The sequence below is a fragment of the Cimex lectularius genome, unplaced genomic scaffold (genome assembly GCF_000648675.2).
Source record: "Cimex lectularius strain Harlan isolate CLEC.00 unplaced genomic scaffold, Clec_2.1 scaffold34, whole genome shotgun sequence".
Classification (NCBI taxonomy): domain Eukaryota; kingdom Metazoa; phylum Arthropoda; class Insecta; order Hemiptera; family Cimicidae; genus Cimex; species Cimex lectularius.
The window spans coordinates 2,270,993-2,393,518 of NW_019392635.1; the positions used below are offsets into that span (position 1 = coordinate 2,270,993).

Here is a 122,526-nt window from a genome sequence, read left to right on the forward strand (position 1 = left end):
AAAACGTTCAATCAAATTGCCTAAAAGCCGAATTGCCAATTTGGCCGAGGTCGTTATTCCCGATGTAAGTCGTTAAATAATTTCAAGCGAGCTAATACTCATAAACGGGCTTATCTGCCATCTGATTTGAACTTTTACGTTCCAAATTCAGCCCCCCTCTTAAACGGAGGAAGTACTTATACATCAAAATAGTCCCACTGTAAAAGACAATGGCCTGAATATAAACTGAGGATGGTTCGAAGGCCCGTTGCAATATAATTATACAACTCTGGGTCATCGATCAGCCTGACAATCCGGCCTCTTCTCATGAATAACATTGATGGGTTTATATAGGTGTAACAGCTTTGTCTGTCGGCCACTCCTTACTTTTGTCCGATCTTAAAATCAGCCGAATCATCCACCATTGATCCCCCACGGTCGCAATCTCCTCAACTCTGCCCCACAAGAAAAATGAGAGCACGATTAACATAAAACCTATACACGACGAACACTTCCCGTTCAAACATTGAGGAAAATGGGAAAGCTACTAAATCTGTGCTCACGTTTCTACGGAAAAACGATAATTATATGTTTATGATTTGATATTTATTATTTGACATTTGACAAGGGATTTTTTCGGTGACAATTAAACAGAGTACGTAGCGGACATGAGGTGGCAACCGGATCCCGTTACCGGGTCAGAAGAGGACCACAACATTTAATATTCTCATCTACATGCATCACATCTGGGAGTGGTGGCCCGGTCTATTGTCAGACCGGTTACAAATACTCATTTTCATTTTTTGGCCATCTGCCTTTTTATGCTTAACTTTAATACTTCGCACATGGTGAAAATGCCGCTGCTTGTAAGTTTCTAACTAATTGGTTTTCAGCGATTCAGCCATCAGTCAACAGCCATCTTAAAAGACGTTAATATACGGGTTTTTTAAATGCAGAGTTTATTAAATTCCAACAATCCAAAAACTAATTAATGTATAAGTACTTATTAATGTATAATAAAAATAAACTCGAACAGCTTAAGTGAAAAAGGTTAACGAAAGATTACTGCGAATGGCTAGCAGTGAGGATGATAGTGGTATTGTCTTTTTAACATCATACTTAGCAAGTTGAGAGTTTTTCCTTGAAGCTTTGCGGGGTGAAGAACCCTATAGGTTATTCGTTCTCAGACATTTTTATATATCTATCCTCTCTGTTTTGATCTATCAGTTGTGATTCGGCTTTTTGTCACATTCGGCTGTTGATCAGAGAAGTAAGCGGGTTGAGACAATTGTGCTGCCCGTGCCCATTTCCTTTTGAGGGTTCGAAGCGCCTGGAGAAACGACAACCAATAAATAAAAAAACAAATGAAAATGGCGGAAAAGATTAAACCGCGTGGATGGGTAGACCCAAAATATTGAAAGTACGTTATTGGAGGTTACAATTTTATAACACATGTTGCACATGGGAGGCAATTTACGTCTACATTTTTAATATAAAAAACTCGTTTATTTTCTACCCTTAAAGGAAAAACATTCAATCATGATTTATAAATTAACCCGTACTTAACCCTAACTCTAACCCTACCAGACCTAACCTAACCTAACCCTAACCTAAAATACATTATACGGCTATTTAATATGCACCAAAATCATTAATTTTACCGCTGTCAAAGGCTACATACAACTTAAATGACGATACTTGTTTATTGTTTACGTGTTATCATACTTTTAACTCTTTTACTTAAAACTTGTTTTTTTTTTTATACCTTTTATGAGTTTAACAAAACACCTCTGGTGAAGACGAACCGACGTTTTGGCACTGAAATATATTGTATTATCACGGACGTCGTAGCAGTAAATTGCAGGAGCTTCCTGCCGAATCATAGCAATTTCCAATTATAGTATGTTAATTTTTATAGGAGGTCCTGACGAGAAATGTGAGACTTGCCCCCAAAAAAAAAAAAAATCAACCAGAACAGTACTTTTTTAAATTGTCCTGATGAATTCCGAGTTGAACGCCTAAAACATTCACTCACAATGCTAGAATTGCTTGGTTTTATCTTTAAATCATTTTATTAAATCCTTGTGTCGACTCTCTAAATGATGAATATTAAAAAATGTTTTATTTCTTGGGTAAAAGTAGAGAGTTGATTAGTGTTTTAGATGTTTTATCATTTATGTCGCAAACCCATTCTGAAGGATCCGGGTCTGGGCTGTCATGTGATGCTATGAGAAAAAAAACACAGCCAGAACAGTACTTTTTCAAAACATTCACTCACAATGCTAGAATTGCTTGGTTTTATCTTTAAATCATTTTATTAAATCCTTGTGTCGACTCTCTAAATGATGAATATTAAAAAATGGTTTATTTCGTGAGCAAAATTAGAGAGTTTATTAGTGGTTTAGATATTTTATCATTTATGTCGCAAACCCATTCTGAAGGATCCGGGTCTGGGCTGTCATGTGATGCTATGAGAACTCGCTGATTTATTTTTATTTTTTAACGTAGATATGTTTCGGGGCTGAATACATAAATACTTTTGCATGGCCATTTTTCGTCTTTGATTTCGCGTTACCGGGAAGAGACATGGGGTTAAGGTTCTGTTGGGTTAGGGTTGGGGTTAAGGTTAGGTTAATGCACTATACACCAGTATTGGTAACAGTGCAGAAAGTCGTAGAGAGGCCGACTCCTTTTATTTTTATCTTTAGGGTTATTGTTAGGTGAGGTCGCATGTTGGGTTGGGTTCAGTTCGACTTGGGGTTAGGGCTAGGATAGGTTGGTGTGGTGCGGAAGGCCGAAACGAGGCAACTCCTTTTAACTTTAACCTTAGGGTTAGAGTTAAGGGTAGATAATGTTAGAAAGAGGTTAGATATCATCTCTTGTATTCTTTAAATGGTTCTGATATGAAATAATGTATGTTATGATCCATAATCTTGTACGTTATGAAAAAAATGACTTTTTCAATCACAACTCCGAGGGCCAAAATTTAAACATTAAACAAGGTATAAATGTAGAATAGCAATTAAACTGTTAGGTTTTTATCGCTGATGTCCCAGCTGTACTCTGAAAGAGCGAGGTCGGAACTATAAATGCTCTATGACAGAAAGTTAAACGGCTTTTTGAAAATGTGCTGCTGCTTTTCTAAGTTTACTTCATGATCATCAGGATTTCAAATAGCCAAATTTTGGGCCTCAGCCTTTTTTTACATTTTTATTTAGAAAACCTTCAAACCAGTTGAAATTGTACTTTCAGTTGTCTTATTACCGATATTGCCTACTTAATCTGAAGGAGCGAGGTCGGGGGTATAAGCTAAGAGGCGTTAACGTTTGAATAAAACATCTGATCTAAATTTACTTATATTAACGATTTTTTTTTCCAGACAAGACTAAGTTGTGCTGAAAAGGGTTACGATGCTATATCCTGACCAACTGAAACCAAATCAAACTCGATTTATTTTACAATTTTTATTAATCAACTAGGTAAGTGCTTGTTAGTGTTAAACAAATATTCACATATATTAAATGCAAGTAGAGTGAGTAATAATTAACATTTTAGAAATTTTTATCACTACTGTAACAGGTGCAACCTGAAAAAGCGAAGTCGAGGTCACATGCTGAGTGTTATGAATTTCTACAGATGGTTAGTTATTAAAGTGTACCAATTTTTTCCTCTTACCAATATTGTATAGAACATGCACTTTTTCAAATTGTGCTGAAGATTTTCCGAGTCTTGGTCCGAGTCTATAGCTTAGTCACGGATATGAATCGACCAATCCGGTTTTAAATTTGTGTAAAAAATCTTAAAACGATTGGTTCACTCTAATTTCGCTCTAATGTTAAAGAATAAGTGTTTACATTTGAAAGTAAAATTTAGAAAAGTAATTAAAGTTTTAGATGCTTTACTACATCGCGCCCTTAATCCGAAGGCACGAGATTGTGATCATTAGGGAAGCAAGGTAAAAGTTAAAAAAAGTATATTTTTAAAGTATTATATTCATATAGAAATATTTTTAAACCATATTTAAAACTTATTGGCCACTTTTTACTCACTGGCAATTTGGATTTTGGTACGGTCAGGACGGAGAAACAAATTAACTTGTTACTGCCAACCTTTGACCTGTTTTAAAGTCATCATCAGGGTAAAACAATCTGAAATATTAATTTTTAATTATTTTATCAGCTTATGCTTAATTATATAAAAACTCGTTTACTTGTTTACGATTTGTAGACATATTTACGATTATCAATTAATTGTACACAATTTTTTCGAAATGAAAAATTTGTGTCACAGGTGGGATTCGAACCCACGACTTTCGGCTAAAAACACCGTTGCTCTACCACTTGAGCTACGGTGACTTCGATCGCCCATACCAGAAACTTCTCATTTTGACTCCCCGTTTTATTGCAAATTTAAGAAAATCGCGGCTTCATATAGAATTTTCTTCATATTTGCTTACAATTGGAACAAAACGGGGAGTCGAAATGAGAAGTTGTGGCATGGACGATCGAAGTCAAGGTAGCTCAAGTGGTAGAGCAGCGGCGTATTTAGCCGAAAGTCGTGTGTTCGAATCCCACCTGTGACACAATTTTTTCATTTCGAAAAAAATTATATATAATTAATTGAGAGTCTTAAATATGTCTACAAATTGACATAATTAAGATTTTAATAGATGGTTTCAAATTTTTTTTAAGACCGACTCGGTAATACATAATACTTTCTTGGACTCTAACACTGACCTATTTTAAAATCATCAGGGCCTTAAAAAGTTTCTATTTAAAGTACTAGTTATATCGACCTTTTACTTTTTACTCGCTAACAATCTGAGTCTTAGTCTGGAAGAAGAAAAAAAATCAATTGTATTTTTCTGTATAATTACTAGTACCAATGTGTGTGTTTTTCTTAATTTTTAAAAATATTTAATCAATATGAGCTTCCTGGTTTAATAAATCAGTACAAATGTTAACTATCAAATCAAGCTTTGATGAGCAGGTGTTGACAGCATGGAAAAAATAGATATTCTATGTCAAACAAATCATAAACAAACTGTTAATAATTTAGTTCATGCTTTCTAAAGATAGTAAATCTGTGAGGATACAATATCACCTGCCCAATCACGAATCACACGACCTTGTCAGGCGGTTACGAAATATTAAAGGACTGTCATTGTGTGTATGCAAAGGCCGAGGTCGAGTATTGACTGTGGTCCCGATTTGGAAGGAGCGGATCACTCGAGTCATTACAGAGCGATACACGGATTCAAAGACACTTTCAGCACCTTATCACAATAAACACGACTGATGATGAGGGCGAATCCAAACGAGCTCCCGATTCATGTCACCACTCCGAAACCCGGTCTCTCCAAAAGGCGTTGGGTCCACGGGTAGTCGTAAAACACGACACGGAGTCTCAAATCGAGTCGAACAATTGAAAAGCCACGGGTGGAAGGAGAACCGGAGGGGTTGAAGACCAACTATCTTAGGCTGTACATATGGTAATCGGTTCCCTAAGGACACATCTAATGACAGCCATTATGGATGGTCTGCACTTACATAAATAACGACAAATAAAATATACGGTCGCCCTGTTAATTTATCGTGCCTTATGGTGTTGTTATTAATGTATTTCCCTGTGTACATATTTATTCTGACCTATTCGCAAAGTCAATCTTGCCTTTTAGTCGAATCGAAAAAGAAACGAGGAAAGAAAAATAAGTGACACCCATCGCCGACTGTACTTGTTAACTCCCGTTCGACAATACTAACTGGTAATTTAAACCCGTGTCTTCATATTTTATTTAACTTCAATCTTGCCCAACTTGCAAATATACAGCGGCCAAAAAGTCTATAGGTAGTTTATAAAAATGACAAAATCATATATCTAAAACTTTTGGAGAAAATAATTACATGGTTATCTAACTTTCTTCTAATTTACAATAAATTTAATAATTTGTATTTGTAACTTTAGTTGGTATCATTGGCATTGATAAATTAAGATTAGTATTGATGAAACTAAAATTATGGTGAAACATATGAGGTAATGGTCACTACGTGCACAACAGATATCTAACTAACAATCGAACCAACAAAACATTAGGTTATAGCTATGGGGACCGCGGTAGCCGAGTGGTTAGCATGAGAGACTCTCACGCCGCGGTCGTGGGTTCGATTCCCACCGTCGCCTCTGGCCCTTTTTTCCCGATAACCTTCAAACCCCCAATTTGAACAACATATATCAGAATTCGTCATGGCTAATATGCAAAGATCATAAGGCCAATTAAAAAAAAAAAGGTTATAGCTATTATATTTAGTGGTCTATTGATCAAATTACTTCTATCAATTAATAAATCTTTGTATGTAAGAATTTTGGTTCTAATGAAAAAGTTAGTGCCAAGAGCTGGGTACGATTTCATTTCAACCAAACACCTTACATAAAAAGATTAATTAATTGATAGAAGTTATTTGGTCAATAGACCACTAAATATAATGGATTTAATAACTAAAACAAAGTATAACTTCTCTAACATCTCCCCGTGGCCACTTAATATGTCGCCCAGAATCGAATCCTGATTAAACGACATTAGAAAAATGACAAAAAGGAGGGAAAATTAGAAAGGTTGCAGGTTGGGCTGGGATTTGGTGTCCGAATGGATCGAAGTCACGATAGCTCAGATGGTTAGAGCAGCGGCGTATTGAGCCGAAGGTCGTGGGTTCGAATCCCGCTCGTGGCATTAACTTTTTCAACCAAAAACCTTGCATAAAAAGATTTAATAATTGATAGTAGGTTATAGATTTATCCTTTCTGACCACCCTGGTTCTATGCGAATCGTGGCTATTGACGCTGGTTTCGGTAGGACTCTTCAAATTTAAACAGTAAAAGTAGAACTATAGAAACTTTACCCCTTGAAGTCTTCATCTAAGCAAAGCATCTAAGCATCTAATTTCATTTCTTATCTCACTAACCGTAAGAGCATTTCTGGGGCGTAGGTGGCCGGAATGGTTTAGGCTTTGACACGGCGCTCATCACTGAAGAATTATAATTCGAATACGGCGGCCCTGCAATTGAGCCCGACATACAAAATAAATTTTTTTTTTTTTGTTAACACCAACACCCCGAGGTGATAACCTTAACCTCGTAAGTGAAATAACCCCCGTAACCCCTCCCAAACAAAAACAAAAAATAAAATAAAATAAAAATAAATTAGAAACTCAAGAAAATGAATAAATGGGCTGTGCAGGTTGTTATAACGACAAAAAAATTTGATTGATTTAATTATCCGAGTTTATTTGATAAAAATTAGATAGATCCGTTGAGCGTTTCTATCTTTAAGCCAACATCATAATTTTGTCATAATCGTGTGTAATCTGCCTCCCGGACTTACGAAACAGTTTGGCACAATTTATACAAATATTTAAAGAAATGCACCTGCATAACAGGTGAAAATAGGGCTAATTTAATTATTCAAACCTGCCTTCTCACCATTTCAGTTTATTTATTTTCACATTTCACATTCTGATATGTTTATGTGTAGGTTGCGGGGATTATCTCGACGAGCACATCGTAAGCCGGATAAGTTGCATCAACCCAATTATCTCGGTTTATTTGATAGAAACGGGCAAGTCCGTTGAAAATTTTGTTCTTGAATTGTCATCGTATTTTTTTTTTAAATCAGCAGTGAGAAATTTGCACCATAAAAGTGTAGTAATACACAAATTGGTCTTTGGTAGGTTCGTTAACGTTCATTCGGTCGACCAGGCAGAAACTGGCCTTTCGACATTTTCTTATCTCCGTTCGTTTACCTAGAATACATTTAATTAACCAAATTATATGTTGAACTAGCACTGGGTTCGTCAACACCCGTCTGTTTGAAATTCTAGGTTTTGGTTTTATTTTTTACTCAATTTACACGATTGTAGACCGGTGCCCACCGAATCGCAGACCATCCACCATCAAGTTCAGTTAAATTTTCTTTAAATGTTTTTATTTCCATTTGTAACATCATGTTTAACAATCATTTTGAGTGATTTTTTCTTTTAATAACATGAATACGACTGAAGACGATTCGGTCGTCAAGAGCAAAAGGCAATTTCTGCATGTTCTTACTAAACAATACAATTATTTCAGAATTTTGTAATTTATTCATTATTTTTGTTTGTTTCTTCTTCTGAAAATTTGAGTTTTCACTTTCTGTAAACAAGTATTTGCGAGCTTATCTGTAGAAGGAAGCCGCTATGCTGCTGTATGTTTTTGTTCCGTTTTGTTTCATGCATGCACTGCGACTTTTCAGCTTTCAATCAAGGATTTACGTTTTTTAGACCGTTATCAATCTAAATAATGCCGGTTATTGATTTTTCATTTCGACACTAATTTCCGCGGACAGATTTTCTCTGTAGGTTGCCACTTTTCCAAAACTTTTCAAAAATAGTTTATCTTCCTGTAGCGCCATCATTACATTTTACTCTTTCTAATGTGTTTGTTTTTATCTTCGTCCGCGCTGTAGTTCATTCTACTCCTGTTGTTATAGTTCTGTCAGTCTAAGTTTAACTATTTCTCTACAGCAAATCTGTTTTTGGTTGAACCTATCAGACCAAAACGCGTCTGACGATCAAGAGCGAAATCCACTGGACCACAATGGACAGATAGATTAGAGCAATACTCAAAAATCATCTGACGGTGAACAGTAAGTTCACGTGAAATTGTACCTGAGCTTTAAAACAAAAAAAGTATCGAATGAATCCCCTGATGTTGATTTTTTCCAAATTAAATTTTTTAATCACTGCAAATATCATCGGCCATATTCCTAAGCGTGCCCTTGTATTCCATACCCACTTTTTCATCATGATACCAAACCAAACAAGCCATTGCACAACGTTTCGCCCTAGCGACCTGTATATCTCGTTTTCTTAATGGGAAAGATCGTTAAAAAAAAAACTCATCGTACGACTTTTTCCAACCCCTAATTACCTTTCATTTAAACTCTGATCATCAGTTTGGTTTCCGATATCTGCACTCTACAGTTCAACAATGCCACAGCGTTGTACACGTTATCGCCTCTTCCTTTAAGAAAAAACTGTATTACCCGGCTCTTTTTCTCGACATTGCGGAAGCATTCGATCGGGTATGCTGCGATCCTGTATAAACTCAAAGGCTTCCTCGCTACTGCTATTTTACCGGTAGTTCTGAGTAACATTCGGTTCTTCCCATTACCGATCCGTCCTGTCCAGGCAGGAGTCCCCGAAGGTCGTGTTCTTGGTCCAATCCTTCATTTAATATATACTGCTGACATCCTTAATCGAGAAGCCGATAAATTTGGCAACGTCGCCGCCGCATCCTTCTGTGCCAGAACATATATACTTCCCCTACTCCTTATCTTTCCCATGCCATCAAATCAAGATACAACAATTCGACTTCTCACTCACTGGTCAATCCCTTGGTAACGAAATTTACTCAACACACTTCTCGATACTCAACACTGCCGACTGAAACGCCGGTGGCGGCGTGATCTCAACTCGAGTGATAGCGAGTGTCACGTGAATGTTTAAGTGAACCTATATCGGAATGTCACTACTGAGTGACTACTCCGCTCAAGACAATACAAGTCAATTATATTTTCTATCACCATGGTATTTGCTTGTTTTTAAATAATTCTACAGTTGTAATTCCAAATAAATCGAAAAATTTTTGTAATAAAATTGTTATTGAAAAACCATTTAAATTAAATCTTCAGTGATAATTAATGAATCAATGAATGAAGAATGTACTTTATTAGATAAACAAAAGTAAGAAAAAATTGCACATTACTAAAAAGCACATAACGGCAATGGTTATCAACCATCACCCGGAGCCGGACAATAAATTTTTAATAAACAAACAACACATTTCTTCTGAAGGAGTAAACAAAAGAGAGAAAAACAATATAAGTAAACTAAAATATCTATGATATCTACAACATATCTATGAATGATTATTCGGAAATCGTGAGATGCGGTCTGGTGTGATGTAGGTTTCAGAAAAACATTTTCTTTATCGTGCCAACGTTTCGATCTTTATTGAGATCATCTTCAGGGCCTGGGATTTACAAAAATTTAAACAATGTTTGTAAATCCCAAGGCCCTGAAGATCGAAACGTTGGCACGATAAAGAAAATGTTTTTCTGAAACCTACATCTCACCAGACCGCATCTCACGATTTCCGAATAATCATCGACTAACGGTCACCAATCACCACACATATCTACGTATATTTACAAATATTTATGCACATACACACAACCAGGGTGTCTCTGATATATATACAATAAACATTTAATAATTGAAATAAAAAACTAGTATTTTCCTGTAATTCCAGGCTTCCATCGCAAACTTTACTAAATTTAAGGACTCGGGTTATTTAATAAAGAGATTAGATGCTCTCTTGTCAACGTGGGCAACCCTATATGCCGTGCTCGGTATTCCGCTAAAACAGGGCATTCTGCTAAAAAGTGAAAATAATCTTCTCTAGCCTGCCCGTTGCAGAGAGAGCACTTATCGGAACTATTGACTCTTGTGGGATTATAATTAGGATAAAGTAACACGCATCTTTGAAAAACCAGCGAGCTAGCGGAAAGGATGGAATTTTAAAAATTTCGCTATGTTCAAAAAAGGTTAATTGATATTAAGATCAAGGTATTCCAGGAAGAGAACCATGATATTTTGGACCTTGATTTCCAGCGCAGTATTCTTGGGAAGGCGGTTAAGAAGGTGTAGTACGCTGCAGACATAGGAAGTATGTAAATTTAATGTAAATTCTTCAGTGATAAGATAGATAATTTGATATGAATTATATATTATATTAATGATAATATTGATGTAATAGTAATTGTAACACGTTCGTGAAGTTGATAGAGGCTTAGGAATAAATACACTAATTATATTGTTATCTCATGTTATATATATAAAACTTTTTTTAAAATTACAATCTGTAATTATTATTTACAATATGTAATTTGCGGATACATGAACTTATGCATAACTATTTACATTGAGGGGAAAAAATAATCAATGTTATCCTCCCTCTTCACTTTGTTTATGTTTTTTTTTAGTTTATTCGGAAAGGAGGTCGCGGGGCCATATCCTCTTAAGACGCCTTATAGGGTTGTAGGGATGGATGGGTTCTATCGGACAGGGCTTGGGCAAGACTATTCGGATGGTGGGAGAGTTTTTTGTGAAACTTGGTAAATTTTGGGGAATAAATTTTTGGATATAAGGAATTTGACGGTCGTTGTGGAGGGTAGCATTTGAGACATAATAAGGAGCATTTACAATGGATCTGAAGACTTTAGATTGAAAGGATTGGAGATGGTGGATATTGGAAGGTTTAGCGGTTCCCCACAGTTCTATTCCGTACGTCCAAATCGGTTGTAGTAGTGTTTTGTAAATTGTAAGTTTGTTTTTGTCGATAGTTTAGACTGTCGTCCTATCAGTCTGTGCAGTAGACCATACGTCTGTTTAGGTTTTGTCATGTCAGTCGTATATGTTGATTCCACGTTAGTCGTGAGCTAGGTGGAACCCAAGGTAGCGAACGCAGTCGGATTTGGGGATAGGAACGATGTTGTAGTATATCGTGAGAGGAGGTTTGCTTCGGAGTGTAAATGTGACATGGACGCTCTTGCTTTCGTTTATCTTCATTTTCCATTGTCTACACCAATCTGCTATACATGAGAAATGTTCCTACAGATCTTCCGAAACAACCGCAGGATCGGAATTGGAGGATAGTACAGCTGTATCATAGGCGAAGGATGCAAGTAGGGTGGTAGGTTTAGTGGGAATATCTGCAGTATAAATATAAAACTAATAAATAATGATAAAAGTCGTTAGGCGGAAATATACACATGAATATATTTCTTTATTTTCATATGCCAGACATACTAATTAGGTCATTTGTGGTATTACATAGAAAGATTCAAATCGAAGTATGTACAATGTTTCTAACGAAGCCAAACAGGCAAAACGACTTCGTGAATGTTTCCTCAATCAACAGGAATGAAAATCAAAAAAGGTCAACAGATCAATCCAATCCATATTTATGAATGTTTGTGTTTATCGAGATTGTGGGAATAGATTCAATATACCGACATTTGAGGGCCCGATTAATCTGTTATCATATAACCGTATCAATTATTTGTTGTTGAAATTCGGTGTGATAACGTTGAGGCTTAAATTCAAAATTTCCACCGTTATTACGAAATCCCATTACATTACACCGTTTTTCCTTAAATGAAGTTTTGATGGGAGGCCGTCAATCAAGTCGACCCTGTCCTTACAATTAAAGTTAATTTTTAAATTAGATAAACGTCAGTTCAATTACACCCGGGTATTTTAATTGATCGGGGTCATCCAAAAGCATATCGCTTTCTCAAAGTCGTTTTCAATTACAATCCATGACGACGAATTGGCTGGTTATTTTTATTAGATTTTTTTGTTAAAATTTGATAGCCCGTATTCGGAATAAAGCGTACATACAAATAACTCTTAAATTATGTTTTTTTTCTCAATTGAAGCGTTGTTTAAAACGAGAAGAAATCCAATTCTCGACAGGGAGCTTAAAAACATTAGTTGAAACATGCTAGAATAGATGACTAATGATGAAACTGTTGACAGGAGTTCACACATAATAGATTCCTCATCATTCATATTTAACAAATAGAATATTAAAATATTACTGAAACTTTTATTAATCGTATATCCCAGTTTTGATTCATCACAAGAGACTATTTGAAGAGTGGAAATTCCAAACGTTCTAAGTGTCAATTTCCTCAAAACTGAGATTTTTTCTTAATAATGTTCTAGGTGCCAAAACTATTTAAAAGTGGTTTGTTGTGTTCGGCATAACTGGCACTGGTCTAATTATGGGACGCATGATTTTTCCCAAGGTTCTATGCGCCATGGTGTTTCAGCCAGTTGGAGAATCAGAAGTTGGATCCTGCATTTTACATCTAGTGAATTCATATGACATTTTCGGCAGAAAGAAACTGGTTATGTGGTCAGATAATTGTGCAGGCGAAAATACAAACAGAACCCTTATTTTTTAATGACGTTTTTGGTACAATTTGGACATTTTGAAGAAATTGTTCGGAAATTTGTAATAAGCGGTCTAGCATTTTATCATGAGATCGAGACTTCGCAATTGAAACGAGGAAAACGGTTTCCAAATGTTTCACTCCGACAGATTTACAAAATGTTCTGGCATCAGCTAAAGTTACAGGGGAACCGTTCTCCATAGTTAACATTCTAATATTCTTACTTTCTAGACTTAAAACACGCCCGTGATTCTACATTAACAGTAAATGTTCCAACTACAAAGGCTACTAAGGTAAAATTTTCCAAAGATGACCCAGGTTTTATCCAGTATAAGTCCACGTTCAATGTCACAGACTTGTAGAAACGGGTTGGCATACTAATGAAAGAGGCTAAACCTGATGACATTAAAAAAGTTTGTGTCATTGATTCAGGAGCCATTTCTATCGGATAGCAAGAAAAAAGATCTCTCGGCCATGTTGGATTTTTTGCCAGAAACTGCTAAAAACTATTATCAAAACTATTTGGAAATCGTGAGATGCGTCTGGTGTGGCGTAGAAACACAGTTTTAGAAAAACATTTTCTTTATCGTGCCAACGTTTCGATCTTTATTGAGATCATCTTCAGGGCTGGGATTTATAAACATTGTTTTAAGTTTAAAATACACGGAGGATGTTGAAAAAAATGAATTTCTAGCATTGTATAAATTCATATTTTTTTCACATCGTCCATGTATTTGTAAAATGTAAACAAAGTTTATAAATCCCATGCCCTGAAGATGATCTCAATAAAGATCGCAACATTGGCACGATAAAGAAAATGTTTTTCTAAACACACATTACACCAGACCGCATCTCACGATCTCCAATTAATCATTGACTAACAGTCACTGAACATCAAACATTAAAACATTCTAAATGATTAAAATTTTAATTTATCTTTATACGTTAATTTCATCTATTAAATTCTTTAAGTTTACCATGTTTTATGGATCAATATAGTTTCATTCAAAGAGTTCTAGTTTTACCACGGTACGTAGAACGTTTCTTCAATTTCCTATATTTTTTCATATTAAGGAGTTTGTTTTTGTTTTTCATTGCACTCGTTGTGGAAGAATATACTCCTATGTGACATCTCTTACAAACAGATGTCCTAAAAAAAATAAAATTAATTAAAATTAAATTTATAATATAAACTAAAATAGATAAAAATAATTAATTAATTAATAAGAATTTTAAAAGGTTGGTACCAATGAAAATAAAAGAAAGATAAACAGAGGAGCTCGAGGGGACAGAGATCTCACACTCTCTCCTGAACCCGAGCAGGATCAACCTAATGAAAAACACAAGGTATTTAAGATCATTTCTTTTCAATTCCTGATATCCTTTGAGTGATCGTCAGTTAAATTTATTTTGTTCACTTCAATTTATTTTATTTTACAAAAAAAGGTGTATTTTGTTTTGAGTTTATTAAAAATATTATTTTGTTTCTGATATTAACACCGTGGTATTCAAATTGTAATAGAAAGTTTATTTTATTTTAATTCCTAAAGTAAACTTATTCGAATTAATTGTACATTTCCTGTAATAAACGTTTAAATTAAAAATAAAACAAAACGTTGTTTCTTTTACACTATTTCATTAGAAGTTATCTTTGTTAATTAATCTAATTATTTTACTGAATAATAATATAATATAAAAGTAAAATAAAATCTTGGCACGATAAAGAAAATGTTTTTCTGAAACCTACATCACACCAGACCGCATCTCACGATTTCTGAATAAGTAAAATCAAAATTCGTTCCTTTAAAAACATACCTCTGGGGCAAGTGAAACTAACTTGTTGGGTCTAAGCTTAAAGGAAAGAATTTTAAATTTTACAGATCCACGGATAGGTGACACCTATATTACCAATAAAATACATTTCAATAATGTTTTTGAGTTACCATTTGACTTTCGCAGTTTTATTGCTTTCCTGAAAAAAAATAACAGAAGACACTTAGAACGTTTGGAATTTCCACCCTTCATTTGTTTAAACGTGTCATCCCCAGTTGTAAATTGAATGATACTGCCAGACTAGGGATTGTAAAAATGTATGATGCTTTACTGGTATCATCATTGAAGCTATTCGATACTACACTGGTTACTGATTTATTAGGAGTCCAAATCTGCACGCGCATGCACGTAGAAACACGCGTGTGGATAGTCTATCATATCTCGTAGACCATATCCGGTAGACATCTAGAATCATCAACTCCTGGTCGGCAGTCGCGAGTCAGACCTCGGTATTCTCCGCCCAGCCGCGGAGGTTTGGCTTCAGGAGCTATCAACAGCTAGGTCAATTCATCCCCTAATACTTGCTAAATTCATTCACACTCACACTTACTGTTAAATATTATTCTTATATTCTTACATATTTACATACCATTCACTTAGTTAGCGTTGTGGAATACATATCATAATCATCAATATCATCATATACTCCATCACCCTTTGTACTTATATAACAAACCTAATTGAAGGTTCTTCTTCGTTTTTGGGCTGGTATTTCATTTAATCTAAGGATGGTTGTGCGGAGCTTGATGAAATATCAGCCCGAAAAAGAAGTCTTAAATTAATTTGAAATAATAGGAACGTTATATGAAAGTAGATCAGTGAGGGTCGTTGGGTACTCAATATTGCGCCATCAGCCCTCTCGTACTACACATTCACGCCAATAAATACATTCCGACTCAAGATACATAAAGAAACACAAGACGAGATATCGATACCTCGTGACGAAATACATCTAAAAGTCGGAACGGTGTAGCCAGTTACCCGCTGCCGTGCTCAAACCAAATTTTTCCTACCCGCTCTCTATATAGAGCCAAGAAGTGGCACCCTTCAATTAAGTAGCAGACATCGAGAAACGTTTTTCTACATGCCGGACACATACGATAGTCCAAAATTAAGTGGCCGTGTGTCTACCTCGCCCGGCTTATCCTAATTGGGTAAGGATGTCCCGAGTCATTCGATACCTTGAACATGATAGTTTCGTTTCTATACTTTCGGTAATGCATTGAATAAAACAAAGAAACTGTGTTAATATTTCTAATTCGGTAATAACAGTACAAAGTCAGAGGGGGTTTTCTCAACAAAACTATAATTTAATTTAGATTAGATTAGAAAGTAGCAAAAAGACTGCCAAGTTTCTTATTTCTTGAACACTACAGTGAGAGAATTGTATAATTTTGATTAATTTTTTTTTCTTTTCTTTTCCCGATTTAATTCATATGTATCACTAGTTACATACATTGTCAGGTAAAAAATTCCACCCACTTGTAATATAACTTGATTTTTATATTTATATATTATATTTTTATATTATTTATTTTATTATATATAATATATTTTTATATATTAATCAAAGTTTCACGTTTTTTAACGTTTAATAATTGAATCTTTCCCTAAAAAAGTAAAAAAATAAATAAATACATATAAATTGCTGAGGAAAAAAAATGACGGATTCTGATTCTAGAAATAAGTATGGTTTGGGTACTAATTCCTCATAGTATTAATGTATCTTAAGGTTTAGATGTTTTTTAAGTACATAATGTCAGGTGCGCTAAATTTCTCAGGGTTGATAGAATAAATATTATTCACCCGATTCTTGTGTTCAGAGGTGAGAACCGGCCCGGAAACCAGACATCGCATCGGTATGCCCTTGAACCTTCCTTAGGACCCGACCCGCTTTTACTTTTTTTCTCCCCCCCCCCTCACAGTCACAAAACTGTGACCAATTTTGATTTAGGGAGTTTTAATTTAGGATTCGAAAAGTAATCCTGTTTTCACGCCTCTTCCTTGAACTTCTTTTCTGTTATGGGTGTTGGTGAGTTCGAGAACGGCTTTTTATAGCGCCCCCGAGACACTTGTCCTGTTGCATTTCCATCTAAATAACACCAAAATGGTGATTGTTTTTTTGTGTCATAAATCAAATACAGAAACGCATTTTCGATCTTCCTCAAACAGCTAAGTTGATATTTTGAATAAAAACCCACACGTTTTATGGTTTATTTTTAGAAGCGTATGTCAGGCAAAATTTACTAGAAGATCATGTATTTACTATTTTTATCATTATATCCAGAATTACGATAGGTAGGTACAACCAGCAATATAGAACTTACTTATTAATTAAATACATTATATTTAGTGGTATATTGACCAAATTACTTCTTTCAATTAATTAATCCTTTTAGGTAAGGTTTTGGTTGAAATGAAAAAGCAGGTGCCATGAGCGGGATTCGAACCCGCGACCTTCGGCTAAATACGCCGCTGCTCTACCACTTGAGCTATCGTGACTTCGATCCACTCGGACACCAACTTCCCATCTCAACCCCACCTTTTTGAATTTTCCTTCCTTTTTGCCATTTTTCAAACCAAAACCTTACCTAAAAGGATTAATTAATTGAAAGAAGTAATTTGGTCAATAGACCACTAAATATAATGGATTTAAAATATTACATTTAAAATAAATACAAGTTGCTGAATATGGGTGCTAAACTGGAAACATCCAAAAAAATATTTTAAAGAAGTAAAGAATTTACTTTTTTAAAGCCACTTGGAATTGTGCTTTTGACCAAAACCAAAAAATTAACAATTTTGGTTTTTCACCAAAAATTAGGCTTTTTTTAACTAACATAAATCAAACACTTTTGGCAAAGTTTCTCAAAAAACAAAATTGTAAGAATTAGGAAGATATTAATTTTTGTATGTTTATGTGTGTGTTTTTTCTCGCAAAATAGTTTGTTTTATTGGTAATAGTTGTTGCGATAGGATTGACAGAACAATAGATCTAATTGTGATACACCTTTGTCTTGATTTTCTTGTCAATTCTTTTACAATATAATTGAAGAAAGTCTTTCTTTTTCAGATACATTCTATTGTGTTTCTTTTTAAATATAGCAATTTCAATTTTTGTTGAAACCTGTACAGATAAAATTTTGAATAAAAAATCCTCTCTTTTGCCACTGAAGTGTGTTTTTATTTTGCTATGTAAACAGGATGAAACTGTGTGTTTCTCTCTCACTCTCTCTCTTTTCTCTCACTCTCTTTCTCTTTTTTTCACTTTCTCCCTTTTCTCTCACTCTCTTTCTCTTTTTTTTCACTCTCTCCCTTTTCTCTCACTCTCTTTCTCTTTTTTTCACTTTCTCCCTTTTCTCTCACTCTCTTTCTCTTTTTTTTCACTCTCTCCCTTTTCTCTCACTCTCTTTCTCTTTTTTTTCTCTCTCTCTCTCTTTTTCTCTCACTCACTTTCTCTTTTTCTCTCACTCTCTTTCTCTTTTTCTTTTTCTCTCACTCTCTTTCTCTCTCTCTCTCTCTCTCTCTCTCTCTCTCTCTCTCTCCTTCTCTCACTCAGCAACCTACACACTATCTCTTATTACGTTTCATTTCTATCTATATCGCTGTTTTCCTTGCTCTACGTTTTAAGAAAATAAAAAAATAATATGGAATGGTGAGAAAGTAGGCATTTTATCTGAGTTTACACCACCGGTATTGATTTGTGTTGAACTATTCTAAGAATCCAAGCTCCCTCCAACGACGAAATTCCATTATTATTTTATTTATTATTTTTTATTTATTTGATAAAATGTATATAAAATTATTTGTACTATTTACTTCTTTTTTTTACGAGGGTTCGCAACAGCAGAGGTCATATCAACTCTCGGGGTGCCGGTGTTTTTGAAAAAAAGCTTATTTTTAAGTATGTCGGGCTCGAATTCTGGGCCGCTGGATTCGAACCCGGGACCTTTACCATACAATGATGAGCTACTTGTCAATGCCTAAACCGTTGGGGCCACCGACGCCCCCAATTATTTGTACTATTTTGTAAATTAAATATATTTGGATTGGATTAAATATATATTGGATGAATTAATTGGATATCGGGGGGGGGGGCGGTCGCCGAGTGGTTAAAGCGTCCGACTCTCGGTTAGGAGATCCCGCGGTCTTGGGTTCGATCCCCACCGTCGCCTCTGGACTTTTTCTGACGCCTAAGGGGACCGGTGGCCGCAGTTGAAAGAAATTGACACGGCACTCATCAATGGAAGGAGCGGGATCACATCTCAGCGACCCTGAATTTGGTCCTAACTCACTTCAAACATGAGTTTCTTCGATGGAAGTTCGATGGAAGAACAACGGCACACCGGGGGCTGAAATTCACACTTGTGTTGCGAGCCCCCAAAAATATGGAGCCAGGGAAAAGTACAATAAGCTGTACAGCTGCAGTGCTCAGGAGGGAACTCCTCCAGTTCCTGCTATCCATTGAAAAAAAAAATTAAATGGATATGTGGTAAAGTCGCTTTGTATGTGAACATTGATGGTTAATGAGGGATGAATAACGCCTTTGTCTATAGGGAATTGGATGCTGGTTAAAAAATAATCTTCATTTGTGTTTCTGTTATGTACCTCTTATATACAACTGTTATATACCAATATTACGAAATAATTAAAGGTATTGTCAGCCGTGTTACTTGGCCTGTCACTAATTGTCATTTTTCAAAAGATTATTGTTAACTATAATTTTTAGGAAAGGAATCAATCAAATTTAGAATTGTACGGAAATGTCGATTACTGGTAAATAATTGTTAAAATATTTCCGGTGTGGTTGTTGGCGCGTGCTAGGGGTTAGCGTGACCACGAATCCACCAATTAACTGATGAGTGTGTTCCTCTCCTAATGCGGCGGTAACAGCGGAGCCCATTAACAGACCGCCCGCCGGACTTTTAACCGCCCAAGGTTTTTTTTTCCCAGCTCTTGAACTTGAAGCTTGATCGAGACTTTTGAATTTGGGATGAGTTATGACCGAGACCGATAGATCAAAGATAAAAGGCATTTTGTACTTATTAATCATTAAAGAAGTCATTTCCATGACGTATATCGCCACATACTTTTCTGTTGTTGATGTGCTTTTCCAAACTGCCAATTCTTGCAAATTCCCCGGGGCGGGTTTTTTTTTGGCCAAGATTTGTTGTATTAAATCGTTTATGATAATTCCGGTTTACTCCTAAGGTCAAAATGAATGGATTTCTGCCTACCTCGTCTACTTAAATTTAATCCCCCGTCCCAGGATCGAAAGTCGCCCTTCCTTTCAGGCACAAAAGACTATCTAAAGGAAATGAAGACATAGATTGTTTATTCAGCGCAGGCCGGTGTTGTACAGGAGTTTGGGGGAGTAAAGAACTTTGGGGGGACGTACACTGTCTCGCCGTTTTAAGCACTTTATATTTGATAAAAAATATTACGCTACATATTAGTACCATCTAATAACGAAATAACAGCAATTAGTATCCTTTTCGTCAAGGGTATCCAACTTGTCTGATGACAGTAATAGCCATCTACACGGCTTTGGCAATAAAGTCACGGCTTTGGCTTCTATTGGCTTGGAGGCTTGTTTTTCCTCGAAGGGTTAAGCATATTTAATGTCACTGAGATATATAATTACCTCTTAATTCAAATAAGGAAGAAATATTTTATTATTAATTATCTATCTATTGTTGAAAACGATCAGGTTTATGATCTTGAATGAAGTTACAAATTTATGCCAACAATTCGCTGAGCTTTCGCGACATATAGTCGCATCATCAGGGCCTGTATTGATCAAAAGCATCGATACATTAAACTTTGAAATTACAATTTTTTTAACAAATCTACAAAACGTTTATGGAACAATTAAACTATACTAAATTATTTTATAAAACCAGATAACAATTTTTTAACATTTATATATTCAAGTTTACTTACACTGCTGCTGTCAGTGAATGAATCCAAAATCTCCAAAACCTGGAGAACACAACAATTTGATGATATCTTGGATGCCAGGGCAGAGGGGAATTTTGGGTAATGAGAAAGCAGACAGTCTGGCCAGAGGAGGATCTGCAAGACCATACATAGGCCCCGACCTATACTTGGGATAACAAAAACAAATATAGAATCCTTCATCGCACCATGGATCCAAACAAAACTAAAGGAGAAATGGGTACACTCTAGCGGTGCTAGACATAGTAAACTTATGTTGAAACAACCCTCACCAAGACTGGCAAAAGCATTGCTGCAATTGGAGAGGGCCAAACTCAGAGGAGTGGTACGACTACTAACCGGTTACTGGCATCTGAAAAAACATCTAAACAACATGGGTATATACAACGACTATCCCATTTGCAGATTATGTAATGAGGAGGAGGAAACAGCCACCCATATCAACTTCGAATGTGAAGCAACAGCTCAATGGAGATTTAACCTAACATGTGGAAAAAACTTAGGGAATCAAATTGCAGCAGCGACAATCAATGACCTGATACTTCTAAGGAGAAGGATTGAGTCTATTGCACTGAACTAAGGAACTAGAAAGGTACAATAAGCCAAAAGGCTGCAGTGCCTGTGAAAGGCAAACCTCGCTTCCTAGTATCCTTTTTACCATACCATACACTACTGCTGAATTATATGTTACATATTTGAGAAAGTCGACTATTTTTATCCATTTCGCACAACATTACCTTTATGTGCTTTTTGATTAGCTTCTATGAAAACCAAAGAAAGAGAGAACATGAGATAAGTTAACCACTTTTGTGACGAACAAAGGAAAAACCCGTGAGGGCCATGTTTTAAGGTGTTTTTTCTTTTACCTTCGATCGTAGTTGTGGTTTTTTATGTTAATGGGCTAGTTCTTTTGGAGTAAAGCTGATTAGGTGAAAATTAAAATAAAATAGTCGGTCTTCGTCGTTTTAAATTTCACCTAATCATCTTTAGTCCAAAAGACTAGCTCATTAACATAAAAAAACCACAACTACTATTGAAGTAAAAGAAAAAAACACCTTAAAACATGACCTTCGTCACGAAAGAGGTTAACTTACCTCATGTTCTCTCTTTCTTTGGTTTTTGTAGAATCTAGTCAAAAAGCACATAATGGTCCAAATGTTGTGTGAAATGGATAAAAATAGTCGTCTATCTCAAATATGTAACATATAATTCAGCAGTAGTGTAAGTAAACTTGAATATATAAATGTAAAAAAATTATCTTTTTTTATAAAATAATTTAATATAGTTTAATTGTTTCATAAATTTGTTAAAAAATTGTGATACCAAAGTTTAATGTATCGATGCTTTTGATCAATACAGGCCCTGACGATGCGACTATATGTCTTGAAAGCTCGGCGAATTGTTGACATAAATTTGTAACTTCATTCAAGACCATAAAGCTGATCCTCTTCAACATTGAAAAAACTGGTCGATCCTCTCCGTAACATTTCTATCTATTATTAACGAGAGTGTAGAAGCTGAAACTTTGTTAAAAAAAATTGTCTATATGATAAGTTTATAGAACTTATATTAATCTATATTTTTGTCTGTCATCCTCGTTGGTTTAGTATGTCGAAAGTTCATCAACCATACACAGAATAAATCTCGCTGTTAATATATGTTCCCAGGTTGGTACAAATCCCGAAATTGGGCTATAATTTTCTAAATTCTGCCTAGAATTAACACGAGTGCTTTAAAGAGAAGGCCGAGTTGTTGTACAAGAGAGACAATTGTTCTTTTTGAAAGTTGATAGTTTCTAATTGATGACTCACCCTCATTCAAGAAGGAGGCCCATTAACTCTCAATTGTTACCAGTCTCTTCTTTTTACTTAGTGCGTTTTTACGTATCTTTTTTCTTTTTACTTTATTTTCACCTCTTCCGTCCGGTTCGGGAGAGCGGCCGCTTTGATAAGACACGTGTTCCACTTCTATCTCGGTAGATCTACTAATGGGCCGGATGGCCAAACTGTGAAAAGGTCGACTGTCGATTTGACATGAGGGCCGTCGAGGGAATCGGCGTTCCTGACGTCTTTCAAATCTCGGCTGCACGTAACGCCTCTGAACCTGTCAAATTCCAGTACAGGGCTAAATTTGAAATAAAACTCAATGAACCCCGACATAATTCTAAATCTGAATATGAATAGGAGCCCAAGAGGAGCGCTAGGATGTCACCACCTGTCTGACTGCCTAGTTGACACCTTTGTCTTTTGTTGCAGGGGCAGCAATTCCACTCAGTGAATCACTGTAGGAGACGAATGTCATCCCGCCCTCTAATCTCCTTAACGCCCGTTTACTATTCTATTCATAACGTTGTTATGAACTGTTTGTTGAAGACGGGAATCCGCTTTGCTATCGCGACACAACGATCGAAAATGTTCATGCTGAAATTACCAACGTTGATGAGTAAAACTCCATAAACATTACATATACAACGAACACCCTCAGTCAAATCAACATTTAATGAAGAAACCTATATTATTCAATATCTAAACAACAACAAAAATTATTGTACTGGATTGACTATGTGATATATGGAAGCAAATTGGACAGTTGGTTATTTATTTCACAACTTCTGAATGAACGTGTAATAAAATCATTCTGCAAAACTTTTCTCTTCGATAATTTAAAAAAAATTAAATCTGTACTTCAAAATTTAATCATATTTCTGAACAATGTTTTCGATAGATTGGTCTTTAGTTATCATTTTCATCTCCCTGTTCTAGCTTCTTTTTTTTCAACATCTTCAGTGTACCATGCAGTATGGAGAACCAGGAGTACAGGTTAAGCCGAGACTGACATGTAATACCAGAAGGACTACTGAAGATGGCGAGAATCGTAACAGCGTTGATCGTCAGATCTCAAAATGATAGGATACGTCGCATCACATCTCACTTGATTGACACACGAATTGTTTTTCGGCATCCGACAGCTTGGTCATTTCACCCCCGAGCGCATGCGAAATATTACAAACCCACATTCAATACGCATTCACACAAATAAATACATTCACACAATGAATTGTATTGTATTTGGTAGATGATGTACTCATTATTCCTCCATCGACTTGCATACGATAACAAATTAATTTAATAGGGTACTTTTGTAAATATTCCAACATCGACCCAAGTCACAAACACAGATCGAGGGTCGATGGGGATGCTATTCCACCATCAGCTCCTCCCCATTCACCCTAATAAATACACTCACTCATACAAAACACAGAAACACAAAACACATTTTTGAAAGCTATATACAATAAAAAAAATTCCCAATTCCCCTAAAAAGAGGAACAGGACACCCTGAAACCGTGTCCGAGAAACTTTCTTAAATCTGACGGGATGCCTACACGTTCTCTGTATGGAGCCACACCCTATAATATGTGGGACACATCGAGCAACCTTTCTCTGCACAAGGGCCAACTGCGCGGGCTTTGGCCCGAAAGCAGGTGCCCGTGTGTCAACCGCGTTTGGCCAATCCTCAGTCGGATGAGTCGCATTAATACATCGAAAATAATTGTTTGACTTTTAACACTTTAAAATCAATGGAAAGTTGCTTTGTGTTGTTCCTTCTATGTTTATTTTGTAATATTTTTACTATAGACTTTTCATCAATTATTTTGAAAAATTTGTAGTGTGCTAATACAAAATAAACAGGTCTCGTTAAATCGGCTGAAGAATTTATTAAAATTCTAAATTTATAAAATAATTGTCTAAAATTTTTTTACCAACGCATCAAAATGAACCCTAAATTTAAAATATCAAAAATTATTCCCAAATATTTAACTTAGAAAAAGGTATAATCGGGCAAATACAATTAAATGAATTAACGCAAGAATATAATATTATAGTTTCATGATAGATGTACTAAAAACTGGAAGATCTCCCAGTAATTATTAACAGTAAATATTTAATAATCGAAGATCCAAGACTTATGTTAGAAACATTGACGGTAATTTCATCACGTAGTAAAAAATAAAAAACAAACGTTTTTTTTCGAATATTAAAAAATATTCATTTAACATAAAGTAATTATTTGGAAATACTGAACTAAATAAATTAAAAACTTAATTAACTGAAACACATTCATAGTTTATTTAATTGAAATATTTAAAGCCTTGTTTAATAAATGGCAATGTGTTTAATATATAATTCTAAAATTATTCCTTCGAAAAACAAAAATCTCTTAATTGTACCATTATTGAGCAATCTTAAGGTCTTTTAAGGCTAAGGTCTTTTCAATTTAAAATTCAACGCTGAGTAATTTTACGTTTTGTTTTTCAAGTGCTGGACAGTTTAGATGAAATCCAAACACGATTAATAAATGTTAAATAACGTTTTATCAGACTTATTTTTATCTTTTACAGACAATAAAATTATGCAAGTTAGAGATTTTATGCACGCACGTGCAACTTTTGGTACCTTAGATTCTCAGGATAAAGTCGGTAGTACATCAACCATACTATGACTAAAGGCTTTGGCCCATCGATTACTTATTTTATTTTCCACATTCTACATAGATTTAAAGTCTAACTGTTACTAGAAGTCTGAACAATTGTAAACACTTTTGTTGTCAAAGCACTGTTGATTTTTGTTTTAATTAAAACCTCTGACACGCAGGGTTGCTTCGCAGAATAACAAAGTTTTTACATCAACTCCCTGACCTACAGCAGGTATTTACATTGACACTTATCAAAACCTTGCCGCAAAAACAGATAAAGCTAAAAGTCAATAATATCAAAGGTAACTGCTCAGGAGTTATTTGATCTTCTCCTCTGATTACACTCAGCAATGATTCACTCAACGATCCTCAACAAAGGAACATACAAAAGAAAATCAGTCGACGTAAAGTTCCTTATACGTGTGGTAATGGTGGATAAATAGAAATGATAAATTGTAATGGGTTTACCAACTCAATTGTAATGATTGTGATATTAAATATATAGGACAAAGCGGTAGAGAAATAAAAACAAGAGTAAAAGAACACTTGCCTAAATCGAGCAAATTTTCGGAATTTAAGGACCATCTAAAAGAAACAAAACATAATTTCAATTCAAATTTAAATACAAGAGTGTTACATAGTTTCAACAAAGGGAAAGAACTAGATTGGTTTGAGAAATTTGAAATTAAAAAATGTAAAATTGAACATGGTGATAAATGCATTAATAATATAACAGATTTTGATCTACCTCCCATTTTAAATATGTACATAAATAATATCAAACATCCAAATAATTAAACTAATTATTTTAATTGTTATTATTTTTATAGTAATTTAATAATATTAAGTATTTACTAGTATAATATTTATTTGTGTTATAATTTCCGCGTTTCGCACGTTCAAATTGAGCGCCATTAAAAAAATCAGCTGCTAATTGGAACGTCGCGTTGGCGGAGGTATCAGCGGGTTCACTTTGGCAATTCATGTCGAGAGACGTGGTTGTAGAAGTCCTTCAACCTGATGATGAGCTAAAAGGCTCGAAATCCGGATCGTTGCAAAACAACTTACTGTGAGTAGGAACTATCCTTTTAAAAAGTATTGGTGGATAAATTGTCGAAAAATGAATGAAGTTTACTTTTAAAAGAAATATTACGAACGTAGCAATACTAAACTGTCAGAAACCACAAGGACAAAATGAATAGTACCTAGGACAGATTAAAAACTGGGCTTGGCTTCACATATTGATTCAATCATTAAACAGAAAATTTGGATTGATAATTGAGCAATTATTTTCACAATTTTGTAATGTAAAACGTGTCCGCTAGCCTCACTATAGACCTAACCTTTCCTAACCATATAAAACGTCTTGTGTATTCAATGATTATACATCATCTCTTAACTAATGGATGCGAGACAGAATATTCTGCGTCCCGAAGTCATTTGCAAAGGGTTGAGACCATTGAAAACACCTGGTACTTAGGAAATGCAACACCGCTTAATGATTCGTGCGTGCCAGTCGAGAATGTCATCAAGGATTACATAAATCAATGACCACGCACCTGAACACAGCAACAAGTGCAACAGTCGACATACGAGGGCAACGACAACTAAAACAAAAGCATCAACGCTACTTTAAATCACTATTATAAAGTGTCATCAATTACGAATAACTGGGCAACATCATTTTTATAAGTCAAAGGTTAAATTTTTATAATCGGTCCTTTCAGCTACCTTACTGCATTAGATGACTAGAGATAATGAGCGCACGTTTATAATATGTTACAAGTTACTGAATATTACTAATTTTACGCAAAATTATAACTGACTGAGAGTTAGTTTAATGATATTCTCTATAATAAACGGAATGGGGCCCTGCGGGGCGGGTTCTCTTTGGACCCTCTCGTCGTGCTGTTGTTGGAAAAAATCGCCGAGTTGAAGCGCTTCGGAAAAACGGTGGTTGTTGTCTGGATCCCCGGACACGTCGGGCTGGAGGGTAATGAACGTGCGGACGAGGCGGCAAAGGCCGGAACGTCCAACCCTCCAGACCGGACCATCGCGACCAGGCCCTCTGACGCCAAGCTAGCAGTAAAGACCATGATAAAAGAAAGATGGCAGCGTCAGTGGGCCGGGTCGTCCGAGAGGCTTTTGCGCGTCAAGAGCACGATTCGTAGATGGCCCCCCGAGAACCTGAGCCGGAAACAAGGAATCGTCCTAACGCGATTAAGAATAGGCCATACACGGTTGACACACGGCCACCTGCTCTTGGGCCAAAGCCCGCGCAGGTGTCCCTTATGCAGAGAAAGGTTGCTCGATGTGTCCCACATACTGGAAACATGCCATGCCTTGGCTCCCTACAGGGAGCGCGTAGGCATGCCATCCAATCTGAAGAAGGTGCTCGAGCACTGCAGCGGGTTTCAGGGTCCCCTGTTCCGATTTTTACGGGAAATTGGGGTTTTTTATTGTATATAGTATGTCTCATGTGTTGTGTGTCTATATGTTTGTCTGAGTGCATGTATTTATTAGCGTGAATGGCGAGGGGTGAGGGTGAAATATAACATCATCATCGCCCCTCGAACAATGAGAGCGTATGAGTTTGTGTTCGGGGTCGATGGCGGAATATTTATAAAAGTACTCCATCGACCCCAATCTAGTTTAGTTCGAGTATAGGTCGGTGGAGGAATATCAAGTACTCCACCGACCAAACGGAATGTGTGTATTGTATGGATGTATTTATGTGTATGAATGTATTTATCTGTATGAATGTAGTGTTTGTAAATAGAAGTGTAAATAGATGTCGGAAGCCCCAGTAAAAAAAAAAAAAAAAAAAAAAAAAAAAAAAAAAAAAAAAAAAAAAAAAAAAAAAAAAAAAAAAAAAAAAAAAAAAAAAAAAAAAAAAAAAAACGGAATGAAACGTCATTTAATAACTATTTTGTTTACAAGAAGTAAAAAGAAATAGTTGGAATCGAATACCATGTTGGAATGCTCATACAAGCGTGTTCAACGATACTCGGAGAAATTTTTAGGCTTTGTTCAAAACATGCATAATTAACGGTTCGTAGTAGGAATCCGATGGTAGGCGATAAGATAAAAAGCCGTCCTATTCTGAAAGGAAGAATTGGAAAAGAAGAGACGTTGCTCTGCGAGGTACAAGGCTCCACTTTCTCGGTGTACATTCTCGTTTAAGGCGGTGAGGCGATAAGGGAAGTTCTTTTTAAGGGAAGGCCAATGACTCGAACCTGCTCTGATCTTACACATTCTGGACAATGAACGTGTTATCGCAAAAGCGATCCTTCTTCCATCCAGTTTATTCCAGAAAAGCTTTAATTTTAAGGCCGGTTCCCGATAAACCTGAGTTCAATTCCTCTCAAGGATTTGTACCGATTTACTTGATATGGTTAAACAGGCTTATTATTTATCTATTTATTTAGAAGTACTGAATAACAATAAACGACGTAGTAGTAGTAGTAATATATATTTTGACAAATTACTTAGGACATAGGTACTACATAAATTTATAATTTTGGGGAAAAATAGCAAGGGCTATGTACAACCTAAAGCAATCATCCAAAAGTTTAAATACTTTAGGTATTTATTGTAGAAACCTCGTATTCACTTAGCGGAGAAAGTTTACAAAAAACCACTAATCATCTAAGTTGATTTAAAGTGCGGGAATTTAGTAAGTGTTGTCTAAGAACAAATAATAATAGATCCACTAGATTTTGTGGTCCAATTGACCAAATAACCTCTTTCATTTCATTAATCTTTACGTAAGGTATTGGTTGAGATAAAAAAAAGTCATTGTCACGAGCGGGATTCGAACTCACGGCCTTCGGCTAAATACGCCGCTGCTCTAACCACTTGAGCTATCGTGACTTCGATCCAGTCGGACACCAAAATGAAAAATGACAAAAAGGAGGGAAAATTCAAAGGGTTGTAGGTTGAGATGGGGGTTGGTGTCCGAGTTGATAGAAGTCACGATAGCTCAAGTTGTTAGAGCAGCGGCGTATTTAGCCGAATGTCGCGGGTTCGAATCACGCTGGTGACGTTAAATTTTCATCTCAACCAAAAACTTAGTTAAAAAGGATAATTATTACTAACTGGCTTTTTTATCTCAAACCAATACCTTTCATAAAGATTAATTAATTGAATAAGATATTTGGTCAATCGGACCACGAAATCGAATGGATTATTTATAATATTTATAATTATTTATAACACTGGGACCGCGGTAGCCGAGTGGTTAGCATGAGAGACTCTCACGCCGCGGTCGTGGGTTCGATTCCCACCGTCGCCTCTGGCTCTTTTTTCACAATAACCCCCCCAAATTTGAACACACATATATGAATTGTCACATGGCTAATATGCATAGTTCATAACGCAAAAAAAAATTATAACAATTTCTTAACGCTAGCTTTTTAAAACTTTGTATTTATTTATGTACCCTTCATTTGGACAATTGGTAAATGCCTCTGGCAAAGCAAAAAAAGAAATATATATATATATATATCCACATGAAAAATAGTTTAATACAACCATCGACAAATTTGCGTTAAAAAAGGTTCGGGAAAAATGATTGCTTTGTCTTATTGATGATCTTGTTGTATAGAAAACAAAAAGCATCATTGATGAGTCATTTTGAATAGAACTCGAAGAACATATTTCGAACGGTTTAATTGTTTAATTTAATTTTAATTTAATCAAACGGTGCAGTTATTGATGATAATTGCACTGGTATATAGCTTTTGATGATACAAAATACTTTTCAGTCAAAAGAAAATTCAAATGATTAAAATTGAAAGAAATTGAAAGAAAATTCAAGAAATATTGAAAAATAGTTATCAATTGCTCCTGGGTAAATTCGCGGTCGTGATGATGAATTTGCTGAAGAATGGCGTTTTTTTATTTTTTATCTTCCTTATTGAGATAAGAGTAAAATTAAATGTTTGGCCTTTATTTTGAACATATAAAAGCTGACAGTCGCTACCGCACAACCTCTTCCGTACCCCGAGACTATTTTGATTTGCAGATTTTCGTCGCAGATCCAAGGAAGAAGCCGCCAAAACGTATCCACAAGTGAAATACCGCGTAGCTCCTCTTTAAGCATATAAATATTTATCGAAATGTTCCGATCTGAAGTTAACGAAGTAAAGAGGTAGCTGTTGTGACAGTACGGCCGCAGTAGAAACCGTAATAGATTCAAAGAGGTGGAACACTTCTTTCTGTTTAAACGGATGCCTTTTTTCCTTTTCCGTCCCCAGAATTTAAGTGGCCCAATTAGAATATACTCGGGCGTCGCGGGCTGGATGTAAATGCAGGAAAAGCCGGCGGGACGTTCAGAAAGAGGCCGGAGCGGATACGGCCAATCTGAGACCCAAGAGGCGCCAGGAAACTGACAATCTCCTCAAACCACAAATTTTTATTTACCCTTAATGCACAACGTCGTGGATATTATTGAATAGACGTTTAATTAATTAACCACAGGCCGTATAAGGAAATTTCAGTATGATTAAGTCCTCTTGGAATGACTGTCCTGTCTTCAGTGGACGACGATTTTTTCAATACGAAAAAACAAAAACAGTATGCACTTCTATGAAAGCATTTCTCCATTTAGCTTTGTGCATTAAAACCTTCTAAAACAACACAGAACTGCAATATGAGATTTTTTAACAACAGTCTAATAGGCAAAAAGTGAATTTGAATGTCTTTGATTATATCACTACTTTCAAAGGTATAAAACAACGTTGTTAATTTTGTAAATTTAATTAACTGTATGTTTCAAAGTACGAATCATGTTGTCATCCATTTCTTTGTACGGCTCTCTCACACTCACTCTCTCCTCTCTCTCTCACTCTCTCTCTCTCTCTCACTCTCTCTCTCTCTCACTCTCTCCTCTCTCTCTCACTCTCTCTCTCTCTTTCTCTCTCTCTCTCTCTCTCGCTCTCTCTCTTTCTCTCTCGCTCTATCTCACTATTTCTTGCTATGTATCACATATTTTCTTTATCTCAGTTTGTCTATCACTATATTAATACTTTTCTATCTATCTGTCTACCTATCTATCGCTCTCTCTCTATTTCTATCTTTGCTCCTGTGCAATTAATATTATTAAATTATGAGTTATTAACTTTTATTATTAACTCTTATTACTTTGTCAAATAAACCAGTATCTTCCAAGCTGAAGTCCACGCTATCGAGAGATGTACTCAATTCAACTTGATTAAAGGGTACAAAAACAAGAACATAGTTATCATGTCAGAGAGCCAAGCGGTCATCAAAGCACTAAGCTCAAATATCATTAGTTCAAAGATGGTGTTGAATTGCATGGGACTAAAAATCTCAGAAGAATGGTGTAAAACCGCTGATTTAGGAATCAACTCTAATAAAACAACCACAGTCGCTTTTACACAGAAAAGAAAATTAGATTACATGAGGCAAATAACACTCAATAACACCCTGATAGAGATTTAAAAAAAAGAAGTCAAATATCTGGTCGTCACACTAGATAAAATACTGACATTTAAGATAAACATCGTCTCTACTATCACGAAGGCGTCGTGAGCTTTGATGGTGTGCAGAAGAATAGCAGGAAGGAACTGGGGATGTAGACTGGAAACCCTGCTTTGGATGTACACCATGATATCCATACTTGCGTATGGAGCTGTAGCCTGAGCCGATAAAGCAGAACATGTAACTAAAAGAAAAGACCTCACAAAAATACAGAGATTTGTATGCATCTGCATACCGGGAGCAATGAGAACATGTCCCACAGTTAGTATGGAAAAAGTATTGGGATTAACCCCCTACACCACATGGTAACGAGGACAGCACAGAAAACCATCATTAGTATTATCAAAGAGAAACCTGCAACAGGAATAAAACTAAAATGGAGAGATAGCAACAAAATAATGAAAGACCAACCGATAATCATGGCTCAAAGAGACGACATGAACAGGATGTTTGAATTTAATCAAAACTTCCAAATAAATCTAGGTGCCAAAAAAGAATAGGAACGAGAGGGAAACACCTCCTTCAAGAATGGCACCATCCTTTGGTACACAGATGGATCTAAAACACAAGAAGGTACAGGGGCAGGAGTATTCGGTCCTGGAACCAAATAATCAGAACCCATGGGAAAATACACCAGTATCTTCCAAGCTGAGATTCACGCAATCGAGAAATTACTCAACTCAGCCTGAATAGAGGGTACAAAAACAAGAACATTGCTATCATGACAGAGAGCCAATAGTCCAAAGATAGTGCTGAACTGCAAAACCAAATTAAACTTATTAGGTACGCAGAACAAAGTCAGCCTCTGCCGGGTCCCAGGACACATGGGAGTAGAAGGCAACGAGAAAGCGGTAACCCTTGCAAGGAAAGGAGCTGCTATACCTCTGATAGGGCCTGAGCACTTCGGAGACATAGGAACCCACACTATAATAAGTGCCTCAGACAGAAGAGCAAAAAGAAAATCCAAGAACCTCCTAACAAATTTCGGAAGGAAAGAAGTAACGGAATGTAACCAAGGAAGCATGAAAAAAACTGCGAATCCTAAGAGGCTTCTTAACAGGACACTGGAAACTAAATGGACTTTTAAAGAAAATTGGAATAATCCAGGACTGCACATGCAGATTCTGCAAAGAGGCAGAGGAGACACCAACACACCTACTAACAAATGATACTACACTTGCCCGCAGGAAGAAGTGCTTTGGCTTTGGGGTGTACAATGTGACCGTAGAAGAAATTCAACCACTGAAATCGGGCCTACTAATCAAGTTCCTTCATGAAATAGGACTCACCGGGGTTCTACAGGGTACATCTACTTCATCTAATTAATTTGTAGTTAAAATTTTAACATATGTGTAACATCCCCTAGATGATTAAAAAATAGAATGAATTAAAAATAATAATAAATTAGTAATAATATAATATTGATTAAGTTGATAATAAATAAATAAAAAGGTGTAAAAATAGAATTAGAACAAATATAGTTAAATTTAAGGGAACATAGGGAAATTTAATCAACCATTAAAACACAAACAACCTTGTTGGAACATGATGGGACAAAGGATCAGAAAGAAAGATAACTTTTCCTACGCCCGGGAAATAAGATGGTTATTTCAAAAGGTATTTAGATGTTTTCCTTTAATTTTCCATTTTCCATTTACGCTTGATTATAAGTTAAATTATATTATTTTCTTGTGAATTATATTTTTATTGAAATGTGTGGTGATTAGTGACCGTTAATCGATATTTATTTAGAAATCGTGAGATGCGGTCTGGTGTGATGTAGGTTTCAGAGAAATATTTTGTTTATCGTGCCAACGTTTCTATCTTTATTGAGATCATCTTCAGGGCTCAAAGTGTTTGTCTTCTGTGTAATTGTGTCATTCTTGCGTGTCGTGTCGAGAGTGTCACTCAAGAGAGACACGCAAGAATGGCACAATTACACAGAAGACAAACACTTTGAGCCCTGAAGATGATCTCAATAAAGATCGAAACGTTGGCCGATAAAGAAAATGTTTCTCTGAAACCTACATCACACCAGACCGCATCTCACGATTTCTAAATAAATATTTTTATTGAAGTGAAATTTATTTTAAGTTCCAAAACGTGCGTTGTAAAGTAAAAACATTTAAATAATATAAAATTTAAAAATAAAAAANAGATTATTTTGATTTCTTTTTCCCTAAAAAATTAAATTAAACAAATAATGAAAAATACTATTAGTTCTTATATCATAGCCGAAGATCGTGGGTTCAAATCCTGATCGTGGCACTGACTTTTTTATCTCGACCAATACCTTTCATAAATATATCATATATTATATAATGGAGACATTAATTATAACTGGTATACAGATTAATATTTTCATTTTAAAGCAAGTTTAAAATTGTTCCTTCAAAACCTCTGGGGCAATAAGATTTAACTTGAAGGACCACAGCACGAAAATGAACCTTAATTTTCCGCAGAGAGGTGAAATATGTACGGACATTTGTGACATGGCAGTTCCTCTTATTTTAACTTTTAACCTTTACTCATAAAAACTCTTAATGAGCAGCGGTTCAATGATTGCATGAGCATCTGCATCCTTTTTCTCCTATAAAAACCGATTGATGCTTTATATGCAGCAGAATCGTTGTAGAAAAATACAAAACCTCTACTTCTGTAAAAGTTTTATCAAATAATAATATATATAACTTATGTTAACACAGAATTTATAGAAAGTTATAATTAATTGCCTGTTACAAGTACGGATGATAAAAATGTTTCGTGACATATGGTACACCTTTAGGTGGATTATCTATTTAACGGTGGGTGGTATGAGTTGATCTTCCTGTTGAATCATTCGATGAATCAAGTTGTGAACCGTAGGAATTAGGAGGGCTTCAATTAACGTTATTAAATTCGAGAGAGGAAGTTCTACGGGCTTACGAGTCACGAGGTTTCCCTCCAACCGTATGTTAACAGTTTGTCCGATTTCTATTTAACAACTGACCTTTGACCGGGTCTTTCCGCTGTTTTGAAATCGGATTTCTAAGAGGTTCGACGCAAATCAAATCACCGTCTCCCCCTTTCATCGGAGATGCATATGTTTAACAGCGGAGGCATTAGATCAGTCCGTCTGATACGGAGAGATATGTGTCTAGATTTGGTGAAACGGTGATGTCAGAGGCGAGACATAAACTAGAGGAAGACCAGATTAGCTAATGGCAGTGTCCGGCCGTTCCAGCTCTCGCTATATATTTATATAAGTGAGAAGAAAGAGGGAGACAAAGAGTCCATCATTCCTCTTGGCTGCGGATCATTGACGGAAACTGCAGTCAGCGATAATCAAAAGGTCTGAACCGTGTAAATGGACGGTTGGCAATCATATAAAGAAAAAACACCATAACTACACTATTAACTTACTGTAATGATTTCCTAGAAAATAACCCCTTTCTTGATGCTGCTTAAAATGGTTATTCCTCTCCTCTCCTAACCAGGCTCCTGACCTGAAAAAAGTTTGTAATAAATGTAACAATTCAAATTCTTAATTTTTACAACATTTCGAATAAGTAATCTTTTTATGTAAGTTTTTAGCTGAGATAAAAAAGTCAGTGCAACGAGCGGGATTCGAACCCACGATCTTCGTCTAGATAGGCCGCTACTCTACCACTTGAGCTATCGTGCGTAGGTGGTAGAGTAGCGGCGTATCTAGCCGAAGGTCGTGGGTTCGAATCCCGCTCGTGACACCGATTTTTTTATCTCAGCTAAAAACCTAAATAATTGAAATATATTAGTTATATATTACTTATATATGTTACTCGGTCAAGCGGATTTCGAAAACTAGTGAATTTTATGTAAAGTTTTCGTTGAAATGAAAAAGCTAGTGTCACAAGCGGGATTCGAACCCACGACCTTCGGCTAAATACACCGCTGCTCTACCACTTGAGCTATCGTGACTTCGATCCACTCGGACACCAAATCCTCAGCCCAACCTACAACCTTTCGAATTTTCCCTCTTTTTGCCATTTTCAAATGTCGTGTAATCAGGATTCGATTCTCAGCGACTTATGAAGTGGCCACGGGGAGCTGTTAGTGAAGTGATACTCCTTTTACTTATTAAATATTAAGCCGTTTATGTTTTAATGGTCAATTGACCAAGTCACTTCTTTCAATTAATTGTTCTTTTTATGTAAGGTCTTGGGTTGGGATAAAAAAAGTCAGAGTCAAGCGGGGGATTCCAATCTACGACCTTCGGCTAAGGCGGTAAAGTCACGATGGTTCCAGTGGTAGAACAGCGGCGCATTTAACCGAAGGTCGTAGGTTCGAATCCAGCTCGTGACACTGACTTTTTTATCTCAACCAAGACCTTACATAAAAAGAATAATAAATTGAAAGAAGTAACATGGTCAATTGACCACTAAAACATAAATGGATTTATATTGTACATCAATTCCTTTGATTTGGCCATTTTTGATTTTTCATTTTGGTGTCCAAGTGGATCGAAGTCACGATAGCTCAAGTGGTAGAGCAGCGGCGTATTTAGACGAAGGTCGTGGGTTCGAATCCGGCTCGTGGCACTAGCTTTTCCATTTCAACCAAAACCTTACATAAAAAGAATAATTAATTGAAAGAAATAATTTGGTCAATAGACCACTAAATATAATGGATTTTGGATTATTATTATTTTTTTTAGTGATAACTGCGTTTATGATTAACCTACTTTTTTGTCTGAATGTCTTTTATTTTGAGACGTCCGATAGGCGACCACCATAGAATCAATCCAGTTATAATTGTTATTTTGAACATAATTTATTGAAATATATTTAAGCGTTTAGTATAAATCTTTAACTTTTAAATTGCAAGCGGCTTGCGGTTCTATTTAAGTCGAGAAACGCTGAATTTACGTGTAACGAGTTGGTCACGACTCTTCACAACAAATCAGTGTGACATCCTTTTTAATCTTCCGCGGTTTCATAACTTGACGGCCAGTCTGTTCTCGCAACTTAGCAGTTTCACGTCGTTTCAAATTATTATTTAACAAATTATTCAGCGGCCCTAGCGCAAAATGTACATGGATAAGACGTTAATTGCAAATGCCCAGTTATAAATGCGCCGAAATGTATGGGTCCCTTTTAAAAATGAAAATGAAGAATACAAGAGTCAATTGCCCCATCTGCGTATGGTTGATTTCCAAAAAGAACGTTTTCCCTTTATGATAAGAAAAATTAATATATTGCCTTATATGAAAAACAATTTCAAGCATTATTTTTCTTTAATAAAATGTGTTTAATATAATTTAACGATTAAAAAATTGTCTCTCTTGGATTACTGTTGCCGGTTGAAGCTGATTTTTAATTTTTTTTATTTAGTCTATGTTAAAAAAACCTATAGATATAATTTTGTATATTTTTTATATTTAGTGTTTTTCGTTATGAACTACTAATAGATATTTTTGTTCAATTGTTCTAAGACAGTCTATAAACTATCATTCTTAGACCATATTTATTATTAAATTAATAATAACAATAAAAATATTTCCCACCATGTCATTTGTTTACAAGAAATCGATTTTTTTTAAATATGTCAGGTATGTTTTCAAAAAGGTATTTCCTCTTTATCATTTTTTTAATGTTCAAAGGAATCGTTCACGTATTCGTTTTGAAGAACATATGGCCCCAGCATTAATCATAATGTTCGTGCGTCAAAACCCATTCCGAAGAGGTGCTAACATAGAAACGGCCTATCATCATCACTTCAGTCAGAGGGCCGGCTGTCCGTCTTTTAAAATCACTGACATCGAAAGAATAGAATTTTTTTTAAATCTCGGACCCACGTTGCCAATATATGTTTTTGAAAATTAATAGCACGATTAAATTTGTGTTGAACCGTTTGCTCTTCCAAGGTACAAGAACGTTATGGAGGGCATTGGGTCAAACTGGACATTTTTATCGTTTTTCCCTTTTCCGTTCTCTCTTTCTCTCTCCTCTCTCTCTTTCGTTTTTACTGTGGTAAAGCGGTCTTTCAACAAACAGTTGGGCAATAAAAATCTGTACAAAATTGAGAGTAGACTGTTTTATGGATTTACGGTGACAGCGTTACATTTACTTTCTAATAGATTTTAGGACAGGAGTCAAATTTTCCTCTTTTTTTAAATAAATCAACAGAAAAGAGACAAATTCGTACCTTAAAGATTTTTGTTATAATTATGTTTTTTGGTTTCCGCACTTTTTTATTTAATAATCTAACATCTGTGGTAAGTCTGATTAACCAAAATCATTCTCGAACTAGTTTCATAAATGATCTCCGGTATAAAGGAAAGCAAATTCTATTCTTATGGGTAAGAGGCCACTGTTCATTGAAAGGAAATGAGAAAGCCGACGATTTGGCCAAGTCAGCTACCAAAAAACCAGAGATAGAAAAAGTGTTGAAAATATCCCATTACGATGCCATCAATGTTATCAAAAGTAGACCGATTGCACAGTGGCAGAATAGATATAAATCATCAAGCACTGGACAATGGTATAAATCCATCTTTCCGAAAGTCGGATGCGTTCCTTGGTTCACCAAAGAAACGTTTGAAAGGCAAGCCATTGTTACAATAGGCAGACTACGGTCAAACCACTGCATCTGTAATGCATACTTACACATGATAGGAAAGAAAGACAGTGATCTGTGTACCGTATGCAACCTAGTAGATAATGCGGAACATATAGTATGGCATTGCAGAAAATATGATGAAGAAAGGAAGACTATGTTCGGTGAGATAGACCAGTGCGAAATAGCAAAACCTTATAATTATAAATTCTTAATATGTACAGAAGACTTCGATGTTTATCGGGCCCTGGTCGATTTTGTCAAACGAACTCGTTGCAGCATATAAATAATTTATAACGAACAAATTTAAAAAAATAATAATAATAACAAACATGGCTGAAGACAAAAGGTCAATGCCAAAAAAAAAAAAAAAAAAAAAAAACTAGTTTCAGCCAATGAAATTTTTAATGGTTGTGTTGGTGAGTTTTCTCTCCCGTCTGCCCTAAATGTACGCACTGGTAAAAGTCAATGACGACGGTTTGTTCCGTGTGTGTGTAAGTTTTTAGCACGGAAAAATATATTTCAAATTTGGCAGCATTAACATAAAATTCATAATTTTCATTTTAACCAACACCTTACAAAAAGATTGATTAATTGAAAGAAGTTACTTGGTCAATCGGACTTGGAGCTTTCCGTTGCCATTTCATTTGTCGCCGAGAATCGAATCCTGATTACACGACATTTAAAAAATGGCAAAAAAGAGTGAAAATTCGAAATGTAGGTTGAAATGGGGAGTTCGTGTCCGAGTGGATCGAAGTCACGATAGCTCGAGTGGTTAGAGCAGCGGCGCATTGAGCCGAAGATCGTGGGTTCGAATCCCGCTCGTTACACTAACTTTTTCATTTCAACCAATACCTTACATATAGATTAATTAATTGAAAGAAGTTATTTGGTCAATCAGACTACGAAATATAATGGATTAACATAAAATTAAGTGCCATTTATTTAAAAATTATAATGAGATATATATGTTTTGTCTGTCTGTATTTATTGGCTTGAATGAAAAGAATATGAATGAGTGTATGTAAATTATTGGTATGGAAGACCTCGAGGGCAGTCGAATACTCTGGGAGTGTGGATGTAATTAATTAGCGCGAATGGAGGGACTCCTTAATCCTCCTTTACTTCAACGAAAAAATAAGGAATTTTTGTTTTATAGATAGGAAAATATAAATATTCACGTTTTAAAAATCAGAATTTGAGAGAAAAAATATAAATATTAATAAATACTAATGAAAAACATGAAAAACAGTAACCGGAAAAATGAAATAATGTATCAAATGAGAAACAAGCGTTCTAATTAAACTGTGTTGATTATTAAGATATATTAAATAAATACAACATCCAAACACATACGTATATTTGGTAAATTTTTCGAATAATTTTAAACCGGCCGACGACGAATAAAAACATTTTACCTTTTATTTTAGAAATTATAAAATCATGCACCGGCATTAACTCACTACAGCATTCGTTGATCTCGTAGGGGGCATAATTTTTAGTTTGTTAGACGGTTTTCTACTTTTGTTGGATTGTAACGTTACTTAATCTTTTTTTTAAATAATAATAAATTAGTTATATAGTTTGTTGCTTTTATTACGAAGTACCTGGCGGGAAAATGTCCCTACCACATAATCAATATATATGGTTTACCAACTTCTTCAATAAAAAAAAATTCACAATAATTTAGCAGTCATCAATAATGTGTAATTATTAAATAAGATTAATAAAAAACGGATATGTTTGACAAAACTAACGATTTACAAAATTTGTTTAGAACCAGCGAATACAGGCAGACAAAGATGATTGAAGTCGGCCAAACTACAAGTTCATCACTTTACATATTTAAATAAAAATCTCTTAGTTTTACAATCAGCTGGGCTACGCTTTTAAAGAAAAGTTCGTACAGAAACCGAAAAGTTCTGTACTTATTAAGTTCTAAGTTAATGGTTTAGAAAAAGAAATTAACCAGCCAATATAGGAAGACGAGGAAAATCAGATACAACCAAACTACAGGTCTTCACTTTACATATTTCAAAAAAATAACTCATGATGATTTAGCAGTCAGCTAAAAGTGTTATTACAAAAAGTTCGACAAACGAAAAAACCTTTTTAAACACCAAACTAATGGACAGCAAGCAATATTTCAACTAATGTTCATCAACTTGCATTCCTAAATAAAATATCTCAGAATAATTTGTTCGGTGAATTATAAGGTTCAGCCCATCTAAGCTATTATTAAAAACTGGAAAACTTCACAAAACTATTGATTTGACTAAATCCAACTGGCTAGGACAATGAGAGATGAGCAAACTACAGGTTCATAACCGCGCAAACATCAAAAAATATTTTACAATACAACAGTTACAATTTAACAGTTAGTTGGGCTGTTTTATTGTTGAAAAGTACATACAAAGATCGGGAAAATCTTTACGACACTAATGAATGAAAAAGCAATGAACTACCAGACCAGAATGATGAGATACATCTAAACTAACTCGCATACTTAAAAAAATATTGCACAGTTTAGCAGTGAGCTTACGTTATTGTTGAACAGTACGTAGATAAAAGAACGGAAAAATCTTCACAAAGCTAATGATTGAACATAAAAACCAGTAGTCGAGAATGATAAGTTACGACCAAACTAAGGTTCATCCATTTAAGGAAATAACTCACAATTTAGCGCAGTCGGCCAGGCTAGGCTATTATTTTATAAAAATTACAATAGTAAAAACGAAAAACTTAGAAAACCATTGGTTTAACAAACTCTTACTGGCTGAAATATCTGACTAGGGAAAAAGTGAATTAACTAAAATAATAATATTTCAACATAACTAATAATAATATTGAATTTTATATTGTACTTACTCTTTTTATGTAAGGTGTTGGTTGAAATGCAAAAGGCAGTGTCACGAGGGGGATTTGAACCCACGACCTTCGGCTAAATACGCCGCTACCTCTTGAGCTATCGTGACTTCAATCCTCTCGGACACCAACTCTTCATCTCAACCTACAAGCTTTCTTATTTTCCCTCGTTTTTGCCATTTTCAAATGTCGTGTAATCAGGATTCGATTCTCAGCGACTTATGAAGTGGCCACGGGGAGCTTTTAGTGATATGGTACTTCGTTTGCTTATTAAATATTAATCCATTTATGTTATGCCTAAGGCGGTGAAGTCACGATGGCTCAAGTGGTAGAGCAGCGGCGTATTTAGCCGAAGGTTGTGGGTTCGAATCGTCCTCGAGACACTGACTTTTTTATCTCAACCAAGACCTTACATACAAAGAATAATTAATTGAAAGAAACATAACTTGGTCAATTGACCACTAAAACATAAATGGATTTATATTGTACATCAGTTCCTTTGATTTAGCCATAAAATCTATTGGTTTAGATTGCTTCATGTTTTTATTAAGCAATTTGTTCGGAGCTGCATTTGAAGAAGAGAAGTTATTGATGAATAGTGTTGTGATGAGAAAGCGATACAAAGGAACACCTGTCGGGCTCAAATAATGGTCTAACTTCGCTTTATAGCAATCCTTTATTGGCTTCTCCGATTCGAAATCGTCAAATCTAGGCGTTTTTCCCATTTCAAATTACCCAAATCCGGTATGAATTTAAAACCGCCGAAGCCCCGGCTCGAAAAGTATCTTAAATCGTCGGCGTTGGAGGACTAACAAGTGGGCACCACCTGTAAATTACAGACTTCTCGCCTCCACTGTCAGTACTCTTCAACTTTATGAACGGCTAGATTGTTCCGACCCCAAAACACTTACACACCTCAAATTATCACTTATTTTCATATCCAGGTGATAAACTCTAATGCTAATCCATTTGACAAGGTGGTATTTCCTATTTTATTATCCCCCCCGTTGTACATTTCTCTCGTATTTTAATCCCACGTAATTAACAATTTGACACATCCCCCCCCCCAATTGAGACAAGCTGATTTGTTAAAGGTCTTTTTCTCCAGATAACATCAAGCTTCAGGACAAAAATACTGCAATTTAAACTTTATTTTATTAGTCAACATTCTAACTCCAATACCGTCTGCAAGAGATCGAATTTACAATAGATTACTCTAACTAACTTATCGTTTATTTAAATTTAAAATAAAAATGTTAAGAACATTGCCATCTGGACTAACTCTCCGAAGCACTGCCAAATAATTAACCCCAAACAGAATTCTAACATTTCAGTCGAAAGTCAGTAAAATTTTGTAAAACTTGATATTTTTTGTAAAAAAAAGTTCCTAAAGGTTTCAGGGAAGTTTATCATAGTTTGAACCCGCCCTTTCTTCAAATATATTTCTGGAACCCTTTCACGAAAGGCTGAAAGACAGGGGCCAAGAAGTCTTTTGCAAATAGTATAAAAATAGTATGAATTTAAAAATAAAAATGAATACAATGATTATTTGGAGATCGTCAGATGCGGTCTGGTGTGACGTAGATTTAGAAAAACATTTTCTTTATCGTGAAAACGTTTCGATCTTTATTGAGATCATCATAAGCATTCTCAACACGACACACAATAATGACACATCTACACTGAAAACAAACAGTTTTCAGTCCATCCAATAAAGATCGAAACATTGGCATGATAAAGAAAATGTTTTTTTAAAACTTACGTCACACCAGACCGCACTCACGATCTCCAAATAATCATCAACTAAGGTAACTCTACACCACACAAAATAAATACAATGTAAAATACTTTTAATAATTTATCTGAATTATCATTCAGAAATCGTGAGATGCGGTCTGGTGTGATGTAGGTATCAGAAAAACATCTTCTTTATTGTGCCAACGTTTCGATCTTTATTGAGATCATCTTCTCAAAGTGTTTGTCTTCTGTGTAATTGTGCCATTCTTGCATGTCGTGTTAAGTATTTGGGCACAACGGCGGGGGGGCTGCGATTTGATATAATTAATAATGTGTGGTGATTAGTAACCGTTAATCGATAATTATTCAGAAATCGTGGGATGCGGTCTGGTGTGATGTAGGTTTCAGAGAATCATTTTCTTTATCGTGCCAACGTTTCGGCACTCTCAACACATTGAGCCCTGAAGATGATCTCAATAACGTTCAAAACGTTGGCATGATGAAGAAAATGTTTTTCTAAAACCTAAGTCACACCAGACCGCATTTGACGATCTCCATATAACCAAAAAATTCAGTTCAATAAGTTCCCTCTCGAATAGAATGTTTTGTTATTTTATATTTTTCAACAGGCATTGTTAACAATGACGTCTCTAAAAGTTGAAAATAACAATAGAAACGAAATTAAGATATTTCTTTTCACTTTCTGTACAGTAACTTTCTTGTTCCTCGAGCAATTTAAAATCTAATTGCTCCCTCATTTTCTGTATAGAAATTCCTTTAAAACACTGGTTCAAAGTATGCGTTCTCGGTCGATATTTTAAAGTTGTACTGGCTGTAAATTATCCTGACAACAAATATTTTAAAAAGCAGTAAGAATTTAAAAATATTAAATACGTATTTTTTGGTGTTCGATGACGTTATCTATTTTAGAGAAATTCAGCCGAGCTATCAAAAAAGACACCCTGTAAACCCAGAAGAACGTCAGATTATGAAGTGAATTGTTTTGGTTTCTTCTTCACTTCACTTCTGAGTGATCACTATCAAACTCCAAAAAAATATAAATTCACAGTCATCCTCAATGAATTCATATTTTTTAACACGTATTCTTTGAAATTGGCCTTATTCCTCATTTTTAATACCTATAGCATTATAATATCTATTAATTATATATCTGAGATAATAAATAAATATGTTTTCTTCGCAAGAATCTCACAGTTGACTAAATGTTTTGTTGCAGTAGTCTTGTAAAAAGTTAGTTTAGTGTTGACGGTCAAAACATATTCCGGTCCGAGAAGTCTTCGTAGTTGTCCAAGTTTTTGGTTAGGTCTTCTTTGAGGATTCCATGTCCGTCTGCTGTCTAAGTATTTGACTAGAATGGAGTGTTCTCGGTTGGATGGGATTCGAGTTAGAGTCAAAATTGAGCTTCGTCCGCCTAGGTGGTGATGATGGTATTGCGGTAGGCAGATAGGTCACCAATATTGATGATATAAAGGATGGGACCAAGAACGCTCCCTTGTGGGACGCCGGCTCGCTTTGGTCTAATTTTCGTGAACTCGTTACCTTACCTCATTCCAAAAAGAATTATTGAACACTGACAGAAACTATATGGAATAATTTCGTAAATATTTGTTTTGTTTCCATCGGTGCCATATTTTCGAGTCTTTTTTCTAACGTTTAGCAATGAGGAACAATTTATTTATTTCTCATATTTCCAGAATGTGAAACCTTCGCAGGATTCCTTGTATTGGAACAGCTTTTATCGCAAATCTTATTAAAAAAAGTCGTTTTGTTTTATTGTTAAGAAGCATAAAATTAAGTTTCTGAAGTTTGCTACATTTACTGGATTAAGAATGTGGATAAAATACAATGTTAAAAAAAGTCAATAATTACTTACGTATGATCATATTGTCGAGTCGTTTGAAGCGGCCATTTTTGAAACATGACACAAACACACTTGACTGTGAAACACAGAGTAAGTAATAAAAACACAGGTCACTTCACTCAACTTTATCCACATGGGCCACTTCATCAAAATGGGCCTGTAAACAAAAAAAAATATTTTACAAATAAATATGGCAGGAGATTCCGTGGTTGTCTAAGTAGAATACGGAGTATCAGAAGGAAAATATCTGCTCGACGTTATCGAACTGGGATCAGACTGTCTCAAGGAGTAAAATTGAAAGACTAGGCTAAATGAATATAATACTTACTAATAAGGTAGGTAATTATACTCCTGATTGAGGGTTATTATTCAACTTGGGGCAATTATGTTTTGGTAAATGACTAGGCTGTATATTATGGTCATAGGACTGTTATTATGGGACTCGAGCCTTCGGGCTCTTTATTCTACTTCTTTTTTTCTCTTAATTCTTCTTCCTCGACTCCGCGGTTGCTTACAGTTTAATATAATATGTTAATGTGCGACATTGAGGATCCTATTGTTCTTTTGGAGGAGATAAGGACAGTTTTAACGCTCTTTCTCATTATTCATATTATTTTTACATTCGGATATAATGACCGGTTGGCCTCCCTTTGGAAAATACATGGAACAATGACAAGGATGGCTGTCGAGCTTTACTCAGTTCTTTAGTTCAAAAAAACAAAAAATAAGAACAATTATTATTTTCTATTGTTTTAAAATATCTGTCGGAAAAACTTGCAATTATACTTTCCAGTAAAACCTTTCTCACTCTCTCTCACTGACTTATTCTCTCTCTCTCTCTCTCTCTCTCTCTCTCTCTCTCTCTCTCACTCACTCACTCACTCTTTCCTATTTTATCCTATTTCCCTGTCTATAAATATCTCTACTTATATACACATATTTTTATTAAACGACTTGTATCTTGACTTGTATCAAAAGACTTCTGTTACTTACAAGATGCATATAATTGGATGCATCTTGTTTTTATACTTCTTCTATTCTCTTTCTTATTTCATCTCTTATTACTATCTCTCTTTCTCATCTCATCTCGTCTCATCTCTCATTTCTCTTTCTCTCTTTATCATCTCATCTTATATCATCTCTCTCACTCTCTCTCTCTCGCTCTTTCTCATCTCATCTCGTCTCATCTCTCAATTTTCTCTTACTTTCACATCTCATCTCTCAGTTCTCTCTCTCTTTTTCATCTCATGTCATTTCTCTCTCTTTCTCATCTCATCTCTCATTTCTTTTTCTCTTTCTCACCTCATTTCGTCTCATCTCTCATTTTTCTCTTGCTTTCTCATCTCATCTCATTTCTCTCTTTTCCTTTCTCTCTCTTTCTCATCTCATCTCATCTCTTTTTTCTGTTTCTCTCTTTATCATCTCAACTCATCTCATTTCTCTCTCTCTCTCTCTCTCTCTTTTTCTCTTTCTCATCTCAACTAATCTCATCTCATTTCTCTCTCTCTCTCTTTCTCTTTCTCTTTCTCATCTCAACTAATCTCATCTCCTTTCTCCCTCTCTTTCTCATATAATTTTTCATTTCTCTCTCTCTCTCTCTCCCTCTCTCTCTCCCTCTCTCTCTCTCTCTCTCGTCATTACTTTATCTTCTCCTTGTTTTTATCTGTGAAGAAGAAAAAACAGTCCCTTCCGTGCAATTGAATCATTTTATTCACGACCTAAGAAGTTAAAACGAATTTTTTTAGTTTTTTGAATTAAAACAATTAAGCCAAAACAACAATTTAATTTTCTATTTTAATGTGTAATTATAAAACGAGCTTCACACCAGCTAACGTGTTCAAAGAATATCGATTTCTTAGAACTGTTATATAAACTATACATGAATACGTACATTTATTTAATACGCTTTTGTTTTTGGATGATATTTAACTAAAAATACGTAATTCCGACTGAATTACAAACGATGACAATAAAAAATTATCTAACTTAGTTTTATAAGAGACCTAGATACAAACCCTTTTCCGATATAAACTGAATGATAAATGTATTAATAATTTGTAATGGTTGTGATATAATCGCCGAAAGGTCGGCTCTAAGACGATTTGCATCTGTTATACCACACTTTTCCCCTTGTTCGATTGTTATTACAAAACCTGTAGATTATGTAAAATAAATAAATGTTTTAGTCAAAATATTGTTATTTTCTCACACTTTTTCCCATTCCTGATGCCTGGTTGTCAGTCTCTTACTGTCACACTGTATGAAACTGTATCAGACTGTCACACTCTCAATCTCTGTCTCTCCTCTTTTTCTACTTGTATGTAATATTTATTATATAACGTATTAATGTTATAAAATAATTAATGTTTTTCTCATTATTTGGTGTGCATTTATTATTTATTTTGACAGGGTAATGGCATTCTACTCCCACGTCTGCATTACAAATATACAACCTAACTGTTTCACACCACAACGTCTCTCTGTCTCTCTCTCTCACTCTCTCTCTCTCTCATTTCATCTCATCTCACATATCTTTCTCTCATTTCTCTCTTTCTTTCTCATCTCATCTCTCATTTATGTCTCTCCGTTCTCTCTTTCTTTCTCATTTCATCTCTCATTTCTGTCTCTCTTTCTCATCTCATCTCTCGTTTTTGGNTCTCTCTCTCTCTCTCTCTCATCAAATCAAATTCCAAATTCCAAAGCTATTCCTGGATTTGAACCCAGGATTACGAGTCTTATTCACATAATAATTAAAGCATATAAGAATGTTGCAAGCAAATTATATATGCGTAATAAATAAAGTTTATAAGTATATCTTAAATAATATTATATATTAATAGTAAAGTGAATAATGTTGTCCAAAAAAAAAATAATAATAATAATACGGAGTAAAAATAACTTGTAGATTATGTAAAAAAGTAAATAAATGTTTTAGTCAAAATATGGTGTTTTCTAAGAGTAATGCTTAATCAACGAATCAAAAACAAAATCCCTCTAAAAAGAAAGCGAGAATATGGTTAGGAGGACGTGCTAAGAATAGGCCAGTTCAGATTTCACGCTCGGGCTGCAGTGGTTGTCCCAGACAATTAAAGGGGTGGACCCCAAGAAGAAAAAGTACAAAACCTAACCGGGACTTGTCACTAGTTTGTTGAATGAAGGATGATTATGTAAGTACCGACGTCAGAACAATTCAGAAATATAAATGTTACCTAATAACAGTGATCGCTCGATCCGGCTATAAACTTCGAGGGAAATCCTCCCCTACTCCTGTCTACACTGTAATCACAGTTACCGTGAATCACTCCAATTAATAACTCAGCCAGATTAATCTGAAGACCGGTAGCCGTTTGACTAAAGTGCTTCGCCAAACGCCTCGACTGACAAATCGGCCGATCCGCTTTACAAGCGTTATACATTATCGGCCGACTCTGTATATCCGTGTTTTAAAGCCTTTGGAATCAAATTGTAAAAAATATGATCATTAATAACAGGTGAAAATATACCTGATAACTCTTAGAGAAGAGAAATTTCTTTTTTGGGCGTAGATGAAATATCTAAATTAAACATGGAACAAAACACGACATCTACACGACCCGCTCATCATCCATGTCCCAAACTCTTATAATTATGTGGGTTTATTAATTTATTCATCAGAAAAAAGTCCCTAAGTTTCAAAATCATTTCCACAACAAAGAAACCGAAAAAAAATAACGGAAAACTTATTTAAATATGCAATGGTAAACTTTTTCTAATCCCAAAGATTTTCCGAGCTGATGTCCTTGCAATACAACTCGGTGCACGGGAGTTAATTAAAAATTTGAAAGGTGCACAGATGTATACTTCAGACAGCCAGGCAAACATAAACGCACAAAATGCGAATGCTTTCAACGCCAAACTTGTCAGGGAGTGCCTAAAGTGCCTAGTGACTGAGAAAGCAAAACATTACATTAACGTGGGTTCCCGGACATGAAGGGATAGAAGGAAATAAACAGGCTGACCAACTAGCCAAAAAAGGGGCAACTCTCTAACCCGTGGGACCAGAAGCACAACTAACTACTCCGGATAGTGTGTTTTAAGTTGGAACTGGAAAAATGATAAAGAAAAACTCAGACGCTGGACAAACAAACCCGGTATGAGGCAAGCCAAGATGAAACATATAAATCTCACAGAACCGAAGAACGAAGAATCTTTCTCAACAGGCAGGAGTTGGAAAATTAAATGCCTCTATACCAGCGACTACTCTTAACTGTCATCCTAGAAGAAATGGGTAAAGTAGTAGCGGAAACATGCCGGCTCTGTCAGGAGGAACCAGATACATCGGCCTATATCCTTTGTGAAAAGTGTTAGCCCGTTTATGGTACAGCTACTTCGTCAGGACATTTGTCATACCAAAGTAGAATCACGAAGAGGTACCAAGGAAAGTACTCAGTTTTGGGAGGAATAGCACACCATTCCAAGGTATGACTATAAGCTATTGGTGTTCCACAATAGACCTGTTTACGTCACAGTGAAGAAAACAACTGCCATCTGCATCAACCCAGATTAATTATGTCCTTAAAGAAATCAATTTATACAAGCTTACATGTACCCATACACAAGCATTCCCTTTCTCTCTCACTAACTCTCTCTCTCTCTCTCTCTCTCTCTCTCTCTCTCTCACTCTCTCTCACTCACACACTCTCTCTCTCTCTATTTATCTATCTATCTAGCTGTCTAACTCTTTTCTAATTACCTTCGATCTCTCCTCTGTCTCTCTCACTCTCGTTCTCTCTCTCCCACTCTCTTGCGCCTATCTGTTCCTCTCTTTTTCTCTTTCTTCCTCCCCATCTCTTTTTCTCCATTTCTATCTCTCTCTCTCTTTCTCCCCATCGCTCTCTCTCTCTCTTTCTCTCTCTCTCTCGCTCTCTCTCTATCTATCTATCTAGCTGTCTAACTCTTTTCTAATTACCTTCGATCTCTCCTCTGTCCCTCTCACTCTCGTTCTCTCTCTCCCACTCTCTTGCGTCTATCTCATCCTCTCTTTCTCTCTTTCTTCCTCCCCATCTCTTTTTCTCCATTTCTATCTCTCTCTCTCTCTTTCTCCCCCATCGCTCTCTCTCTCTTTCTCTCGCTCTCTCTCTTTCTCTCTCTCTCTCTCTCTCTCTCTCTCTCTCTCTCTCTCTCTCGCTCTCTCTCAAAATCATTAGCTGTTGATTTGTGTAAGTATAAAACTTTCATACAAATAAAAACAGTGAGACAATTGAGACTTAAGACAAAATATTTTCTTTCTCTCCTTGTTAGTTTATTACAACATTAGGTTAACTGTCTGAAATTGTTTTTTCGACTATACAAATCTTCATCCAATCCTCAGACATTTGTGATTTGGAGCATTTTGTAAAAAGCCGAGCCTAAACAATTTTCCAATCCCATCTAGCAAACGGTTTTTTTCAATTTTCAATTTTTAAGCCTAAAAAATTTCTGTTTAATTAGTTATTTGCTGGAAAATAGTAATTCCTTAACATCCTACTACCTGTTGAGTGCCGTCGAGCCTAAACAATTTTCCAATCCCATCTAGCAAACGGTTTTTTTCAATTTTTTCAATTTTCAATTTTTAAGCCTAAAAAATTTCTGTATAATTAGTTATTTGCTGGAAAATAGTAATTCCTTAACATCCTACTACCTGTTGAGTGCCGTCGAGCCTAAACAATTTTCCAATCCCATCTAGCAAACGGTTTTTTTTTTCAAGGACACACTGTCAGTTTTAAAAACTTCTCATAGATTTGGAATGTTGAATAAAGATTAATAGGAGACTAATATTTTATTGTACCTGTTAATTATGGTACGAAGAGGGGGACCTTCATGGGAAAATCGTCATCGTTGGAAGCAGGGGGTTGATATAAACACAGAGAGAAAAAATTAGTTCCCAACCTGCCACACATGGTGTGCACTAATGATCCCAGCTTGATTGTTCTTAAATGGATTTTAATTTCCCCCGAGGTAAAAAGGAAGGGGTGTGTGCCTTCGATAACTATAATTATTATATTACTAGCCCGTGACAATAACTCGGGTTGGGGGTGGGTTCCCAGTAACATAAATATCTTTTCATCTTGATAAAAGCCAACTCCTCCTCGGGCGAAGCCTGCGTCCGCCTTCGCGTCAACCACCTTCCTCAGCACCCGCACCACAAATCAGTTCCGGTTCTTTCAACTCCTCATAAGCGCCATTCTAGATTATTATTTATACTCGGACATGAATTATTCAAACGTTCTTTAACTTTTTCAAATCCTCGCCTAATGTATGTGGGAAATGAGCAATTTTTTTTCCTCACTACGAAGTCTTCAGCCCTGTCAGAATAATCAAAATATCTTGTACCCCAACTAAGTATCAATGATTGAGTGAACGAACATTCCCAATCCAGCTAAATCAATTTTTAAGCCTAAAAAATTTCTGTATAATTAGTCATTTGCTGGAAAATATAATTAAATATACATAAATATAAAAATATAATTCCTTAACATCGTACTACCTGTTGAGTGCCGTCGACCCTTTGTTGAAAAAAATGCACATAAAATAATGAATCTATTTTGAGAGGTAAGATCATACATATCTGTTTTCAGTTTTATAACAAATTTCTATTATATTCTTAGTTCTTTGTTAATGCCGTGCTTACTATGCTAACGATTGAAAACTTAAGTTTAATTACCACGCAGGGAAGGGTACTTTGTTCAAACTGATAACATATCATCAGTATGATGTCATTCAAGTTTAAACATTAGCCGTTTTCTGTTCAAATTCATTTAATAATGCCTTACTAGTTGCGAAAAAATAAACTAAATTATTGTGAATTTATAAGTAATTAGTGTCAATATTATCAGAACATTTATAGAAACTGAGTCATTGGTTAAAACTTTTTTTTTTAATAAAATGGGCAGTCTCAACTCGACACACAAGAATGACACATCTACACGGAAAACAAACACTTTGAGCCCTGAAGATGATCTCAATAAAGATCGAAACGTTGGCACGATAAAGAACATGTTTTTCTTAAACCTACGTCACACCAGACCGCATCTCACGACCTCCAAATAATCATCAAGTAACGGTCACTAAACACCACACATTTAAATAAAATATTCACTAACACTCTGGATCTTGGAAATTTCTGGATCTAAATAATGAAAAAATGTATTACCATGTATCTGTATAATAATAGATTTTGTAATTTTATGGAATATCACACATATTTACATTACACTTTGTTATGAAGGGAGTTAGCATACATTGTTGTCCTCCCAACTATTCGCAAGAGTCCTTGGAGAGCAGGTCCCGGGTCCATCTCCACTTTAGACATCTGAAGGGATTATAGTAGTGGATTATGTTGGACATGGATTGGATTAGTGGCTTGGGGTGAGTGGGCCATTGAAAATTTAATGGGGATTAATTTATTTACAAAGAGAACGTTTAGGTCGTTGAGGACGGTAGTATTGGAGACATTGGGAGCATGTGATTCTGAGCATTTTGGACTGGAAGGATTGAAATCGTTGGATATTGGTGGGTTTACCGTTGCTCCAGAGTTCTAGTCCATATGTCCAAATCGGTTTCATTAATGTTTTGTAAAGTGTCAGTTTTTTCTTTCCCCCCACTGACATGTTACATTTCCTTCCAGTTTATACAGAGGTCCGAAGCGTTGTTCAGTTATTGTCGTTGTATTTATATGTGTCGGTTCCAGATTAACCGTGGGTCAAGATAGAATCCAAGGTCGGTTTTAGGAATAGGAAATTTTTTGAGGAATATGGTGTAAGCCGTGAGGGGTTTCGCTTGGTAGGGTAAAAAATAACATGAGCGCATTTGTTTGCATTAATTTTTATCCTCCAAAATTTCCTCTTTTCGGCTAGAAGACAGACGTGTGCCTGGAGCTCCTCCGAGGTAATTTCATCATGGAGAAGAAAGCGGGGCTATATCATCTGCAAAGGCTGGAAGGATAGAGGATGTTTGACATGTCCGAGACGTAGATGAGGTACAGCAGTGGTTCGAGCCCACTGCCTTGTGGCACTCCCGCACCCACAGGAGACAGTGGTCGGAATAGTCCGATCATTGGCGAACTCGGATAAATCGTCCTATGAATTAGGAATGATTAGATATACAGTGTTTTGAAGTTTAGTTTGTATTGGGGAACCTGGCAGTAAATCTCTTGCAACAGCTCTAGGAAAGTCCGCAATCAGTATTTTTACGCACTAAGGATGATGATATGTGATCTACAACGCGTGGAATGTATAAAGTTCTTATTAAGTAACTAGTAAACTACATTACTAATCCTAATATTGAACAAATCCATTTCCATATACTAACTTTTTCACTATCGCTCCCTCCCTCCACTCACTATCACTCTCACTCACTCTCTCTCTCTCTCTCTCTCTCTCTCTCTCTCTCTCTCTCCTTTCTTCCTTACTCTTTCTCTATATAGAAGAGTAAGGACATCTATAATAGAGTATAGACATCTATTTCTTTTCTGATTGTCTTTGATCTTTCTCCTCACTCTCTCTCTCTCTCTCACTCTCTCTCTCTCTCTCTTTCTCTCTCACTCTCTCTCTTTCTTTCTCTCTCTCTCTCTCTCTCTCTCTCTCTCTCTCCACCTATATACCTGTGTATAGATATATGTCTATCTATCCATCTCTTTCTATCTATCTAACTATGTATCTATCTCTCTATATATCTACCTATCTCTATCTTTATTTATTTATCTATATCTATCTCTCTACTATCTATTTACCCATTTATCTAAATACCTGTCTCTCCCTCTCACCCCTCTGCACACACACATGCGCGCGCGCGCACACACACACACACTCACACACACAATTTTTTACAATCCTTGTATTCTGCCTTTCCTCTATTTCTCCTGGTATATAATATTTTTATATAGAATAATGCATAAATAATGTTTTCTCAATATTTGGTATGAATTTATTAAAAGATATTTTTTTAATGGCATTTTACTCCTCTTCTACGTTTAGATTTCCTAATTTAAATGTATGGTGTGTTACTTTGTAATCAGATTATTTAGAGCATAATTATATCGGTATATAAATCAGCGAACACTGTTTTTCTCTTCTCATCACAAGTTTGAGGAACACGCTGATTTCTGGACATGAGGTGCGTTGATGTTTTTAATTACGCGTTAAAGAATTTATAAAATTGTATTTACTATAAAAATCGATTTTCTTTAGGTTAGAAACATTTGTATAAAATACTATTATATATAATTATTTTATATTTGATTGGTTTTCAATAATAAAAATTGAAAAAATACAAGTATATAGTTTGGTATTTCCTGGTCATGACGATGTGTAAATCTTCGCTGTTTTGGACAATCAGACAATTTTAGGTTTCAGTTTTGAGTATTGACAAACGCAAAGTAGACCAAAATGATACGACACAAAAATATGTCGACCATCACACAAAACTCAAGAAGAAATCAAGAAAAATCATCACAAGAAAAATATAAGTTTGTGATATGCATTGGACTGAAATAGAAGTACCAAAAGTACAAGAAGTACAAGAAGTACTGCTGTAAATACTTTCCATCAATAAAGTTACCCCTCTGTAGCTTAGGCTGAACTATCCAACATGCCTATGTGCCTTCCTTTAGCTCTATTGCGATGTTAACTTTATAATAGTTATTAACTCGAGGCCAGCAGTTCTCTCGAATGAGGAAAAATGCAGTATGATATTTTCCTGAGGAGAGTTTTTTGACAAAGAGCTTTGGCTTGAAAACGGATGAGTCAGTGCGCGCCGGCAAGGGTTGGGCACGGCTTTTGAGTGGGTTCCTCCCGTCCGCCCAAACGGACGACCATTTTCGGAAAATCAAGTTAACCGTTGCTGAAACCCGGTTTCCCTTCGATGGTGAAACGTGAAAATCCTTCTTACTGCGATGTTCTCACAACTATAAATTATAACCGGCTTCATATCTTCGTTGTTGCAATCAAAGGGCTGGCATGGCGATAAGAAACTCGGTCGCAGGGGATTTTCTTATACCGGTGTGCTTCAGCACTAAATCTAGGAGATTTATTTATTTTCAAGCTCGTGTACCATCGAAGGTCAAGTGTACCATAAGAAGGTTGTTAACCGTGTTTATAAGCACTAAACGTGCCTTTGCTTCCGTCTTAAACGTCCTCAATTGATTTTGCTCTTTCAATATGTTCGTAATTACGTTCTGGATTTTTCTTTCTTGCCAAGGCTAAGACTTGGCCATCAAGTTATTTTTGAACCTTACACTGAATAAACCATAATTTACATCACAATCATATTTGCAGGTGGAAATTTCTCATAGTCAAGAATTTCCTTTGTGTATATCACGTGGAACGAACATGGTGGACGGGATGAATTTTCCATAAAGTTTCACAAAAAAGTAGTAGCAAATTGATACAGTTTTATACTACTAAAAAATACATACATTAACAATTACCCTATTATCAATTATAATCATAATCGTTAAGTCGACAATTGTTGTGATGGTCTTAAATGTTATGAATATTAATATGGGGCTCTGTAAACACGACAGACAAGAATGACACATCTACACGGAAAACAAACACTTTGTACCCGAAGATGATCTCAATAAAGATCGAAACGTTGGCACGATAAAAAACACGTTTTTCTTAAACCGATGTCACACCGCAACTCACGACCTCCAAATAATCGTTATGAATATTCATTCAGTTAATTATTCTTTTTATGTGAGGACTTGGTTGAGATGAAAAAGTTAGTGTCTCGAGCGGGATTCGAACCCACGACCTTCTGTCTCGCTCGTGACACTAACTTTTTCATCACAACCAAGACCTTAAATAAAAAGAATAATTAATTGAGAAAAGTAATTTTGGTCATTAGACAACTAAACTATGGAGTTATGAATATTTTTGATGACATTATTATGGTAACTTTGGGGTAACTGGCTTATATGTCTACACTGCATAAGATAACCGGATGGAAGTTATAATTTTGATATAGCAAGAACTTCTGTTTTTATATCGTCCACTGTAGATTTAATTTATAACTTCATTGTAATTCATCCTCAATTTAATAATTAATTTTTTTTTAGTAGGGTGGTGCTGATATAGTACTATGGCCGCCCTTTTTTATACTGCGATCTAAATAGAACTTTTTTGGAATCCCTTTAACTTATAGCCATACATTGCAGAGCACGCATTTTCCTTGAAGCCTTTTCACCGACCTCTTTTGATGAGAGAAATTTCCTACCGAAGAAGCTGTACCTTAATCGGGCTAATGCTTCACATTCATAAAGGGCATGTGTCGATGTCTCCGGTTCCTCCTGACAGAATCGGCATGTTTCTGCCTCTTCTCTGCTCATCTTCTTTAGATGAAGTAAGAGGGCAGTGGCCGATGTTGAGGACTGTAATTTGCCTCAAATCCTGCCTGAGAGAAAGGAGATCATTCGCTTCCCTTTTGAAAGATTTATTAAAAAAACTTTATTTCTCATGCCATTTTGCCAAATCCAACTTATGCCCTCACTCCGGTGCACCTAGTGTGGTTCTAGTCTCTCCCAGTAATAGGGCCGCCCCTTTTTTGGCCGGTTGGTCACCCTGTTGATCTCATTCTATGCCTTCATATCCGGAAACCGACTTTAAGGTAATCTTGTTTCGTTTTCCCAGAGTCATTAGGCAATTCAGGCACCCCCAATATCGTTTGTGCTTATTCTGTTAAATTCTTCAATCCCCTTCTTATATTTAGTGCTTACCTACATCTTAAAAAAGGAAAACGCGCTAGAATAAGTCAAACGGTTGGTGGTCGATCGATACTGATATGCAGACCGAGATGTTCGTAGAATACAAGACTTAGATTACAATACTCCACTATGCGATCCACCATTTAACGTATTTGTAATGTTTGAATAAAACTCCGAAACATAATTATTAAGAATTTAATTAATTTTTTTTAACAAAATAGATTTAAAAGACTTCAACCCGAAGACCCGAATGGTTAGATCACCTATAAAATTGGAGAATTTAGTTTCAATGTAAAAACAACTAGGAGGTATAGTAGAAATAATATATTATGAATTTAGAAATAAGGGATAGTGGTTAAATAATAACAATTATCAATTAATTAGTCTTTATGTAAGGTATTGGTTGAAATGAAAAATTTTAATGTCACGAACAAGATTCGAACCTACGACCTTCGGCTAAATACGCCGCTGCTATTGACTTCTCTCAATGGAATTCACGATAGCTCAAGTGGCTGAGCAGCAGCGTATTTAGCCGAAGGTCGTAGGTTCGAATCCTGCTTGTGGCACTAACTTTTTCATTTCAACCAATGCCTTACATAAAAATTAATTAATTGAAAGAAGTTATTTGGTCAATCGGACCATCAAATAGTGGATTTAGTAACAATTATATTAAATTATTATTATTAATTTTACGATATTATAATAGTTACCCAGACTTCGAATTTAGTTTTCTTACGTTTGAAATCTAAAACAATAATCAGCATTGTAATAGTAAATTTGGTTCAGTAAACAAAGAATGGAAAAACATCAAAAATCCAGCTTTTTTTCAGGTGTATTTACGTAATTTAGGTTGGTCTGGTTGACTAGTCGCCCTTCTTCTCCAAAACTTCCAGTCATCATTTTGGAATAGATTTTAAAAGTTTTTTTAATATACTTTTGTCGAATGGGACAACATTTAACTTTTCCAAGTGGAATCGTTGAGCTCTTCTGCTTATCTTGTGCATAATTCGACTAACCACCCCCCAATAGTTTTAAATATTAGCAAGATCCGGTGATCTGGGTTGCCAGGGTAAAACTGAAATATTTTTGTTACCAAAGAAATCTTTTGCTATTCGAGCTATGACGGGTGCTTGTTGAAAAATGTACCACCCTATTTTCAATGGTTCTCTTACAGTAATTGATTCCTTAATGATTTCAAAGCATTTATTGATCATTTTTGGTGAATTAAATTTCAAGTCAGTTTTTCCATCCTATTCCAGACTACACCACGACCCATCACTACCTATTTGACGTCTGCTTAAAAACATTTGTTTCTTGAGTAAAACATAAAAATAATGTGTGGTGATTAGTGACCGTTAATGGATATTTATTTAAAAATTGTGAGATGCGGTCTGCCGACGATTTCTAAATAAACATAAAAATAATACCAAAATCAATCACATCCTTCCAAAATAAACTACTTTTCAACATTAAAAATCGATTTCTTTTACTTCTTTCTCCATGAAAAGTGCGAAACAACACTAGCAAAAAATTTCCTGGTAGCTATCCTTTGGAGCTACCTCTTTGGAAGGTTTTTTTCCTAATTGCTTTAAATGGCAGGATTTTTTAAAAGAAAACGTTGGTCATTTAACATGTTGTTGGATATGTTGGTGGTTTAGCTTGACGGCAAATTTCTCTCGCACCGCATGCAGATTTGGACACGCGTAAAATGGGCATTTCCTTCCATGGCTTACCACTATTTTTCTTCACTTTACATTTTCATTTGGACGTTTTCTACTTGTCTAATTGTCATTTTTTTATGAAACCCTCGGCCTAGCAGTGTTTTTGAAAAAAGCCCATTTGTAGGGAATCTGGATTCGAACTCGGAAACTTTACCTTACAGTGATGAGCGCCGTGACAACGTCTAAGCCATTGCGGCCACCGACGCCCCAGATTTGGAGTTTGTACATGCAAATAGATAATTACTTTTTTTTAACTTTATAGTATTGTAATTGCACGTATGTATTATTTAACTATTTATGATTAAACAAACGAAGCTTTTTCTGTACTGTAGTTGTTAGAAAAGAAAAATAAATTTACTTATTATGTAATTAATTATGTTCCAATATGCTATGAACTCTTTTTAGGTATTTTTGTTGGATTATTGATATTTTATGGGAATCGAAAATTATCAACAAAATTTTTCATTGTTATTCAATATTCTACGAATTTAGTATGTAAAACAGTATTAATGAAATATACGTGTATGTAAGCATGTGCTGTATACCGAAGAATATGCGCAAATCGAATATCATGAGGCACAATTTTAAAAAAATTTATTATAATTTTAAAAATGCTTAAATTAAGAAGTGGGTTTGAAAGGTCAGTAGAGAGATCGAAAGCGGCTTCGTCCAATGAAAAGTCAGTATAAGATTGTGGAAGACTTACTTGACCCTTCACTGATCCTCGTTGCTTGATCTGCTTAAACCGTGCTAAAACGCCGAGCGCCATTCAGTTATCTGCTTGGGTCAATCCCCCAGGAATTTGAGAACAGCGGCGCCGAAGGATCCTCCGGGAGGGCCCATTTTTGGGGAAGCTGACAGCCCACGCGGCAGCAAACTAATAACTATCATCATCACAGGAGTCCCGGCATCAATTATATTCCTGATTACTGTTGTAATGATCCACGTGGAATCAGATCAGCTGTATAATCGCCGGGCACGTGGGTGAAGCCACCATTTAGTAGCCGATTATTGTGTCATTGATGTTACGCTGGTTCAGAACGGGAACATTTACCGTATTGTAAAACACGTACTTTCCCTCGAGTTTCATAGCGTCTGTTTAAGGAATTAAAACAAGGCCATTTCGATTTGCTTAACGGCCCATTACTAAAAGCCCTTACCTTGCAATATCCCTGTGGATTAATAATGGATAGAATCTGTTGTTTTAAGTTGGGGACAGAGTCGTATGTACCAACTGTTGCACGAATCCTTTTACATTATTCACAAGCTGACATATCACGAGCCCTCCCGTTACTCTTCGTCCTATGTCCATTGATTGATTCCTCTCTTCGACAATGGCGGAGTGGTAGAGAAAGAGAACAATGGGAGGAATTGTGAATGAGGAATTCAATAAAAATGACAAAACTGTGTATTAAGTGCGCAAGGCGCGTGAATTGCGACATATCTTGAAATAATCATGCATTCCGATTTATCGACGGCAATTAAGATTTAAGGTTTTTATCTTAACTCAACTCACCTCTGACATTTATGAAATATAGTAATCCTGAAATGGTCATTGTTATTCTGATGATGGACGTGATTTTTCGGGATAACAATGTTAAAAAAGTTTCATTTATCTAGGTTCTAACGCTATCTTAGTATTCTTGTGCTGAATAAAAAAATTTATCATCGAGAATGCACAAGTCCAATTGTCAATATTGTAAAGCATACAGAAGGCGGCAGAGCTTGGGGAACAAAACCCCAACTTTCTGGTATCCACCACCATCATTACCAAGTGTTTACGCGAATCTTCCGTAAGGTTCCCATTAATGAAATGAACTAAATCATCAGTAGGTCCACTATGAAAATTGTTTGCACCTATCATTTAGACCTTTGCATTTAAACCACATAACTGATTCCATTTAGTAAAGATAGGTTGTACTCGACAAATTTTATGTATATCATACTGTATGTACAACTAACTAACCTACCTTTCCAAAAAACATATATCAATAATTTCGGGGTTGAATTTTTGCATGATAAAACAAAACTTTTCTCTCCTCCTTTTTCTGTATTTTTTATATTATTTTTTCATTACCGAAATATAATAATTCAATTATTGTTTCACTGTTAGCCTTTTAATGGGGCAACTTAAATAATGCACTTTATCTTCCTTTAGTTTTACTTTCGTTTTTGTACATTCATGGACTTTCTAGAACATAAAAAGTTTAACTAGGCAAAAAAGGTTGTTTTATGTTATTGTAAATATGAATTCTATCTTCGGCTATGTATTTTTAAATTAGATAGTTTCCATCAGATGAAGCACTAGATTGTAATGACATCTGCAAAAATAAACAGTACATTGGATTGTTAAAAGTTTTTTTTAATATTTAACATAACTTGCATGAGGTACTTCGTAAAAAAAAAAGTAGTGTCTAAAGTAATTTCGAATCTTTGGTCAAACATACGTATGTGTACGTATGCGTCTCTCACTCTCTTTCCCTCCTATCTCTCTCCGACCATCTCTTTACCGTTCTCTCGCTCCATCTCACTCTATCNCCCTCTCCCTCTCGCTCTCTCTCTCCCTCTCTCTCTCCCTCTCCCTCCCTCTCTATTTCTCTCTCTCTCCTTCTCACTCACTCTCTCTCGCTCTCTCTTTCTCTCTCTCTCCTTCTCACTCACTCTCTCTCGCTCTCTCTATCTCTCTCTCCTTCCTGCTCCCTCTCTCCCTCCCTCCGTCTCTTTACCTCTTCTGTGTATTTGCATTCTTTGTATCTTCTGTGTACTGTTCTGTGTTGAAGATTATATCGTAGCTATTACATATTCCATAACTCTTAGGTGTCAACTTACTAGTTTTCTCAAACACTACCCAACCCAGTAATAAAATTTAACAGATTTTTTTTAGAATGAACTGTACTTTAAATCTTTCAAACATGAATTATTTTTTTTAAATCCATTTTTCGATAGTTTTGTTTATCTGTATTAAATAGTTTTTGAGAGAACAAGGGTGGACATTAGTAAGTCGACAGTTACCCTCGTGAACGTAAGCCAATGTTATTTTTACTTAAAATGGCCTGAGCGGCAAAGTTGAAAATATTTTGTGTGTTGTTATGTTTTCAATTGTTTTTCCATTCATAACGTGATATGTGTTCCACGTTAGCAGTTCGAACGGAGTTCCGCGAATTACAGTTTTCCGTGAAAAGCGGGCGGGGTTGTTCTCGGAATGCGCAGCGTAATCATAAATTAACGCAGATTGGGTGGAAGCCCACACCGGTGTAATCGTTAAAAGTTTAATTTCCATGAAAATTCACTTTCGTCTGAAATCAACCGCCGATTTTTTATGTTTATAAATGTAAATGTTTCGAGCGGGGTAGTATTCATAAAACTGGTTTTATTTACAAAGCGTACACTTTACCTTTTTAACACACTGACAAATTGGGTGATTTTACCGCTTTATAAACAAGCCGATATTTGTACATAAAAATCTCTATTTATTTCAAAATCCTACACGAACAAAGACCGATCGATCGATCGTAACCGGCGATCAGGTCCGCTGAAATCCGCTTGCTGACTGAGACCATCACAATTTCTCCATGTCGCTCCGCAGCATAGCGAGTCCAGTTTTCAAACCGCTTTCTCCGCGTATGTTTATGCAAGACGGGCAAAATATGATTAGGGCAGGTAGACGGATCAACTGTATCAACCTCATTGTATTCATTCAACTTTCTTTTACATAATATTTGAATAATTACCGGAAGAACAAATAGAATTCTTCACCATGCCGGTGCTTAAGTTGAAGTAGAAAATACTGGAAAAACCTGACCCGACGAGATAACGAAGTAAAGAAACAATTAAATAATTTTTTTTAAAATTTACTATACTTTATTTACCTCATCCCCCTTGGGCATTCAAAAAATTTAGTGTATTAAAATAATTTACCATAATACAGGGTGTATCAATATTTATAGTCCATCCATTAATTCAGAAACGATTAGCTTAAGCAAAAAATGCCATTTGTTGCCAATCGTTTTCGAAGTAAAGGGGGTGGGTCATCTTGTTGTTACCAAAACCCTCTCACGCGTCTTCCGTCGGCCATAACGCAGAAATAGTTAATCCTATCTTAATTTTCCTTTCAGTAAAAGTGACATAAAATAAGCTCTAAAGACGAATTGTTCTATGAAAATATGGGGTTCTTATTTAAAATAACAAAGTTAGTGTCATTTCCCAGCTAGATGATAAAGTTATTTTAAATCTGTTACCACCACGCGATTCCTAGCCAAAATTAACTTGGGGTTTGTATAAGACCATTTTTTGCTAAAGTTAATGGTTTCCGAATTACACAAGTGGACTATAGAAGTGTACCCTGTGTACATAAGAGAACTCAGTTGTCAAAACATTCATAATTTTACATATTTTCTACAAATACAGAAATTTGGAACGAAAACGTATTATTTATTAATGATATTTTCTCACTCCCTAAGTTTTCATTGATACTTGAACTAAGCACAAATCGGCCTAGATGTTAAGGCTTATCTCAAAAAGTCTATTTATACGTCTATTACTACTTTGTTTGCTATATCTTAAATATTTTTAAGTTTGTTGCTTCCATCAGGAAAATTCACATGAAGATTTTTAGCAAATCGTCCTACAACTTTTCCACCTCTCCTCACTGGCTTCAGAGGAACCCAGAAATCATTCTTTTTTTAATGAAAATCTTTGAAACACGCTAAACTGATCGTTAAAAAGTTAAACTATTACTATTGTATAATTTTAGTTACTTGAGTGGAGGCTTTCATTTCATCTCTTTCAACAAAAATAAGCGGGTTCCAAAAATTAAAAAATGTGTTTCTATCTATTCTATACCCTTACTTCCACTGTTGTCAGTATTTATTAATGATGACTTACTTATGATTGAAGAACGGAAGTGAAAAGTTTGAATTATTCTTAATAGTTTAAACAGTAGTTTTAAATTTTTTTAAATTGTGATATAACAACAATATAAAATTACAAACATATGTAACTTCATTATGCAAGAATGTTCGGCATGTAAAGAATTTCATAATCCTCACATTCATGTATCCTGTGTTTTTTTGGACATTCAAGATTAACATTTCTATCATCTACAATCAATTAAAAAATTATTAATTTGTTTCTAAAATTTTCACGTCATCAACGTAACATATTATCCTTGAAAAGTCGATATTCAACAATAGCTGCATTAAATATATCACAACATTTATTATCTACATTGTGCTGATTGAGATTGTGTGCTGGAAGTTTAAAAAAAATTAAATCCGTCTTAGGCAAAATCCCGCGTTTTTTGTAAATTTAAGTTGTTATTAATATTTTTTCATTTGTTTGAATGTATTTCATGTTTAATATTCATTTCGTGGAACTAAGAACGACCGTCTTAACGTTACACGACACAAATTTATTGTTAATTATTGGCCTTAGTTGTTCAATTCACACGCCAACTCACCGACACAAACACACTCAAAGAGGAGAGAGAGAGAGAGAGAGAGAGAGAGAGAGAGAGAGAGAGAGAGAGAAAGAAAGAGAGAGAGAGAGAGAAAGAGTGAGAGAAGGAGAGAGAGATGAGTGATGGAGAAGTAGGGAGGTGGAAAGACACCGTGAGGGTTAAAATGAGATAAATCAAACTGTGAGGTGGTGGGGGAGTAGAAGGAAAGAAAAGGGGCGAGTAAGAAAGACAACAGATAGAAAGAAAGAAAAAGAGTGAGAGTGAAAGATGAAGAAAAACATAGAAAGTAAGTACCTAATGAGTAGTAATAAAAAGAGTAAGAAAGGTAAGAGAATAAGAACAAATAAGAAAAAGATAAAAAGAAAGATGTGGGGTGCATGGGAGAGAGAAAAAAATAAATAAGAGAAACTTGTGCGATGTTTGTGTGTGTGTGTGTGTGAGAGAGAGAGAGAGAGAGAGAGAGAGAGAGAGAGAGAGAGAGAGAGAGAGATAAAGAAAGAGAGAACGAATTAATTAATGCGGTTTTATTTAATCTCGCAGAATTAGGTGAAATACTGACTTACTGAAGGTTTCTATGGTCTACACCGATCTGCTGTACATGTGATGTGTCCTTGCATAATTATGTATGTATTCTATTGTATTCTATTAATTGATATGTTCTCTGTTTTGCGTTCTATTACTATCTAAAATAAAAATTTTAACTGCTAAAATGATTTTGTAAAAATTTGTAGCCATTTGTTTGCATTTATTCTTCGTAATAAAAAATATTTATAAAATGGTTATTTTTTTCTCTTCTGTAAGATGTTTTCAGAGGGGGAGCAGGCAGCACCATGAAATCGATAATGTATTACAAGAAATAAATAGTAAGCTAACAATGGGCTGGCTACATCTTTGAAAAAAACTGACTTCTGTATTAATAAAAATATTTATTTCTGGAAAAGACCAGAATATCGATTTTGTCATGTTACAGTAAACATGAAACCTCCAGAACACTGAACGTTTCGGATTCTCAGTTTGCACCAGCCGGATCTTTTTAAAACAAACTCTTTGTCATTTTTTCTCTTTTTAAGGAATGGAATTTTGCTTTAATCCCAATTAAATATGGCATACAATGTGTGAAATCTATCTCGTGTTCATGATTAGGGGGATTTTTTATAAAATTTAAAAAAGGTATTTTCTCTTATCTACCCCATAATATGCTGAATCGAAAGTGTTTGCATTCCGTGTTTTTAATGTTTCTCAATGTATATGCTCAATCGTCAATCAACAGTGCACAAAAGTTTACGTTCATCGAGACATTGCTAGCTGAGGTTGTTTTCTCTCTCTTGCTTGATAAATCCGGAGATATACTAAACCGGTGGAATAATACGACGTAATAAACACTTCAACAGGTATTGACCGTTGATCTATAATTAAATCAATTTCCTTAGAGGTTTATTATCAAGAATTTAATCAGAAAATCATCCCACGTACCAATGAACTTTCCCTTCATCAAAAATCCCTTCTCGATATTTAAAAACAATTTCTTTTTAAAAATGGAATCACTAAAAATATTCGATTTCGTTTAATTAATTTAGGAAAGTAAAGTTTTGATGATTTTGTTTTTGTTTATAAAGACAAACAATTAAAGCTTCAAACGGGAAATTACACATAAACGTGACAAATAACCTAATTAAATCTCATTCTGTCAATTGGCTTTGAAATTCCGATACACCATGGTATGTAATATACACTTATTTGTACATGAAGTGGAATACTAAAATAACTGCTTATAACAATTTGAAGATTCAATGTTTTTCCAATGTGATACCTGTTTGTTTACACCGACAATGGACAAATTCCAATGAAATAAACTCTTTCACAATATAAGCAATATACCTTCCCATTTACCTTTTAGTAAAAAAGTAAGAATTCTCCTCAGAATTCCCCATTTCCTTTACAATTTTGTTCACTTCTTTTACTTTCAACGTAAACATAATAATTTCAAATTCAAAAGTTCGATAAATGTCTACACGTCGTCTTACGGCAGAAGAGCTTCCAAGAGCTGCTGCTTTGGAAGGAGGTGATACCCAGAGAAATCTAATAGCCGAACGACACAGTGTGGTAAGTCACATCTGGAGACGTTACCAGAAGAGTGGTTTCTTTTAATCCACACATGGAGGAGGACGTCAAAGGTCTACAACCGTTCAACAAAATCGATACATAAATCTGCGAGCTCGAAGAAACAACACTTACAGAAGGCTAGCTGATTATTTGTTTTTGCTTCTAATTTGCTAATTAGCACATTACACTGTTAGAAGAAGGTTGATAGAGCTTGGATCGCACAGGCGAATAGCTGTGTTTTCCAGGGCTCACTTCACAGAAAATATTGTCCAGACTTCAATTTGCTCGGATGAAGCCCGAGGTAATTGTATGTTAACAGATAAATCCAAATTTATGCGGGGTAGCGATACAATCCTTCGCTGAACCTACCGGTTTACCAATTCGGCTCAATTACAGTTTGGAATGGAATGTTTCCAACACTCGAACAGAGTTTGTGGTGTTGCAAAATGAAACTGTAACAGCTCAATCTTACCTGGGTAGGATATTAGTACCAATAGTACAGCTCATGGCAAAAGTGATTAGCCCAGAATAGGTTTGTTGATAACGATAGACCTTACTGAGCTGACTCAACAATGAATTATGGCAATATAAAGAAATTTGAAGCTTGAGTTGGTCTGCTTGCTCGCCAGATTTAAATCCTATAGAATATTTGTGGGTTCAACTTCAAAGAAGGATGTTATGGTTCTGGATGAAATACAGAACCTACCATATTCCAATGAGCAGTTAGTTTTTCATGCCGTTCAATTTTTGTACTCGCAAAAAACGCGGTTTTCAACACAAATAAACATTATCCTAATCCATACTGCAAGAAAAAATTTTAATCTAGGGATTATATCGAATATTAGTTAAGTATGTTTAAAATTGGGGGGTAAATGCAAATCTGTTATATTATTTATGCATTTATCTCCGTTTAATTTTACATTTTTTTCAAGATTTTCAAACCAACCCAGTTCCCTCCCTTATGGAAACTGTGTAATAGTGTTGTGTTTAAATTTAAATTGAAGTTGTGCCTTATATCATTTAGATTATCCTTAAATCTGCAAATTTGTTAGATTTAAGCGAGTATTATTTAACTTCCGTTTTAATTTCCCAACCACTTTGTCCATATATGATATCCCAATTATTACAAGTAAGTTTGTTTGGAGAAGATGTTTCTAAGTGATCACTAAAAGCTGCTGTAAATCATTCTAGTAAAAAGGAAATTAATTAAGGAATTATTAGGTTTGTTTGCCAGACATTCGCGAACTATCGGTTTCGATCGAAATTCTGTTGCTTGGTAACACCAGCTCAATACTGGAGTGGTGTTGTTTTTTGGTATTGTATTGTATGACTTTTTTTTACGAGGGTTCGGAACAGCAGAGGTCATATAAACCCTCAGGGTGTTTTTGAAAAAAAGCCCATTTGTAAGTATGTCGAGTTCGAATGCAGGGCCGCTGGATTCGAACCCGGGACCTTTACCTTACAGCGATGAGCGCCGTGTCAACGTCTAAACCGTTGAGGCTACCGACGCTCTGAGTATGATTTATTAATGAACATACGAATGAAAATATATGCCGGTATGTCGCTGATTACGGTATGGTGTTGATGAAAAAACAAATACAATTATTACTGCCAAATTTTTGACCTACCATTGACGTAATTAGGGCTGTTTTGCCCTGATATGACTTTAAAATAGTAGAAAGCTTGGCAGTAATAATTCAATTTTATTGCAGAAATCATTTAAGGCAGCTGTCTAGAGTAGTAGCTGAATAGAACTATTTTTTTTCCAAAAATTAATTTTTTTTATCAAGACCATACTGTGATTTAGTTTATTCGAGAATAAAAAAATAGTCTAAAATTTAAAAGATCGTATAATCAGTAGGTAATTCAAACTTCGTCGAAGGACTTTTCGAAGTCTAATAATGCGGCAATCGTTTTAATATAATGCTCTGATGTAAATTGATGTAAGATCTCCTTGAAGCCTTTTGCGTAGAAATCATATAAGTAGCTTAACTCTGGTTACTCCCTAAAATCAATCGATCGGATAATTTAAGGGTTAATTAACTTAATTAATTTTTTGTTATTTTTGAAATTTAGTTTCTGCCCAAAAAACCCGGACAATTCTTTTGTAAGACAACCCATATGCCGTCAATATAGAAGCCATTGTTTTCATTATTTATAATTTATTATTATATATCAATTATTATTTTTAAGAAAGTTAGCCATAAGCAGTTGTCACTCGAAGGATGAAGAAGATGGAATCGAAAAGTTGGGAAGCGGGAGAATAGACGAGACCGGCGAGCGCTCTGACGCCTCTGGAGTGAAACGATCCTCCAGGACGGTGAATGGGACGAGTTGTGAATGGAGAAGCCGGCCCATTCACAGGTGGCAGAGTGGAGGCGGTGAAGTTCTAGGTCAACCCGGAGGCGGCGGCGATGGGGCTGCGGATCGATAAGCCAAGGACGGCCGTATAAAGGGGAACGTTCACTCCCCTTCTCACCTTTCCACTATTGACCCCGACTTTTAACACCGTTTGGTCAATTTTATATTAAATATAAACAACAAATAATTTATTTTACGTCCAAAAGAATAAAATAATAAATAAAGTCACGTCTTGCATACACAAATGTTTCACCAAACCGGTTTTGTTGCGTTACAAGTTTCAGTAGGTGTGACTAGCTGTGTTTCATCAAATAATTTTTGCTTCCTGCAACTTCGTTTCGTGGTTTGAATGGTAAATCGTGCCACAACAGGTTAAGAAAATTATGATTTGGCTTGTCTCGATTTTTTAAACAACTTTATTATGCCTTTCTTAGTGACCTGTTTTTTTCGTAATTTGTGTAAGTCGTAAGAAAGAATTGATTAGTTTGGAAAAACACTTTTTTCATTTTTTTTTTTGCTGACGTTTCGACCTTTATTCGGGTCATCTTCAGGGCCTAGGTAAATTACAAAACATGTTGATTGTAAACAATATGTGTTATGCTGTTCTTGTGGTGTCATTTTGGTTTTGTCTGAAAGTGTTATGAAACGTGAATTTGTATTCTGCTGTTTATGTTTGATTGTGACAAGTTGGGAGACTCGATAAATCTGGGAAATTTCCTTTGATCATAGGCACATTATTTAACACAAAGGAAGTCGAAAATGGGAATTTTCTGGAGTGGATTTGTGATTCAGCATTCAATATTGGAAAGAAAGTTATTAAGGAAGATAACGAAGGAAAGAGAAATGTAAAAATAAGGTTTATGGGGCGTCGGTGGCCGCAACGGTTTAGGCGGCAACGGCCCTCATCACTCGGTAAAGGTCCCGGGTTCGAATCCTTACAAATGGTTTTTTTATTTTTTCCATTCCTCCATCAATTTCTTCATCTTTGAAAAAAGTAATTAAAAAGAAATTGCACTACTGAAAAAGATATTAAATGGAGTACGTTTTCTGAAATTTGCTGGTCTCTAAGTTTGGAAATAGTAGTTTAGAATCACCATAGTCAGTTTTTCAACTTTGAAAAAAAATTATTTTTTGAAGTTCAGGTTACTAAAACGCTTATTTTAAGAACGTTTACAACTTTAATATCCATCACATCTCATTGGAAATTTAACGTAGTTTTCAATGGTATTAACGGTAATGTCCAAAACCTTTCAGTTTTGGAGTTATCATCGTTTATTTGTATCAAGGTCGTGAAATCAGAAAAAATCAGAAAAAGTGGAATTACGACGAAACTATACACATCCGGACCATATATAATTAGTACTTTTTGGTTCCATTTTGAATGTAGAATCTACTGGCAAAGTTTTTAACACGAGTAGCCGAACACCCTGTATATGCAGTTTTATTTGTTTATATATTTTGATTTTTGTTTTATTCGCTCGTTCATAAGAAAAAACTTTTTTAAATTGAAATTTGTTATGGGCAATAACAGAAAAAGGTTGAACAGTTCGTCATTTCTTTCCTATGAACAACTGTAATTCGGGGCTTCTCAAACTGTGATCCGTTGACCCTAACTTGGGAAAACTTCGAGAAAAAGTAATAATTACAAAATAAACTGAGAATGATTAAATAAAATTTAAAAACTAATGATTGCTGAAAACGAGAGATGTTATTGTGCAGCTGCAGTCATTGTGTTCTCCACAGCATGCTTTAGCTGTGAAACAGAAGCCAGCTTCGTTTAACAAAGATTTGGATGAATCTGTTCAAATTATTAATTATGTCAAATCGCAGCTGTTGAAGTCAAGACTTTTCACAATATTATGGGACGATATGGGAAGCCTTCATCATTCCCTGCTTTATTTATTTATTTATTTTTTTACTGGGGCTTCCGACATCTAGGTCATTTCAGCCCCAAGCTAAGTCATTTACAAACACTACATTCATGCAGATAAATACATTAATACACATAAATACATCCATACAATACACTCATTCCGTTTGGTCGGTGATGACTTGATATTCCTCTACCGACCTATACTCAAACTAAACTAGATTGGGGTCGATGGAGTACTTTTATAAATATTCCGCCATCGACCCTGAACACATACTCATACGCTCTCAACGTTCGAGGGGCGATGATGATGTTATATTTCACCCTCACCCCTCGCCATTCACGCTAATAAATACATGCACTCAGACAAAACATATATACACACAACACATGAGACATACTATATACAATAGAAAACCCCAATTTCCCCTAAAAACCGGAACAGGGGGCCCTGAAACTCGCTACAGTGCTCGAGTACCCTCCTCAGATTGGATGGCATGCCTACACGCTCCCTGTAGGGAGCCAAGGCATGGCATGTTTCCAGTATGTGGGACACATGAGCAACCTTTCTCAGCATAAGGGGCACCTGCGCGGGCTTTGGCCCAAGAGCAGGTGCCCGTGTGTCAACCGTGTATGGCCTATTCTTATGCGCGTAAGGACGATTCCTTGATCTTATCTTATTAATGGACCACAATGTCAAATTGACCAACGTTTTCAATGATGCGAAAGTACAAGGTATATTTTCGTATTTATAAGATATCTTCATTAAAATGAATGAGATGTGTCTTTCTTTGCGTGGGAAGAGTTCACAACTTTCGATGCTAATGACAAAGTTCACAACTTCAAAAGAAAAATCAGGTTTTGGGTTAAATCTGTTGAGAAGGAAGAGGTGGAATGTTTTCCTGTGTTAAATGATTTTTTTTAAAGAAAACAAACTGAAGCTTGCGAACAGTTGATCGATGGAATATGCGAACACCTTCGAAGTTTGGAGATGTCCTTTGAGCGTTACCTCCCAACAGCTTGGTGAAATGCTGCGAGGCCATGAATGGCCATTTCAGTTTCGACAAGACCAACCAATCTTCAAGTGCATACGAATGTTTGATAGACAATAATTCAGAGTCGACTTTGAAATTTACTTTCGAGTCCGATACTTACCCCCATTTTTCACTATATCTAGAAAACAAAAAATTTGAACCTCTATTTGAAAAGGCAAAATTTGTTCTTCTTCCATACACCCCAACTCACGCTGGCGAATCCCGATTTTCTATCTATACAGCCACCAAAACTAAATACAAAAGCTACCTAGATTCGACTCCATCCGACAAAGTCTCCAGCTATCAAAAGTTAAACGCAACATATACAAATTGTGCAAGCTAAAACAACCTCACTCGTCCCACTAATCCATTAATAATTAATTTCCAATTTGGCTCGAGTTTTATACACCTATTGATTCCGATCTGTCTAATTTGATTTTTGTGTTCCGGATTTTGTAAAGTTAAGTATGTCAATCTAATGGTTGTTTTCATAGTGATATCACCCTCCATCACCTAATTAGGAATGGACTGGTTAATGGTAATTTATAATACTTTAACTACAAACAACAAGTATCTAATTTTAAATGCTTGAATGCGATGCCCTGGATTTTGTTCTGTGACAGGGATCCTCTGGCTAAAAAGTTTAGGAAGCTCTGCCGTAATTCATTCAACCTTTACTATTGGCCCTGGCACTGGTTCACAGAAATTTATCCGCACAATTTACCATGGAATTGAGGGCAAGATTAATTTAGTCAGCGCGAGCGGTAAGCCATGAAAAAGAAATTCACTTCATTGTGTGAGCGATTTTGATCCGAACCTTAAAAACAGCGGCTTTTCATCTCTAAACTCAGAACAGTTGCGTCATTTGCCTCTCTTTTATTGAGCCAATTGAATACTTTTAAAAGTTTTTAAAATGTGAAAGGTACGAACCATGTACGATACCTCGGACTCTTCCTGGACAAAGGGCTGACGTGGAACCCTTACTCGACTGTATCATACGATTTTTCATGCTTAAACGTCTACTCGACGGACGATCAAATCTCTTACTAACTAACAAAAGAAAACTCTACATTGCCCTCCTGGACCTCATTTGGACATTCGGACTTGAACTTTACGGGACTGCTAAGCGATCCAACCTCAATCGAATTCAATCCCTTCGATCTAAAATCTTCAGAACAATAATCAACGCTCCTTTCTTTGTATCCAATCACACCAGCCATACCGACCTAAACGTCCCTCTTATTACCGAGCTAGCCCAATCCCGCTATAAAACGTTCCATTCCAAACTGCCCCACCATCCGAACCCTTTCGTCAAAAACCTGTCATCCACCTCATTACCTAATAATCAAAACAGAAGCGACAACCTTAACACTTGACATCGGTCTCCTAGGATGGAGTACGTCTCGCTCATCGTATTGTTGTACTAACGGCTACACTGGATGGTTGAAGAGTGCAGTTGTAAAAAAACAAATGAAAAGTTTTTTAAAAAATGCGAAAGGGTCAAACGTGGTAAAGTCGAGAAGGAACTAATGCAACCGGTGTGCAAGTGTGCTATTCGTAAGATCGTTCAAAATAGGCAGATGTTCATTAAGCAGATGAAAAACGTACAATCACAATAACACATTTAAACATATTGTACGTTTAACCAAAATAAAGTATAATTATGTTATCACTGGTTTTGTCTGCTAGGCGCGTTTTTCTTTTAGCCATATCCAGTGATTTGCATGTCTGTTATGCCAATCGGGTCCTTTTATATATTTTTTTTAATTCTAGGGTTTCTTACGTTCTTCGGTAATTGCTACGTATTTGTTTTGTGTTACGTTTTACTCCTTTTGAATGACTTGTGTTTGTTATTTTTATGCTTTACGTACGTCATTTCTGACCTTTTCTCTTTCGATAAACATAGCTTTGTTGTTCTGTTCGATTTTCCGCTATTTCCCATAATTGAGCTTTGAGAAAATCGTCTTCCTTTGTAGGCGCTTTATTTTTTTGTTTTATTTGGGCTCTTACGAATGTTGTGTATTTTGTTCTTTTCCCTTTTTCGAGTTGTTTATTAAATAGATAATCATTAAGTTGATTAATTAGTTATATGAAGAGTGTTTTTTGTTTTCCTACCCTCCTTGTTTATATTGTTTCTACAATATGTTGAAGCCGTTGTTGTGCCCTTTGCTCTATTATAATTCCAGTTTGTTTCTCTTGATATTCTTCGTTATTAGTGTGGTTGATGCAAGACGATATTCTTTCTTTATAATTAAACTACAGCAATTTAGGAATTCAACAAATTGTAAACAATTTCTTTGAAATAAAATCAGGTATAAAATATGGTTATGGCTATAATGTTATACTACGTTATATTTTCTTTTCTTATTTGATTTTTTTAATGCATGGCTGCTGGATTCGAACCCGGGCCCTTACATGTCATGAGCGCCGTGTCAACGTCTTAACCGTTGCCAACACCGAACCCCCATCTTCTTTTTCTTGCTTCATTTGACGTTGCATTGATGTCTTTAAATCATAATGAGACATGATCATTCCTTTTATGATTAATGCAGTGTGTCATTTTAAGACGTCACCCTCTGCTTGGTCCCAGGGCATATGGGAGTAGAGGAAAACGAGAGAACAGACGCCTTTCAAGGAAAGGGGCTACTGTAACACTGATTGGTCCTGAGCCATTCTGTGGCATAGGGATACATACTATCAATGAATATCTCAGACCAAAAGACAAATTGAACACATTGTACACTGCTGAATGGGGAAGTGAAGAGAATTGGTGTAACCCAACAATGCACGTGCAGATTCTATAAAGAAATAGAGGAGATACCAACAAGTGATTTGTGATGTACAAAGTAACGTGGAAGAAATTCAACCTCCGAAACCGGGCCTACTAATCAAATTTCTTGATGAACGAGGAGGACTCGCCGGTATGCTGTAAGTACAAACGGGAGATACAATACTTCACAAAGAGAGCAGCAGTCTACGTCTATTTACAGACGTCCAAAGCAGATCTATGTGACTCACTGTATACCAGTTAAAATCATTATGTGAGGAACGTTCTAGTTGTGGCACACTCTTATTTACAAAAAATAATGAAGTATTTAATATTAACCTGGAAAACTGTGGTGTTTAGTGACCGTTAGTTAATGATATATGGGGATCCTGAGATGCGGTCTGGTGTGACGTAAGTTTTAGAAAAACATTTTCTTTATCGTGTCAACGTTTCGATCTTTATTGAGATCATCTTCAGGGCTCAAAGTGTCTGTTTTCCGTGTAGATGTGTCATTCTTCTGTGTCGTGTTGAGAGTGCCCCTGAGCAGAAGAACACAATGACACATCTACACAGAAACTAAAAACATTGAGCCCTGAAGATGTTTTCAATAAAGATCGAAACGTTGGCATGATAAAGAAAATGGTTTTCTAAACCTACGTCACACTAGACCGCATCTCACGTTCTCCAAATAATCATTTACCTGGAACTTTGTCATAATAAATTAATTAAATCACGATTCATTTTTACTTTTCTACACGATGTTTTCTTATTTCCTTACTGTCAATGATTCAAAAATAAAAACTGAGCGTTCTAGTAGTATTTTTGTCTCGTTTATCCTCCGTGGTACAGAAAAATCGTACTTCATAATCAGTGAAAACTTCGAAACTAAACCGATTAGGACAGCGGTCCGCCAGATTTCGTATTTTCTCTGGCTCATGACGTCATCTTCTCCTAAGTGTGAAGATTTCACACGTTTGACTTAGATGACGAATAATAACGTCTTACGACTTTTCGTAGTTTTTAAAATGAACGTTATACATGCAGGGTAAATAATAATTTATGCAAACAAAAAGCTAACCTTTACAGAAAATATCTGAAATAAACATGAATGAAGACAGCATTTTTAGTACGATTGGATTTCACAAGTCTTTCGGATTTTCTTTTAAAAAGGATAAGCATGTCCTATTGTATTCATATCGAGAGGACGAGGAAGATTAAGAGTATAATTTAAGTAAATGTCAAGACATTGCGAAATGCAAAAGTCAGTTTAATAAACGGCGACCTTCTTTTAATAACGAAAGCATTCATTCCGTTTATAAAACAACGTTTATGTGTCATTTGCTTTATGCACCAAGAAGTCAAAACTCGCCCAGCTAAAAGTTAATAACTTTAATGCACTCATTGCATATGTTTCTGGAGCAAAATGGCGTCAAAGTTTTGCCAAAGACCTTCTCACTCACTCACTCACTCACTCACTCTCTCTCTCTCTCTCTCTCTCTCTCACTCACTCACTCTCTCTTTCTCTCTTCATAATGTATTGTAATAAGTAATAAGTTTGATGTAATAAGTAGCTAATATCCGGCATACTCCCCTAACGACCTCTTGTACCGTAGTTAATTGAAGGTTTTCTCCGGATCGTACCGATTGTTGGAACAACAATAGCAGTCATTTAGTTAATAGTGGAGCTCTCTTCGTTTTCGCTCCTCCCCCAATTTGCTCTTCTCGGCTCCAGCCACCACTCGTCCTCGCCCCGGTTTACAAATTTGGAATCCACTTTTAACCTCTTGACGAAATAACTTCCGTCGACTATCTTTCGGATCCCTCTTTGTTCAAAAACGTTAAATAAAACCACACGGTTTAAAATATATATAAAAATTAACAACCTCAGAAATTATTAATCGGGTCAAGTGAGTGGCTAAATGGTGAAGTTTTGGTCATTTAATTATCCTATTCAATAATACTGGTTTGCAGTGGTGAAATACCAGCAGGTCTAGGCAGGACACACTTAATATGGCGATCACCTGTAGTTAGTGACGGGCAATACCAATCGATATGGCTAAAGTATCGAGTATTTTCTTTCGATACCGAGTACTTTTTGTAATATCGGAATATATACTCAAATAGATTTGTCGTCAAGTGTTCAAGTAATATTGAATTGTTATTTACCATTCAAAACTTACCTTTCATCAAACTGGGAATTGACTAGTTACCTTTAAGAGCGCCTACTAGCGACATATGCGACCGAAGTAAATCTAGAATTTTAATTCTCTCTGCTGATTATTGTGATAACTCAAAATTCGGACCTTTTCCGTCAATGTTCCTCCGCCCCACTCGACTGCTAAGAACTCTCTCCGGTCACTTAAGGAAATGCTCCTTTAAAGATAACCATAAATACAGAAACATTTTATTTTAGGTAATTCGTGTAACGGCCGAAATTCAGCTATTTCACTAAGGATGTCTTCGAAAAATCCATATTTCTTGCCGTACATGACTGCCGCCACATAAATACGCATAGAGACCAAATGAACTTCGACGGGTACCCAACTGCCATTTGTTCCTCGCCTTTGCTTTTCCCCACACACTCTCAATGGACTGCGTATGTTGTGGTCGGGTCGGCAAAATTGAGAGAGTGGTTTACTGTCATATGGCGGAATCTAGGATCCTGGGACAATGTTTGCCTTCCCTGATCGGAGATCATAACAGACCCAGCCGCGATCCGATCCCGAATTATGGCGATGAGAGTGGCGGCTGATCTGTCCGTAACGGCGAATAGAAAACTTTCTCTTGTTTGGGGGCAAATGCCACCAAATATCGTGTCCTCGATTATTTTTCTGGCCTAATCAACCATGGGCGATTTTGTCAGGTATCTCATCGAACCAATACAACCTATAAAGAGGACTCCAGCAACCGCACACCAACCACTGAAGGATGAATTAAATACCTAAATTCGTCTGACATGACGCAAAGTTGTGAGAATAACCGGTCAGGATGATCATAGACAATAGCACTAAACGTCTTAACGTCTGACCTTGGCAGACATATTACAGTCAAAACAGGAAAGTCTCTAGTTTTGCTATTAGTTTAATATCCCTAGTTAAGTCGTTTCTGACAAAGATCCAGACACCGCAAACTAAAACGGAACGGGACGTTAACCAAACTTTTATACCGTATCATTATTGCTGGCAGGACATGGAAGTTATAAATCACTGCGACATGCAAGGCCGTCGTTAACCGCTCGCGGCCTAGCGCAACCTCCATCCGTTCAGACTAATAAGGATGAATCAACAAATAATGCGCGACAGGTTGAGCGGAATTTGAATATGAATAGAAGCCGAAATGCAGAAAAGATGCAAAATGGGAAGTGGTCCCAATGTTAATGATGTACACAGCTCATCAAGACTTTGCTGTTTTCGAAGCCCAGAGGACTTTAAAATACTAAATACTTTGTTGGGAGCAAGTAGGCAATATACTTAAATTAGCCGTATATGCTGGCATTACTACGTTAATGGTTGTGTTTAATGGTTTGGACGCAACACATTCGTATTCGCATGACCAATAAAAATTAAATCTTCCATCTTTACATGGTGGAACCATAAACTTTTTTTTTTAGTCTAAAAGACATTTCGAACACCAACTGTTAAACTTGACTAATGGTCTTCAGTATTGAAATGACTTATACTAAAAATATGGTGGTCAAGTAGAAATATTGAAGCCTACCATCATAAACTTCAAGCAGTCCTCTATCTTTTCTTTAATACATATTTAGATATTTTGAGTAGAGAAAGTTCAAATTAAAAATAATTTGCATTCCCAGAGTTCAGATTTTAAAGTCACACTAGATTTCCCTGACTGACTAAATCGTCTGAATAGTAGAAGAAGCAATAAAAGTCAAAATAAGACAATGAAGTCCACAAAGCTTTTCAATTTCAAACGACCTTGTACCAATAAAAAGTAAATATCAAATTTTCACAGCCGTTTATCGAGCAATTCTTTGCTATGCAGGTCAAGTTTGGGTCTATCGCGAATATGAAGAGATAGAAAACGTTCACAGTTTTTTTGTACGTAAGTTGTTTGCCCTGCCATCATCAACTCCTAATTATACGTAGTATATTGAGACTAGCATAGAACTGTTGTTTGTTTATTCTTTAAGGTTACATTTTAAGTTTATTTTGAAATCGCTTCAAGCTCCTGATTCTCGCCTGGCAAATTTCATCACTTGAAGTTATTAAGGGTAACATATCCTGGTTCAGATCCTGGAATTCTCTGGCGGAGAGGTATAATGTGGCTCGGTTCTCTTTGGATAATTTTGCAGCGTGGTCTGCAATGTTTTCCAATCTTCTTCATATTATGGGGGCTCGTCATCGAGAGAGTCGTATTTCTCGTGCGTAGACTTTCCAGCGGCTCCTTAGTGTAGGATCTCGCTTGCGTATTATCCTCTCCTAGTCCAGGAATCTACACTTGCATACACCCTCTCAAAAATATAAAACGTGTTCTGCGGTTCTTTCTTCTTACTAGCAGTATCAGCACAGTGTTTCTTCTGTCTGTACTTATATCCTGTTCATGTGCTTCTTAGGCGGTAGAGCCCTACGAGGAGACCAACCAGAATTCTTGTTCGGTTGCGGTACTTTTCGGTAAATTCCTTTGTAAGCCTTCCGGATGGCCCGTCTATGAATCCCTCATGCCTGGGGTATGCTTCCACCAGGTTTTGGACTCATTAAGGATCCAATTTTGGATGCGCCCCGAACATCCAATGACCCATTTGAAAGTCAGATCATTGGTGTCATTGACTTCTTCGAGAGCTTAAGTGCCGTCTGACTGCTAGGAAAGATGGCTAACTTCCTGCAATGTGTTCTTAGCCTTTTTATTGCCCTGATTTCAGCCTGGAAAACTAGCATAATTAACTATTTATCTACCTTAGTTCAATCTAGATTCATCCAAAGGACTCCGTCAGTATACCTAAGAATTGGCCTTCGGGAGGTATTCCATTGGCCCAGTCAACCCTTTCTTGTTAGTACCTTGTGCTTGTTGGTTAAGTTGCATTTTGGAGTAGTAGCATTAATTGTCGTGATAATTGATTAATTAAAATAATATTTAATTAAAAATAATACTAATTTTATATACTCCGTCCCTGCTCCCTTGATGTTAGTCGTATTGTGAGCTAGTCGTCAATCCTTGAGCTGTTCGTCATCTGCTTGTCCATTATGAGATCTTCATCTTCTGAAAATCGCTGTTTTATTTAAACCTATTCAAAAACAGTTTATGAACCTTAGGCACTTAATTTTCTTTCTGCCAACTCACTCCTTCTATACTTATCTAATCGTTAAAACCAAAATATAGTTCTTCCTATATATCCTCTTATTTATGTATTACATAGATTTACAAGAAACGTTAAATCTGAATAAAACAAATTTCGCCTTATTACTGTAGCTATTATGAATTCTTAATAAGCTTTCTTGTATACTTTAAAAAGAGAATAGTCGAAAAGTGAAAAACCTTTCGATGAAAGAGCAGAAAACCGGGAAATTGTGTTATACAATGATTATTAATATAATAAATTAACTTAGTTGTTGAGAGTATTTAGATAATTTATCTTAATACAGAAAAATGTTTAATTTCAAGTGTTTTGTTTAGGTAGGCATCTTTTAAATTTGTCGGTTCTACCCTTAGTTATAGCCCAATTTAGCAAAAGTTACGCATTTGAAAGCTCCGGGAAAAAGGGATTTTATTTTTCAATGTGGACGTTTGTTTATGTTTTGTAAAAATAATCGTTGAATTTTTTTAATAATTCCAATGTCGACCGGTCCAAATTTACCGACATTACTGTTCGATATAATGAAATAAGAAAAAGTAGGATGTACTGTTTGATAAACCAAAGGAAAATGCGTTTTTATTTTAATCTACCTAAACTGAAGTCTGTGCTTCTTAAAAGCAATATTGAAGAGGAAAGAAAATACACAGACACAAATACTCAAGATCGAAATCCTAATGAAGGTCAATTGGAAAAACAATGCACAGCCTCTGAAAAATAATATAATTGGCAATATGTTAACAAATATATGTGGAATAGTCGAACCAGGAAGAACGGGGACTAAGAAGCTAAGTATATGAGGTAGAAATGACAAATATCACAGATATCATGCTTAACTCCTGAAATGGGAAAAAAAATAAAAAGCGCCTAAATGAAATGCTTTAGGTCAAACCTAATCTATTAATCTTGCGTCAAAACAGTCGTCAGAACATGCAAACCAGGCGTTTTTCATGGGAGTGCCACTTAAGAAAGAGGTCCTCACAAGGGCAAAGGCGAATACAATATGCAGGCCGCTTCAAAATGGTAACACAGAAAGAACAGCAAGAATGAGTGGGCAAGGAAGATTGGAGGTCGATGATTCTCAAGAGGAAGGAAATCAAAATCGAAAAGTCAAGGGAACGAAACAGTTTTGAACAAACTATCTTCAGCTTTAGCGACTAAACTTGTGCTTAGAACCGTCCTCCAGGATCGATTAGAATCAACCACTAATTTCCTTGTAATGAGCTATTGCAGAAAACAATGTGCAGGCTATACAACTGGAAAATATCAATGGCGACATGCGGATAAATAGAGAAAGAATGCTCGAATGATCTGAGGATCATATTGTATGGAATTGATCAAAATTCTGTTTCTCAAAACACTTCAACTCCGGGGACACCCTGTTCAAAAGTGTTTCAAATTTGGTAAGGACAAGCAATCAATTTTTCTTGACGAAGCGACACATACACCGAGAATGGGCGGACCAAGACAATTGTGGAAATGGAGCTACTGGATACAGTTGACCAATTGTGTTAATACGCATTGGCGACCTTCTTAGGAAATTACCGAGCAAACAATCTGTTATTTATTATCTAATTCTAAACTGTCTAAACAGTCAGTCCGGACCGTTTAAATAAGAAGATGTTGAAGCTTCGAATTCCTTACTCAATCTCATGGGTTCTGCAGGACGACGAACTTTTAGTAGACAGGCATACCAAAACTATAGGAAACGAACAAATAGCAAATTACAAAAATACGAAGCTTGCCTGTTTGGAATGAATCGTCCGCGTTTTTTATGGGAATCAACAACTCAAAAAATCCTAATAATGGACAGAGAAGATAACGAACAGGCCCAAACACTAAAAATGATACACGTTTACACCACTTACAGCAATCAAGGACAGACCAGAATGATCAAGTATGTTGAAATACGAACACCATGTACAGGTGAACAAAATTATGTTAGGCAACACACCAAAAAATGGCAAATATTCAGCTTCGAATAAACAAACCATTTAGCTATCATCTCTGTGGTGGTCAGAACAGTCAGAAAAGCATTTTTCATCACGTTGCCATACACATAGGGAGAATGTGCTGGCCAGAATAATAGGAGGACATTGAATCACAATAAAAATGAAGAAGCATTATTTGGACTATATATAATTGAAATATATACACCTCATATGAAGAAATAAGTTATAATGCCACAAAAAAAAATCGTAACCCAAAAATCGTTGATTTTTTATTTTGAGCAGTTTTATTATTAAGACAAAGTCCATATCAGTGAGTATTGGATTTTGCTGATGCGGTGTTGTCTGCGCTGTATTTTATGGCTTTCTCTGTGCTAACTCCGGCATTTCTGCCATAGAGCTTGGATGCCAGCTCGTCTGTGAAATAAACGTCCCTAGAGACCTCATTCACATAGTTCGACACCTATTCGTCCTTCGGTGTGTCTGCCATCTGGCCGAATTACTACAACCTGAAAAGGCGACTCGCCGAGGAAATCGGAGGCGACGAGAAAAAGAATGACTTCAGACTATTCGGGTCGATCGATCGAACGTCCGAACATGAATTATGGGCGGTGGATGACGATGTACCCGGTGAACGATGAACACTGAGTTAGATATATTGTTCAGTAAAACGCCGGACACAGACTCAGCGTTTCACAAATCGCTTTTATCTCATACACACCAGTCAGAAGGTGGAATCGGTCCTAAAAGCCCATTATTCTACTTCTAACATTACACTTTTCCAAAATGTTGTCTAATGATGGACAAAAGTGATAAACGGTCTAAGTTAAAACAAGATAAGATGTTTTTGATGATTTGTATACTTTAATTAAATTAATATATGCTTGAAACGATTGAAAGCATCAGTTTTAACAGAGTAAGTTGTTAAATGTTTCATTTTTCATTTTTAAATAATTTTTGATTATTTGGAGATCGTGAGAAACGGTCTGGTGTGACGTAGGTTTTAGAAAAAACCTTTTCTTTATCGTGCCAACGTTTCGACCTTTATTGAGATCATCTTCAGGGCCTGGGATTTAATTGTTTAAATTTTACAAATACATGTAGGATGTGTAAAAAAATTAATTTGTACAATGCTAGAAATTTTAGACTCAATCAAAGTGTTTGTTTTCTGTGTAGATGTGTCGTTATTGGGTGTCGTGTTGAGAATGCCAGTCAGATATTGATGTTTTATGTTTATATACGTTGGATTTTGAAGGGGTGGGGAAGGAATCTGGGACAGAAAATATTTTTATATGAGGAGTCTAAATACCACCATTAAATAATTTTGTTAATTTACTACAGTCTGCAATAGCTTCGACCATTAGAAGACATCTTCTCTACGATAATTTTTAAAAATTGAAATAAGTATTATCCCATCTAGTTGTCTTTTAGCTTGTTGCTTCGAAGATGTCAGGTCGTTTTAAAAATTAGTGTTCAACTCGTTAGATTGCTCAATTATATTACAGTTTCGTTCCAGTGGTCGCATATAACTTTTGCCATTGTAATAACGATAACTGTTTGATCGTGCTTGAGTTGCGAAAATACCGCAGGGCGTTATTGATTCCTCGTAATTATCCATTTTCAAAGGCTTAAACTCTGTTAATTTGTGAATAAGGCGAAACTACCGGAATAGCGAACGACCGAGATCGGGTTAATTAGTGGTATAAGAATCCTTTAGTTACCATTTCGAAGAAGGCCTATTCAAAGTGGTTATAAAATGTAATTAGCAAGCGATATTGATTTAGCATGGAAGAATAAAGTATGTTTTTTTTAATCCAAAATCGTTCGTTGACTTTATTTTAGATGAGAACTTCATATTCGTTTAACATGCGTATTTACCTAGGTTTGATGAATTAGACACATATTGGTCTTATTGAAATTATTGTATTTATTTTTTCAGTAACGACAAACTTTCATAGCTTTTCTCAAGCATTCAAACTTTCTTTTCTACTTTGTCTCACGTACGGGTACGAACCATCTTCAAATATTTTGTCTCATTCATTCAAACCACATTTGATTTTCTACAGAGCTTTCCTGGCGTAATCGAACCAACATCTCTACTCTGCATGTGGACTAAAGCTAATTTTCTTTTCTGCATTGCTCACGCTGTCCAAAATTATCTAATTTTCCTCTTGTAATTATTTCCCTTTTGCACTTTGTTTATCGTGATTAAACAAACGTGACTTTTCTACTTTGTCTCACGCGGTCAAATCACTTCAACTTTTCTGCTTCATTTATCAGTATATATCAGTATCACCCATTTCCACATAGCCTTGCGAGTTCGAAGTTAGTTCTTTTTTCTGCACTGCTGGTCAATTTATATTCGCTTTTGTAGTTTTCCTCTTGTGGATGAATTTCCTTCGACTTTTTATTTTCTCACGCGAACGTGCCACTTTTGATATTCTGCTTTTCCTCACTCGTATGTTATCCTATCTGCGTTGCCTACCCGAAGTCATATCTTCGTTGAGTGCTTTATTTTAGATTAGAACTTCATATCCGTTTAACTTGAGTATTTACCTAGGTTTGATGAATTAGACAAATATTGGTCTTATTGAAATTTTTTTTTTTTTCAGTAACGACACATTTTCATAGCTTTTTTTCAAGCATTCAAACTTTTTTTTCTACTTCGTCTCACGTACCATCTTCAAATATTTTGCCGCACTAATTCAAACATTTGATTTTCTACAGAGCTTTCCTGGCGTAATCGAACCATCATCTCTACTCTGCACGTGGACTAAAGCTAATTTTCTTTTCTGCATTGCTCACGCTGTCTAAAATTATCTAATTTTCCTCTTGAGATTATTTCCCTTTTGCACTTTGTTTATCGTGATTAAACAAACGTCACTTTTCTACTTTGTCTCACGCGGTCAAATCACTTCAACTTTTCTGCTTCACGCAGTGGTATCACCCATTTCCACATAGCCTCGCGAGTACGAAGTTAGTTCTTTTTTCTGCACTGCTGGTCAATTTATATTCTTTTTTTTTCTGCTCTTCCTCACTCTATGTTCTCCTATCTGCGTTACTCCACGTTGCCAAACGATCTTCGCTTGACTACTTGACCATCGTGCAAACTGGTATAAGCGCACCAGATTCTATTTTCTAGTTTGCGTCACGTAGTCAAAACATCTTCGCTTTTCTTATTTAATCATTTGATCTAATATTCTGCGCTTTTCTACCTTACTTCTTCTAGATTTTGATATTTTCATTGCCTCTCGTGGCAAAACTATCGTCGCTTTTGCTACACGTTGCCATCTTGCCACGCGTAAACGAACCACGTTTTTCCTACTTTTCCTTACTTCTTCGAACCATCTTTGTTTTACTTCTTTGCGATCGTGGTCCAACTATATTCGATTTTATACTTTGCCACACGTAACAGAACCAACTTGTTGAATCAGCTTCTTTTTTCAACGACCGAACATTTCCCTCGTATTTCTTTCAATATACGAAGAATGAAAATAAACGCTCAGTTAAGGCTAAGAATCATTATTTTTCTCGACTACCGATTTGCCACTCCATCACCATCAACAATCTACAATTTTATTATCCATTACATATATCTGTGTGCCAACATTAACTGAATTTTAATTATGATGAAATAAAATTAAATTAATTATGACGAAAATGATGAAATAAATATTTTAATGCCAATTTGTCAGGTCATGGGCGGATTGTTGTAAGAGGTGTGTGCAAATTACTTGTTTAAACTTGAAGCTGTTTAAAATTCCTCCTACTCGTCTTGACTAATTAATTTATTAATATAGAAAATAACGTTAGTAATAGCTAGAAATGCTTGGTTTCATTACGCCTGAGAGAAAGGTTAAAAAGGCTATTTGAAAGAAAGGATTCAATTGAATCACTGGCTGAGGTTCTTCTCCTCTGTTGATGGTGACAGGGGCAGCCAGTTTCCCATAGCTCACGGCGAGATCTGACACCAGCTGAACACTTCCAAAAACAATTACACCCCGATTATCATCTCTGCCGGTGTCAGGCTGGAAATTGAATCTTGAACACGTTGCTGGAAGCCTAAGGCCGACTTTATAACTCTTTGTCACGTCAAAAACGGTTCGACCGAATCCAAATAGGAAAGGCACGAAGTCTCGGCTCGCGTCTAATCTAATCAACGAATTGTAGTAGGTTCTTAATTTTTCGAGTTTTAGCCAAGCCTTCAGATCGATGTGTTTCACGGTTCGACGATGGATGATTTTTCTTGTAAGAAATGATATAAATGTGCGTTAGAATGGGACACGGGTTCCATTCACTTCCTCCCCCGTGCGTCGATTTATCACCAGGTTGCGTGGGTCATATCATCCGTCTTGGATGAAAAGAGGATTGTTCAATCAGGAAAGCGGAAACTCACTGATTAGCAGATTGTTTGTCAGCTTCAAGGCCCCATTTTTCATCCTGGTGACAAAGATTCTCTTGAATGAAATGGTCCAGGTCAAAGGAGTTTCAACAAAATGTGTAATATTATGAGACAATTGTTTTATACACTTTGTGAAATATATATAAATGAATGGTGTGAACGGTTAACAGCGGGGATGCACCTACCCGATGCAACGCTATGCGACGCTACCCGACGCCTTGTCAGGTTTTGGCAGGGTGTGCACATCTATGCGACGTCAAGCGCACGTGCAGTCACACAGCATGTATCACAAATCAGTATCACAATCGCAACGCCTCTTTTTTTTTAATGCATTATTTTGGGCAAAACCATGTAACAAATTGTTAGTTAAATTTGTTTTAATTATGAGCCAAACCACGTGATAAATTGTTAGTTAAATTTTATAAGTACAACCATGTAATAAATCGTTTGTTAACGTTAATTGTTTTAAATAAATTTTCTAATTTCGTGGTCCGCTTGACCAATTAATACATTACAATTAATTAAGGTTTTTAGTTGAGATGAAAAAAAGTTAATGGCACGAGCGGGATTCGAACCCACGATCTTCGGCTAGATACGCCGCTGCTCTACCACTTGAGCTATCGTGACTTCGATCCACTCGGACATCAACTTCATATCGCAACCCCACCTTATGAGTTTTCTCTCCATTTTGCCGAATCCCGCTCGTGCCATTAACTTTTTTTCATCTCAACTAAAAACCTTAATTAATTGTAATGTTTTAAATAAAGTTATTCCCCTAACCACCCCAAAATAAAGTTATTCTTGTGTTTTGATAAATTTTCTTCCTATGTGTCCTACACGACGAAAATGGTGTAATTTTATGAGCAAAACGATGAAATAAATTGTTAGTTAAATTTTATGAGCAAAACCGTGTAATAAATAGTTAGTTAAATTCATTATATCAAAAAATGGTATTCCAGTGTTTTGATAAATTTTCTACCAAGCCATTAAAAGTATTTTTTTTATTTTTTTTTTAAATAAAAACTAATCAATCAATTTTGATCTCGGTTAATTTGATTTATATTAAAATCAGTATGTTGTAATTAATATAACGACAATAATACATGTAGTTTGAATAAAAATTTGAGCTTCTGGTTGTTTTGTCTTCGACTGTACTCGATGCTACCTGACGAAAATCTGGACAGTGGGGATCGTAGAACGTAGTGTAGGGTAGCATAGCATAGCATCGGGCAGATGTGTACGGGGGTAATACAATCTAATGGAAAATTGGACTTCGGATTTGCGTCGGGTAGCGTCGCATAGCGTTGCATCGAGTGTTTTACCCGCTTTAAACGCATAAATACTTTTTTAAAGCCCATTTCTAAGTATGTCGGGCAGTTTCCCCCGAAACCCACGGGACCTTTACCTTTCAACGATGTGCGCTGTTGCGACCACCGACGCCCCTTTGTCCCACTCTTAAAGGTATTAATACAACCCCCTGCACTTACAAACTCTCACAAAGTATTTTATGACATTACCCCATATTTTAAAGCCAGCCTAGAGATATTGACTCCGAAGTTCTTGAGTTTTTATTTAATAACTTAAGTTTTACAATTTATTTAAGAACACCTGTTGTAAAGTTTTATGTAGTTTATTTTTACGTAGGCGTGTTCATTGCGACAAAGTGCTTTCAATTCAAGTCTTCCCCACTTGAGGAATTAGTTTTCTTGATAAAAACAAAACTCAATCAAATTGCATGCCAATCCTGTTGTCAAATAAAGTCAATATAAACAATGATATAAATTGTATGGTCATAAATGCCTAATAAAGATTAAGATGTAATTATGCTTCAACGGTAGTTCGATCGTTTTGGATGGTTGAAAACGACTAAACAAAAGCAAGATATCACCCCGAATATATTAGGAAAGGTAGTGTGGCAGAAAGAAAGAAAAGGAGAGATAGAGAGAGTGACATAGATTTGTACAGAGACAAAATGGGAAAGGAAGAGAAGAAGAGAAAGATAATCGAACTCAAAAAGAAAGGCGTTTATTTAAAAAATCTGGCAAAATTTAGGTCTTACACAATTAATAACAGGGATGAAAGAGTGAGAGGTTGTGACAAAAAATGTTAAACAGAGCAACTGGTAAAAAGAAAAAGATATAGGAAAAGAGAGATGATAAATAAAGACATATAGAAATGGAAATATATAGAGATATCAGGTAGTGAAATATATTAAAAAATGGATAGAGATGTAATAAGACCGAAAGAGGAAACAGATACAGAGGAGTGAGAAAGATAGAAATATATGCTCGAAGTTAAAAAGACTAGACGCTCGTATTTTGTTATTTCAAACTATATGTATGAATTTTTATCGTTACATTAATCACAACATTGTAAAAAGACTGATCAATATTCTAGTCAATAATGATTATCCTGTACCTTTGGTCAAAAAATTATTAAATGATAGAAGTTTAACGATTAACTGCAATACAAATGGACTTGATAGGAATAGAGACCATACATTAAATATATACAAAATAATTACCTATGTTAAAGAAATTACAAATAAATTTTTATTTGGTTAGGAATAGAACACCTGCATTCAATAGCAACCACGTACTGAAGTCCCCGGTACCGACTGAACTATGTATTAATGTTTTCTACAAATTGCCTTGCAAGTACTGTGAAAGGGTTTATTATGGACAAACCAAACAGTTACTCAGGATGCAGACAACATGAATTAGATTGCAGTGGCAAAGACAAACAGGGAACAGCTCATTCCCAAAATTGTCACAAACTCAAACATAAATTTGATTTTGAGAAAGTGGAGATTGTTGATAAGGAACGTAATTTAGGGAGGAGGTCAATTGAAGAAATTCTCTACATAAAAGCAGACAATAAAGCTTGTAATTTGACAAAAGATATCTCTAACTTGACTAGTTCTATTATTAACTAAAAAAGTCGTTGGTTTTTATTATGTTTTTTTATTTGTTTTTATGTATTTGTTTATTAGTAATTTATTTATTTGTTGTTATCATTTATAAATGGTAATTGTTATATGTGAAATTGTTAGCGTTGATAAATCACTGTAACCGAAGAAAATGACTTTAAGATATTTTGTAAGCCATTGGCATAATTGTTGGATGAAATAGATAACACGTTGTTTTTTTTTTATATATATATTTTTTTTTGTCATGTAGTCATGTAAGAGGTCATATAAACTCTCAGGGTGCAGAAACTCATTTGTATGTCGGGTTCGAATGCAGGGCCGCTGGATTCGAACCCGGGGCCATTACCTTACAGTGATGATCGCCGTGTCAACGCCTAAACCGTTGCGGCCACCGACGCCCCCGATAACACGTTGATATCTCTCCCGGTGGTCTGAGTTGAATTATCCGGCCCCTTCTATTAAAACCACATAGGACCAATTTTAAAAGGTGTTTTTTAATAGTTTTTCAAGTAAGTTGTTGAATTATCATTACAATTTTTATATATGTAATCTGTAATGAAACATTGATCGTAATTAAATAGAGTCCTGAGGAAGGCGTGGAATACAGCTACTCAACGATATTAATCACCTATTTATTTCAATGTACACTAATTAAACGAAATAAAAACTTCTTGAATTTTAACAAAAATCATTTAATTATGATGGTTTTAAAGAAAATTTTCCACAACTCTAAACTAAATTTTAAATGTGAGAGGGCGAGAGAGAATGAAAGAGATATACAAGAACGGAGAAACCCAAGAAAAATGAGAAAGTAAGAAGAAATATAGACATAGTTATACAAGGTAAAAAAGGATTATGCAAAAAATAAAGGGTGATACATATATATATATATATATATATATATATATATATATAGAGAGAGAGAGAGAGAGAGAGAGAGAGAATGAAAGAGATATACAAGAACGGAGAAACCGTAAAAGAATGTGAAAGTGCGAAAGAATATAGACATAGTTATACAAGGTAAATAAGAATTATGCAAAAAATAAAGGGTGATACATACAAAAAAGTGAGAGAGAGAGAAAATGAAAGAGATATACAAGACCGGAGAAACCGAAGAAGAATGAGAAAGTGAGAAGAAATTAGACATAGTTCTACAAGGTAAATAAGGATTATCCAAAAAATAGAGGGTAATACATACAAAAAGAGAGAGAGAGAGAGAGAGAGAGAGCGAGAGAGAGAGAGAGAGAGAGAGAATGAAAGAGATATACAAGAACGGAGTAACCCAAGATAAATGAGAAAGTAAGAAGAAATATAGACATAGTTATGCAAGGTAAATAAGGATTATGCAAAAAATATAGGGTGATACATACAAAAAAAAAGAGAGAGAGAAAATGAAAGAGATATACAAGAACGGAGAAACCGTAAAAGAATGTGAAAGTGCGAAAAAATATAGACATAGTTCTAAAAGGTAAATAAGGGTTATCCAAAAAATAGAAGGTGATACATACAAAAAGAGAGAGAGAAAGAGAGGGTGAGAGAGTGAGAGGGAGGGAAAGAGAGAGAGGGCGAGAGAGAGAGAGAAAAAAAAGTGGGAAGGAGATCTCTCATTTTCTTTGTTTGTCTGGCTCTGACTTTTCACTTTCCCTTTGTCTCTCGGTTATTCCCTCTCTCCATCTTTCTCTCGCTCTGTGTGGGTGTATGTGTGTGTCTGGAAGCTCTCGAGTTTCTCCATCATTCCAGTTTCTATCTACCGTCTATCTTTATTTATAATTCTCTATTCCTTTCTTTTTATAAATATTTTTGGATTCCCTCTCCCTATGTTTTTAAGTTCTTCTTCCTCTGGCATTCTTTTTCCTCTAGCCACCTTTTATTCTGTCTCTTTCTTTCCCCTAGAGAAAGAGAGAGAAAGAGAGTTTTTATTATGTACTTTCCTTTTTTTAAAGATAAATGTTATTAACGACAGAAATACCTTCAATTCGGTGACAATATTCACGTTAACATCGGTTAGTTACACGAAATTGAAAATCATAACTTTTTTCCACTAACAAGGTAACTTTTTTCTAAAGGTATAAACTGGAACGAAATTGTTGACTAATTGTAAGTCAACGTTTCTTAATTCAAAGCGATTAATCAACCCGGGAGTTTGAATCGTTGGTCCGAGTCACAGGGAGTTTCGTCTTGCGTGTACCAGTACAATGTAAGCGAACACGTTTAATGGATAGGGCCCTGCACTTAATGGTCATTAATTAAAAATAGCTTATGAATGAAATGGGTCGTTAATCATCCGGTTCCGTCCTCCTCGCTGAAAGCTCTCACCCCCCTCCGGTATTAACATAAGAAGTCGAAGACAAGTCCCTCTTTACAACTTCTAATGCTCGTGAGTCGAAGATTAGACTTTCCTTTCGTGAGCCGTGAGGCCCGACTTGCTACTTGGGACAACTTCTGCTCAAACATTCATTCATTCCAATTAGGATAATCATTCATACGTATCTTTGCTTTTTTGACATTATTTTTATACTCTAATTTTATCATAAGAATGACTCTTTTTACGTTTATGGATGTGTTAATGCAATCAGACCGCCTACATGTTCATCAGCCCCCAAGTATCATTGTCCTTCTAGGATGTGAGCATGTCTAAAAATTCTTAAGGCTGTGTTACTTATTTTACCACTATGTAAATATTTTTAATTTTTAATTGTACGCATTGTATCTTTAAGTAGGTAATTTTAATTTCTTCGTTTACGCAGGATTTTGTTTTTTTTAAATTTTTTAACGACAATTTAATTGAATATTTCAATGCTTTTCCGTTCGTTTTTCTTTAAAAGAGGGTGATTTTCTCAGGTTGAAACAACAATCAGATCGTAGAAAATATTTACTGAATTTTTGAGCTGTACCAGGTAAAGTTTTTTCACTGTATTTATAAATCCATTATATTTAGTGGTCTATTGACCAAATTACTTCTTTTAATTAATTAATCTTTTTATGTAAGGTTTTGGTCGAAATGAAAAAGACAGTGTAGCGAACGGGATTCGAACCCACGACCTTCTGCTCAATACGTCGGTGCTCAAACCACTTGAGCTAGCGTGACTTAGGTTCACTCCGACACCAACTCCCCGGAGTGCAAAAAGGAAGGAAAATTCGAAAGATTGTAGGTTGAGATGGGGAGTTGGTTGGTGTCCGAGTGGATCGAAGTCACGATACTTGTAAAGTTCTTTTTTTAAGGAGATTTTTTTATTCATTATTAAATGAAAGAAAGATGTGATAGGTTAAAGTATAAAATTTTTACGTAGATTTCACCCCTTCACCCTATTATTACTTTCTTACTCTTACCATTATTTATAATTGTATATTTAAAAAAAAGAAATTATCAGTGATATGGACTTTTGGAAAGAAAATACTCGGTTCCTTCGTCGAACTTTCGAAAAATGAATCTACATCATCAGAAATCTATACTTTTTAATTATTAACAGTGCTTTATTTAACCTTTTTAATCTCAATGATTCTCGTTAGCAATAGTAACAATAAGTCTTCTCTAGGATAAGTTACAAAAATTTGGCTTCAGAGGCAAAAATCGAAGACTCTTTGGCAAAACCGTAGTTGGACTTTCACCTTCGTTTAGATAGTGAGGTTACCAAAGTAAATACCCCAATTACTAGGGGTGTTTTACAAGGAGAATCGTAATCTCCTTCCTCTTTTCAATGTTTTGTTAATTTTTTAAGGAACGCAATATAAAAATCGTATTGTATCTAAGTATCTGCCTTCTGTTTGTGATGATGTGATCTTTGCTATACTAGATATATAATATATACTAGATGTTTTACTTGATTTTTGTAACTTAAATGGTTTTACTGTTAATGTAAAAAAACTTTTGTACTTAACATATATTACAATGGCAGCCAAGTAGAACTAGGAATAAAGTCCTCAGGAAGATAAAAGAAATTCTAATAAATATTAAATCCAAATCCATGGAAGCTATGATGAAGTTGTTAGATTCGGAAGTCAGTTATCTGCCAAGGCCGAGCTCTGGGCAATGGATTAATTGGGTGGATATTGAAAAAAATCAGTTAAGATTTTTGGAAAAATCATTTTTTTAGGATAGAATTTGCTCTAGAAGCACTTAGCATTCTCGTTATGCAGAGAATGATAAATTCGTGTTGAGTTTCTTCGATGGAAGACCACTGTCACACCGGTGGCTCAATTCACACGCGTGTTGCGACCTCCCAAAAAATGGAGCTAGGAATAAAGTACAGTTGGAGTGATCAGGAGGACATCCTGACCTGTCCTTAAAAATCAAAAAAAGCTTTTTCTAGATGCCGAGAAATTAAAATTATTTCTAAACGTAATTATTATAATATTAACACCGAAAATATTTGCTCAATTTGTAGGCTCCTGAAAATAAAAAATGTATGATATTTTTTATTAAGGTCAATATATATAGTTTGATAAGCCACTACATTAAGAAGGATTTCATTCCAAGCAATTTGTATGAGGAAAATATGGTTGTCTGACTGATATCCAAAATTTGGAAAAGGCAAATGACTTATTATTTTTTACTGGTTGCGGTGAAAATTAAGTCTTTTGCGTTAAAGCTGATTAATAAACTTATATTATAATTTATAATTTTTAATTATAATTTATAATATAAGTTTGGATCGAAGTTACGATAGCTTAAGTGGTAGAGCAGCGGCCTATTGAGCCGAAGTTCGTGGGTTCGAATTCCGTCGTGAAACTGGCTTTTTTATTTCAACTAATGCCTTACTTTAAAAAAAAATTTTGTTTACATTATGTATTTCTTAATAGTGTAATGAAGATGTAAAAAAATTTTTATATATTTTAAAGGAAAACAAATTTTAAGACTTCTTGGCTTTGGTGGAGTTACATATTAAAAAAACTCAACTACAAATTGTGTTGCTAAGAAACAATCCCCACGGTATCAGATTATATGATAATCCGTTATTAACGCTCAGATTGAACGGTTGAAAGAAATATTTACAAGACGACGTTGAAAATTGATGTCCCGCAGATTAGAAAACACGGGAGGCGAGTTTTTGAAGTTTATTTCCAGCCTTGGAGAGAAAAGTCCGCGCCGGGCTGAGACAATACTGAGCGATTTACATATGCAAATAGGACAGACGCCCCTTAATCGAAGAATCGGCCGATAAAGTAAAACGTTATTCAAATAAATCAAATAGATTATCTCGGATAATTCATTTCTCCTGTTGTTCACAGTTTAGATCCGTTGAGGAAATAATTCCGTTCGAAATCCCGAGTGCAAACACGACGCCTATCCCCCTTGGAACGCTTTTTCCAAGCCCAGAGCGAATCGGCCCGGATGTTCCGCTCACAGGGGAAAAGATGGATGAAGTAGAACGTTTGAACATGGCGTCGCCGTACGGAATCATTAATAAACCTAATCATAATTCAATAACAACTCCCTCCGTACACTCTTCTCAACCTTTCCATGATTCTCCGAGGCAGTTAATCAAACGTCTTAGTCCATTCGTCATCATCCCTCTCACGGGGTCCTGAACTCCGAAAAGGTCAGACTGTTTTCCCTGGAGCTCACTAATACTCGCCAAATGATTTGTCGTGTAACACTCCGTTCGAAAACACTCTTTTCTCGAAAATGGTTATTCTTTATATATCAAGATGAACGGAAATAGCCAGTATTGATTCATTTTTGTTTGTCCAGCCAGGCTCCATCTTAACAATATATTAGGTAAGTTATAATACAGTTCGGTTAAACAGACACAAGTGAAAGTGTAACGTCAATCCCTTTATTTATGATTCCATTAATAAAATTTACAATTTTTTTAAATTTTTAGTGTTTAACATATTTTTAAAAGGATAGAAATTCTACTGTTGTATGACCATTCCAAATTAACATCGAATTTGCATTGTTATGAAATTATCAATTAAGAGTATCACACCATTTTCCTATTTCCCTTTTCTTAAAATCATTGTGTTGTTCCGGCTCGCCTTTCTAAATAAACGTCAGATCCCATCATTGCCTCTGGAATGATATGTGGCAATTTTGGCCTAACGGTCTCCAACATTTATGATGATAACCTTTATGTAAGGTATTGGTTGAAATGAAAAATTTAGTGCCTCGAGCGGGATTCGAACCCACGACCTTCGGCTAAATACGCCGCTGCTCTACCACTTGAGCTATCGTGACTTCGATCCACTCGGACACCAACTTCCCAATACCTTACATAAAGATTAATTAATTGAAAGAAGTTATTTGGTCAATTAGACAACGAAATGTAATGGATTTAATAAGTAAAACGAAGTATATCTTCACTAAAGCTCTCCGTGGCCATTTCATTTGTCGCCGAGAATCGAAACCTGATTACACGACATATGAAAAAATGACAAAAAGGAGGGAAAATTCGAAAGGTTGATGGAGATGGGAAGTTGGTGTCCGAGTGGATCGAAGTCACGATAGCTTAAGTGGTAGAGCAGCGGCGTATTGAGCCGAAGGTCGTGGGTTCGAATCCCGCTTGTGGTACTAACTTTTTCATTTCAACCAAAAACATAAAGATTAATTGAAAGAAGTTATTTAGTCAATTAGACCACGAATATAACAGATTTATGATAACTTCATAAATCCGTTTGACCAAATTGTTTCGTACGCATTAGTAGTAGTATAATAATAATAAGTTTATTGCACACAAGAAGAAAATAAAAAATTACATATAATTCGTACAAGAAAATAAACTTAATACGGCAAGGTAACCGTCTGCCGGAGCTTGGATTAATTATTAACTAATCCTATAAAATAAACGTAGAAATGCATTAAACTAAATATATGCTAAATGTAATATCTATAACAAAATACTAAATCAAAAGGACACAAAACAGAGAAGTAAAAATCAATGAGCGGAGCTGAGACCGGAGAAACAGAAACACCAAATATCAAGGGAAAGAGCGGGGGGAAAGAGATGGGCAGTAAAAGAGAAAAAGAAAAGAGAATTACTAATTAAATTGGTTTACTATTAGCCTTCGATAGGGCCAGGCCGCTTTAGCATAATTTACCAGGTGCGTCCAATCCATTGATACGGTTCTTTCGCCGAACGCAGACAAACGATAGGGGGATAGAATGGGGCATTCCGCGACAAAATGGAATATGTCTTCCTTTACCCGGTAATTGCATAAGTCACACTCCTGTTGGCTGAGGAGATCATACGGCTTATGCCGTAGGTTCAGCAATTCTCCCCTCAGTTTTAGGATCCAACGTATGTCTGTAATGTTCTTATTTGGCTTTTGGTCCCCAATCAACCTGGCACATCTAACTCCGTGATCCATCATCCTATATATACGGTATCGACGGAAGCCTGCACTCTCTCTATGTTGCTCACCATAAAACTATCCTTCAGTCGACTAATAATTGACTGGAGTTGAAAGGAGAGAGCCTTACTCTCGGGTTGCAGAAAGGACAAACCTTCTCTCACCCTGTCCGCCATTCTCCCCCAGTCAGCAGCCCAAGATATCCCCAGCCTGATGATCTCTTCAGCCACCATACGGGGAATCTGGAGTGGTCCATTCGGAGCACCTTAACCAAATAACGACCACTCAGAGTCAACGTGAATAGAAAAATTGGGTGAAGGCCAGTTTCAAAGTGCAGCATGTAAATTGGAGTGTAGTTTGGAAGACTGAACAGTTTTCGTATGAAGAACCACAACACCCTCTCCACCTCCACGAATTCCTCTGATCCCCACACTTGTGCAGCATAACAAAGAATTGAGCGTGAGACCGCGTTAAAGATATGCAGCTTAGCCTTTAGCGGGATCTGGGGCTGCATCATTGGTCTTCGCCAAACAGAATTAAGGGCAAACTTGGCCGAACACGATTTCTCCCAGAAGTGGGGTTTCCAAGAAAGTTGAGAAGTCAGTACTCCTAGGTATGTATATCGATTCACCACTTCTATATCCTGACCTTTGTATTTCCAACGTCCATTGGTAGTAGTAACTCTTTGGGTAGGCACAATCGTTACTAGCATTCCGGAATCCTTTTATAGCAGGACCAGAATAGCGAGTTTCAGTTCGAGGACAGATCAAGTTGAGAATTTCGTAGCAGTCGGCTCCAGAATAGCAATCCAGACCCCTGTGTCTTCCTTCAAAAGTAATCGTTAGTATCTAGAAATCTGTCAAGCAGCAAATCTCAACGACTGCCAAATTTATGATATCCAAGATTATCAATGTCTTCAGCCTTAAATATATGCCACGAACCTAAAGATCTGAGGTCATCATAATCGCTGACCAGAAACCGCCTCATGAGATCGGATCAAACAGGCATTTTCTTGGCTAATACCAATTAGCGAGAAGCGAAAAATAATACCAGACCATCAGTATTGACTTCCGTCTATAATGATTGACAGGTCCATCGAATCATCCTAGACATCGAATCAGTCATTGAGCTTGCCACGAAAAAAGATATACTCGGCTGTTTTCCTTGATGTAGCCCAAGCGTTTAATAAAATTTGGCATGCAGGTCTTACATGTACATATTATAAAATATGAAATTCCAGCCAACAACTTTGCAGAACGGTATTTCCGAATTACACAAGAAGACGTCTATTTGGAACGAAAATTGATCTAAGCTGGAGTGCCACAAGGCAGTGAAATATGGTGGTTGGAGAAAAATGTTGTCAATCCGGAAACGTAAAACCTCAATTTCCAGAATCCATAAATGGACGGCAAGGTGGAGGATTTAGCTAAGTGAAGACAAATCGGTACACGTCGACAAGCAACCGAAAAATTCATTAAATAGCTCATCTCAACTTGAAATCCCGTATGCCAACAAGGCAAAGTGCCTTTTTACGACATTGGTTGCGCACTTTCGATGAAAACACACGTCCAAACAATCATAAAGCGTTTCAAAATAGGTACAGAGATGCACAGAAATGAAGACCTCCATCGTGTCCTTACAATGGAAAGAGTAGAAGGAGCTATCTATAAAACTGCATTAGCCCAACATCAAAGGTTTAAAGGCCACGTCAACGTAGAAACAGTCCACCTGTTAGACGTCAAACACCTAACCAGACGACTCGAACGAGTTAAATGTATAAACAATTTAATTTTTTGTTGTTTAGTTCCTAAATATTTACAACTTTACCACAATCACTCCTCTAACAATAAGTCAAATGGCTTAACTCCAATTCTCACAAGACAATAAGTCGACGTTACATATTAACGTCATACTTTTTTTAAGCACATTTATATTTGTTTAAACTAATTTTGAAATTTGCCGCGCACTAACTCGACTCGATAGAGGGAGGTTAACTTGTAGAGTAGATAGTTAGGAGTGCATTGTTAAAGTGTTGAAAATCTAATACAAATAATAGCTCTAATTGTCGTTTCTTTTGTATTTTTACAGAGCAACACAATTTGGCTTATTATTTCATACCTCAAACGCCTAATAAGATTGTGTTTTTCTTTAAATTACACATTTTATATATATATAGGGTGTTCGGCTACTCGTGTTACAAAATTTTTTTTGTAGATTCTACATTCAAAATGGAACCAAAAAGTCCTAATTAACTATGGACTATTCTGAGTTATTCCACTTTTTCTGATTTTTTATGATTTCACGACTTTGCTTCAAATAAACTATGATAACTCCAAAACTAAAAGGTTTTGGACAAATCCGTCGATACTATTGAAAACTACGTTAACTTTCCAATAAGATGTGTCCAATATTAAACTTTTAAACCTTAGTGAAATAAGCGTTTTAGTAGAGAGAAATTTGAAAAAAAAAATTTTCAAAGTTGGAAAACTTACTATGTTAATTCTAAATTACTATTTCCAAATCTAGAGACCAGCAAATTTCAGATAACGTACTCCATTTAATATCCTTTTTAGTAGTGTAATTTTTTTTTTTCAAAGTTGAAGAAATTGATGGAGGAAAGGAAAAACGGTGGCTGACGAATTGGTAAGGTGTAAAATTAAAAAAAAAAATACAATATATATCAATATATATTTAATAATAAAATTATTAAATAAATATTTAATATATATTTAATAAATATAATATATAAATATGCTAGATATATAGCAGTTCATTTTATTTTATCTTTTTTATCAGAAGCAGATTACTTTTTAGCTAAGTGAATAAGGTGGATTGTAATATTAGCTGTAAGGTGGATTGTAATTAAGTCCCTCAGCTCTGAGATTTTTCTTTTTTGTAAGATTTTCAAAAAGTATTCAACCCTCAGTATTCGTTTTCATCAAACCTATTGCCAAATGTATACAATCAGTCCTAAAAGACACTCAAAATTGACTCATAAAAATAAATTTAAACAAGCCACGAAAGTTCTCTAGGTGAGTAGATTTGCAAACTTGCCATACACAGACCGGTGAAAATTCGTATAAAATGGGTGATCATTTCTCCAAGCACTCTAAGGAACAGGGATGTTGATATTTCCAAGTAACAGTGGGCAATGGTACAAATCATTCGGTAGTTTCTAAATAAAAAACATAGACCCAACACGATTTCTAATGAAAAGAGACCATACATAAACAACGACTGCTCATAATCGTACTGGACCCAATGGAGACGCATTTTAAATTTCAGGAATTTCAAGAACCTTAGTTGAACTTGTTCGATGCGGACCTCATACAAGCCCTACGGATACCAAACTAAGGAACTATCCAACTTCTCACAAGACCAAGTATAGGCATTTAATGACAGAAATATACATAAATTCCTTAACGTTTCTTGCTAGAGAACCCACATTTTTGGCAGAGCTATAAATAACTTGACCTTGACTAAATAACTACTTGACCATTTACTATGGCATAGACTTTTATACCATGAGCAAAAGGTGTAAAAATTTCGAAGACTTGATGAAGATCAAAAACATACTGTGCCCTGGGGACCTCCCAATGGAGCAATAAATGAGATTGAAATTTTATCCTAAACCTTAAATTTCAATTAATTAAGGTTTTTAGTTGAGATAAAAAGTCATTGTCACGAGTGGGATTCGAACCCACGACCTTTGGCTAGATACGTCGCTACTCTATCACTTGAGCTATCGTGATTTCGATCCATTCGGACACCAACTCCCCATCTCAACCTACCTTTTGAATTTTCCCTCCTTTTTGTCATTTTTCAAATGTCGTGTAATCTATTTGATTGACGTCAACAAATGAAATGGCCACGGAGAGCTTTAGTGAAGTGTACTTCATTTTAACTTATTAAATTCACTAATTTTCGTGGTTCGCATGACCAATTAATATCTTTCAATTAATTAAGGTTTTTAGTTGAGACAGAAAAGTCTATGTCACGAGCGGGAAAATTCAAAAGTTGGGGTTGAGATGGGAAGTTAGTGTCCGAGTGGATCGAAGTCACGATAGCTCAAGTGGTAGAACAGCGGCGGATCTAGCCGAAGGTCGTGGGTTCGAATCCCGCTCGTGACACGAACTTTTTATCTCAACTAAAAACCTTAATTAATTGAAAGATATTAATTGGTCAAGCGGACCACGAAAATTAGTGAACTAAACCTTAACCTCCGTACATCTATCAAATAAGTAGGCCTTAATCCAACGAAGTACCACATCACCAAATCCCAGGATTGAAACAAATGAAGTTTAGAGCTGAGGGGGGGGACTTCATTCTATTGTTTCAACAAGCTTCTAAAAAACCTAGTTTAACAAAGAGAAGTGCTTTAATATTTTTGCCTATCATTGAGGACAAAAAACAATTTAATTCTCACCGAATAGGACTTAAATGTCTGATATTTTTGCCAAAATATTTTGTTCCTATTAAAATTTTTACTTTTAAGCTTGTTTTATGGTTTGTTAAAATTTTTATGGCTTTCCTCATTTCTTTATAAATTTAGAAAACTTGACAGACCAGTGGACACTTTTAAAATGATATTTTTAATTACGAAAATTAGAAAATCTATAACAATGTTTTCTCTGGATGAGAATTTCAATTTGTTTTCTAGTGAAGCCAGCTTGTCCCTGAAACAATTCTCATAGAATTATGAAAAAACTTGGTCCTGCAAAGATACAGTCCGATAGTCAATTCAGGGGGGGGGCAATATTTCTTTGAAGGATTCAGCGTCAAAATTGTCAACCGGTAGCTGTTCTTTACACCGCCTAGTTGAATATATTCCGATTCCGAACCGGTCCTGTCCAGGTAGGCAGTCCCATCAATACTCGTATATTACAACAGTCCCAACGATCTTCAACGTTTTGTAACCTTATTATGGACTTTTTTCTCTCTCCTACGGAATGTACACGTCGGGGTTTTAGCTTCTTAGTGCCCAATAAAATAGAGAATTGATGGAATAATTGGTTAAAATGGAACCAAAACCCGGTTGACTCGTGTAACAAACTGCCTGGAAAAAACTGTCTATTAGTATAACATTTATTCGTAATTTTTCTTTCTCTATTTCTAAACAAAATATAAATAAGCCCTTTGACTTACTCTAAAGCCATCTTTGGAGTCGAGAAAAGGTGTGTTGTGTATAAATGTCTATCCAAACACTTGAGGAACAAATTTTGTTTCTTTTGGTCATAAAACAAATTAAAATCGTTGACTAGATGTACCACACTTTTAATTTAAATTAATGTAAATTAGAAAATACATTAGGAACTATTTTTTATTATCCACACTGTTCTTTCTAATCGCCAGGTGCAACGATAATGCATATGAATAATCAAATTAATCAGATATTGTACCTGAGATAAAGTTTTACTGGTTTCTAATTAATCTTTTTGTTTAAAATCAGGTTCAATTGATGTTAAATAGGTCAATTAATTATATGTTTAATCCTTAGTAATCACCCAAAGGATTGGCATGCCCATGTTACGACCCAAAAAAAAAAGGCACAGCCGTTTAAAAAGAAGTAGTTTTATAGTATTACAAAACGCGTGCTTGTCGTTATGTAAATATTCTAAAAAATAACTGTCCAATCATTCAGGCGCGTTCCAAACATTAAATGGTAAGCAAAAAGAAGCCGAAGTTGAGGGTGGGTGTCTGCGTGTCAGTGAGCACAAAATAAAACTAAGAGACCTTCTGACCCCACGCCATAGGACGACAGGAAAACGATGGTCAAAGCTCCTAAGCAAGTGGCATCTATAAAATTTTTAAGCCGAAGCATGCACAACTTATATCGACGGGTCAAAAGACCGCAAAGAATTTACGACCATTAAACATCAACTTCGAAACCAATTGAAACTCCTCGGTACTACAAGTCAGAAATTCTTTAAACTTAATAACTTAATAAAATATTACAACAATAATAATACTATGTTTTATAGCTACAATAAGTCAAATTAAATCTCTTTTGGGAGAGGGGATTCCATAGAAAACTAGAAAAAATGCTATAAACATTATATAAGTAAAGTGAGTCAAATGCGCGAGGAAGCGAAAAAATATAACCTGCTACATACGTGAACCAACCAGAGAAAACTAATCAGAATTTTGTAGAGTGAAGTCAGAACCATATTAGGCCTTACTAAAAGACGAAAACTATAAAAACACTTTAAATATTACAATACTTATGTAAAGTGAATTCAATACTTAAACACCGTAAAGAAGGATAGAAGTATCTTAACACATAGTTTTTAAGTTGATTGCTTATAATTTCTGCTGCAAAAGTAATGTTTCATTTTAATGAAAGGATTGCGCGATTTCAATTCGAGCTTTTATTTCTGGAGCTGAGTCAGTAATTATCGAGGTTCCCAGATACTTGTACTTCTATACTCTTTCAATGATCGCATCGGAAATCACCAGTCGTACGTCCATATCTGTTCTCTTGGTGAAAACAACCAACTTTGTTTTTGTCAGATTTTTCAGACCGTACACGATCTTGTGCAAAATACCTTCTGGACTATGTAGGTCATGGTTTTGTGCAAAAAGAACGGTATCATCGGCGTAGCTTATATTTTTTAAAAGGACTCCATTCATAACTACTCAAGCCTCATCCTCTAACGCTTTACTGATGGCTTCTGAATATACATTAAACAGCAATGGGGACGTTGACGCACACTGCTTTATTTCAATATCCTCTGATTTAACCTGTTCTATTTTAATACAGGTCGTTTGGCGATAATATAAATTCCTAATAATTCTTACGCCCCGGCTATCTATTGCTTTTTGTACTCAAATCGTCATTAATAGACCTCGCCGAACATTGTCGAACGCTCTGTCGTAATCAATAAAACAAGCGTATACATACCTCTTTATTAGCATAGAGACAACACTGTTAATAGATTATAATTTAGGCAAAACAACGATTCTCTTATGTCGAGGCCCCGTTATGAAAGCCGCGAACTGCTTTTCTCCTGTTACCACCTTCTTATACATTCGATAGTGAATGACTTTCAAGAATAATTTAGCATGCGGCTCATTAAACTTATAGTCTTAATAAATCCATTATATTTAGTGGTCCGAATGACCAAATTACTTCTTTCAATTAATTAACCTTTTTATGTAAGTTTTTCGCTGAAATGAAAAAGTCAGTGCCACGAGCGGGATGAAAAATGGCAAAAAGTAGGGGAAATCCGAATGGTTGAAGGTTGAGAAGTGGAGTTGGTGTCCGAGTGGATCAAAGGCAAGATAGCTCAAGTGGTAGAGCAGCGGCGGATTTAGCCAACGGTCGTGGGTTCGAATCCCGCTCATGGCACTGACTTTTTCACTTCAACCAAAACATTATTTGTAATTTTAAAGCGAATAAGCATTTAAAATAAAGTGGTTGGACTGACAGTAACTGACAAATATTAATTTTGCTCGTTTAAAAAGGTTAAAGACTTATTGTTAAAGAGAATCATTGAGATTAAAAAGTTTAAATAAAGAACTATTGAAAATTAAAAAATATAAATTTCTGATGAAGTGGATTCATTGTTCGACAGCTCGACGAAGGAACCAAGTGTTTTCTTTCCAAAAGACCATATCCCTTATAATTTTTTAAAAATATACAATTATAAATAATTCCAAGAGAAAGACAGTAATGTTTTCTGAAGGGTTGAAATCTACGTCAAAATATTATTCTTTAACTTACCACATCTTTCTTACACTTACTTAATAATGAATTAAAAAAATCCACTTTTGAAAAAAAAAAAAAAAAAGAACTATAAATAAATACTATGATAAATTCGATCCACTCGGACACCAACTCCCCATCTCAACCTACAATCTTTTTCCAATTTTCCTTCTTTTTGCCATCAACACCGTGGAGTTGGTGTCCGAATGGATCGAAGTCACGATAGCTCAAGTGGTTAAAGCAGCGGCGTATTTAGCCGAAGGTCGTGGGTTCGAATCCCGCTCGTCACACTAACCTTTTTCATTTCGACCAAAACTTTACATAAAAAGTTGTAATTTGGTCAACAGATCACTAAATATAATGGATTTAATAAGTAAAACGAAGTATATCTTCACTAAAGCTCTCCGTGGCCATTTTATTTGTCGCCGAGAATCGAATCCTGATACACGACATTTGAAAAATGGCAAAAAGGAGGGAAAATTCGAAAGGTGGGTTGAGATGGGGAGTTGGCGTCCGAGTGGATCGAATTCACGTTAGCACACGTGGTAGAGCCTCGACGGTATTGAGCCGAAGGTCGTGGGTTCGAATCCCGCTCGTGACACTTTTTCATTTCGACCAAAACCTTACATAAAAAGATTAATTATAGGCTTATATCGCAGCAAACGTGGAATGCAGCCACTCATCCGATGTCAAGCCTATGTACAACCAAACAAAACAACCTTAGAATCTACAAAAAGACGAAACCTAGAAGAAACCCGTATAATTACAAAGAATTCACAGGTAAGATAATTCAAATGCAAAATATTAAGGGTTAGAAAATCCTCACACATCTACGTACAGTGGACAACCAAAATTAGAAGATTGGCCCTATGAATACCATGAATCTACAGGGATTGTAACTATAAATTTCTGCTGTCAATTCAATCTTCTTTTACTATTTCAGAACAAAGTTATATTAAGTTCGTATTTGCTTCATTGTTAATGTAATGTCCTCAAAGCCTCCACTTGAAAATATTTAATAACACTTTACTGTCAGAAGAAAATCTATCCAAGTCCTTTTGTAAAACCCCTTGTACTTGACCATTTACTATGGCATATACTTTTGTGTCATCAGCAAGGAGTAAGAATTTCGATGTCTTGATAAAAATGAAAAACATACTGAGCCCTGGGAACACCCAATGGAGCAATAAATGAGATTGAAATTTTGTCTAATGTAAGTATAAATTTCTGCTGTCAATTCAATCTTCTTTTACTATTTCAGAACAAAGTTATATTAAGATCGTATTTGCCTCATTGTTAAAGCAACGTCCTTAAAGCCTCCATACAATTATTTGCCTGAATGACAGTACAATACGACACCGAAAGTCCATATTCGTGTTTTGTAACCTCCTTTTGCTTGTTTTCTTCTTACACAGCATGCGAATTTGTTTACCCGATACAATTTTGAATGCATTACCTCAGCTTCTACTTAAAGGGTATTTATTTTTAGATCCTGATTCATATCGGTCTTCTCTCTAGTTCTGAATACAAATCGCTGAAGGTATTTACTCAACCGTGGGGATAGGATTTACATAACTCGAGTGGCGGAAGAATGTCAATATTCGGGCATTGACTTTCTTAATAGCCAAAACCGTATGTTCTATTAAAAAAATATATCTGTTAGTTGTGCAGATTTCAGAGGACGGGAAAGGACGGATATTATTTCCATAAGAATCGTAAAAATGTCTATACTTTAGCAGTTTAACAATAGTCGAGATTCACGAAGGCAATATTCGCCAGTTGGACGTGATAAAGCTTGTTGTGTTGCCCTTTTATGAAGAGATCATTACTTTATAGCGGGAAATCGTTTTGACCTCGAGAAGAAAACTGCTCTTGCAAACTTCGCTAGGGAAAAGTTTTCATATTTTAAAATCTAAATGATCATAGTACAACCATCGAAATAAATCTGACATTTCGTCGCCTTTTCAAAGGATTTGCAAATTTAAATATTTTTACGACCCGAATGATAAATATTTGCAAATACTATTGTCTAAATCCAAGCTCGTTTATGAAATCGTTTATCAGGGGACGATTTATTGGTAAATCCCTGTGTGAAAGAATTATTCGAAGTAGCAAATTGAAGTTGAAGTTGAGATAAAGCGTTATCGGTTGTTTGAGTGTGCAACTATGTGTTGCATCATGAAGGCTTTCTCTTTATTTTACGTCTTATCCCCATGGGAGAATGCTTAACAACGAGTGCTTACACTTCTCGAAATCGTAAAAAAAACCTTACTCAGATAAACTTTGAATCAATATGCAAAAATTTACCTATCGTTTAAACCCTGACCGATTTCGCAATTAGTACGTGTCTGTGATCTTTTAAAACTGATCATAGGTGATTCACACGGTTGAGTTGTGAATGTGAAGCGTAGATAATTGAATGAAAAGGCGAATCGTCACAGCACATTTTTACTTGATTCTAAGATTGAACGTGGGCCCTGCATACTAAAATTTTGCAAGAAGACTTGAAACTGACATTTATACGGAGTGTTCAGGCCACTTGGCCCTCCTTGAGATGTTGCATGCACTCGCTAAAAGCTTCGACTTCCTTGGAACAGACCAAGGGCTGCTGTCTGTTTTTCTGCAGGCAGGTCATCACGTGCTTAGATTTTTCCCGCAAATAAGTTCTCGTCTCTGGGTTCGCCAATTTAGGAGGTAATAGTTTGTTCATCTCTTCGTTGGCCTTTATGTATTCCCTCTCGAGGATTTTATTCATTTTCTCATGGGCGTCCTGCTGCTTCGCCAACCTCTTGTCCCAGTATTCGTTATGCTTCTGTATTTCTTCGTCGAATGCCTGCTACAGAGTTCGATAACGGTTAAATTTGTATTATTTTAACAGATTTGTACTTTTGTCTTACTTTGCTTCCATAAATGGATTTTCCTCTTATAACCGTCGAAGACTCTTCTATCTGCTCCATAGGCGGTGGCACGTCTTTTGAGGAGTTTTGAAAGCTCAATCTTTCGACGACGCTAGAAGAAACTGTTATTATCGCCGGTTCATCGTTTTCAACGGATATCCTTCTCGTGCTATGCTGAACCCCCATTTTGCTACTTTTTAAGGACGTGAACTAAAACATTTTGCGAAAATAAATAATTTTAAACAAAACTATCTACTCGTATTATCACCTGTTTAATTCTTTAAAATTCAATCAAACATTTGGAGCTTCGAAATAAACCATACATTATTCAGAAATCGTGAGATGCGGTCTGGTGTGATGTAGGTTTCAGAAAAAACTTTCTTTACCGTGGCACGTTTCGATCTTTTTTGAGATCATCTTCAGGGCCTGGGATTTATAAACATTGTTTTCATTTTACTTTTACATGTAGAATGTGAAAAACTGAATTTATACAATTCTAGAAATTTTAGATTAAAAAAATAAATAAATAAAATGAATTTATACAATGCTACAAAATTTTAGATTAAAGAAAAATGAATGTATACAATGCTAGAAAATTTATATTAAAAAATGAATGTTTACAATGCTAGAAAATTTTAGATTAAAAAAATGAATTTATACAATGCTAGAAAATTTTAGATTAAAAAATGAATTTATACAATGCTAGAAAATTTTAGATTAAAAAAATGAATTTATACAATGCTTAGATAAATAAATAAAATGAATTTAAACAATGCTAGAAAATGTTCGATAAAAAAAATTTATACAATGCTAGAAAATTTTAGAATTTTGTAAAATTTTCTAGCGTTTTATTAATTCAATTTTTTATATCTAAAATTTTCTAGGATTGTAATTAGTTTTTTATCTAACATTTTCTAGCATTGTATAAATTCATTTTTTGAAATTTAAAATTTCTAGCATTGTATAATTTTTTTTCACATCCTACATGTATTTGTAAAATTTAAACAATGTTTATAAATCCCAGAGCCTGAAGATGATCTCAATAAAGATCGAAACGTTGGCACTAGGAAATCTCGCCGAAATAACAACGTATTACTGGTAAAAAAGGTAAAATTAAAATTTATTACTCGGAGATCGTGAGATGAGGTCTGGTGTGACGTAGGTTTTAGAAAAACATTTTCTTTATCGGGCCAACGTTTCGATCTTTATTGAGATCATCTTCAGGGCTCAAAGTGTTGGTTTTCTATGTAGATGTCCTACGTCACTCCAGATCGCATCTCATAATCATTAATCATTAATAATCATTAATTAACGGTCACTAAACACTACACATAAACCATACAATTTTTTAGTATAGTAGAAACCGTAGATGAATATGGCATAGTTTGAGTCATAAACACCAAATTGGTCGAAATATAAATTGTATCAAGTAAAGGCTTCCAAATCGTTTTCGTTCATCCTGTTATAAACCTTGCTAGAAAATTGGTCACAATTTCATTTTCATATTAAAATTTCTAATAGAATCTCAGAAGTCCAAACTATTGATTGAATTCAGCCAACGGAATAACAATATTCTAAAATGAGTAAAATATTATTTTAATGTACGGTTTTTAACATATATAATTAATTTAATTATACAATACAATTTTAAACACAGGTAAATTTGTTATCAAACAAGATCGAAGGCGTTTATTTTTACAAAATAAAATATAGTTTTCAATTAATTAATCTTTCATTAAGGTTTTGGTTGAAATAAAAAGTCAGTGTCACTAGCGGGATTCGAACCCATGACCTTAGGCAAATTACGCCGATGTAATAAAATATAGCGTTACGAGGAAAATATTTTATGTTAAAAACCACAAACCCAAAAATAAACAAAGGATTTGTTGATCTTAAAATAAATTCTTTCTGTTTTCTTCCTACAAGTTAGAAAGTATAAAATTGGTTATTTAAATTGTTAGCTGTTAACTTATAAGCTGTTCGAATATTCTCGTACTCGTTTGTTCTCAATGTTTACCATGAATTAATCATCCAACGATAAAGATATCACCAACTCCAAAATTACTTTACAATAATCCTGTTTTTTATGACTTTTTATTTTATATTATAATACCTTTCTTTAAAATTTTTTAAAAGGCATAAAACCACTAGGGGTCATAGCTGGGTACCTTTCTTTGTATTTGCATAAACGCACTAGCTATATATACTTCATTTCTAACAAAAGCGAAAAGAAATTCGCAGTAACGTCTTTTATATGGTTAGTTAAGTTTTTGCGGTGAAAACAGATTTCGGTTCCTAATTGTCCAATTCTTCTGTTAAGTTGTAGTACTCTTGACCCTTTGGTGAGGGTTCCACGTCAGTCTGCTGTCTAGATACTGTAAGTAGCTGACTTACATGGAAGGCGGTAGCTCCTTGAGGTTGGTGTACAGAGGAGGTCAACCTGTATTTTCAATGTAAATTTGCACTGTGTACATTTTTCCTCTTTCTCTCTGTCCCTCCACTTTTTTCTTTCACAGCAGAGATCTTTGATAAGCTTACAATATAGAGATAGAAGACAAACTTGCGATATCTACCACACAGGCTGTAATGATGGTGTTGAAATGTTTGGCAATTTCCATGGCAACGACAGAATACCAGTTCTATCCTATAAAGTTGTAAACTGTTAGACGTTAGCAAACAAGTTAGGTATGTCGGCACGAATTGAAGCGTGTCATTTGTTAGTACTTTTCGAGTGCATAGATAGCATTTCGAATGATAGATTTGAGTAATTTTCCTTTTTTATTAACTTCTGGCATCTTACAATTTAATACAAAAGAAAACTAAAACAAACAACAACAAGCCTTCAAGGACTGTTCTAGATTTTTGGTTCTACCAATCGCCGCGCGCACCTTTGCGGAAAATTTAACGTTTAACATGCTAAGAAAAGAAGGGGGCGTTCACGATCTTACTGGACATTTCTCTATTCGAGTTAGCACGAGTTAACATCTTACAAACATTGTGAGTTCTAAGAAAATGATCAAACTCATAAGAGTAATTGCGAGCCAAGTTACCCCAGGAATCAAACCAGAGAGGCCTTAAAACCTCCTGGCCTACAGAATTTACTAATCGATGACCTGGAAGTGACAAAACCCTCAAACAAAATTTAAATTTAAAATGCAGGCGTAATGTGAATGTACGAAAATTGTTCACCAGAGGACTCAGTATTAACCATATACCTAAGGGTGTATGTAAAGAAAATATTTTTTTATGAAATAATTTGAGCTGCATAACAAATTATGGATCGCAACACACTATTATAAACTGATATTTTCATTGAAAAGGCACTTCGTTTTGTGAGAAAAACACTGACCAGATTCTGTTCAGACCGAGCTTAATACTAGAAACTTTTTCATTGAGATGACTATTGAAAGATAATCGAGGTGTCAAAGTGACTCCCAAATATTTGTATGTTTTAACAACCTCTATTCGAGAACCTCTATCAAACCATTTCTCGGTTACCTTCAGCCTACCACCCTTTCTGAAGATCATCAAATTAGACTTTTTACGTTCAGAGTTAAATCCCAGTTTTCACAATATTTTTCCAGTATGTTTATATTCAACTGAAGAGCAACTGGGCTATCGGCTATAATCACATCATAGTTAATTTTGTGTTTCAGACCGTAACTCTTCCTTTATGGGTCGATGACAAATCGTTTAAGTACAAAGAAAAAGTATGGGGCTTAAAAGGCCTTTACAAACAGGCCTTTTTGACGATTCCAGAAACACTTTACAGTATGTATATCCAGTACTATACGTGAACGTCAATAAACTAATTTGTTCGATAGCTCCCTATCTTTCCGGCCTGGCTATCTTCGTTGATTTTTGTTGGTTCATTCAGACCAGAATGATAGGTAAACGATTGGGTATCAACTCGCAGACCACAGGAAGAATCAATCATTAGTTGAAGAGTCATAAAATCTTCTTGGTTGACCGTGTTATTAAAGAGAAACGAAGACACCTTTGGTAAAGGTAAGTGTTGATCCTCCCAGGGAGACGAAATTACACATTTCTAATGAAGATAAAACGCATGTCGGTTGTTCTTTGAGCATAGAATGAGTTGAGCGTGGGCATGGGTCGGGGTGGCAGCGTTGCAATTAGAGTATAAGATGGCGACGGTGCGAGCGTGAGGGCCACGCCTTTTTCCGGCCGCGTTTCCGCTCGTCCGTCCAATCCGAGACGAGAGTCAAACTGGAAGAAAGGGTGATTCCACTTATTCCACCTACTCCCTTGCACAAACTCCTCATGGGGGAATAGTATTGCAACGATAAAAAAAAATTCACTACGTCCCGATTGTTCTGACAATTTGTACAAAAATTTGTAGTGTGTGCATGTATCTACGTGCATTTATAATGATATAAAAGAGAACCCATCATTCTCTCTCATTCTTTCTCCTGCCTTACACCTAGTATACCACAAAAACGATGTATGAACCATTTAAACAATGTAGCTGCATCTTACTTGGTATGGTGGTGGTGGTGGTGAGCCATTTCATCCATCGTTTCCCCCAATACATTTCCGAATGTGTACAATTTCCTTGCCATCCATCACATTTTTAACCATTCCCATTGTTTTATTTCTTATTGTACAAAATGTAATCAATTTATTTATTATTCCATTAACTTATCAACACTCCCAGAATGACTATTTTAGTGTGGGCTAAAAACGTTGGTTAAAAAATGAATCGACATACCAACCCTTAACGCCTTTATTTTTCTGTTATTTCGAAGGGACACGCTTTCATTTTCCAAAACTTAAACTTCAAATAAACTTACATTTTCAATTCTTAAATAAAGAAAGGAGGTCAAAGTGAAAGCGAGAGAGTGTGTGAGAGACAGACAGACAGAAACAGAAACAGAACGAATATCAGCGAGAAAAAGAAAGAAAGAGGCAGATAAAGGAATAAACTAAGGGAAGGAGAAAGAGATTTAGGAGAGATAGGAAGTAGCAAATAGAGAAAGATGGGTAGATAGAAATATATCAAGACTGGAGGGATAGAGAAATTCTAGAGTCTCCAAACACACACAGAAAGCAAAAGAGAGATGGAGAGAGAGTCAAAGAGAAGAAAGAAACACTGACTAAAAGGTGTAGAGAGGGAAAAGAATGCCAAAGGAAGAAGAACTTAAAATCTGAGGGAGAGGGAATACAAAAAGATTTATAAAAAGAAAGATAGAGAATTATTGGAAACTGGAATGATATAGCTTCCATACACACACACACACACACACACACACCCACGCAGAGCGAGAGAAAGATAGAGAGAGGGAGTTACCGATAGACAGAAAGTGAAAAGTCAGAGCGAGACAAACAAAGAAAATGAGATCTCTCCTTCTCACACACTCTCGCTCTATGAATCAATGTTTGCGGTACTGTCCTCGAAGTGGTTTGAATCTATCCCACAGGAAAAAAACAAGCTGTGATTGGAGGGAATCGTGGAACGTCTTCGTGGGAACCTGTTAAATCCGGGATTCCACAGGGTTCTGTCTGAGGTCCACTTTTATTTTCCATTTATGTCAGAGACATATGTGCTTCTATTAGATATAGTAAATACTTTACATACGCAGATAACATCCAAAGGTTTACTTCCATGTGTCACCTCGTGAATTGGAAGATGGTATTAGGAAGGTGAACTTGGATGTTGAAAGTATTTGTAAATGGGCTGAAAGCAAGAATTTGTCATTCAAATAGCAGAAAATGAAAGCGATAGCTGGTAGTTCCCGATATGTTAGAACCTTGGATTATAAATCACTGAGTATAATAAAGGTACTTGCAACTGACTTGCGTTATGTCGATTCTGTGAAGTGCTTAGATGTAACAATTTTTGTAAACTCATGGCAAAGAAAATGCATCATGCGCTGTACCAACTAATGCTACATAAGAATATGTTACCATTCGAATTACTTGGTGTTCTCAATTGTGATTCCGCACTTAGACTACTGTTCCCTTGTCCTTCTTGGTATCACAGCTGAGTTTGGCACAAAACTACAGAGAGCAATGAACTCCTCGTTTAGATTCATTTTTCGTGCGAGACGTGATGACTCGTACTTACACCGTTATAAGTGGCTTAATGTTGTATATATGAGATTTTATTTTCTAAGTTCATTTCTCTATGGTTTGTTCCAGGCCAGATCCCCTTAATATTTATGTAATCAATTTATGAGTAGAGGTCAGCTTGAATTGAGATCGACCAGTGGTATTGATGTAGATTTATATAAGCCTCCATTAAAAAGTCACACCATTAAAAAATCATTTTTAATCTATTCCTGTAAATTTTGGAACTTCCTCTCCAGTGATATTAAAACAAAAAACCCGCAAACATTTCAAAACACAATATACAGTTCCGTCCAACAAATTATCTGTTGAGCAAAACATTGACATTAGTATTTAAAAAAAATTAAAATGAAAAAATAGAGCAAAAGTTAATTAATTAATTAAAATTTAAAATAAATAAATAAACAAAAAAGTATAAAAAATAAATAAATAAAATTGTTTTGTTTTTATTCTCTTTTTAGTCCACCATTCCATGATGTATAATGGAAAATTGAAAAATGGCAAGAAGGACGTTAAATTCGAACGGTAAGTTGAGATGGGGAGTTGGTGTCCGAGTGGATCGAAGTCATGATACCTCCAGAGGTTGGAGCAACGGCATATTCAGCCGAAGGTCGTGGGTTCGAATCCCGCTCATGACACTAACTTTTTCATTCCGACCAATACCTTACTTAAAGATTAATTAATTGAAAGAAGTTATTTGGTCAATCGGACCACGAAATATAATGGGTTATGTATAATATTTCCAAATTATTGTTCTATCACTTAGAGAGCTGTTTTATATATTTGTATTTTTTGTTATTGCTGTCCTCTAGGGAACCTGTTACCGGGACATAATAAAATTCTCTCTCTTTCTCTCTCTCTCTCACTCTCTCTCTCTCTCTCTCTCTCTCTCTCTCGCTGTTTTTTCGCTCTCTCTTTTTTTTCGCTCTCTCTCTTTCTCTCTCTCTCTTTCTCTCACTCTCTCTCTCTTTCTCTCACTCTCTCTCTCTCTTTTTTCTCTCTCTCTCTCTCTCTCTCTCTCTTTCTCTCTCTCTCTCTCTCTCGCTCTCTCTCTCTCCCTCTCTCTTTCTCCCTCTCTCTCCAGGGAGGCTCTAGAGTTTTAGTTAGAAACTTCATCGATGACCAAATAGGTAAATATGTGCTTTACCTATTCGAGTGTCAATTAAGTAAAAACATGGTTCCATTTGTTATCACAAAACCAAAATTTGAAGTAACTCCACAACGCTGGCTTTATTTGTGTGCAACGCCTTCAGGGTCGTAGCGATTTATACATAAATGTACACACTTTCTTTTCGTTCATAATGAAACAAGTCTTAAAATGAGATGATAGATGAATAAATTACTATTTTATTTAAGCGAGGCTGTCGTTTGAACAAAATTATCGGATGTACACAAAATCGGACTCGAAAGCACAATCATCCGCATACATATAAAGAAATTGAAGTATATCATGTAAAAACTCGGATGCGTACATAATAAATATACAATCAATAAATTGAGAACATAAAAACTTCCCATCTGCATGTTTGAATAAAATTGTTCAATGGAAAATATAGTTTATTTTTTATCTGTACCGTAAATATAACTTTGACATAAAATCCTCTTGTCCTACCAGGGGTTGCTGATAATAACACTGATCTGTCATCATTGAGAATCGGTAGGGATGTCTTTGATTAAATTCTGATTGTGCAATCCAAAATTCGATCTTCGTAGGAGGGTTTCATGATTTTATGCTTTAGAAACCTGGAATTAATGAATCCGTCGGTCTCCTCGACCGACCTGCGATATTGCGAATTACAGACCGACTGTAACGAACCCGAAGAGAAACGACTATAGGAAGAAATGAAAAATAATTTTAGCCTACGCTCAATCAAAATGTCTTCGCCTACGTAGAGGTAAATAATTAACAGGATCGTGCCCACCCAAAGGGACTACCAGATGAAATACCGGCCCCTCGAAACGTTTCGCAAATATTTAATTATTCTCTCTGTTTTTTAAGTCCTGCAATATTCAAATTGAACTCTAAAAATGAGCTGTAGATTGTTTGTGACCGTTGAACCTCTTGGCTCTATGCCATGTTAAAAGTGGCATTACAACCGGCTTTCGTACGTCCAAATTTTAATAATGGACGTCAATATTTGATATAGACGTGGCATTAAATATAAATGATACTGGGATGCAGGGTACAATCATTCACCATTAGCATTGATTGTGACACCACTGGAATCTGAAGCTGAAATGTCCTATGTGATTTGATCGCATGAAATATTAATCTCATAAACGGGGTCTTCTCCCTCTCGCTCTCATCGCTGATTGATCTCGAACCTTTTGTAGAGTCAAGAAGCAGCGTAGTTGACTCAGCGGAGTACCACAACTGAGGTCATATCGCAATCTTTGGCGAATCTCGGAAAATAATATTGCTCGGGTATCTTAAATTACACGTTTTCCTTGTTTGTTCAACATCAACCTTGGGCCCATCCTCCTCGAACATATTCGTAATTTGCCAGCCCCGGCCTAACACCATAGTATTATCTCAGTCGGTCATGAACGGTTTATCAGATTATTACATATCCGACTCCGTTCCTTGTTTAAATTTATAATCTCCTCTCTGATACATAAATTTGGGAGTCAAAGCTGTTAAAAGACTTCATCACATTTATTTAAATTAATAAAAACAAATCGGTCAAGAGTGGTATCACTTAAAATCAGAATCTTTTGAGAATTATTAAAATATTTAAGTAATGTCTAGTATAATAAAACCAAAAATGTTGTAATTAAAAAGAAAAAGCCCAAATGTTTTAACATATCTCCGTTTATTACAGATGTCTAATAAATTATGTAAAACACTACAATCCTCTGATACATCACGCGCTTATTACAATAAAAATATAAACTCAACGGGTATTTATTAACTAAAAGTTTTATTTTATCAATTTGACCAATAAAATGAAAGTGCCCAATAATTAAATAGAAAATTTATACCAAAATATTATATTTTCAATTAAAAAGGTAGTAAATTATGAAGCAAAACATATCAGACAATAATCTTTATTTGTGACTTGTGATAAATTATGTACAATTAACAATTAAGAACAATTTTCTATTTGGAGGATCTTCGGAAGAGGTCAAACAGAGAAAACTTCCTTACGGTTTTCGCCGAGCTTTCGACAGTTTTATACAGTTTTTATATGTTTAAATTTTATGATAAGTTATTTGTATATATANTGCCCAAAACACCATGTTGTTTAATTCCCTATTAAGGTTTAAAGTAAGATATTCAATTTTCGTTGTAATTGTCGTTTTTTCATGTTTTAATTGTTTGTTTATATGATAATAAAACAGGCCCTGAAGATGACAGTATAAAACTGTCGAAAGCTCGGCGAAAACCGTAAGGAAGTTTTCTCTGTTTGACCTCTTCCGAAGATCCTCTGAAAAGACTCCATGTTTCCAGCAGGTCGATAATCTAGTTCATCGTTAAATTTTCTATTTCTTTCAAGAACTAAATGTTAAACTTGAACGTATCCAAAAAAATTTCTCGGAAAGAAATGTATTTTTAATTTTTTATAAATTATGTAAGGTATTGGTTGAAATGAAAAAGTTAACTACTTGAGTTGTCGTGACAAAATAGCTCAAGTGGTTAGAGCAGCGGCGTATTGAGCCGAAGGTCGTGGGTTCGAATCCCGCTCGTGACAGTAACTTTTTCATTCCGACCAATACCTTACATAAAGATTAATTAATTGAAAGAAGTTATTTGGTCAATCGGACCTCGAAATATAATGGGTTTTTATACAATATTCAAACTTAAAGTTTTTAAATATAAACACCCTATGAATTTTACACCACTGGAAAGAGGTTTTTTTCTCTAAAAATACGTAGTCGCATTCTATCAAAGTTAAAGCAGATCCAATTGTGTTAAGGTATTGACGAATACTGGGTACTGGGGTACGAATGAATGAGATATGTGTTTGTATACTGGTATTTATTAGCTTGATTGAAAGGGGTGAATGAGATTTTATTTGTATTGATGTAATTTCTTTGTGTGAAAGTAGAGACTCAGAAGTCTAGTGTGTGAGTGTAATTTATTAGCGTGAATGGAAAAACTTCATTCTCAATAACCCCGAGGAATATCGAGTACTTTGGGAAAGCATGAATACTAATGAGACTAACTTCTTTTTAAATTAATATTTTTTTATTATATGTTTAAAATTTGTGTGTTTTTATGTATGTATTTTTATAATTGACTGATGAGGCCGTGGGGTAGATAGAGGAGCAGGAGAAACGAGAGAGTCGGTACCCTAAATACGCAAAAGAAGAAGAACTATCCACAATCAATTTAGATTAGTGGAAACTATTACTGTTAAGTTTTAAGATATTATTAATCCTCTGTCACAGTATTTTTTCATTTTTAAACTTTCATTTCGAGATTGAAACTGAAAAAATGACAGACTCTTCAAAAGTAAATTTAAACTAATTTCTTTGTCTCAGCCGCTCAACTAAGAAGGAGAGTGGGATCACCAATTTAATGAAACTGAAAATGAAATTTTTCATGTTACTAAGTCCAAAAATAATAGATTCGAGTCCGAGCGTTCTTCCCAATAGGAGGGTAAATAATTGTTCTAAGTAATTTACATAATATTTTTATTTTAAATATGGCTTTCTGTCTTTGATGTGCCTATATTTCAAGGTTATTATATTTGAGGCTTTCTTACTTTTAGTTATGATAGGAAAATATTATACGAGATTATATTAAATGAGATTAGAAAAATAAAAATTACCCGTTTCTAAAAACGCTCCAGTAAAATAGGCAAAAAAGTTTTCTATACTCATTGAATACAAATTTTCATCGGAATAGACAAATTTTGGACCGGTACTTTTATGCCGTTCTAAGTTAGAATGCTGAGCATAAAAAAAAACATAAAATCAACAAAAATTTCTCTAATGTTATTTTATGTATCCAAATTTAATTTGAATTGGAAGACCAAACGACCAACGTTATGGCATTATGTGTAGATTATAGAGTAGTAGTTATAGATTTCAAAATTATTCGAAAAAAAGTTGTTTTTTTGCGGAAAACTAATATTTACTCTGTTTCTTTCTAAAAAAAATGTCAACCAATCTTACGAAAACAGGAATAAAATTAATTTACTGCCGAGCAAATTTGAGCCACATATTGAAATCCAATACGTAATTATTTGGTAACCGAGCGACGTACGTTCAAATAATTTTTTTAACAAGAAACACAGTTGATAGGCGGTTTTTGGATCCAAAATATCTTAAGTACAAATTTAAAGTAAAATAAAAAAAAAATCATCTCGAATTTTTCGCTTTCCAAATGCCTCTGATTTTTTTCCGAAATTTGCAAACATGCTTATATGTTATGTTTATAATCCATGTCGTCAATTGTATTAAACTAATTATATAATGAAAATATTAAAAAATTATATCAATTAAGACTTTTTCACCCTTAAATTAAAAACCTAGCTGTTTAACTAACTTTTTTTAATTGAAGATTAACTGTCATAAACATCGATAAAATAAAACTCTGTTTAAAAGAGAATTGCTTTCAATTTTAACTTTTTTCAACGTAAAAACCCTTTTTAGTGATGTAAAATTCATAAGTTTGCCTTTAGAATTTTAAAGTGGCTCATCTGAATCTCAATTTCCCTGAAAATTGTCACAAGTTATTTTTTAGTACATTAAAAATGGAAAAATACGTATTTTCTGAAAATTCAAAATTCCCCTTTGCATCAAGAAAATATCGCGTTTGAATCGACACCCGGTTAATTCGCACATATAACAATGCGAATATAGAAACAATGGCCAAGTATAAAATTTAACTATCAGTCTGACTAATAAATGAATAATTACATTAAACATTTATAACCGATCTTTTAGCATTCATTACCCGCCCCAGATGGCAAAAGCTGAACGTAAACAATGGGAAATCAGCCACATCATTAATATTGAATTGTTTAATTATAAGCTTCAATAGGGGAAAATTTAAATTTTACTGCCATTTGAGAACCGTCAATTATTTCTGCGCAAAGGGAATTTGACGCCGAGAACAGGTTGTTGTTATGAAAATAATTATGTAACTAATTATGTACACAATATAATTAAGAAATAAAAACTTAACAAACAAACTCATCACCTTAAACCATTGATTGTTTAATATTTTAATATATTTTTTTAAACCGCAAGTTCATTATTCCTCGCAACGTTTGAAAAATTTGATATTAGAAATAAAAATAAAACTATGATTTCTAAAAAACAGAATAGCAATTAAAAATTTATAACATCTAATACCAATTGGTCGGTGAGAGAGGGGGGAATTAATGTGTCAGAAACATGTTATATTTATTTAATACTTCAGTTCATACCGTCCAAATGAAACCAAATCTGAACAGTCTGAAAGGGGTACCACATTAAAACATGAGATAAAAATGCGCAAAGCACTAAATCTTCTATAAAACTGGACACATTTAAAAGATTAATATAAAGCTAAATTAAAGCGCTGGAATAGAAATGAACAAGAAAATATGCATAAGTAATTAGTGTTTTAAAGGTAGTGAAATCTTCTTTATGAAAACCAGTAAGGAGTCAGAGTAAGTATTGTCTTCATGTTTATTAATACGTAGCACCACTGAAGACATGGAAGATTCCGAACATAATTCGTCCTTTGTAGGCGGGCATAAAACCATGAGGGCGCAGTTGACGCCGAAGTCCCTAAAACCTATGCTGGACAAAATCTCCGTAATCAATTGTATTTTTCAGAACCTCCCATAGTAACAAATCTGAAGCGAGGTTTTTTCTGTCTTCCAGTGAATCAAATTTGACCAAATTCAGCCTTACGTTATGGGGGAGGTCATAAATGTTTTGATATTCATTTTCAACCCCTTTGAACCTTTTGATGGTTGCGTACTGTGATCGGTATAGACTGTATTGGATTATTGTCCATTTATTTACCTAAGTTAAGTTAATTTACAAATTGTCTATTTTCTTTTGCTTCTGCTTGTGAGTTGGGTTTCGTTGTGTGTTAGTGCTCTGACACGTGTGTATAATATTGATAATATATTTATGTAATCTAATTTTGTTAGGGTAAATTTTACAAGCACTATTTATGTATGAAGAGAGGTGAATCTATCTATAACAAAACCTTCCGTTATGTTCCAATATGTTCTTATAATAGATATATTTTCTTTGTAGTTTCAAGGGCAAAATTGAAGAATATGAAAAGAACGAGTTCTGTCGAAATTCCAAAAAATAGGCTTATCACGGGGAGAGCCGGAAAGATTGCTTCAATTCGTCCCACGCATGGTTTACGGGGACGAGCATTAGTGGTTTGCCAACGTATCAGATCGTGAACCGTTTCACTCAAATGTAGGACTGCCATTGTCGACCGGTTAGAGAAAACAAAAAAATGTATTCATAGGGTATTGTTCGTCATCCATAAATATGCAAATAATATACGCTATTGCTGGAATGTAAATGGCCATCTTAGTTAACATTCTCGATTTGCACAATTACTGCAAGCGCGAGGAGGACGGGATTCGGATTTACGACCCGGCCCCTCCGACGTGGCCCGGGAGCCCTTTTCATCAGTGGTGTGAAGTAATGGAAACTCACCAGTTTTTCAATCGGCTGTGATGATATCGCGTGGATGATGCCTCGCTCCGATACCGGCCTCCGAGCGTCGGTGAGACTGACTGTGAGAAAGGGCCTGCTCGTGGCTGCCCACCTTTTTAGTCGACCCAATGAAGTCTCCGCATCAACCTTACCACTTTGCCCATCCTTGTTAAACAGTTTACGACCAAATATACATTTTGGATCTTATTTGTCCCGTGGAACTAAAATCAAATGACACCTATTTAACCCAACCTTAGACTATGGACTATGTCAATTATATTTAATTTCCGCAAACTTCTCGTTTTACCTGAAAAAATACAATTTATCGCGTGTTAAAACAAAAACAAAAAATGTACATTCTTAAGAATAATATTGCAAACAAGAAAAACTCTATGCTCATTTTCCGATATACTATAAATCCATGAGAATGAAAACCACGTCTGCTAAAATCCTTTCAGCGTAAAGCCAATGTGAGGGATATTTTTTTACCTGTATTTATTTCAAAGAAAGGTAAACGTTATGTACTTATTAGACCAATAACTATTCAAACATTGGCAAACTTTCAAAACATACGTTGTGTATAAATAAACAGGTTTTCTGATGCACTGGACACAGCCACGGTATGAGGATGTAATGTTCTAATAATAATAATCTCATATTGTGTTTTACATTATGGTTAATCTCGCAAATTGTGCTAATCGTGTTAAAGTTAAGAGATTTTGCGATGAAGTCGATATTTCCACGAGTTGGGGACTGTTAATGTTCTAATAATAATTATCTCATATTGTGTTTTACATTATGGGTAATCCTGGCAAATTGTGCTAATCGTGTTAAAGTCGAGAGATTTTGTCATAATGTCGACATTTACACGTTTTGGGGACTGTTAATGTTCTAATAATAATAAGCTGGGAGAAAACTGTTAGTTTTTATTCTAAAAGAAGTCACGCAAATTGTCCCAACGTTGTTAACACGGTAGTACATTTATAGAATGAAAATATCGACAGGTTGTTCGTGTATATTCCTATCTTAATAGCACAATAATTCAGTGAGCACGATACATCGGTTGCGTGAATAATCCAATTATCAACGTTGTTTTCTTACAAAGCCTGCTTACGTATTTTTATTGTTCAGTTATAATTGGCATCTGAATGGAAGAAAACAGCCATGTTGCGCTTTTCTTGAGAGCGCATTAATTATCTTTTGTGGAACATTTCATTAATAAAAAATAAATAGTTATACAACTTCGCCCGCGAGCAAATTGTGCCAATGTTTGTTCTGACTTGATTGAAAGGTTAAAGGTTTAAGTGAGAAGTTGTGCAAACGACGTCTCGTACCTGTCTGTCTACGTGTTTAATTTTTCCACAAAATAATTAATAAAAAGATAATTAATTTAAATATTAATTTCACGCAACAACGGCTACCAATCAGTGGCAGTTGGTAATTGAAATAATTAAAGTCCGTGGAAAATTAAAGTATATGTTGTATAATTAAAAGAGATCGAATCTATCAGTGCACTACCGCGTTTTTGAACACACACGAAGGCCGTATTGGCTAATAGAACGGGTCTTAAATAAAAAACGTGATCTCCACTGGTTTTGGCTTCTGTACCTATCAAGGTTGTTATTTAATTTTTACGCTTTTTAACGAACAAAATCAATATTTGTCCGTTATTGGTAGTCCTACTACTTTATTTTAAGTACTTACTCGCTTTAAAATTACAAATAATACACAATTATCATGCTAAACCTAAATGTTACACCCCTACTAAGTTTAATGATATAAGTAATGATTATTCGGAGATCGTGAGATGCGGTCTGGTGTGACGTAGGTTTAGAAAAATATTTTCTTTATTGTGCCAACGTTTCGATCTTTATTGAGGTCACCTTCAGGACCTGGGATTTATAAACATTGTTTAAATTTTACATTTACATGTAGGATGTGAAAAAAAAAGGATTTACACAATGCTAGAAAATTTTAGATTAAAAAAATGAATTTATACAATGCTAGAAAATTTTAGATTAAAAAAATGAATTTATACAATGCTAGAAAATTTTAGATTAAAAAAATGAATTTATACAATGCTAAAAAAATTTAGTTATAAAAAAATTAATTTATACAATGCAAAAAACCCTGTGCAAAACTGTGATATAATCCAAGAGGGACTGAAAATCACAGGAGAATGTGTAAAAGTGCAGGCTTGGGGATCAACCCAAACAAAACAACTATAGTCACTTTTACACGGAAAAGAAAGCTAGATCACATGAAAGTAATCAAACTAAACAACACTGTGATAGAAATCAAAAATGAAGTCAAATATCTGGGCATCATACTAGATAAAACACTAACGTTTAAGAAACATATCAGCTCCATCATCACAAAGGCGACACGAGCTTTGATGGTGTGCAGAAGAATGGCAGGAAGAAACTGGGGATGTAG

General features: G+C 35.4%; 1 protein-coding gene and 1 long non-coding RNA gene across 2 annotated transcripts; both read right to left on the bottom strand.

The window, feature by feature from the left end:
• Nucleotides 1-35,205: 35,205 nt before the first annotated feature.
• LOC112126577 lies at nt 35,206-120,160 on the bottom strand. The gene is made up of 3 exons (XR_002910088.1): nt 120,091-120,160; nt 44,874-45,018; nt 35,206-35,289 (listed from the first exon to the last, which is right to left on the bottom strand). It is a non-coding gene; the product is annotated as an uncharacterized LOC112126577 (long non-coding RNA).
• Nucleotides 105,913-106,673, bottom strand: LOC106662034. Its single transcript, XM_014385833.1, has 2 exons — nt 106,378-106,673; nt 105,913-106,316 (listed from the first exon to the last, which is right to left on the bottom strand). Exons 1-2 carry the CDS (start codon nt 106,561-106,563, stop codon nt 106,011-106,013), a joined length of 492 nt encoding a protein of 163 aa, XP_014241319.1. The 5' UTR covers nt 106,564-106,673; the 3' UTR covers nt 105,913-106,010.
• Nucleotides 120,161-122,526: the final 2,366 nt, after the last annotated feature.

Bases quoted from the DNA above. Each gene is read 5' to 3' on its own strand.
- LOC106662034 (XM_014385833.1), bottom strand. From the start codon at position 106,563: ATGGGGGTTCAGCATAGCACGAGAAGGATATCCGTTGAAAACGATGAA. The intron at 106,317-106,377 runs GTAAGACAAAAG...CGAACTCTGTAG, and splicing joins AATCCATTTATGGAAGCAAA to CAGGCATTCGACGAAGAAAT.